This window comes from Rhopilema esculentum, unplaced genomic scaffold (assembly GCF_057945365.1).
Source record: "Rhopilema esculentum isolate cy_ngs unplaced genomic scaffold, ASM5794536v1 HiC_scaffold_23, whole genome shotgun sequence".
Lineage (NCBI taxonomy): Eukaryota > Metazoa > Cnidaria > Scyphozoa > Rhizostomeae > Rhizostomatidae > Rhopilema > Rhopilema esculentum.
This window is the reverse complement of record NW_028300834.1, coordinates 135,698-245,080: the sequence shown is the minus strand read 5'-3', so window position 1 is coordinate 245,080 and position 109,383 is coordinate 135,698. Positions and strand designations below refer to the sequence as shown.

General features: G+C 36.3%; 5 protein-coding genes across 9 annotated transcripts; all 5 read left to right on the top strand.

Annotated features, from left to right (window-relative positions):
• Window positions 1-2,165: 2,165 nt before the first annotated feature.
• On the top strand, window positions 2,166-10,569 carry LOC135690596 (uncharacterized). 3 transcript variants are annotated; one of them, XR_010516659.2, is made up of 7 exons: window positions 2,166-2,322; window positions 2,808-3,231; window positions 3,738-3,776; window positions 4,495-4,688; window positions 5,788-6,172; window positions 6,869-7,618; window positions 10,432-10,569. XR_010516659.2 is itself a non-coding variant. In XM_065208194.2 (6 exons), exons 1-6 carry the CDS (start codon window positions 2,308-2,310, stop codon window positions 7,558-7,560), a joined length of 1,749 nt encoding a protein of 582 aa, XP_065064266.2. In that variant the 5' UTR covers window positions 2,166-2,307; the 3' UTR covers window positions 7,561-10,412. The 3 variants fall into 3 exon arrangements, 2 of the variants coding, with proteins under 2 accessions (XP_065064266.2, XP_065064267.2); XM_065208194.2 differs by lacking the exon at window positions 10,432-10,569 and having other exon boundaries at window positions 6,869-10,412; XM_065208195.2 differs by lacking the exon at window positions 10,432-10,569 and having other exon boundaries at window positions 2,166-2,440; window positions 6,869-10,412.
• Window positions 10,485-17,393, top strand: LOC135690599 (uncharacterized). Its single transcript, XM_065208197.2, has 4 exons — window positions 10,485-10,636; window positions 14,278-14,485; window positions 15,292-15,658; window positions 16,600-17,393. Exons 2-4 carry the CDS (start codon window positions 14,294-14,296, stop codon window positions 17,250-17,252), a joined length of 1,212 nt encoding a protein of 403 aa, XP_065064269.2. The 5' UTR covers window positions 10,485-10,636; window positions 14,278-14,293; the 3' UTR covers window positions 17,253-17,393.
• A 151-nt stretch (window positions 17,394-17,544) lies between these two features.
• Window positions 17,545-47,647, top strand: LOC148957496 (uncharacterized). 2 transcript variants are annotated; one of them, XM_089115268.1, is made up of 10 exons: window positions 17,545-20,629; window positions 20,765-28,625; window positions 32,702-33,027; window positions 37,174-37,268; window positions 39,463-39,619; window positions 41,731-41,797; window positions 42,354-42,407; window positions 43,877-44,121; window positions 44,515-44,713; window positions 45,481-47,647. In XM_089115268.1, the coding sequence occupies exons 2-10, from the start codon at window positions 28,355-28,357 to the stop codon at window positions 45,717-45,719; spliced, it is 1,653 nt and encodes a 550-aa protein (XP_088971394.1). In that variant the 5' UTR covers window positions 17,545-20,629; window positions 20,765-28,354; the 3' UTR covers window positions 45,720-47,647. The 2 variants fall into 2 exon arrangements, with proteins under 2 accessions (XP_088971394.1, XP_088971393.1); XM_089115267.1 differs by having other exon boundaries at window positions 17,545-28,625.
• Window positions 47,648-47,804: 157 nt separating this feature from the next.
• On the top strand, window positions 47,805-99,478 carry LOC135690581 (E3 ubiquitin-protein ligase MARCHF6). Of its 2 annotated transcripts, none has more exons than XM_089115266.1 (32): window positions 47,805-48,178; window positions 50,040-50,139; window positions 52,568-52,600; window positions 52,988-53,028; window positions 53,653-53,796; window positions 55,016-55,088; window positions 57,635-57,833; window positions 58,938-59,286; window positions 60,849-60,898; window positions 61,702-61,734; window positions 61,985-62,036; window positions 63,641-63,699; window positions 64,147-64,224; window positions 64,609-64,637; window positions 65,330-65,369; window positions 66,269-66,343; window positions 66,843-66,897; window positions 68,010-68,089; window positions 69,654-69,722; window positions 70,281-70,331; window positions 72,567-72,667; window positions 74,442-74,579; window positions 75,282-75,339; window positions 76,286-76,358; window positions 76,818-76,879; window positions 77,445-77,514; window positions 78,081-78,262; window positions 78,535-78,669; window positions 80,162-80,251; window positions 82,751-82,883; window positions 92,036-92,171; window positions 93,703-99,478. In XM_089115266.1, the coding sequence occupies exons 1-32, from the start codon at window positions 48,154-48,156 to the stop codon at window positions 93,800-93,802; spliced, it is 2,913 nt and encodes a 970-aa protein (XP_088971392.1). In that variant the 5' UTR covers window positions 47,805-48,153; the 3' UTR covers window positions 93,803-99,478. The 2 variants fall into 2 exon arrangements, with proteins under 2 accessions (XP_088971392.1, XP_088971391.1); XM_089115265.1 differs by having other exon boundaries at window positions 64,144-64,224.
• A 3,810-nt stretch (window positions 99,479-103,288) lies between these two features.
• LOC148957495 (uncharacterized) lies at window positions 103,289-105,513 on the top strand. The gene is made up of 2 exons (XM_089115206.1): window positions 103,289-103,570; window positions 105,175-105,513. Exons 1-2 carry the CDS (start codon window positions 103,442-103,444, stop codon window positions 105,379-105,381), a joined length of 336 nt encoding a protein of 111 aa, XP_088971332.1. The 5' UTR covers window positions 103,289-103,441; the 3' UTR covers window positions 105,382-105,513.
• The last annotated feature ends 3,870 nt before the right edge of the window (window positions 105,514-109,383 follow it).

Here is a 109,383-nt window from a genome sequence, read left to right as displayed (position 1 = left end):
CCTTGAAATGCTTAATCACTATACGAAATGTAAAAAAGGGAGTGAGGGTGACATTTTTGAGCCATGATCTAAAATTTTCCCTTGCGATCTGCTTTTGAAAACAGCAAAACTACAAACTCACAACCAGGGCTGCCAAAAGGTGAGGGGCAGGGGTAAATTGCCCTAGGGCCATTAGGATTAACGGGGCCCCTCGAGGTTTCCAGTTTGAGGAAGCAATTAGTAAGACTAACAAAGCTGTTCCTAAAAATTTGTACAAGGTTTTAACCGACTGCAAGAAAATGAATGCAAGAAATATTCTGAAACGTATTTTTAGCTTTACTAAAGATTTTCTCATTTATAATTATAATTCATAAAGATCTATAGTTATTCGGCGGCACTGCTCGCAACTAAGCCAGAAAATGATATCTATATCATTGTAGCCAGGCCTTTCTCGACCTTTCTGGAATCTTTGTTAGGCTGTCCCTTAAAACAGGTTTTTCTACCTTATACAATCTTATGCCCCTTTAGGCCGATGCCCCCTCCCACTTTGCTAATGCTTCCTACGTCCTTGATTAGAACGTTTTCAGTGAAGAATCTGAATGTCCTACATACTGAAGGCATAGCTTGTTTGACTGCTTGCAGTTGCAGTAGTGGAGCCATTTCACCAAAACATCATGATGATAGAAAATGTATGACTGACTTTCTTGCCAGTGCATTTGCATTATGTTTTGTTCTTTTGAAAGGGTCCCACAGTGGCTTGGCATCTGGGGTAAAAGTAAAGTTTTGCTTGTCAGTGTTGGGGGAACTTATAGGGCCTGGTGGAGCAATTCCCCAGAGTATGCTCTGGCTGTTGATCTTTCCAAGGAGAATGTCTCAGTTTCATCTGCATAAAAACAGTTTTGCATTTGTCCAATACCAAAGGCACGTAATTGATCAAAATGATTAATAGGAGTGGCCCAAGGATTTAGCCTTGAGGTACCCCATGTGTCATTTGTTCGGTTTGTGATGTTTATTGATCGTAGCAGAAAAACTGCTTTCTGTTGAATAAGTGATCTTCAAAGCAGGAAAGTTCCGTGACTTGCATGTCATGGCAACTTAGCTTATTTAGTAGTGTTCCATGATTGACAGTGTCGGAAGCTTTTACGATGGACAGTGTCGAATTCTGGTGTTCTTTTCTTTTTCAGCAATTCGTTTCTGATACCAAATCTTCTGAAGCATTCACGTTCTGATGAAGGTCTTTTCTGCCATTAACTCTTACAATTCTATTTAAGACCAAAACGTCAGGTGGTGGGAAAGAGCATTTTCTTTTTTTAAAACCTTTTTATACCCGTTTTCTCCCGTTTTACTGTATACTCTTTTCAAAGAATCATTTGCCGGGTTGTTCTTAAGCAAAGCAACCTTTTAATACGTATTCAATTCCAATGAAATATAGAAAATGAAGGAGAATAAGAGATCCAGGTAGGAAGCTGTGAAGTGGGTTTGGGGAAGCAGCTACATTGTCAAAATCCAGAGTGATTTTGGGGGAATGAGCTCCCCTTAATAAGTGAGTAAACTCATTTTTTATAAAAAACAAAGGTCGATATTGAGTAATCCAGTTTCTTAATGTTCTGGAAATTTCGATACTCATTGTTCCTTAAGAGTTTCTTAATTATGAATCATATCATGAATGATGTTATGAAATTTTCGTGACCTTTATTATCACGTCAAATATATCATAGGATTATACTATACAGTTCCCGCAAATGAGCAACTTCCTATCGTTTTTTTGAGCCGGTGAAAAGTGTGAGTGACTTCATATACACAATAGAGAAGACAGAGATCGTGGAAGCAGGGGGGAAGGGGGAGAGGTGAGGCTGAGTGGGCTTTAGCCCCCCCCCCAATAACTTCCATAATGTACTTAAAACCATACAAGAAATAATCCGGCTCTTTTCTAACATGTCTAGCTCCCCAAAAACGTTCTAACGCCCTCAATTCTAGAAGTTGCTTAAATCACAACTACATTCCTAATGTTTTAGGACTCTTATCCCTGGACTTACATTCCAGGAAACGAAAATAACAGTTTCGTGAATATTCAAGACGACTATCTTCGTAACAATTTGTCTGGAGCACAGGCTAAACAATTTGTTACATGGCTGTCACTTACGTACGGGTCGCTAGGAAGGAGCTTCTCCAATTTGGGTTTTTCCCTGTGGTCGTCCTTTGCCCTTTGACCATGATTAGTCTGCGATGTAAAGATGGAAGAAAGGCTATTTGTTGTCTTCTGGGCACTGATTGGACTGACTGAGAAAGGATGGTGAAAAAGAATAACCAAGCATCACAATCGTCTATATGGATAGGGTTTGGGTAAGGTTCGAAACTGCATTAGCGCCACTTTCTTTTTCAATATCGATAAAGGTTGTTTAGAACGCCGAGAATTTGTTTGGGAAAGCATTCAAGTTTGGAAAAAAGCATACAGGTTTATGTAAGTTGAAAATATGCAAGTTGTTTGGTTACTTTTGCATCCTTTATGGTAACTGGGCAATTTGCAAGGGTGTCCTCGCACTTTTGCCAAACAACAGTTGCTCCTTATTCGTCTAAAATGGACGAAAAGATATTGGGTAGGATATGTTTTGTATATATGTATGTGATATTAGTTTCTTTCATGAATTGAAAACTTAGTCATAAAAGTTATTTTGAGTTTTTTTATAAAAGCAAAGTTTGCTTACAGTTATAGGAGTAGATAGTAGTGGAAATTTTTCAATTGTTCGACACATGATTTTTTCTCTGCAACAAGCATTTTTGAATAACCTGAACCATGCAATGAAACCTGTTCTATTCGCCTGTTAAAGACCCCGAAGATGGCATCGCCAGGACATATAATGCTATCTTACCAATGGGATTACCAAAAGGAAGTTCGAAAGATATGCGAGGAGCTAAGAAATTTGGGACTTGAAGTTTGGATGGATTTGGATTCAATGTCTGGAGATATTTTTAACAAAATGGCTGAAGGAGTTGAGGGTGCTGCCATCATTATTATCTGCATGTCAAGCAAATACCAGCTGTCTGACAACTGTAATAAGGAATTCAAATATGCACAAGTAAAAAGAAAGAAAATCCTACCTGTTAAAATGGAGAAGGGATTCAATGCAACTGGAGCACTAGGTCTTATCACAGCTGGAAAATTGTACATTGACTTCAGTGATCTGTCAAAGTTCGATGAAAATGTCAAAAGTCTGGAAAGAGAAGTTAGAAGTTTGCTTGGGGAAATCAAAGGTAGTAGAGTTTTTCATAAGGGGAAGGGCTGGTCTTAATATGAAAGAGTTGGAGCAAGGTTAGTGTCGCTCAGGAAAATACATGTAGCCAAAATAGTCAAATGGGTACAGCCAGGAGCAGAAACATGGTCAATTTTTTTTTTGGGGGGAGCCTATTGTTTTGATAAGATGATGTTACATTTTCCCATTGTTTTAAAATAAAATGTACCATTGTCCTCCCTTTGTGCCCCCTTCCCCCCTCCAGGTGTCTGCCACTGGGCACAGTTTAATTTGAATAATCACTTGAACCTATAGTAATAAACTATTTTTCTAATTGCTTAAGTGGCTATTTAATTACATTAATTTTTGATCATTTTACTTTTACAGTGCAGTTTTTTATTCTCAGCAAAATCTGGTGAAAAATATTGATAGCTTTTGCAAAACAAAGGCAATATAAGAAAATGTAGTATTGAGGCTAATTTTTTGCATTCTGTTATTATTGGTATGATGACAAAAATCATTTTTTAGCCTCACAAGAGCTTGTTGACAGAAATAAAGCAGATATTGGTAAGTTCTTGATATTTAAAGTTTTGACAACAACAGTTGAGCAACTTAGATATCAAGGTAAGTGGAGGGTGTGGCAGTGAATTTTTCCACAGTAACAGACAGCAAAAACAGCAGAAAATAAGTGAGTTTTGTGCTGAATGGTGGAAAAATGTTTGGATTGCCATGGGATTGCAGGGGCATGGACAGATCCATAATTAATCCTCATTGCCACACGAGCAAACAATGGGACTGAGGAGCATTGCTCACAGAAAATTTTCTTTTGCTGCACCCTCCAGTTCTTTGGAAACCCCCTTTTTCAGTAAGTAAATGTTACACAGACACTTTTTTATTCTGTAGCTGGTGCTTTGCCAAGATAAGAGAAAAGGTTTTTTATAGGATTTGAAAAATTTGAAGAATTAAAGTAAAGCAACTTTCTTGAAGAATGCAGGATATTTCTGCTTTGATGCATGTAAGTGTGGGAAAAAGATTGAACTATGAAAAGACCCCAAAACACATGAGACTTGGAAAGTTTGAAATTATCTTAGAAAAGAATCAGTCTGCTCTTAAATTGATTGCTCCTTAACACTGTTCTTGAAAGTCTATGAGCTATTGAATTTAGGATAAAAGAACTTTAAGTTGCACTCAAAAGATTCCCTTTTTTCTCACTCTTATTTATCATTGTAGTCGTATAATTCCAATTTTAGCCCTGTTATTCAGCTTTTATGATCTTTCTTTTTAGCTGTAGCTACAAAGATGTTTCCAGTTTGTGTTGGGCATTCTTCTGAACATGCATGCAGAATAGACAAGACTGAGGCCATTCAATGCCAGCCTGATTTTGTATTTTATGGTAGTGAAACAGGAATTGAAGACATGGTTCCATTTAGTGTAGGGTCAGCTGGTGAGGGTGATAGCTGGAGGCATATAATTGTCCAGGTTTGCAAATATTTGAAGTAAATTTCAATCAATAGAAAATTGTTTGCTTATCTACATCCAAATACATCATTAAACCACTTCAAAAGAAAGCAGGAACCTTGAAATTGTTTTTTGGTACATTTTGTTGACTTGAAAAATCCTTATCAAACCAAGGAAGCACGTTAGTTTCAAGACAGAGTCTGTAAGACGGTTGTAGCAATGCAAATATAATTTACTATTCTGAATTAAAATAACCACACATTGAAAAATGCTTTATTTGTAAGGAGCGCTTTGAAGTGCTATCAAAAAATTTCATTTTCAAGTCATCTCTCACCGGTCTTTTTGCAGACATAGGAGATGAAAATTTTATTTTTGTCTTGTTCTACGAATCCAATTAATTGCTTACTCCACCAAATTCTTCATCCATAAGGTATATCTTCAAATATGAGATATATCGTATAATTTTAATCAAGGATCTGAGTTGTAGCAGCAAAAAATGATTCCAGTCTTGAAGTTAAGTCTACACAAATGCATTCAATGGCGGTTTAAAAGGGTCCAGACCGGCCACAGCCCCAGACTCCCTGCCTATGGTAGCCAGAAGGTGCACCACACCTAAGAAGAAAGTTAAAATTGTAAAGAACAAGGGCCCCGGGCCCCGCAGCAGCGTTGCTGTCAATGACCGGTGTATTGAAGCAAATGGAATCTTTCCGTTTCACTGATAGTTGCACAATTTGGCTCGAGTACCAGAATACTATTGCTTTAGAATTGATAAATTTTCGTTACCATTTGATAAATAGAGGCATGTCAAGGGTAAGAGAAGCAGTAAGAAATTAAAGCGGTTCTTCGAAAGAGCCGTTAAAATAACCGTTAAAAAGAGAAGGGACAGAGAATGAAAGGGATCAAGATAGAAAGTGAAAAAGTAAAAGAAAAAATTAGTGTATGAGAATTGGTAAAGTATAAAGAGATACAAGAGAAAGCGAATGAAAAATGTAAGAAAAATGAAGTTAAAGAAAGCTAATCGGAAGCATGACAACTACTTGACATTAGTTACACTGCCTTTTCAATTTGAAATTCAGAAAAATGTAAAATAATATAATTTCTCCATATGCATTTATCATAGGGATCCGATGCTGGAAAGCGTGGCTGGACCCACATCTTCACATTTTTTGCGTTCAGTTCCAAGAAGCTTTATACCATTCCGTATGCTGTAGGACACGCAGGAAATGAGAGTGGGGGATGGAAATACTGCGTGGAGGAGAATGTCAAGTCAGCCACAGATTATCAGTGGCCAAATAGCTTCAACCTGGATTTCGTTTTCTACTCGTTTCCTGTAAATCCAGAACACCTTACGCCGATTTTTGTTGGTAGCTTCCCCAACCACAACATTGCCAATATTGATGTGACTTGTGGGGCAGATAAGAATACCAAATTTTCTCATGCATTTTCGTTCCAAGCATTGTCATATGATCCACCTGAGTGTTTTCCTTTTTCTGTGGATAGAAATGGTATGCATACTACTTTTTCTTATATGTTTCTTCTCATTTGTTACGTATAATTTATTCGATTGTACATGGTAAAGCTATAGCCAAGACATGGTTACTGTGGCTTTTGGTACTAGGCTGATGGTTGTCACACTTTGTCACGTTGATAATTTCTTTGCCGCATGAGATTATCAACATACCAATTCCACATCCATCTTGGCAATGTGATAGTAGGTTTGTTTAATCAATTTTCTTTTACACTTGTAAAGCGATAGTCTTAGATATGTTTTTTCTCGGAGTCAAGTCGACCTGCAAAGAGCATTCTTTTTCCCCTTTATCTTTGCTGTCTGACCCCAACAACAAATTGTGGTCAAATCTAAAAGATTTAAAAATATACTGAATAGTCTTTTACATGACCAGCTCTACCTTAAATTAATTTTGAGGATATGTTTTAGAATCATAGTCATGATTACTTGTTTTAAACTTCGAGCTTTGGTTACTGCGGGGGCAACTGAAAACATCATGGTCACAGAGCTGTCCATACTTTCAGGGCTCTATAAAGGCTTCAAACTCGAGCACATTCACGTTTGCAGCGAAGGTATTATTTTTTTCTGCATGCTTGACATTGCAGATTTTAGATTTGCACGCTGCCATTATGCTCTGAATATTTGCAACCTTTGAGAATTTGGTCTATTCGGTTGATACAATCATTCTTTTTAGAAAATATAAGGCACGATGATGACCCAAGATATTGTATACGGGAAGAAATGCAAGAAGAACTTGTCGGGTATGACGATGGCTGGAAAAAGCAGTTATATTTACTTTTTGGATTCAAAAAGATGCAGCCAGGCACAATTCCTATTGCTCTTGGTTACAAGGCATACTCCGGCGGCAGGCAGTTCTGCATCACAAACAATTCGTATACGGTTCCAAAAGACTGGACCCTAGAGGCTGTGTTTTTTGCATACCCATTCGATTCCTCATTGGCTGTTTCGGTTGCGGTTGGCTTTGAGTCGCAATATGGCTGCTCCAGATTAGGGCAAGCCGACCGCCTTCACGAGGCCTACTTTCAACACGACTTCACTTTTTGTGGCTACTCGTATCAGCACTACGGCACGGTTCCGATTTCAATAGGAGAAGCAGGGGCTGAGGATAACCACACCCTTAGAAGTCGCGTAGAATTAGGCAAAGACGCTGGAAATAGAGGCTGGAATCACTGCTTTACTGTTTATGCATTCAAAGAGCGAAAGCCTGGAACGTTTGCCGTGACAGTGAGTCACACCGATTTCAGCTTAGGTGGTTGGAAATACCGGGTGACCAAGGAGGGTAATCAATCTGTGACGTCAGAATGGGTCCATGATTTTGTTTTCTATGCCTATCCACTACCAAACGAACAGATTATTTCTGATTGAATTTCCTGACCATATTATAAATTTCAGCAAAGTTTCCGCCATTGGATGTTATTCAAAGGTAGTTGGTCTCATGCTTTTTTCACTATAATACACACGTCGCTTCTTACATTATTCGTAAATGTAATTTTGTATCTTTTTGTCCATTGCGTACTCTTCATGTGTACCGTCTGTTTGCTATACAAACGTATTTATTTTATTTTTGTAAAATACATTTCACTTCAAATGCTGCAAAATGAATTTATATTATTTAGTTATTATTCATATATCAGCGAAAGCTTCTGCTGTTATCATATACAAAGCCACTAGACTTGTGTTTCTCTTTTAGTAACTTTTTCATTTTTTTTTCTTTTTTCCAGTTCTGTTTTGCTGTAATTTTGCTAGAGGGAGTAGATTATTCTTTGCATTTTTGGCTTGTTAAGACTGAGATCAAAATTGAAAATCTTGAAAAGGTTTCCGAAACCCCATAAATAAACTCCAACAGGGACTCTGTTAAAAAGTGACAGAAAATAAAAAATCATTTCGCCCATATCTAAAAAGCTTTTTATGATATTTCTATCAACTTTCATCGATTCAAAATTTTATCGTGTTAAGAAGCGTTGTTGTAAAGGGGTTGACTTACATTTTCTTACGATGAAATGTGTGAATGTTTTTTTAAAATGGACGTGGTCGCATGCTATTGTGTATTCCTCTAGATCCCTTAATATCTCAATTTTTTCGGGACCTGGCGCCCCCCCTGCTTTTCACTGGGTACCTTTGACCAGAAACTCACATATGAAGCATACTTCACCCCATGTTTACCATAAAACAAATTTGAAATCCTAAAAAGTGATATTTGATTATTATTTTCCCAATGAAATCAATGAAGAAAGTGGGTAAGCCATCGTTTATTTGTTGAAAATCTTTGAGCCACAAAGAATACACTACCTGAAATAGGTGGCAATAGCCAGGGCAAAAGTAAAGAAAAAATTTCCTCGTTAGATCTTTTAAAGGGTGTTGTCACGAAATTGTAGCTACGGCCCTGCCACTTTTAGGTTATTTTTTTTCTTTTGCCCCCCCCCAAAGAAAATCTCGGTCTTTGCTTCAACCTACGTTGAGCCAAGATAGATGCTTCCCAGCAAAGACGCCAAGCTACAAAATAAGATTCGAACCTGACCTTCCTTCATTTTGAGCAATAAACTTTGACAGGGAAATTGTTTTGACAAACTAAGCAAGTGCCTAAAACCAAATCTTACTTCAGAATATGGTTGTATATCGGTAACTGATTGATTTTCCAGGATTGGCCAAAAAAATATTTCCGGGAAATTACATGATCGATGACGCCAATAATTGCCTTGGAATTGTCTTATAAACGACGATAACTTTTGAAATACGGTGTTTGTGACAATAAAAAAGGTCAATATTTTTCAGCTTATATAGGCCTTTCCTTTGGTACAATATTTTTTCAATTTTGCTGATGTAAGCATGTTTGTTGATGACGTCATCTTTTTATGCACTGGTTTTTTTTTCAATTTGCAGAGTAGGTAGAGTTCCGCACCTTCTGCTTAAAAGTTTTGATGGATTAGATAAGGCATTTGGTATTAGGCACTTGCTTAGTTTGTCACTACAATTTCCCTGTCTATTTTGAAGTCAAATCTCGATGGCTTTTATTCAAGCAGACGATATGATAAAAGGCTACGTTGCCCCTATTATAATGGCTAAGCTACATTTATTGTGTAAAAAAATTCATAGAACAGACACGGCGCCAATGGTGGGTCTGCATCTCCCCAGAACAGACACGACTGGGGCGGTGGGGCTGCAGCTCCCTCCACTTTTTCAGAGATAAAATCTTCTGACCGGCTTTTTTATTATTTTATCATTCTTGATTTTATTTTATTCTATTTACTAACTTATTTATGAATATTTCTATTATTTGTCTATTATTTGCGTACTATGATCAATTCAGTAGATAACTTTCTGTATCATTGCAATCTCTGCATTCTGGATGTGTAGACATGGCCTACTAAAAATACTCGAGAGAAAGAACGAGAAAGATGATGCACGTTTCTGTTCAGGAAGTAAATTTCTGTCAATCAATAAAACAGTTTCTTGTTATTCACATCGATGTGCACTCTGAACCAAAGGTCACCTATTTTCTTTCCCCGACGACTTTTACTAGAGTTTCAGCCTGACTCCTTCCTCCCCCTCCCAATTTTTTCCTTAAAAGTCAATAATTTTCTGAGAATCGTCGAACTGTCTTTTCTGAGCGGTAAAGTAATTTTAGTCTGGGAGATGCATTAACCATTTAAGGAGGCTTAATTTCAAAAAATTTCTTTCGCGTCGGACCCGGCCATGGTGGGTCCTTCCATGTCACTAAACTTTTAGCCCCCCCCCCTCCAGTTTCAATTTTGTGGCGCCGTCTCTGTAGAAAATAAGACTGCTTCAGGGCCCCTCAAGCCCCAGTGACTTTCATTGTTTTAAACGATAGGCTATTGTCCTTCTCTTTTTATAAACAAAGGCGTACCCCCGCAGTTAATTTCCCCTTAGAATAGGCTATGCTTGGCTTCGATTACTTCCGTTTTTTATCGTCAGTGTAGTAATATTAAAAAGTTTATTATTGCAAAAATTATGCTGCAAGTGCAGGATAGGTTTTTCATAATGCTTAGATTTGTGACTCCAAAGAACAAGCTACAGACTCCTTCGTTTTGCTCAGTTGACAAACCGACGTTTGCTCGGCTTTGCCCTTCCCCCTAATTTTTCAGTGCCTGCACACTGCACGGGCTCACTTGTGGCTGCTTCCGTACTTCCTTCCGTATTTTTGAATATTTTATCGAATAATTAAACCATCAAACCAAACAATAGAGATCCGTCAGGTTTATTTGTTTGCTTCAACAGAATGAGATCATCTCTTTGTTTTCCAACCAATCAGTTCGAATGAATACATATTGCGAACAGCATATAAATTTGGAAAAGCAATTGAACTCCGTCTCTCATCTGAAGGAAGACATCGAGGAAGTGGCCGCCTTATAAGCAATATAGTAGGACTCCAGTCAAAGGTTTGGAATTGTTATCTGATTGTTTTAAGGACTTTCTATGAGGGGTGCGTACAATATACAAACGAATAATTGATGTAAGAAACTTCTTTAAAGGCTGGAATACACTAGGCATTTAATTGCCGCATTTAGTTGACTAGTGTATTCGCAGAGGTTACCTAATTATTGCCATACATTTTCAAATTATCAAAATTATCTACGAGTAAGGGACAATGACGCAAAATGAATCATCGATGAAAGGCATCTTAATTGGATTAAACAACAGGCATTTAGTTGACTGGCAATTAAATGCCTAGTGTATTCCAGCCTTAACAATTTAGTAATGCAGTTATAATTAAGGACACAGCTCAGTGGAGCTATAGTATAGAGCCATGTAGATCTGTGACGTGTAGTATTAATGTATTGTAAACTTTTCAAAGCATAGATGAAAAAATTGTCTTCAGTAGGACTGAGTTCACCAAAAGTGAATGTAAAATGTCATAAATCTGTTGCGTAGATGATGCAAAGCAAATGTGTTTTAACCTTTTGAGGTGCGAGTGCGAACGGTTTCAATTTCAAGCCTAAGCATGCTGTTTTGCTTCGTTAAGCAAAAGTGTCATATTTATACAGCAGGTTGTTTCGCAATCTTACGTCGTTGCTTGGAAATTGTTGTGACAACTAAGCAAGTCTGGCGTTAGAGTATGGTGTTCTATTGATGACTGATTGATTTTCCTAAAGGGCCCAAACTTTTCCGGTGTATAATTTAGTAGATAAAGTTTAGGTGAGCCCTTAACGCTACCATGTGTACACCATTGCTATGCTCTGCTGACTTGCTGTGGCGGAAACCCCTACCCTATTGTCCTCTTTAAAATTCCTGGAAGGTTTTTTGTTTTCGTGGAAATCTCGTGCGCGGCTTGAAAAGTTCATCCTCTATTTACAATATTTATAGTTAAAGTAACTACTAAGTGACGGCACGTGCGTGACATGTGACAGGAGAGTGAGGGTTGGCTTTTGACTGTTTCTTAATTAATTTTTTGAAAACAGAGTATTAACTAAAAGGAGAACAAACTTTTATGTTTTTCAATAATCAATAATCAATTTTTTTCTGATAAACATCGAATCGTCTTTTCTGAACGGTATAGAATTTTATCAAATTTTATTCTGTGAGATGCATTTTTAGCCATTTTAGAAGGCTTAATATCAGAAATCTACTTGCGCGTTGTACCCAACCATGGTTGGGCCTCCTCTGTCACTAAACTTGACTGGTAATTTGTTGCCGTCAATGACAGTGTCAACGAGAGTAAATTCTCGCCAAGACCCCTATATTCTGATAATTTTTCCTTATAAACATCTTCATAGAAAAGCGCTATCCTTCTTGCAACCAGAATCTTTACTGAGCTCATTTTATGTACCAGACAGCCAAACTTGGTTATGTCTATGCTGTCTGTCACATCACTTACAAGACAATGATCATTAGTTTGCCTAGTCGATGAGCAGACATTTTTGACCGCGAATTGGTCAACCTAACAACGTAGAAAACGAAACAACTTGCTGGTAGTTTCTCTGTGAGTCCTCTCGTCTACCACGAAATGAAATTGGTTGACTTTCTAGTTGCAGACATCAGAACAACCATGTTAGACCAATGTTGTTTCTACAGACTCAAAGAAAACTCACTGAATAGCACAAAAATATCCGAGAATGTTTTAAGGAAAACTATAGCTTGCCATGCAGATATGGGAAGAGAAATAATTAAACGTTCTTGAAATGCCGAAAGCACTTTGGTGCGGTAGACAATAACATTTGAGGCATTTATTCTTTTTTATTTGGTTGGTGTGTCCAAAATTAAGGTCGTCAGCGCTCCACAATTATCGAGTTCGTAGATTTGTTTTTACCTAGTTTTAAAACAGATATTATCAGTCGTTAGTTGTGGACGAGGGATTATGTAATCACGTAAAACTACAGTATTTGTAAAAACAGTGGTCACCCCTGAAACAAATGCCTTTCTGCAGAGGACGCCTGTTTGCTTTGACTCAGTGCCTTAAACATCAGCCAGTGGCAGACATCTGGGGGACGAGGGGGGACGACTGCCACCCAATACTTAAGTGGACAATGTTCTTTGTCCTAAAACAATGGGAAATGAGACGTCCGCCCCTGACATCATCATCAGCAGCCAAAAAAATGTTTACTTTGAAAAACTTAATTCAACACAAATAAATAAAATTCCCATAAGATTGGCACCCAAAAACCTCTTGAAAGTATAAACGTCGTTTTGATTCACACTCCATTTGGGACGCTGTTTGGGTCCAAAAACGTTCCATCTAGAACGGGGGTGCGGTCCTAAAAAGTTAGGAGGAGGCTGTGCTGTATGCAACCTTTAGAAGCCACACCCATTACCAAACCCAGAATGATAGGAAATTTCTCATTCATGGAAGATCTAGAGCAGAAAAAGGTTGCCAACACAGATTGTGCCCATCTAAGGCCGGATTAACCCTCACAGACTAAAGCACGTTCGTACAGGGCATCTTTGTCAAAGGGGGCATCACTAAATCGAGAAACGGTCGAAAAAAGATTTGTAAAAAATTTGATATAATTAGTGCAAGTTGATCATAAGGAGGGCTTGGCTTGTACAGTATATTGCACGGGCACGGAAGGAATTAGCAATTATTTTTGGGAGGGGCGGGGTGCTGCTAATGAGAAACTTCTTGTTTTATCAATAAATTGGGGAGGTTTTATCGTTGTTTTTATTTGAAAAATGATTTTTCACTGCAACCTACATGGTGTATCTGGTCATCACTGTGACCAGATCTCAATTTCGCAATTATGCTGAAATTGTCATAAAACTAAATGTCATAAATGTCAGATTTACAAAATTCGTGCTAGATTTAAAATCGAGGCTCTCTCGTTTGAAAGAGAAGCCAGCGCATATGCAGAATAGCAAAAAACCCAGAACAACGTTCAACAAATAGAGGATTTAAGTTGAACAGTTTACAAACCAGCATAATCAATTCAAATTAACAAAAACATGATTAGTTCATACAATGTCAATTGCTGGGAATTCTTAAAATTCATCTTCGCTGTTGGAATCAAGATCGTCTTTAGGAAAATTAACTAAGATATCCTGCACTCTGGTGTAAATGTTCTGGTTCATTTTATTTTTCATGGACTTTGTTGGTTCAAAATTGGTGCACTTAATATGAACTCATGTTGAATGGGTGTTAAAAGTTTGCATGCAGATACTTGACATCCACCATTTTCCCAGTTGGCCCGAAACTTATTAACAGAATCATAACATTATTTTAATAATGTAAAAATTATGCCAGAATTATGCTAGATTTCCGATTATGCCAGATTTTATGCTAAATGACGATTTTTGGTCAAAAATATGATCAAAGTATAATATAATGCTGTATCTGGTCACACTGCTGGTCATGAGGTCAACAACCTTAATAGAATGTGACATTGCTGAAACGGGGCATCAAAATCGTTTAGTGCTTAGGGCACGCATAACACTCAATCTGCCCTGCGTCCATCCCCACATGTGAATAAAGTGAGTATTGAATTGAATGATTTAATGAATAGTGCACGAGAAGACAATGTTTGCCGACCAAGCTCAGTATTATCTCATAACGTAGCCAAATATTCTGTTTTCTGTCGATAATATCAATTTTCCAGGTATCATTAAATATTTTTATTGACTGTTTACTTGCAGTTTGAACACGCAAAAGATGATCATACCAATTTGTGTCGGACATAACTCCAGTTGGGCTTCAAGAGTAGGTAGAGGCGAGCATGCAAGCTCCTTGGGGTGCCAACACGACCATTTGTTCTATGCAAGCGATGTACAGCTTCCAGGAACAGTTCCAATTAGCATCGGACACGCAGGAAATGGCGAGGAGTGGAGACACACCGTTGTTCAGGTCAGTCCCACACACTTACTGATTTCTTTTGGAGACTAGGGCAGATAAATGAGATTCGGGCATGTTTGCTCATACTTCTGAGCCTTTTTCAGTAACGCAATTATTTGTTTCTCAAGTGTAACGTCACAAAAAAGTAATTTTAGAATTCTGGATTTTTGGCAAAATAGCCTGACAGAATGGCATGAAATAGCTCATGAAATTACACCATGAAAGAACACCAAGAGATTGCCTAATCAGCTAAATATGGTGCAGATTTGGTAAGGTAGTTTGGCTTAGTTCATAAAGTTTAGATTAAAAAGTTTCGTTCATAAACCTAATCTTTTACAGATAAAGTAATTCCCGCAGGTGAACTGTCAGTCTGTCAACAACAAAAATTAGCATACATGCGAAAACAGTAGTGGATACTTGGCCTAGTATTGGGGGAACAAGCCTATTGTTTTGATAATATAACGTCACATTTTCCCTTTGTTTTAGAGCAAAAGTCTATTGTTTTCCAAAATATCGGGGAGGGGTTGACCGCCATCCTTCGCTTCTCCAGATGTCCGCCACTGTATAAAAGAATTGCATTCACAACTCCTTTACTGGCGAAATTCTTTTAATGAAAAAATGACTGCCGTTGCGGCCTTAGATTTAGATTCTGTTGAGTTGGATTAGTCGTAATTTTACTTATCTAAAAATTCACGAAATTGTTTTGAGAATATTAGCTTCTTACTATTGTCTATATTCATTTTTTTCACTTGCCAGCCAACATATTGAAGTGAAATCCATCTATATGTATGCTCACAAAAATAATTTTCACATTATAGAGCGCAAACGCTGCTGGGAACGGCTGGACCCACGACTTCACATTTTACGCCTTCAGCTCGCAGCAACCAGGAACAATTCCCTACGCAGTTGGGCACGCTACATACGAACATGGCTGGAAGTTTAGATTGCAAGAGAACGCAACATACGTAGGTGACCATGGCTGGACACATGGCTTCGTTTTCTATGTCTTTCCAGTCAATCCAGAAGTATTAATGCCTATATCTGTAGGCTCATATTCAGGCCACTGGACTGCTAAAGTTGTCAGTGGTGTATCTGCGAAGGACGACCTTTTTGATCACGTTTTTACGTTTAAAGCATTGGAGCATCAACAACCAGGCACCATTCCATTTGCCGTTGGTTCAGCAGGTGAGTCATTTCGTGGCAAAACCATCAATTCATTTTCAATCTAATTCAACTTAATGGCATATTACCAACTTTAAAGAGGCTGTCGCTTCCTGTATATAAGAAAAGCAAAGAAGATCATGAACCCAGAAGTACTCACACAAGATATTTGAAAAAGCAATAATACTTCAATTTTCCCCATATTTGGGAAAAAAATTCAAAGTGTTTATGCTTATATAGTGACAATTTTCGTTTCTTCACTTGTTCTCGGACGTGTTGAGGACTGGAAAATAGCATTGGAGTGGACGAAATATATTGCAGCTATTGACTTGAAAAATTTTTTCGAGCAAAACGAATTGCCTATGAAGTAGAAAGGAATTCGCAAAAAAAATTTTGGTGGTGCAAAAATTATAAAGGGCTTTGAAAAAGGCAGTCATTTTGAAACATACTTAAGCTTTTTGACTGACACTCTTCAGAGTTTAAAACGTCAAAACATAAATCGAAACTCCAAGCTAGGAAATATTATCCAAGATTATCTGTCTAACAAAAAATAAGATTACTGCAGCTCCTAAGATGATATAAGATGATGGGAAATTCAGTTGATTGTAGCCTTCCAATTTCCCGTACTGAGCCCTTATGCGGGATCTTCATTTTGCCAGTATTTCCGCTTGAATGATTTTGCCTCGGCTGAAAACAGCAAGTAGAAATCTAGCGCCTTCGGCGCTTCTGTAATATTGATTGGTGATAAATTGAACGAAAAACGGGCATACGTCATTTCGTCGCTTCCAGATAGCTAAACAGGACTATTCACGTACACAAAGATTTCTTTGTTTATATCTGAAATCAACCTGCCTTAGGATTCTCTGCATAAGAATTTCAGTTTTTCTGAATTTGGATTCTCTGTTTAGTAGGTTGACACTTTTGTCATTAGCCGTAATACTGATGTTATGTTGCTTTCTGTGCAGGTAGTGGCGACCATAGAAGACACCAGCTTTGTAAAGGAACAAATGCCGGTGGCAATGGCTGGAACCACGAGATGGTATTTTATGCCTTTGAAGAGCAGAAGCCTGGCACTATTCCGATTGCTGTTGGTCATGCTACCTACTCAGGAGGCTGGAAATTTCGTGTCTCAGAAAACTGTTCCTTTGCAGGGGATAATGGATGGACCCATGACTTTGTCATGTATGCCTACCCAGCCGATACATCACTTCTCATGCAAGTAGCTGTCGGTTGTGACACTGAGCAATGGTGTTCCTGGTTGAAAGCTGGACCCAGAGTTCAAGACCACTATTTTCAGCATACATTTTCATTCTACGGTTTCCGATCTCCGTACCCCGGTACTGTTCCATTATCTGTTGGAGAAGCCGGTGATCCATACTCTCGTTCACTTAGGAGTCGTATTGACCAGGGTACCCATGCTGGCGGTAACGGATGGAACCATGTGCTCACTGTTTATGTGTTCCCGAGCCGCAAGCCAGGAACAGTTCCAATAGCTGTCGGTCATGCAGATTTTCAAAAAGGTGGTTGGAAGTACATGGTGTCTGAAAATTGCCAAAATGCAGGTACCCAAGGATGGCAGCACGATTTTGTTGTCTACGCTTACCCAGGCGGAAAGTGAATATTTCAAAATTGGACTTGCTTAATTCAACAATCAATCAACGTATAATGCAAAACCCTGATCATGACGAAATTTTATCTTTTTTAGAACACAAGAGTTAACTTTTGATTTGACCAAAAATGAATTTATTACTTATTGCAAGTTGTTCTTGTGTTATGTACCAATTCTAATGTGCTTGCTGAATGTCTGGGGTGAGATATTTTGTGAAGGATCAACTATGAAAGGTTATCATCAGGTGCATGAAGGATTGTTATGATCGAAGCATTTTAGTATGACTTGTTACAGTTATTGAAAGTCCATTTTTGTATAGCATAGGTCATTTTAAGTATGATGGTTTTTAAGATGGAAGGGGCAAAGTCTCGGTTAGAGGGATGGATAGATGGTATGGAGTCCCTAAAAATCCCCGCCTTTCTTTCCCATTATTTATCTCAATTTACCTCTCCAACTTCTACTCTCTTGATCCCGCTCAGGCTCTGGTACCCAGGTTGGATGGATAAGTGTAAAGTATTAAGGAGAGTACTGGTAAGTAATGATGGAGAATGGTTATCAGAAATAGGGTGTGGTCGGTGGTGGGAGGTATTCCGAATGGTGTGATAAATGTGGTTCTCGGTGCAATTCAAGGTCTTGCAGCTATCTTGGAGAGCTCGTGGAAACTCAGAATCATAGGGTTGACCTCATTGAACATTCAAATTGAAGTTATATGAACTGAAAAAGTTAAAGGCCGGGTTGTCACGATTATGGAAAAGATGCAGTATCCATAGACAGGAAAATAACCGTAACTAACTAACCGCAGATGTTGTCAAGGCTCTCTAAACTGTTTCATGATGCCAGTATGCCAGAGAATTCAAATCTGCCAAGTACCGTTTCAAATTTTATTTCCGGTCACGTGACAAGACAAAATTTTATTTTACGGTAAAAAAAAATTTAAAGTGATTTTTTTAAAATCTTAGGCAACCATTGAAAAAAACATTTGAAGAAATGAAAAAAATCTATCAAACACCAACCCTGTAACATTTATATTTCAAGAGATTTGGACAGTAAAACTTTCGATAATGACGTCACAAAATATCTAACTTTGCCCAATTCCTAATTCGTGAAACAAATTTTTTTGTTATAAATTGATACACATACTTCAAAGCTCAAATTCACTAACAGAATCAACTGTTGTCTCATCAAAAGAATCAAGCCAGGTCAAGGCACTATCTTGGTCAGACACGGGTGTATAGGATTCAAGTTCTTCTTTATCTTTATCATCTTCGCTCTTGAGGGGTCAGAAATTTTCAACAAATCATGGTGATTTGATAGTTGAAACTACAATCATTCGTGAAGTCAAAATGAGAGAAGGCCCGATTCAAGGTGGGTTCAGCACTAAAGCCCTGGCAATACGACTAAACATTACCCTAAACATTTCACTCAACTTTTGTTTAGTGAAGTTGAGCGAAGTTTAGCGAGGGTGGCAAAACGTGACTAAACCTTTCACTAAACTTCACTCAAATTTTTTGAACAGAGAGCTAGCTACGACGCTGTTGGGTTGTAGGGGATCTTGCATAGGAATTGGCTTTTGGTTTATTTTGTTGCATGCACAAGCAGTAGATAAAAACAAGAATCGGATGAAGCGACGGGGACTTTTTAGCACATTGACAACAAAGTTGACTGTTGAAGAAGACACAGTAGCGTACAACGAGATATGCAGATGTCTCATAAAGGCTTTTTCGGTCACGTAGAGACAGGAAAACCAACGAAAACAGACGAAAACCTTTGGATTTTCACAGCTAGAGCGCCTGCGCGGTAACAACAAATGTTTAATTGGTGGCAAAACGACTAAACATTTGCTAAACAACACTAAACAACGCTAAACATTTTTGACCAGGATCAAATTTTGCTCAACAACACTCAACACGACTAAATAACACTAAACTGGGTGGCAAAACGACTAAACTTTTCACCAAACTTTTAACTAAACAAAAGTTGAGTGAAGTGTTTAGTGAAGTGTTTAGTGAAGTGTTTAGTCGTTTTGCCAGGGCTTATTGTTCACGCTCCTGACACATTTATTAAAACAAGCCATGTTATGGCAACTCAAATCCAAAAATTAAGACAGGTCTAGAAAGACAAAAAAGGAGCCAAAGGTTGTCAATGTGTTGAGAGAGGAGACGCAGGTTTTTGGACTTTTGGTTGGAAAATCAGCCTCGTCAGAAGAAGCACACAGTCACTTCTTGACATCAGCGGCACCTGATGGGGACTATCGTTAGGGTTCCAAAGCTACTTTCAGAAATTACATCATAGAAGAAGTAGACTGCACTGAAGAAACTCCGAACAAAAAAGGTGACTGGATTTTTGATGGGATGGCGGTTGTAAGATCTGTTCCACCGAAATCAACCTGTAAAGAGAATGCGGATGAGTTATTAAAGTTTTGCACACTTCCAATATCGGCACATCCACAACAAATTATAATTGCCATGGACACCTATGGGCATGGAATGATCAAGCAAGTGAGACAAATTAGAAGAAGCCAGGTAACAAGCGGATTGTTATATCCAGTTCGTCACAAGCAATACCTAAACCCAGCGATTAGCAGGCTTCATCACTTCCTCTGAAAACAGAACCGAGTTAATCACATTTTTGGTCAACTACTATAGGAGCAATAATAACAGCATACCGCTGAAATGTTCTCTCATTATCAACAATCGAGAGGCTACGTGGAGAAGATCGCCAAACTTATGTGAGAAATTGCCTGATTCAAATCACCACGAAGCTGACACGAGTTGTCTACCTTGCTTCAGTATCAAATAACAATGTCATTGCTTATGCCACTGACACGGACATACTTGTATTGCTAGTTTTTGCATTTGCCCTCGTAAAACCAACAATCACCTGGCAGATGCGAATCAGCACAGATCGTTACATATGCATACGATCTATTACCTGCCTTTCATTCCATGACGAGATGCGACACAACCTCTTATCCTTTTGGTATTGGAAAGATAAAGCCCTTCAAGAATATGCTTAAGGCCAAGAAGGAAGATCTTTTGCAAGAGCTAGGGACTTCCATAGTATTTACTAATGAACTAGGTGGTGCTATCTGTTGTATACCCCGGAAAAGACAATGAAGACATGGTGCAGACAAGAGTTAGAATTTACGAAGAGTTGAAAGAGAAATAAAGTTCATAATCCTGATCCGAGCTGCAGTTTTGAGCATTTGAAAAGAGCGAATCTACAAAAATGTATATAGAGGCAGTGTATAAACAGAAATATTAATGTTCCAGATGCTCATGGCAATGGCTGGGTTAAAACTGATGAAGGACTAACTCCATTATGGTTCACATGCACGCAACTTCCTCCGTGTTTATCCGCAAAGGTGTCTAAAAAGAGAATTCATGGTAAGGAATATTTGCCAAATTTAGCAATTACGTATTATATTTACTTGTTTTTGAAAATTATTGAAAATATGTTTACTTCGTTTGATGTATTAACGTTTTGTTTTTGATTTTTTTAACATTTATATAATATCATAGATTACCAAGCTGACAATGAGGATTCCGATGACGTAGATGGTGTTGTACATAGCTCAGCTCGCAAAAGAAAGCGAATACATCGGAGAGTAGCAGAAATTTCTTGCAGCAACCGAGCCGATAAGAGCGAATATGATAAAAATAGAGAAGAACTTGAATCCTATACATCAGTGTCTAACCAAGATAGTGCCTTGGCCTGGCTTGATTCTTTTGATGAGACAACAGTTGATTCTGTTAGTGAATTTGCGCTTTGAAGTATGTGTATCAATTTTTAACAAACAATTTTGTTTTACGCATTAGGAATTGGGCAAAGTTAGATATTTTGTGACGTCATCATCGAAAGTTTAGCGGTTCATATCTCTTAAAATATAAACGTCACAGGGTTGGTGTTTGAAAGATTTTTCCATCTCTTCGGATGCTTTTTCCAATGGTTGCCTCAGATTTAAAAAAAGGGTTGCCGGGGTAAATTTACAGGGCCCGGGTCTCAAAAAGGGTCCGCAAAAAGTTTTGCTGATGCCATACAATTTTAAACAGGCCGCTTGTTGGACGCTCATTCGTTAACTTTTTTAAGACTTGTTGGTTTGCCAAGTTTATTTTTTGGTTTTTGATTTATTGTTTCATCAACCTTGCCCATACACCACAACTTCTGCCCAATGTCCCGTGTTGTTTATAGCCCTAGGGCCAGAGGTGGCTCTCGACAAATCTGAGTGGCATAGATTAGTGTCAGCAGTGGGACTAGCAGGCATGGAAGTATTTTATGCGGATGTCATCTTGGTTTGCAGGAAAGTCTTCTTGCACCTCTCAATCTCGCTATGGTACCGTCCTTGGTCTTGTATATCTCTAGCCATGAAAAGAAGTTATGACTTAAAGTAATCTAAGATTCAGTTCTATGGTTTATGTGAAACCTGCTTTTCGTCAATCTATCTTCCATGATTTGAATATTTCTCATGATCTCGTTCGGCAAAACCATCAGCTAACTCGTCGAATTTGCGTAACATCCCATGTTCTGTAGCTTGTTCTCATATGAAATATCTCTGGTCTCCTTAGAAATCTTCCCGCTATAAACGTTTTCCTTATTTTGCTCTTTGCTAGTCCGTTACATACTTTACTAAAAAGCCCCGTTTACCGTGGGCAGTATTAGCTATCTATTATTTACTTGTATTGGTTGTCGTTTGTTCTCAGCATCTTGCGGTGTTTCTTGTTCGACATTTTATCGACTTTTCGCTGCAAGTATTCTACTTGAGTCCCTCAAACAGTTTGCCACCGTGGCTTTTCTGTTATTTACATAAATATTTCCACATCAGTTAGACTGAACCTGTTTCTTGACGCCATCTCACCACAGCCCTCGTTCCTTCTACTTATCTTACCCGGTCTCTCAACACGATGGAATGCACAACGATATGTATCAGTCAAGTAAATTGTTGTGATTCTAGTCTTCTCTATTATCTTACTAAGAGGTGATAAAATCCAAAATCAGATTAAAGATTTGAAATCAGATTTGTTAGACAAGGCGAACAAAGCTGTTACCATGGTATTGTACAAATAGCTTATGGAATCACAAAATCAAGCCAACATGTGAGCATTGGGGATATCCTTTGCCAAACTCAAATAGATCGTGGATCATGATATTAGTAAGAAGCTTTAGATACACCGTATTAGCAAATCCATGGATCCACTTGACTTTCCTAACAACCAGTGAATTAATGTTTAAATCAAAGTTCCTGCAATTTTTTCAAAAGCTTCACTTTTACTCTCTTAATTGGCTTTGCTCAAATTTGTTTTGGTTATTTTTTGATAAAGCACATTGTAGGCTGAACGAGCATGGTCAACTAATACCTATAAAAATGGCTTTGAAAAAAGCAAATATTTTGTAACATGTTGGCTAAAAGCTTTTTCGTCTGACACTCCTTAGAAGAACACGATGAAAAATTATACACCCAGTTGTGAATCGAAATAGGCCAGTCAGAAAAACGCAAGCACAAGATCGCCATTGCGTAGACAGAAGGAGTTTTCTCCCTTGGACTGCAGTGGTAATTTTTCTCTAGGCACGCGACACTGATTGGTACCGGTCTTATGATTGCGTTTTTCTGACTCTTATATTTTTATATTTTTTCAGACCTTTATTCTGAAGTTTTATTCTCTGAGGAGTATCAGACGAAAAAGCTTCAGCCAATATGTTATAAAACGTTTGCTTTTTTCAAAGCCATTTTGAAGTGTACCGCCAAAATGCTGTTCACCCATAAAAATGATGGTCACCTTTTCTTGATAACAGGTGCTTATCTAACGGAAGGTGTGGCCTGTCAACGACAATCCCTATAAAATAGCAGCTGAATAAGAATAAGAAGATTGCAGCAATTGCATTACAAAACAGTAAATAGGCCTAAAGGCCTAGCAAAAAAGCTTCTCTAAACCGCTTTGTAAGGCCACATCACCATGGAAACATACAAGTACTATTTTGGCTTCGTCTCGTATCAATGTTTTGGAAAGACCTCTGTTTGTTTTGAACATGACGACAAATGACTTCGTGTTAAGGGTTAATAAAACTTCAATCAAGGCTTAAAACTTAATAAAAAACGTAAAAGATTATATATCTGTTTTAGTTATGGTTTACCAAGGAAGGCCAAGGAGTTGGTCGGACCGTTTGTAAATAATTTAAATCCATTCATTGTAGATTTAAAATACAGGTTATTCAACAGATTCTCCGAAAGTAATTTTGAATACGGGATGTTCCTTTGACGTAGAATCTTTTGGGTGACGATAATGACCTAATCGTTCAGCTAAGCTAATTTGACAAATTGTGACAGAAAAGTTAGGCAACATTCCAGGTAAATTAGAAAAGACAGTAGGTCCGGGTTGTCAAACTTGATTGAAAATGGGCCAAAATCCAAAACATACTTTAGGTCGGGGGCAAAACAAGATTCAAACATTTATTGAACACAGTGATATAAAATGATCTCGCGGGCCATGAGTTTGACACATGGTCTAGGATGTGATAGTACAACAGGGTTGGAAAACAAGTCGGTTAAGCAAAAAGAGGTATACGTGATTTTGGAAAGGATAGGTTAGAAGGACCAGCGTTTTCTTTTTAATATCATCCAACCTTAAAATGATCTTAGTATGTAGAAAACACGCATCTTGAAAGTTCATCCTATGTGTAAAATTTGCAAAAAAGAATTTGTTAATCTATGTAGCAAAATGCAAATATCCACAAGAAAGATAGTAGGCATAATAAGATAACTTTATCGAATATTTGATACAATCTACTGCATAACAAACATTTTAATAAAGCAAATACGTGCTGACTTTTTAGACCTTTCCTAAAGCATAGCAGCTCGCCCTTCTGATAATTAATATAATTTCAAACTATAAAAGCCTTGCACGAACGAACTCCCAGCAACGCTATTCCACCCCTGTCACCGAGCTTCTAATGGCGCTATAGAAAATTAATCGATCGATTAGGCCAACAGTCACACATTGGAGATAGCCTTGGTTGACGTTTTTCTGAAGCAAATTTTCGACGTCATTTTCGCAAAGCTACAGGCTACCAGAAGTGTTGATATCATAATGTATCTTATTGTGCACCTATCTGTGACACTTGTCTCAGACCATTTGAGAAATCGGGTCGGGGAAGACATTTAAGACAGAAGATGGTATAGGTAGATGTTTGCCATCTCAAAATTGTTTCTTCCCAATGAAATTATTCCGGTGCTCTCACTCGGTGGGTCCGTCTAGTGACGTATAGCCTTGCGGCCTAAAGAGAAAAATCGAACAAGGAAAGTGTATTGCCTGCAAATGATTAAGGATTGGTGGTTGACTATTAAATTGATCCATGGATTAGTATATAGTTAAGTGTTAAGGATAAGCTTGTTGCGAATGCAAGATCAGTCATTGCGTCAGAAGATGACCAGCAAAGATTTCCATCGAAACATTTATTCAAGAAGAGACTGGAAGGAGTTACACCTGTAGAACTGGCGCCTGACGAAGAGCAAGAGATGTAGTTACAGCTGTTAGATGAAGAACGACTAACAAGCCGTTTTGAGGGGAAAAAACCTGCCGAACACGCTGCATGTTAGCAACAACTTCAACGTTTTTCTGCTGTGACGCAAGTTCTGACAATGAAGAAAATGTGATTTGCAATGAAAACGCCGTGTGCAATGCATGCCCATCACGAGTTGATAGGGTCCCATAGAACTTTCATTCAGGAGCGTGTATGAACCGGTATCCGATTTATAATTTGACAATCGCCTTACCAGTAAATCTTGTGAAAGAGTTATTTCTAAGCCGAATGTTATCAAAACGAGCATCATATCAATCATATATCATAACATATTATATCAAACCATATCATTCACGGCCTCGACCGTATTCCTACGCGTGGCCTACGGATTTGGCAATAGGTTTCTGGGGATTACGGCTTCAGCACAAGATGCATCTTGCGTCTTTCAGTGTAAATTGGCAACGGTTTACGGCTTTTAGGATGTTGATGCGTTTTCACATCGGTCCAGCGCAACGTGAAACAGAGAGGGATCAGAAGAACTTGTCATAAAGTTACTTCTTGCAATGTTTCCCTTTTTCTTACAAGCATTCCATTTCACTTTTTGTGCAACGGCACGTTTTGCTACTGCGGTTGCGTCTTGGCGCGTATTGGAATAACTAATGTCCGCAGATTGCGGATATTAGTTGATTTTTGCACGGTTTCGCGGCTCTAGACCCCCTTTAATAGGTCCCTTTTAGAGCCGTTGATGCTGATAAAGCTAGTGTTACACTGTGCAAATTTTTTTGCAACTTGTCTCCCAATGACATTGTCCCGATTGGAACGTGTAACATGCAATTTATATGCAACATGCAATTTCTGTGTCGCAGTTTTTCGCTCTTTCAACACCGTTCTACTTCAGGCAATGATCTAATTGTACTTCAGGCTGGTGTTTCTGTGGCCATTTCTCTGTATAACATCGATTGTGCAACTTGGTTGCAATGTTAGGTTTGACTATGTTTCTGCATGGTCTCAATTGCTGTAAGTTGCAAATTCGTTGTTTCGTGTAGCAAATCTTTGGAAGCCTCTTTAAGTACCATTGCGAGACAAGTTTCCAAAAGATTACATTGCATAACACTAGCTCAAGTGTTCAGAAAATGCTGTCTTAAACAAAGGCAAGTTCTAATGCCATCATTGGCCCAGTTGCTGAAATCGTTTGAAAAATCGGTAGATTACTGCATCCATAAAATATCAAGATATTTTGCTGAAACAAACGATGTGTTTTTTCCAATAAATGCAATTTTTTGATCTGCTATGAATCTCGATTTTACTGTGACATCTTGTTCAATACTAGCGCCACTGAAATGAGGGCCACTTAAAGATATTCAACAGTCCATCTTTTGAATTGATCCACACCTGTCCCAGTGCGATATCTCTAAAGAAAAAAACATCGGCATATCATCCAATCATTCTAAGAACTTATTGCTTGAGATATTGTTTTTCAAACTTTGACTCCAAAAAATCCATTAATGGTGAGATCAGAAGGTCGGTTTCTTTTGTTGAATTTCACGGAAAATTTTGACTTTAATAACGTCCCAAACGAATCCAATATTTCATATTTATGATATTAAGGGTATTAAGCTCTTGCAAAACGACTCAACTTTTCATTCAACATTTCGCTAAACAATGTTGAGTTATGTTCAGTGTTGTTCAGCGTTGTTGAGTATGGGGTGGCCAAGCGACTCAACTTTTCAGTAAACATGTTACTCAACTTTGTTGACTCGACTTTGTTGAGTCGTTTGGCCGGGGCGTTAGATGAGATGATTGAAAAAGCTTTCTGCCGAATTTCGTAATTTAGATAGACGTACATTTTGAAATAGCCGCAATATCTTAAGGGCTATGGCGAACAAAAGTACTATGCCACGTAGCTCACTGTCGTTTTAATGACACACCATTGGCGTAAAAATTTTAGTCAACACCCGAAGATACTCTTTTTAAAAGCGTTTTCGAAAACAAGGGTGCCAAATCACGCCCTTACCTTTATTAGAGTTCTGAATTATGTGTGAATATGAAAAATGGCGATGAATGAGCAAACATCGTTTATGTGATAACACAGCGACTCCATGTTATAACAATCCACTCTTTTTTCACAAGCAGATAATTTGGCTCGATGTGCTTATTTTTTGGATAATTTGAGTCTTGAGCATTTTCATTTCAGCATTGACCTTTTTGCAGCTAAATACTATCCAACTTGATTTCAAGACCACTGGATAATAGCTTAAAATATAGCTGATAGAGCAATCCTGTATGAAAAGTATTAGTATTATTATTTTTAATTGTTTTGCTTGACATTTTCAGTAGCAAGATATACTAGCTGATAAAGATATTTTTGAATTAAAAAATTGTTTTTTCGTCTTGAGCTAGGCATGTTCTCACGCTATTATTTTCAGAGTTCAAAGAACGCCTTGACCTTCCTCCGGAAGAAATTTTGCCCAATTTTAATGGTCAAGCACTGCAAAGATAATGGTCAGGCAGTAAGAAATTTTTTTCTCGAGATTATTATGAGTAAGACAGCCTTTTTTTTATCCAAATATTTGAGTTCATTATAAACATTTTGATAATAAGCATTCTGTTTTAAAGGGATCTCTTTATATAGAAACGTTTATGAATTGTTTAATCTTTATTTAACTCCTAATTAGTTACGAAATTTTGTTGTCAATGACATGATTCTTTTTAAAAACGGATTAAACCTTTACTTTCTTTTTTGTAACGTTCGAAGGTAGCTTCTAAGTGTCCAAGTTTTGTGCTTATCGAGTAGTTTTCTGGTGCCTTCAATCGTTCCATCACTTTTCTTAAAACCTATTGCCCGTAGATACCCTTCATATCTGTCCCTTTCATTTTATCAATGATAACTTTTTATCATATTTGTGATAAGTGTACGAGGCTTAAATTTTTTGACATTGCTTAAGAGAGTGGGTGGGCGCTTGAAGACTGCAGTTTCTAGAGTTGATACAATCATTATAATCAGCAATCAAACACGGAAAAGAGCATTAATATTCACCAAAAAGGTTTACAACGCTACCTCATCCCAGTATTGCTGTTGGTACACCTCTGTACCCTTTGCATTTCGAAATATTAACTTCTTTCTCTTTGTAATATCTACCTATCATTTCAGGCATGCGTAGATCCTATTAGGTTCTATTTACTATAGACCTTGACAAAATAGCCGTTAAACTGGCTGTTTAGTTGTTGTTAAAACAAAGCAGCACAATAATCAATGTTGCAACCTGCTATGTCGTGTTGATTCATTGATACTGGTCCAATGCTTAAGCAGTTGAATATCGGATTTCTTCAATCAGAAAGCTACGCACCAGTAACTATGCCTTGAAATAGCCATTGATTGCAGTCAGCAGTTTAGCTTTGTCTAATACACAATGTTCTGCTATTTTTGGTGAAAAAGACTCCATATATCCGCTTGCTTATCAATCCTCCATCATATAACTTGCATGCAGGTGGTGAAGAGCCGAGCTATTTACTTTTCATAATCGAATAAAGTAACACCAAAATTTGATGTTGAGCTCGTGAGTTGACGGATACATGAAATTATTCAATGAGACGCAATGAACACAGAACAGATTGCTCTGGGACTTTTGCTACAATTGCTGACCGTATATTGTTCCGTTGGAGCGTCTTTGAACTGTACTCCGTCGATCTGCAAATTGCGTTTTGAGTTAGCTGATGAAATTCATTTGTTGAGAGGATATAGGGGTTGCGAAGATGTGTACAATTTCGACTGTATTTGCAACACAACCGTTGATGTCCAGTTCATCGAGCATCCTCCGTATATTTACATCGATCCTGCAACTAAGAACGTCGTTGGCTTGTTGCCTGGTAAGATATTTTTCTTTGCCTTTCGGTGGGCCTTTTCCTTATCGATATATAAATGCAGCGCATATCATTTGTTATCAGATTGATTCTGAAACTTCTATGCGGAACATTTAACGATAATGTCACTGAGCCTTAATTTATTACCTTTGTGGTAAGCTATACGGCTGTAAAAACGACGAGTAATAGGAAGTATAATCGTTCGTAATTCTGATGAGATTTTGTGATGAGATTTTACTAGTCGAGGGTTAGTGTACTGTTAATTAGGTAATCCATAAAGAAAGACTCTCGCAGCTTTAGTAGAGGATCTAAATTATATCGTTCTAGTCGCATTTTAAAGCTACAAGATTACAACACTTGAATAGGTATAAATTACTTACCGTTTTAAGGTGCAAACGAATCGTGTTTACGAACTTGACCATTGTCAGTCTGTCTAGATTCGGTTAGGGAATCTTTGTATGAAAATAGCACGGAAGAGCGGAAACATATATCATACTGAAGTTCTTTTCGTCCAATACTTAAGCTTCGGATGATGTCTGCAAACGTTAATACAATAAAGAGTTTCAGACAAAAAGTACCTCAGTATGATATGATATGTTTCTGTCTTCCGTGCTATTGAAATTCGCAGTACCAAGGCTCCTTTGGAAAACATTATAAGGGGTTGACGTTGAAACATTGATAAAATAGCCTAACAAAAAATTATTTGCCCAAATACTTCTTGTGTTTACCCTAATGTATCGTTTTAATGTATCATCTTCAAGGTCTATCTCGTATCTTAGCTCGTTTTTTGCGTTGCTCAAACTTACAAAGAAAAACAACTTCTCTCCAAGAGAATTGGCATGACATAGTACGCTTGCCGAAAGCATGGTTAACCAGTATAGAGGGCAACCAATATATTTTGCAGGGTGGCTGGAATCATCATTTTCTGGGTCGATAATCGGGAATGGACAAATATTTGTGAGCGGGATTTGGAATCGATAACACCTGGAATCAGGAATTGATGATCGGGAATAGGGCTAAAAACATAGCGGGAATTCAGGCACCAGGGGATATGTTGGGTACAATCTAGACATATTTTTTGAAGCAATTTAAAGAGCTTCAATTTTGCTCAGATACAACCAATACTGTTGCTTAGTTGCATTATTGTAAGTTCTTGTCACATTGCGCTCCAAGGATTTTCGGAATGGGTGGTAGATGCTTAGCTATCTTCCATTTATCGAATTCCTTCCTGGGCACCACAATGCGATTTTCGGATTCATTCATTTCTTGCAAAAGCAGTGACTTTTTTAGAGTTATTTTCAGCGATGAAATCTCCTTGATCGATCATCGTGGAGTTCTCAAAAAGCTTTGTCAAGCAAGCCCTTAACCCCATTTTCTCTTTCATGAAATAAGTCAATGCCTCAAAGAAAAATTTCCTCAAGAAGAGGAACAAAACGGATGAAAAAACAGCCTATTTAGTCATTGATATTCGTTTGATAGCAAGGCAAATATGAAGGCTAGTGAAAATATTTCGCCTATCAACATTTCATTTTCTTTTCAAATTTCAAAGTTTACTATGAAGGTGACGAAACAAAGTACCACCAGCTTGAGGAATAGATTTGTGAAAGTGTTTAGCCTACCTATTCAAATGTTTCATTTGCTCCAGACAAGGGGGCGGTTCAAAACAGTCTTATTGGGGAAGGGCTTCTAAAACGTAACTGTAAAACGTAATAGATCTTCATTGGAAAGTAACAATGGGTTTTTCAAGGAAAACTTTTAGGGACGGGCTGTATTATTCACTTGAAACTGAAATTGCTTTTAATGCAGTTTAATGTATTACTTTCGGAAGAACTAAGCTCGCAAAATGTACTAGTGGACAGTTTACAATGGGCTATTTGGGTCGTGAAAATTCTTTATGGTATTGAATCCGTCAACTTCTTTTTCAAAAAGTTACATATATCTTACCACAAAGCATTATGCTTGGGATCAGTGTCATAGACTCAGTCAGTGTTTTCAAAATTGGTTAATTATGTAGCGCAAAGTTAAAAAGTGTACTCCGGAACCCAGTATACGTTTTTAGTTGAATCTTTTAAAGAGAACTCTTCGAGGATTGTTTACATAAATTGAAAGGCTTCAGTCAATAGGGATACCAGAATGTCCAACCGCAGATGACCCAATATAAATCTACTAAGGTCCTTCTTCTTCAAAAATTGCTTAAAGTATTGAAAGAACTTAATTAAACCTTTTCATCAAATATTCAAAATAAATTCTCATGGATTTTTCATGCTTTATTCTAATGAAGTTTAAACTTTAAACAACGAACATCCCCAAACACAAACATAGAATAAACACTCTTTCTTGCACCGTTAAACATGTCATGTGGAAGTATAAACTTGTCGAGTGGAAGTAAAAGCTATTTACGTAAAAGCACAATCCGTTGTCGTAATATGTAAACTTTGTTACAGGTGTATCGGGTCTGTAATATTATTTCTTGCTACTATGTAATATATGCTAATATAATGCTGTTTCTTGCTTCTTTTAGTCTAGTTCCTGGTAACTTTTTAATAATGGAATTAGGTTCGCTAATTCTAAAGCTACAATCTTAGAAAGGGCTGTCCAGACAAATCTCTATACACATGCCTGGTAGCGTTTAGCCTCGACCTACCTCCCCCCATTCAAAGTTGGAGCGTATGTGTTTTAGAAACATATATCCATAGAGGAGGCAGAGTTAGAAAAACATTACGGTCGCACGTCCACTGACCGGAGGAAGGTCCACGAAAAACGATGGAAGCTCCTATGACGCACCCAAGCCACAAGCTAAACCACAAGCCAAAATCACTTGCTATGGTTTTGTGAGGAAGGTTTGCCTTCTAGGATGTTTGTATCTAGAGGAAGGTTGACAACTTTTCTGGACTTTGGGAGGGGGGCGGTGAAACATCTCACCACCTTATGTCCGAGATTTTAGCTTCTGTGCTACAGATCATTCCTTCCGTTTTCGACACATGATGATGCTTTAAAGACATTCTGTGTGTGTACAGTAGAATCCCGTTATAACGTACTCGGTTATTACGTACTTTCGGATATAACGTACTGATGTGCTTGGTCCCAGCAAAAGGTGTGCTTGGTTTTAGTCAATTTTTACTTACCCTCGTTACAACGTACTTCGGATATAAGGAACTTAATACGCTGGTCCCTTAAAGTACGTTATAACCGGATTATGCAATCCAAAAATTTTGATTATCGTTTTGAGTACACGCTTTTCGATACGGAGCTACTTTACACAGGACCCACTAAAGATAAGAGCTTTTCAAGTTTGAATATTTTATCACTGCCAGCAACCGTGAATTGGGAAGCCGGTTTCATTCATTCGCAGTGAATGACATTGTTAGCACTTTGCATGTATCTTTACTTTGCAACTGTTTGTGTTTTTGGCCTTGCTTTCTAGCCACAATTTATAGCCACAATTTATAGTAAAACAACGAATCTCGATATTTTCTTGCATCTAAGCTTTTTCAAAGATCTAGGGGTTTCTTGCATAAGCAGATGGCGAGCATGCTAAAAAGTTGTTGCAGACTCGACGGATCAGTTCGCATGAATTTCAACATAAAAAGCGGAAATAAAAGTCAAGCTGCTGTTTGGGGATGGCAATAAACTTGTTTATGCAATACACATTTAATGATCTGTTTTGAACAATAATGCCACCGTCAGGAACAAGAAACTCTTAAGGCCACATGCTGTCATCTTTAGATGCTAGCCCGCAAAGAAATTTTCGTTTCTTTGCTCTGTTTAATTACAAAGACACTAGCTTAACAACAGAACCCATCATCTCAACTGCGGAGTAATTTCTTTTAGACAAGGGGTCCGGTTATGTACACCAAAATCGTTCCTTTAAGGGTGGCACTAGATAAATTTCTTTTAAACTATTGCTGGGGTCCCTCTCTTTGCTTATAGCAGGAGCTCGAACCCCAGACCCTTGGATCTGTAGCCCGCGACCCTAATCACTGCGCCGTACCAATGGTATTACTATCTGCACACCTCAAGGATGATGGCATATCACATTTATTACATTTTGAAATAAAATGTGACACTTTTATCTTTCACAGGCATTCTCAAGCAAGCACTATCGGTGTGTTGCAACAAATGCACAAGTATCCGGTACTTGAAACCGTACAAAACGACTACTGAAGCTCTTATTATGTTTATGTCTTCAACTGTTCTTTTGCCATTTGTTACCTACTCAAATGCGAAGAAGGCTGTTGGCGATATATTCATTGCAACCATACCCACAAAAGGCGTCGTTTATATAACCAGCGAAGAAATAAGCATGAAACATTTCAACAAATTTGCAACATCGATCTCGTCCAACTGGCCCTTGTTCTGCATTTCTCTGCTTCTTGCAATAGATGCCGGCATCATTGTCTGGATTTTGGTGTGTATTTTTATTTATATTTTTAAGAAAGATTAAGGGGGGGAGGACGTTTTGTTTCTCTTTCCTATTTCCCTATCAATACTTCTAACTAGGATAAACGTAAATGAAGTCATAAAACAGATAGCTTTAAAAAAAGTATCAGGAAGATTTTTGCCATGTTCTCTAAAAGTATATCAATAGCATTGTACTTGGATTTTCGTTAGGGTTTCGCTCCATGATCCGTTAATATTGGGGCCACCAACTCCTCGAAAGCTGTTGAATTTTAATGTTAAATTTAACCACAAAGAAAGATAATGTAAAGAAATATATATAGTGAATTGGTATAGAAACTTAAGAACTTCGAAAGCGCGGTTTATAGATGCTAATATTAGGCATATCTGATGTGTTGCATGTTGAATACAGTTGACATCCGCTATCTTGACTGCCCGCTATCTCGAACATTCGCTATTTCGAACCAATTTCTGTTTCCCTTGGTTTTGCTATAGGGTTACGTATACAGAAAAAACGTTCGCTATATTGACTGCCCGCTATTTCGAATATTCGTTATGCCGAACCGTTTTCTGTTTCCCCTGGACGAAAAGTGTTCGCTATCTCGAACTTTTTTGTTATTGGTTATGTGAGAAAATTAAAAATACGAGTAAAAAATCTGTTTAAACGGCAGATGACAGTTAACAGATCAAAAAGACAGTGTTATAATACAATTTAAATGTTTTATTAAGTAAGTGATAACTATTCTTGCAGTCTGACAATAAAACGTTTTGACCCTTCTACATCAATGTGCAAGGGACGTACATGTCATCACCCTTTTACAATTGCATGACAATAACTGTACTGGTCAGCTCTCAAGAAAAAAAAGATTGTTTTCGCAAATTTCCCATTTTTCCCTTTGGTAGATGACCAACAATGTCATTGTTTTTCAAAACGCAAACGGCATACTTATCCATAATATTATCAGGTTCTATTGCAGTCTTTAGTTTTTCGCCAATCTGCGGTGTCCATTTATCTTGATAAGTATGATACCCTTTGATATACGAATCCATTTCAATGCTTGTAACGACCGCGATAGGAATTTGGCCCTCAACATACACAATATTACCGTCAATTGTTACTCTATTATTAAGTCTATTTGCTGCACTCGCCATACTTTTAAAACCACTGTATACTAACATGAAGGTACTAACCAAAAGTAACAGGTTTAGATTACTTGCGTCACAGATCATAGAGTGAATGGCTTACAGGATTTACGTACTCTCGAGTGCCGAATTAACGGGGGGATCAGAATAATCTGGGGGGATGGGGGGGGGGGTGGGTTGGAAATGGTCTTGTATAATAAAAGTCGGCATTCGAACAATAGGGGGTGGGGGAGGCTGGACAAATTGAAAATAACACATTTTCGTTTTCTTTGTTGAACGTGTTATATACTATAATATAAGTGATGTTACTAATGAGCAGCACTCATGAATTTGCATGTACAGCACTCATGAATTTGCATGTACAGTCCTCCTGAATTTTGAATGCGTTTCTTGACACTTCTCTTTGCGTTTTGGTTCGAATTCTCTAACTTTTTTCTCGATGAAGAAAACTTGACAGACGTTTTGTACTTTTCAAAAATTATACATTTCATTGATTGATATGTAGTCGTCAGAACCGTCATCAAAGCTCAACCTTAGCTTCCTTAGCAGTCTCCCATCCAGTACTAGGAATTCGTTAAGTTTTTGCGTATCTGAGTGCTGACTTGCTTATAGAGCATTTGCTTATAAAATAAAATGCGTGTATTATACTTGGCTATTGTTTGAAAATGAAAGTCTTGAAAAATCTTGAAAATCAGTCAAAACATGCGATTCGATTTGAGAAAGCAAAACCAATTCAGTGCTCGCTCATTTCCTTTCTCGTGTACGGGTCAAGTAAACAAGTTGAGAAACAGTCAAAGAATTCAAAGAAGCAATGACAACTGCTACAAAACGTTCTGTTACAAACAAGACTTTGAAAGAAAAGTACGAAGCACTAGAAGAGTTAGAGAAAGGGGCATCTAATAAAAGTTTTGCGGAAAAGTACATTGTTCCGAAGAACACACTTTCAACATGAGTGAAAAACAAACAAAAATATTTGACGACTTCCAAGCAAGAAATCCAAAGTGCAGAAAAACAAGAGGTGGAAATCATGAAAACTTAAACAAGGCAATTTTCCAGTGGTTTCTTTCTGTTAGAAGTCAAGACGTAACTATTGGAGGCGCTGTTTTTAAAGGAAAGGCGAAGTTCTACGCAAAGGAAGCAGGGTTATATGACTTTCAAGGGTCAGATGGTTGGATTCGTCGTTGGCAAGAGCGATACAATGTCACATTCAAGAAGATTTCTGGTGAAGCAAGTTGAGTCACTACAGAAATGGTAGCACCATGGAATGAGACATCCTTGCCCACCCTGCTTTCACAGTACAAACTTGAAGATATTTATAAAGTAGATGAGTTTGGACTGTTATATCAGTGTATGCCTGACAAGTCAATGCATTTGAAGTCTGAAAGTTGCATTGGAGGTAAGCACAGCAAAGTCCACCTGACAGGAATGGCAGCTGCCAGTGCTGTTGGAGAAAAGCTTTCTATGTTTGAAATTGGAAAATCAAAAAAACCAAGATGCTTCAATGGGATTAGGTCTTTGCCTTGCCGTTATAGACATCAGAAAAAAAGCTGGATAAGTGGCGAATTGTTTCAAGAATGGGTAGAAGAACTGGACAACAAATTTCTGGCACAAAAACAAAAGGTTGCTCTTGTTGTCGACAACTGTCCAGCACATCGAAAAGTAGGAAACCTGAAAGCAATCAAGCTTGTGTTCCTGCCGCCAAACACAACATCTATGACACAGCCAATGGAATAGATCAAGGGGTAATCCAAAGTTTAAAGGAAAAGTGCCAAACAGTTTTGGTGCAGAAATACATCCGAGCAATTGATCAACAAAAGTCTCTACCAAAAATTAGCATTTTGGATGTAATGGACATATTAGCCGCATCGTGGTTCTTGGTATCTGAAATGACAAGCGTTAGCTGCTTTACCAAAGCTGGCCTTTCTTCCGAAAATCAATATCAAGCAGCATCAGACGAAGATGGCCCTTTTAAAGACTTGCTCCGTGAGCATTTCGTTAAAATGAATGGTGTTATAGAGACAGAACTGGTTAGAAAGAGAAAACAAATAACATAAGATGCTTATTTTTCTTAGTGATTTAGTTTGACTTGTATTTTTGTATTAGTGACTTCATATGCTTCATATGTTAAACCTTCCAAATTTGAACAAAATTTGATTTTTGGGGTCCTCCGATAACTCGAACATTCGCTATCTCGAACAATTTTTCGTTTCCCTTCAGACTTCGAGATAGCGGATGTCAACTGTACTACATTTAAACCATCTTTTGGTGGTACAAAACTTGAAAATGGCTTTGAAAAAAGCAAACGCCACCTCGGTCTTGCAAATCTAAAATTACAACTAAAACCTGCGATTCTGCTATCGGGCAGCATTTACTGGAAAACCCAGATTGTGCAAAAAACTATAAAGACGACGTGTTTCGGATTATTGGTAAAGCCCGATCGTCGTTCTACCTAGCAGTTTTGGAATCTATCTACATAAGCACGAAAAAACGGCTACTGTGTAGACAAAAGGAGTTCGTTTTCGTTTTCATCAATAGGCAAGCGGCACTGATTGGTCAACCTCAACAGTCATGTGCTCGTGTTTCTGATTGGCCTATTTCGATCTACAACTGGGTATATATATTTCCTAGCGTAGAGTTTTCGATCTATGTTCTGACGTTTTAAACTCTGAAGAGTGTCAGACGAAAAGTTTTAGTTTACTTAATGTTTGCTTTTTCCAAAGCCATGTACCACATTTGTTATGAATCCTTGGGATATATTTTCATACCGCTTTGAAAAGTAGATGTGACCTTAATGGCTCTCGCACAACCGGCATGCTTTGCGACTTAATTTTCAAAACCGGCCTAATATCGTACTGCATGAAAATGCAAGCACAGTCAATCTCTCAAGACAACTGCCGCTAAGCATGCCGGTTGCGCAAGAGCCTTTAAGGACTTCTAGAATTATTCATGGCTCAAGACAGCATATTTTACTGACATTCGTACAAAGACGTTTTTGCCATATTCTATTTTCAAGGACTGTGGAAGAAATGGAGATGAATTTCCTCAAGACTTTTTCCATGGCTTCTGGGAAGGATTATGGTGGGCCTATGTCAGCATGACTACTGTAGGGTAAGGTTTTGATTTTTTGTTAATAATAAGCTTCTTTGCTCATTTTTTGTTTTTATTTTTTCTTATTTGCTTGTTAACATGCTCTCATCATTCCATTCATCTTAGTAATTATCTGATCTCTCCGCAATTTATGCAATGCAACAAGAGGAAATCGAAAGAGAATATTTTTTAAGAGTTGTGCAGCTTTAGATTGAACTTGGTTTATTTGGACGAAAAGAATAAAAATATCGTGCATTTCATTTGATACCTCTTGGCATAACGCCTGTTCATATGGAATTTGATGCAGATAGTACATTGCGGTAAACTTTGAATTGATGAAAAAATGAATGTGCGGAGAGAGAAATCTGACTGTCCAAACAAAACATAAAGTTTTATAGGAAAACTGCATTTTTCTAGGAATAAAAGATTGTTGGAGATAGATATCCATGGTTTTCAAAACTGTAGTTCTTGCAGATTAATTTTCTTTTGAAAACAAAAATTTTAGCAAATGATACTGCCCTAAAGCAGGTTGTATGATGGCAAAGAATTGGCTGGTCATGCCCTTACAGCTGACGTTAGAAAAGAGCAACCTTCGAACTAGCATGAAATTTGCCTGTCAAGGAATTTTTGAGTTCTGCGAAGATGAAAACATGCTAATGGGTTTTTCATGGTTCTGTAAAGGAATCTACGAGATTAAGATATTCCTGGTCTGTGCTTTCACTAATCGTGCCCAGCACGGAGTATACTATACACTAAATTCTTCTGACTCTTGCTAAAAATTTTAGTAGCTGCCGACCTGATCATGTTTTCAAGAAGCTTAGAAGACAGATTAAGAATAAAACCGATTACTTGCTTTGAATCACACATTTGTTATTGGTTACTCAGGATTTGCAAAAGCTGATTAAACAGAAGCCCTGGCGGGCTCGGTCTAAATAGCTTACTGCAAATGCATTTTAATTAATGCAAAAATTTCCATTGCACTTTGAAATCAGGCTGTTAACTTTAATACCTTGCGAGACTCCAAAAAGGATGGACTGGATTGTGAAGGTACATCTCTTCAGAAAACAGGCCTAGATTTAGGCTTAGAGCTTTTATGGATTGATAAATTGTCAACATTCTCATTGTCACATGGTTTTGCGTCTGGTAAAAATCGGCTGAAGTTTTAAGCTTTTGTGCTGCATTAAGCGTATTAAAAACGACTGTTGAAGACGCAGCTACTTCAAATATTCTCGTCTCTCATCCTTTAAGATGATGTCAATGACGTGACACTTTGTTGCATCAACCAGTGCGTTGAAAGGCACATGTTATTTCATAATCCATACATATCAATACAGAAAAAATATATATATAAAATGTTTAAAAATTTGGACCTGTAAAACAAGCGGCTAACGAATAGGTTATTGTATTATTGTACATGATTTTGCAAAGATTTGTGCATCATAATAGTTGTTCCATTCAAAATCAAAATCACTTCTTTGATAGGCAGCTAGCCAAGTGCTTTGCGTATTGACTGGGAGGGAGTGTTATAAGGACTGCCCGTTACATATGGTCGCAGTGATGTACGATGCAATATACTAATTAAGCATTGTTCATTTAAATAACATACCTTGTAGGCAACCAACAGAGCACATGTTTTTTGTCGACATACGTGCGGCGTTCTTCAAGCATCCTTCTTTGAAACATTTTTATTTAACGCTTGCATAGCTACATTTATTAAGACTTTCCTATGTTATTGCCAGTGATAAAATGAAACGTTATGATGACAATGCATGCTAATTCCAATATTATTGCTATCTACACTGTTACCCTTTTCTCTATAGCTTGGTGATATTTATAATTAAGAATCACGTAAATATATTATTGTATGGACTATAATGTAATGAGCCCTTGATCTCAATAAAGAGCTTAATCTTTTTAAAGAGAAATCCCCTGGTAATTTCAGTAAGGACAGTAAGGTCCTAATTATTCGTACTTTCAAGGGAAGTAAAAATTTGTTCAAATCATCAGTAGATTTGAATTATCAAAAGTAAAGATACCTTGTTGAAAGTAGATAATCTTTAAATTAGAAAGAATTGTGGGATTTTCATTATGCTTGCATTATATTTGGGAATATGTGGCTAGAGCAAAGAAATACGAAACCATAACACTAACATTTAGTTCTGCTTTCGTGCCAAACATATCAGAGAACTCAACTTTCTAAATTTCGTTGTTGTAGGTACGGAGATAAGACTCCAAAAACATTAGCAGCGAGGGCCTTTGGAATCGTTTGGATAACAGTTGGCATCTCATTATCCGGTATTTTTACGGCATCTCTAATTACTGGTATGACCCAGTCACTGAACGATGGCCCAATTAACATCGAAGGGAAGACGGTAATGTTAATCTTAGTTTTCTCGTGTGCTAAACATTCTTATTGACAGACAGGCATGAATGTGTATTTAATGCAAGTAATCCAGTCTCCAGAGATCTTTGGATTACGAAATTCTGAGAAGGCTTGTTGAGCGAAAATATGATTAGTGTTATTTTTAATCGAGTTTGTAGATCATAGTCTAAGATACTTTGCTTTCAGCAACAAAGGGAAGTTTTTGTAATTATTCGAAATTTTTGTGATTATCTTCCTTTTGCATTTGTTTATTGAAAATGGATATCAAACCTGATTGTTCACAGGCACAGTATTTTTCCACTTGTTCCTTTGAACTGCACAAGTCACTTTGCCATTGCTCCAAATACACATTATTGTATACGAAGCCATGCTATTCACAAACGTTAGAATTTATCAAACAATTATGGCTTGGTTTCGAATTCATTACTTTGAATTCGTAAGGTAGATGAGGCATTTGGATGCTCGATTTCATTACCTTTTAAATCGTTCTTTTCCGCCTGAGGTATCTGCCCGATGGGTGCATCCTTTCATTTTCATATCCTCTTTCGTGTCCATGATTTCTCAGACAAAGGAGGGGGGGGGGTTAAAACGTACCTCAACTTGGACATAGATTTCTAAAACTGGGGTCGTTTCACAGTGAAATCAGAGCGACTAAATGTAATAGTTTTCATTATAGAAAACTTAAGAATGAATCATTTATGTTTCTCATAAAATGTATCATTATCACAATTACAACAACAAATGAATGCTCAATCAATAAAGGTCTCATTCTAAGGATGTTTCAAGGGTTTTACAGGCTTGGTACAAGGGGGGGGGGGGCTCAAAATGATAAGACTATCAAAAAAGGTGATCAATTTCATCTCTGTATGTAAACATAATTTTTCACCTTCCCCGGGTGCATACGATATCTAAAGAAGACGTTTCAGGAAAATGCATCTATTATCTTGGTTTAAAAGACCAAGCACGTTGATGAATGCTACTTCCAATAAAGGACGAAATAGCATGCAACGCGACGGTCAACGAAACGGCCGCGAACAAGCGTTGCTACTACTTGCAAATCACTGCAAAACTGAACAGTGCGTGATGCAATATTCCCAAAAAATTAATGGCGGCAACGGCAGAATGGGCTTTTGCAGAGGCGCGATTGTCTGGTGAAGTCATAGCAATATAAAATAATAAGTACTTTGTCTTGATCATAGTAAGGTGCAATAATGGGTACAGATTTCATTACAGTAACTTAAAGCCTAGTTTTTAGAAAGAAGAAAATACACAAAAAGAAGAAAACACTCCTTTTGCGTAAGTTTTTAGTCCCCGACTATTTGGGAGTTGGAGGTGATACGATACGAAAGGCTTCGAAAATTAGCAAAAGCTTATTAAAAACAAGACGCTTAAGGACGTTTTCATTTCAATTCTAGCTTTAATTTTTGAAATTTTGAAAAAAATCTCCTTTCAAACAAAACGTAAATTGCCCTTGTCAGTTGATACAAAATAGAGTTAATAGATGCCGAGCAAACCATGGCAGCAATTCATTTAATGCATTGGTATCGAGAGTGGTTTGATTTGAGCTTTTGATTGGAAAGATTGTAGTCTTTGGCTTAGAGAAAAATGGCGGCTTACCAAAGCAACGAATTCTTTTTTTAGAGACCCTGTTTTTGTTTTGGTAATTTTTACTTTGTAAGATTTCATTTTTTGCAGAAGAGTATAATTAATCAAATAAGAGTAGCTCCAAATCCGAAGGATTTTCAGCTGCAAAAAAATTTGAGCGATTGAACAGATCATTCCAATTAGAAATACTAAACTTGGGATGCTTTTGGTCTTATAAAAGGTAGAATTTGGGTCAACTTTTAATGGATCGTTGGATGATGAATGAAACATTATTTTCAAAATAATAGGAGAAAATTTAGTCTATTTCTATGTAAAAGCACTAGGGGCATTTCTCAGCTGGGGTCTGCATCTTATCTTGTTCAGCGCCCAAAACTACCTTTGTAGACAAACTTTCATGCTGGTGTCCGATTTTGCACAGCATTTTGACTAACAGCCTTGATTACTCTACCGTCATATTATATATTCCTTTTATCTTGTAATAATGTCATTTTCAAGGTGGGAATACTTAATGCAACTAGATATGAGCTCACAATTGCAATGAGAGAGGGAGCAGAAATTAAAGGTAAATAAAATATATTGAGCAGTTTGTTCGTGTTAAAAAGATGACGACGGGACAGTGAATGTATTCTGAACTCAGGCATTAAATCATCAACGTAAAATGATTGTATCTCCATTCAGCTTATAGCTTGGTTACTTCAGCAGTTGTTTAGCAACCAAACAAGACTTGCTCAAAAATTCTATGATCTGGCAATAACCATCCTAGTTTTCTAAAAGCTATATAGGTTTCGTACAGCCAAATTGCACCTTTATTGTTAGTTTAACCACAAGGACGGCCGATGATAAAGGATAAAAAACTGGAGTTGCTTTACTTAACGTTATATTAAGTTATGTTAAGTTTCGCAACAAAATACAACAATGTACTATGAGACGTTTTGCTATATCAACTATTTCCATACTTCATTACAATTTATTAATGGCATGCAGTTCATACAACTCCAATCTAATATTTTAGGAAATGCTAAAATAAACAAAGTTAATTCTTTATGCAATCTTTTGCAGGTTTCTCAAATTTTCAAAAAAGTATGTTAAAATATGTAAGCGATGATTATTTATTCTAGGTTTTGCCACGTATCCAGAGTTGATTGAGGAAATGAAAAGTGGAAGGCTAAACGGTTGGTTTTCACTTGCTAAATTTGTTCCTTAAAACATTGTAACGTTCTGGGTTCTTTGCTAGCGTGGAGAAACTGGCGTGCTTAGGCCCTGAGGTCTAAGCCAAGTAAAACAACAGCGTAGTTAATAGAACAACGTATTTCAATCAGATTTAAGACAAGACTAACTATTATTACAGAACTCACTGAATATATTACACATTACAAGCGACAACCAACAGCGATTAATCATAATAACGGAAACTACACGTTAACGTAAAACAATAGATACCTGACAACAGGATAACGATTGATCAAAGATACATCATGCAACACAACTAATTCACAAACCCTCACGTTACAATGGCAGCTCCTTAGTAGTATATGCTTTTGCTTAATGATTGCAATTACGATTAACAACTGAACTCAGTTGCTTACAAGAAGCTAATTGCATTCAGTTTCTTGGTTTTCTAAAGCGTGACATGAGATGATATGAAGAAGAAAACATAAGATGTCGAAAAGAGCTTTTCTTCCTGGTTATTTGTTTCGATCATAGTCAATAGGAAAATGACCATTCTTTTGACCCTTTTTTTAATTAAATTAGAACTAGGTACCTAATTGTCGAAAAGTATCATTCCCATCCCAACTTTAAAGGAAGAGTTTTCGAGCATTTTTCGGGCGAGGATTTTCGAGCAAGGTTGATGGTGAAGAGAACTATGTTTTCTTGACCTTTTGTTAATCTTAGGGCTCGGTTTTCTTATAGACTCTTAAAAAAGAAATGAGTTTACTTCATTGTAAGTTAAAATCAGTGTTATTCATGGGCTCCAACACAGGTTGGAAAGTGGGGGGCTAAAGGAAAATTTAACACCTAAAACAAAAGATTTTGTAAAAAGGTATATTGTTTTGTGTAATAACTTGGCCTCCCAGCCCCCCACCCCCCTTCGTCGGAGGCCCTGTTATTACGATGAGAATCAAGGTAGTTTGATAGTAGTTTTTGATCAAGTAGAACTAGGTTGAACCATTTTCAAACATAAGCAAGGCCGCCGAGAGGGGGGCAAGGGGGAAAATTGTCCAAGTGCCTCGAGGTGTTAGGGACCTCGTAAAGAAATGAATTCTGTTTTGAAATGGAATAAATTAAATGTAACAAGATTATGCTTGTAAATAGCATAACATTCTAAACGAATGTACGGCTTAAGCCAATCTAAAGGGCGCGGTCGCAAAGATTTTCTGCTCCCTTCGCTGGGCTTACCACAGGGCCTTCAAAATCTCTCGGTTGCCTTGAACATAAGGTGCACGGTTTTTTCTATTTTTCCTTGGCGTCTATTTCGATTTCAATGTGTCATATTCTTTCAGAAAATGACCATGTTATTTACAACATGGTGTTTGAGAAAACACACGCAGGAAGTCATGTTTGTTCTTTGTTCATTCAACCATTTTCTTTTCTGTTTCTTTTCTTGCTTCATACTTTTTAATGCGTACTGCTCGCATTTCAGGAATATTAATGGACATCCTCGTTATGAAATATTACTGGACTGACTTAAAGAAAGATATTCCTGCCTTACACTACAGGCTGAATGCATTTGCCAACTCAGAAACAAGTTTTGGTATATTATTTTCTCAATCAGAAGACAACAAAACAAACAACGCATTGGGAAAATTTCTTGAGAACTTTTTTCTAGAAAATCGTGACAACATTGACGTCATCATTAAAATGGCTGAAAAGGACGTTACTAGGCCCGTAAGTATAGTGTTTGTTGTCAAAAACTTCCTTAACAAATTTCCATTACAAAACTGGCGGAAGGTGTATGTGAACTGGGACTAATCTGAGTAGTCTCTGTACATTCATCTTTGCTTTTAATTTATGTAACTGTGTTTAAATCTTTTTTATTTTTTTTATCTATAAATAAAATGATTGTGGCGAATTATACATACATAGAAACCTAAATAATGGTTCTTAGGCAGTAATAAGATCTTACTTTTATAATATACTGTCCTATTCCGTTAAAGTTGTCGTAGCAGCTATAAAACATAGTTAATATATTATAACAAGAAGACGTAATTTTGACAACCTCGTCATTATAAAACGTCTATTTGATATGAACTTTTCTAGCATTTCATTTTCCTTTCTTAGTTGGCAAAAGGGCTTGAGGCTGGGATTTATGACACTACAAAATCGATATTCAACGCACCTGACATATATAAGCTGTTGTTCAAATACATTGGTATAACAACCCTGATCCTGTTCGTTGTTGGATTCACTTTTGAAAAAATCAAAAATTATCTGAAAGTGTACTTGAATAAGCGAGGTGAAAGGAAATGCAGTCAACTAGGTACGTTAAAATTTGACGTGTGTATTCATTTGTTCATTGACTTTAGGCCGGTTTGCACGATCATATTCAGGTAAAATTTACATCATATTCACTTCACACTTTTTGTGTGATTACAGAATTTGATCGTGTAAACGACCTTACAAGTTGCTTGAAGTTGCACCAAGCAGCAAGAATGAATCCCTTTTGATTGCCTGATAATTGGTCATCACATTCGTAGCAAAAATGTATCTGATACAACTTGAGGTTATTTCACCCTAATTTAGACTATTTTCCAACTTACAAAGCGTAAAATGATATGTGAAAAAGGAATAATACCCAGTTCTCCATGACCTCTTAAAGTATCTATTTGATTGATAAGAACTTTGAATTCAATCAAGTATAAGCGATATACTGTGTGTTTGTACTTCATCATATTGTGGTCACATTGGCGTGTGAAAAAGAAGCCGTGAACACTATTCATGTCTTCATCTTTGGTGTCAAATAGTCCCTGATTGTAGTCAAACATTGTATCCCAGAATTTCATTGCCTTTTTTGTGTTTAGAGAAGGAACAAACTTGAAACTCTGACCAGTAAGCCTATAAATGAAAAAAACGAAACTTGCGAATAATACGAGCAAATTTTTGTTCGCTAAGCGTTCGTTAAAACTTTTAGATCTCCACGAGGAAGTACCAGCAAGTTAAAAATCCTAACGTATTAAAAGTTTACGAAAGGGTCTAAAATATTGAAATTTGCAGCAGCTAATCATTCAAAGCATATGATTTTTTCAGGATCTGTATCAGACAAGTCTTTGTACACAGGAGAGACTAAAACAGCAATAGATCACACAACCGTGCTACTGAGAGCAAGGTTTGTGCGAGAAATGAAGGAGCTTGAGAAAACAGGTCACACTGATGCAAAGATAGTGAAAGACAGAGTGCTTTCAAGGGTTTTTCACTTTAAAGATATCAATGGTTGTTATGAAAACGAGGTCAAGACCGACGATATGCAAATGAATAGCGAGGTTTAGATAGCTGTCATAGAGTAGCTTCGCATGTTATCAGTTAAAGGTGAACTGGGTTCTGCTTTGAGAATTACCAAGCCTTCTTCTCCAGTTCATCGTGTCAACAGGAGAGCAATGATGTGTTGCCACAATAGATGATCAAAGCGCTACCAATGGCAAAAAAGAAGGCATTACCAGTTGCATTGTCCTGTCCAGTCTTGCAGTGTAGCAAAGATCATGCGGCCATACAGTTGTCAAGATGGAAGCATATGTGCTCACTGTATGGGAATTGCATTCGAATCCTTTGCAACGGACTAACATTTCAAAAAATCAGTTCGTTATGGCTGTACCTCTAAATAGTTTTCCACTAAATTCTGGACCGTCTGTTGGTTTGATTTCTTTGTTCTTAATACGTATTACTCGTAAATGAACCAAGAATTTACTTTCCAAATAATGAAAACTGGTACTAAATGATCGGAAGTAAGAATTTTCATATAAAAGTAAAAACATTGAAGTCTTAAACCCCGTGTTTGAATTATAATAGCCATTTTTATTGAAGCCCACAAGCCACAGAAAATAATGGGGACTCATGAAGCTCTGATAGCAATCGGCAGGTCGAAAGTATACTGAAATTTGAAAAAAATTGAAAGAAAAAACAAAATTCTAACCAACCAAAAATGTCACCATAGAAAATCAAAACGAAATGTCACCTGTTTGTATGTTGGATAGTATTTCTGATATTTGGGATTGGATATTTGTAAAGAGGCATATTCATACTGGGCGTTAGTGAGGATCTAACCACTTCTGGGAGTCGTTGGTGGTGGCTTATTTACTTTTTGGAAAATTATGTGATTATTTGTAAGGCTGTGGGATTATCAAAAAGCAGATTGTCGGTTAGGAAAATATCTGCAAGTAATTAGGTCGAATAAGCAAATCGATACATATTTGTCATCCAAAAGCAAATATTTATCGAAAACTTTTAAAAAGCTACTGGTGGTATTTTGCCGATCGCTTTTGTAATACTGGTTACATCCCGCTGTAGCTACTATTTGTTAGATGTACTTCAAGGACCGATGGTGTTCGATAAATAAAAAACTATACTAGTAAAGAGGAAGGCCTTAAGTATTTTCGTCAAAGTTACAAATGAAATTGAAGCTTCCTAATTAGATCAAAATCAAAGAGCTGTTCTGAAAGAATGAAAATTGTTACATAGTTATTCTGTAAATATAGGGTGACAAAGTGCTGTTAATAGAATTTGCATTTCACAGTAAATGATCTTATGAGTTTTTTGTGCTTGCCACCCGAAAAATTTGTACTTTTTTGGAAAAGAATTTTCATTTTAAGAGCTCATTTAGCGTTATTCTCTGCTGTGTAACAGTACCGATAAAATTTCAGTGTAGTACATATAAAATGAAAAGCTTTGTTGAATGTCAATGCTGTGTGTGTTTTTTGGCACAATGTATTTTGTGCTTTGTTTTCTTTCATATTGTTTGAGCGTTAATTTTGTTTCAGAAAACTGCCAAGAATCTTGTTATTAAAAGTAAAGGTTTTATTGATTAGAAAGAAAAACAAGGTCGCTCTTCAAAATATTAACAAAGTGTAAAAATGGCTACTTTTCACGAGAGAAAGGCTTAGGTCCCTAAAGCCTCTTTGACGCGAAGATCCCAATTTTTCTTGACGTCGTTTAAAATCCACTTCTAATCATTATTATCCTCTCGGTGGTATGGAGATAAATGAATGGATAAAGAAAATGTTTCTGTCTTTAAACGATGTATTGTATGACGCAAAATAAATGAATCTTAGCATTACGGAAGGGAAGTTAAAGGCACTAGTTTCACAGGACATTTAAAAATGCATTATGCGACGTTGATTGAATTATATTGTGGGAATGTACAGTATCTGCACTATCGTTTTGAACTGAAAAAAAATGGAATAATTGTAAAGATGGGGATAAATTACAGTAATTATGATTTGTTGATTTCAAAACTACTTTTTCGCTTTGAAACAATCCTTTCCCATTCTCGTTGAAAATTTCGTATAGCGGCCTCGACCCGGCCGGCACTAACCTCGTTTCGTCTTGTTATGACATAATTATTCTTTGATGTTGGAGCGGCCTACTGGTTTTAAATCTCACATAACATTAAACAGCTGGAATCACAAGACGGTAAAAGATGAAACAACGCAAAGATAAGAATGGAATAAACAAATTGTAGTATCAAATTTTGTAGGCAAACAGTACGTGCTCTATACTTTGTTGTTGTTGCCCCGTCAGTCTTGATTCCAGTGAACTTTCAATATATTGGCCTAGACGATTCGAGAAAAAGGAAGGCCCAAGCAGAAAGACGTGGCCAGTCAAGAAATATTGGTTTGTGAAAGGGAAGCTGTCAATAAGAGAGACTCAAAAGTAGCTACTTAAAGAGAGACAGAAAAGCAAGTGAGAAATCTCTTGAGTCATATCAAAATGGATAGTTACGATCCCGGAGAAGGTACAGAAAATTTTTATGTGCAAGTAAACTAAATAACTGTTACTCAAAACAGTTGCGTGGTGGCTCGAAATTGGCTAGGAGGCACCAAACTTTTTTGGCGCCCCAGAGGTATAACTCTATCCGACCGTTGAACGTGATTTAAAGTGGGGGAGGGGGGGGCACAATGTTAACATTGTATAAGGGAAAAGGCTTTTTTGAAATCTGCCACCAAGGTGTAACCATAAAGGTGTAACCATGTAATAAAATAAGTTTTTCTATTCTATGGTGTAACATTAGAGACTGCAGGAAGCTGCATCTAAAGTATTATCAACATCGATTTAGATTGAAGGAAGATCCTAGGCAGTATTGATAAGCTTTTCTTATCATTATGCCCAAATGTTTAGAGTTTTCAGAGGTTTAATGAAAGCTATGATTGGTAGCAAGAAAACTTTTACAAGTATAAAATTCTTGAATGACTGAAAACTCATTTTAAACATTCACAACATAGATTTAGAAAAAGAGGAAGATCCATGAGAATTTTCAAAAATGTCCTTTATCACTATGCTCCAATGTCAATATTATAGAAATTTATAGTGAAAGCCACCACCATGATATTTGAAAAAATTTGAAATTATAATTTTCTAGGGATGACCAGAAACTGCCTCTAAAATATCTACATAAATAGATTTAGGTTCAAAGGAGTTATTAGAAAGTATTCATAAGCCTATTTTTATCATTATGCCCCATAGTTTATCTATTTTAAATGTGACATGAAGGCGGTAAAAGTATTGCAAATTTTAGGAACAATTTAACAATCAACGACAAATATATAAAATTTCAACAGAAGAAATGTACTATTGAAAGTACCAGGCTAAGTATCTTTGTAAAGTTAAGGTATCATTTTATAACTTTGATCATATGCATAGTGCATGTATGCCCTCACTTTAAAATCACCCTTTTTCAATGGAAGCTTCAAATCCTTTGTTATAGCTTGAATTTTGATTGAATTCCACTAATCTCCCTTGGGATTTTTATATGCTTCAGATAATTAATACACATATTCAACTTACAGCCTCATTTTGAATAATTTTTTAAATTTATTTGTACAAAAATGTGGACCCCGGATTAAGATTGAGAGCAAGACTTTTAGCCTATATGGAAATTTTAATCATGTGAACATAAAAGTAGCTTATGAAAACAGACAAAAACTACTTGAAATTTTTCATTACTATGAGAATACGAACATTCCATTTCAATTTTTTCTTAAACTGTTTCCATCGTGGCCCATATTGTTTGGTCAAGATGAAAACGAGGGGTTCCCATTACTCTGTTTTTGTCTGTTCACAAATCCTATGTTTGAGCTTGTTTTAAAAATGAAGATGAACAAATTCTTTTTTAAAGGACTCTATTTTCACTTCGATTCAAAAGCAATTTGTTTCAAAATGCTTCCGTTCTAAAATGACTTGTCTGTTCCCCTTAAAATGACTCTGTTTCATAATAACTTTAGACCTCACTATCAAATGATCCATTAATGGGAACACAAAATAAAAAACAGTTTCATTCAGCTGTATTTTCTTGTGAAAAAACATCAAAAAAGCATTGGCAGAGTCTTTTTGATTGTTGGGTTTCTGATTCTATTCCTAAAGAACTAGCAAACTGGTTGAAAATTATATTGTTTTTCTTTCAATGATTGGAAAAATGTTGTTGTTAGTAGATTTGTAAATGTTTATGTTTACATGGTTTTCTTTCAAATTTATAAAAGAGCTGTAACCCACCAAAAGAATAGCAGCAGAGCAATTTTAGATAATGGTTCTAGGGTTTTCGCCAGTCTTTGCTTTTTATCTTTCCTGATTCATATTTAACTGAATGCTGTTTTTTCTAGCTGATATTTGTAGAGTTTGCAGAGCTGAAGGAACTGGAGATAGACCTCTTTATCATCCTTGCATGTGCACTGGCAGTATCAAGTTTATTCACCAAGAATGGTATGTAATTTGACTTCGATTAGCAAATCTTGTGAATATTATCAAACAGCTTTAATCTGCTCAAAATCAAGACATAAAAATTTTCAAAAGCAATCTATTTATACACAACTAGGACAATCCTTTAGTCATATTTGCTTCAACAACAAAGATGAAAGCTTTTTGAAAATGGAAGATTGAACAACCAGAGGCTAGAGAAAACTGTTAAAGATGACTTTAATATGATGTCCAAATAATGCTATATGGCAGTGAGATGAGAAATATTACATGTTAGTGTTACATGCGGATTTTTCTACCAATAAATGCATATATAGGAATCACATTAAAATTTTAATTTTATGATATATTTATCTTGATGATCACAAAACATTTAAGATGATAGTTGTCCTCGCAAAATTAGAAGTCTTCTCAGCTCATTCAAAATTCAGGGCCACTCTATTTACATTTTCATCATAAGAGGCCAGGTTGGTAATTTCATTCTGCTTATGATTTCAAATGTGCATTATTTTCTCATTTAAGATTTCCTTAAATCTTTTTTGAGTTGCTCTGAGCCTTGCCTTTATTAATCTTAGCTGCCACAGCTATAGTTTTGGAGCACCTTGAAAGCACATAAACCAAGATTTCCATCTTTAAATTTTTCTGCATATTGTAATCATGTTTTTCTGCATATTGTTTTCTGCACATCTTTTTCTTTACCAATGTCAACATCAGAGTCTTTGCATCAGAAGGTTGTATCTTCTGGGATAGACAAGATAACTTGATACAATGTTGTCAAGCTGTATATGTACAAAGTTGTCCACTCACTAAATCTTGATTTTAGATTTCTTTCTGACATAAACAATACCTTAAAACATTGCTTCTGAATTTTCCTTGAAATTTTCAAACTTCCAACTTGGAATGTTATGCTGTCCCGTATTAACAGAGACAGTGATAAAGTTTCTAATTTTTAGTTTTCACTTTTTTAGGTTAAATATTTGTTCTTTCATGTAACATAAGGTGCCTATCTAGACCGGTTCCATAGGTTTAAAAAAACCGGTCAAATTCTAAAAGCTATGTTTCTCTGTAAATCTTGAATTTCTATCCAAAATGTCAACTGCAACAACTGCTGAATTTCTTCCAGAATGACAACAGTTCTTCTGTTTACATACTGAATTGAACCCCCACACAAGTTCTTAATTTCGTAAGGACAACTCTCCCTTGTTGCAAAGATTCCGACAGAGTTCCCAGCTTCCTTATTCATCTTTTATCTCAAAGTATCCAAGGAATTCAAAATCAAGGAAATCAGTCGCCACTCAAAATGACAGTTTAGATTATGCTATCTATGATCCAATATTGAAACTGGTGGCTATTGTCTTCTGAAAACCTGTGAAAACTGGTGCTCAAATGTTTCCTTTTGTGAAAAGAAAACAGTGGCTGAAAAGCATATTCAATATCGATATCCATAGCTCCAAAGTGTGGACACTTTAGTACAAAATGATACAAAATGGAATACGGGTGCAAAATAGAATCAGAGGTCTAGTATTGTGGAACTAGACATTTTTTTTCGGAAAAATTCAAGAAAAATAGAATTGAAGTTGCAAGAAAAGGATCAAGATCATGCTGAATGGAGTTAAATTGTGACATTTTAGATAAAGTTTGGGCAAATTAATCACATTTTACTAACCTAATTTCATTAGCAACTTTCAGCAATTTTTATGGACCAATAACACCCAGGGCTGTAATGGGGTAAAGCATCCTGAAACCAGTGGACATTTCGGCTAGATCCACGTCAGGACACAAGGTTTAACTTTATGTTGGAAACCAACTGAGTTCTGTGCACCAAGGAACTCATTTTTGATCTCCCTGTGGTATAGTTTTAAGCTGCAAAGAATGCTTGTCAACGCTTCAAACTTATCCAGTAATTTTGTTTGTGAATAAAGTAGAAGGTGTATTGGTATCTTGAATAATCCAAAAAAGCCAACCCTTTCCAGATATTTTCAAACTGTTACCATGAATCATTCTTTCCGTTCTCAGTTTTGCACTTTGGAGCACTCAAGCTAACTTTTTCATAGCATGTAATGTTAGGAGATTCCTTAAACATATCATGGTCAAGATTTTGGTAGATACCAAAGATTTTGCTGAGAGAGTTAGATAGCCCTTTTTATCTCTAAAATTGTTCCAAGTCATTTTGTCATACTATGGTTCCATTCCCACTGTTTGAACCTCATTTCTTCCATGTGCCTCTAATTTTTTTCAGAAACATCTACATTCTAGATTTCCCATCAGAAGTCCTTTTAACACCCATCTATCATTAAACAATTTTTGAAGAGAAATAAACAGGTTGTCAACATATTCCTTTGTTCAATCTTCATGTAGTTTTTTTCCAGGATTTGTGAAAAGCGAACAGATTTTGATTTTTGTGAAATGAATTGTGTTTCTTTCTTCTTTCCAGCCTGGTACAATGGCTCAGTCACAGCAAGAAAGAGTAAGCACTTCTTTGATATAATCTATTCTATGATTAGAAATATGTATTTTGTTGGAAAGTATGAAATTGTTTGCAGTTAGATATTCAAGGAGTAAATCTATTGTTGCCTCCACTTCTAATGAGCATGGCTTTCAGTTGATTTCAGATAAAAAAGTTATTACAAAAGTACTCAGCAAATTTTACATTGACTTGAATACTCTTATTCTAATTTCATGTAGAACAACTGATATAAATCCTATTACATACCCACACTTATTAGTAACCCAGTTTCTTATATGTTTAGTATTGTTCAGTTTGTGTGAATGATTCAAGCTTTGCTTGTACCATTTTTAAAATAAGGTTATACGCATATTCCAATTTCTGATTTATTTATGTTATTTTTTCCAGGATTTGTGAATTATGCAAACACAAATTTGTTTTTAAACCAAGTAAGTGTTTTTCTAAAGTATTCTGCATTCTTTTTAGACTTGTGTTAACACACTCATGATGATAGTGATAATTTTTGTCAACAATTGCAAAATGATAAGCTTTACCCATAGTTCTTTGCATTGATATTAATCCCAAATATTCAGACAAACTTAGTAGATCAAAGTATATCTATTATCTTTGAAATATGGTTTTTATTTTTCATGCCATTTGTTTACTAGTTGCCAGCATAAATATCTCAGCAAAGCAAAGGTTTTTCTGCTCTACTTCTGTTTTGCTAAGAAATTTATGTTTAAAATTCATCCCCTCTTCTCTGATGAAGTTTCAGCTTTACATTTTTAAGCCATTTTTCCCTAAAGGATTTACTGTATTTTGTTCACTGATGTGTTTTCAAATTGTTTGCGGCTCAGTTATTTTGTTGGGTGATTTTTTTATCCATGTCTCAATCTGAATCTTTTCCTTACCAGTCTTAGGCCTTATCAGACATTTATACTCTGAGAAAATGTCTCAAATATGCTCTGTTTCCACTTTACTGTGCTATCTTCAAGTTTTGTGTTACAAAATAACTATAAAAATTTGTTTGTCTGCTCTACTTTTTGTAATGCATTACTTTCTTTTTTTAATAGTTTATGCACCTGATATGCCACATACATTACCAGTGACAGAATTTGTAACTGGTCTTGGCAAAAATCTTGGAAAAGCTTTGCAGTATTGGTTTCATTATACTCTGGTGGCCATTGCCTGGCTTGGGGTTGTACCACTCACATCTTGTAAGTGTTTGTGATTTGTTCATGTCTGTTTCCATCCATTGCACTGCATGTAATTTTTATAAAATGCTAGTAACCAAACTTCCAGAAACGTGGAAATTGGGCTCACAGATTTGGACAAGATGGTTTTGCAGATACCTTGATCAATTTTCATTTGTATTGACACTTTGGGAAAGCCACCAAAATGCTTTCAATTTTTTACATGCCACCAGGATGAAGAAAAGTTGAGGAAAAGAAAATTATTTTCTGACATTTTTACTTCCTCTCTAAAGCATGTGGGCTCTTCTCACCATCACAACTTCCAACAATTTCCATTTTGATTACTGTTCTCATATTTGGGGTTTAATGCCCCTAAATCTTCCATGTGCCTTCTTGACAATATCCAATCCAACGCCATTAACCTTATCAACAACTGCAACCTCACAAAGTCTCTTCAACTTCTTTCTCATCAGTGATGTGTCATCATCCCTCAATTTTTTTACAGATTTTACCACATCCCTGGTCCCCTGAGTCATTTAGGTAATGCCAGATACTCTTCTATTCCAGTGCTCATTCCTTCCATTCCTTCCACTCCAAGTCTCTTTGCCAAATTCACGATATATGTACTACAACTCATCCTTCCTCCCTCGGATCTTGTAAAATTTGGAGCGCTCTACCCTCTTCATGCTTCTGAGACTCTTTTTAAACTAAAACTAACAAGCTGGATCTTTCCTCTCTCTCTTAAGAAACTCTCTTTTCTTTCCCTTGATAGGGATTTCACTATTGGCTCCAGGCCTTTCCGTAACATCAACAACTAACAAAAGATTATTTATTTAGGAATAAGTACTGTAGGAATACCCGATAGTCATTGTTTTTAGTGTTGATGAAAAGTAAGCAACATTTTAGGGCAGTAAAAGTTATGCAAAACTTTGAAGTAATTTAATCGACTAAAGTGCAGCTTAAACGTTTCCAAAAAATCAACTATGATGCAAGTGGATATCCCAGCATATTCTCGATCGAAGTAATATAATGGTAACTTTAGTAATTTACTTTGCATTCCTCAAAACTCTACTTTATTTGCAGATATTTTACCCCTTTTGTCGTTTTTAGAAGTTTCTTGAGTACAGATTTGATCATGTTGATCATCATTATTTGTGTGTAGAAACAGAAATGCATATTCAATTGAAAATCCTGAAAATGTCTGGAAACTAATCTGATCTGAAATATTTTCTTGTTGTTCTAGATCGAATCTATAAATGCTTCTTCGCTGGTTCTCTCAGTTCGCTGTTGACCCTCCCACTGGACATCCTATCAACGTAAGAATTTCTTGTATCTGTATTGCATGAATCTACTAGCCTAGAACAGCATGGGTTCACTGCACAAATTAAGGATGATACATTGCCTGGCATAAGTCCTTGCGATGTCCTATAACCAATCTTCCTGTTTCGCAATTTTATTTATTTCCAGTCAATAATATGAAACGAGGCTTTCCTTCTTTTTTGTTGAGAATTCTGTCGCAATGAAATACTTTTACGGTTCACCTTATATCTTTGAATTTCTGAACCTGATGCTAAAAGTTACCATTGAGGATTTGCAATAATCTACTGTATTACACCAAAGTTATTTTCAAGCGTTTATTTGTTGGCAAACTGTGGTAACATAGAGATAATTCCTTAATATGCGAAGTGTTCTTTCTTTTTATCAACCGACAACCAAACCTTCAGACTACCAGAGTTATACATATGCCATTTTTCTTATTTGCAAATTCAGTAACAAAATATCTACGTTAAACGGAGCAACTGGAGCCTGATTAGTCGGTAATTTTAGGGATACGCTCGGGAGCCTATAGCAAAGCCTTAGCAAGGGAAGGGAGGAATGATTGAGGAAAGGGAGGGGTGAAGTTTGATGATGGCATTAAGCGTGAAACTTGGAACCGTCTCGTTGTAAACAGTAAAGCTTATAGAGGCATTCCATGTCAAGTGGGGACAAAAAATTGCAGTTTTGGATCTCAGTGTCATAGATTTTCCTCCTTTTAGAATGGAGCTTTGCATGGCCCAGTAAACTGGCAATTTTTTTGAAAATTTTCGAAGATTATTTACTCCAGATAATGTAGAATTTTGAGAAAAGTATTTTTCATCGCTAATTAAATGATAGGGTTGTGTTTTTCTACTAAAATGTCAATACGTAGTGTTAAGGCTGATTTCCACTAGACGAATTCTTTCGCGCGAATCGAATAAATTTTCGTAGCGATAGAGTAGGACCGTGGTCTACTTTCTGCGAATCGAATTTTTTCGCTGCAAAATTTGAGAACATGAAACCGCGCATGCTCACACTGGAAAAAATTCGATTAGCGCCAAAGAATTCGCCTAGTGGAAATCAGCCTTAACTTGTACCGCCATATAACGAATCAGCTTGGCGGCTTTTTATTGGTTGAATGGCTTTATGCTTTTATGTGTAGAAAAGGAGGGTTCTAAGTAGCTACCTCGAACACATAACGCTTAATGTGCGATACTCAACAAAAAACCAACTACTGCAAAGTATTTATATCTATATCTATACATAAAAAATGTAAAAACAGGAGTCACTTTGACCCAACATGGATATATTTTTAATTAGATTTGGCCCTACCCCTGCTGCATATTAACATACGGAGAGGAACGTTCTTTGACTCTTTGAATCAGCACTCATTAAAACTAGGACTAATATGACGCCATGTTTTCGGTCACTTGTGGGTCAGAGGAAAGATTTTGTTTAGAAAGGTGTGTCATGTTCCCTTAACTCGAATTTCTTAATCTTAATCATTTTCTCTTAACAATATTCATAATCGGTTCTGTTACAACGCTTCAATCAGTTCTGTAATCGACATAGTTTTCTCCTAATTGACAAAAATTTTATATTTCCTGTAATTAACTTACATTTCAAAAGAAAAGGAAAATGATGCCATCAATTTAATTTCATGATCGTCCCATTTTTATAACATGCTTTAGGGTCACGATGACCATGCGACTGAAAAAGCACTTTTAGAATAATCAACAACTAGCAGGCAACTAGGTACGGGGTTGGGTAGATGTTAACTTGCCAGAAAAAGAAGCTGCAAGCAATGACACAAAATGTATTGCCTTAGATTGCTCCAGGCGCTTGATAAAAATTACTTCTTAGTAATGTTCTTAAATTGTTACTGTTTCTTGTTTTCCTGGTTTGCCTATGGCACAGAGGTTTTGTTGATGATAGAGAATTCACTGATTATATGGCATAGCTCGTATGAAGAGATTGTTTAAATATCTAGTTTGAAATGGTCTTGGCAACATTGTTTACTTACTATGGAGGGCAGGTACCTTCCGTTTGTTAAGAGTCAAGCAACTCATAAGCAACTTGAAAGGCTGCAACCTCGGATATCTTAAGCAGCTTTGATGGCTGGACCCGGGTCAGGTTGTCTATTAATTTAATTGTAATTGTCTCTGCCTAAACATATCCGTTGTTGAACCGAATGAATTATTAAACTGTTTTTTACAATAACTGAACTAGGAGTGGGGTCAAAAGTGCGGCACTATCATTAGGCTATTTTAACATTTTGAACCGAGTTTTTGTCGAAATAGAAATTTAATTTATCCAATGAAATTGCTAAGACTAACAGTTTTTCGTCTGGCAACAATTTTCGGCGGTATATTATACTTTAAAGGTTTAAATGTCACATTTGCTAAACATTTTTTATATGGAATGAGGATTTATCCATGTGGGATTGAGTGGGAAACTCAGATTGGGACTTGAGTTACTTTTGCATCGAATTTTCCTTGTAAACAAAAACTTTTTAGGAATGGAGTTTTGAGAAAATCCTTAGTTGATGACTCTTTTTCTTCCCTAGAAATGACATGTTTTCCGACTGTCTCAAAGGATGTTTTGTTGTTGGGTGCTCGGTGTGTGCGTTTATTGTCCTGGTTTGGTTAAGAGAACAGATTGTTGTTCATGGCGGCCCTGATTGGCTGGAGGGCCAAGTCGAGCCAGTTAGACAAATGAATCTGCCAGCAGCTGCCAGAGGCTGGTTTGCGGGTGTCTTCGGACAGGTATACCTCTCTTCAAACCGTCTTGTTCATTTGCCAGCGTGTCTTTACTGAAAAATGTTTATGTTATTGAGAAGGTTATCCGTTTAGATCACCCTTCGCACAAGCCCGTAGCCAGGCCTGTGGGGTAGGGGTGGCAAATTCCCCAGACCTGTTGCAGATAGACGTTTCAGCAATTTTTCTTCTGAAGTTTTTGCTTTGTTCAGCGAAAGTTTTTGAGCGCTAGGCACCATCGTAAGTCCTTCATGGACAATGAGAGACCCCAATAAACAATTCTCCTTCCGTCAGTATTAGTTTGACGCAAATTTTTATATCAATCCACTGGAAGCTCCACTAAAAAAATTAGAGACAAATAACTACCCCTTGGCTACGGGCCTGCCTTCACATAGAGATTGCGTTTTGGTCCTCATCTTTTGCAATGTTTGGAAGCAGATACCTGCTGTTGATCAGATTTAGCCTGAACAGGGATGCCCGAGAGGGGAAGTGCGGGGCAACCACCCCTCTTGCCCTTTTAAGGGATAATAGTGCAAGATGAGGAGCGAAGCGGCCTTTTTATAGAATACCCTTATCAATTTTCCTGTTTCTAAATGGCGACGTTACTAAAAACGTGTAAAAAGTTTTGTGCCCTGACAGGATGTGCCGCGAGACAGGGTAGGTATCCCTTTTAGATAAATTTCTGGGACAGGGTATCGTAATTGTGAAAATCTATAACCAAGAAATACGTGAGAACAGCTTGCTGTGCTTTTAGAATTTTCCTTAGAATGAGTATGTTTCAGTCACATTTGCTAGTGCTAAATATCACGAGATCACGATATCACGAGTTTTACCAGAATTGTGCCGTATTTTCAGCATACTTTTATGGGGCAAGGTGTGCTTTTCGCAATTGTTTTATGTGACAGGGTTGTGTTGCAAAAAGGTTTTCGCTTACACCTGACACTTATCTAGTCAAGTGCCCCCTCCCGGGGATTTTATCTCTCAGCATCACTGTTAGCGAGGGTAATTTCCTGGCCAGTTTGCACATCTTCTGTTTCATGATCATCCTGACAATTCACATCTTCCTGTATGATTATCCGACATCTAAGCAGGGGACATCTTCAAATCTGCTAGGGAGATGGCCATGCGCATAATGGTGATCAAGATAATGTGCACGAAGTCATGGCGGATCATCAAGCTGCCGAGGAAAACGAAAATGGAGAAGATAATGAAGAGGAAGATGGAGAAGAAAATGGAGAAGAAAATGGAGAAGAAAATGGAGAAGGAAATGGAGAAGAAAATGGAATAGAAAATGGAGAAGAAGAGGATAGAGATGTTGAGAATGAGGTGCAGGCAGATTATAACATGTTCGTAGAAGTTGAAGTAGAGGTATTAGAAGAAGAAGAAGAAGAAGAAGAAGAAGAAGAAGTAGAAGACGAGGAACCGGAAGTCGACCAGCCAGCCCCGGCAGAAGATAACCCTGGTAAGACTCCTTCACAGGGATTTAAAGAGTTATTATTACATTAATGGGGTAATTTGTAGTTTACTTCAGATTTTAACCCAAATGTCAAATATTGTCGCCTAATGTATTAGCAAAGGATTTTTGAAGAAGAAGTAAGTTTCTTATTAGAGTTTTATTAGACATTTTTTAAAGGGGCTTGCGTAGAAATATAAACAGCGCCTGCGCAACAGGTGCGAGGATGGCTCAGTTGTTAGAGGCGCTGACTACAGACACAAGGGTCCGTGGTTCGGGTCCCTGGCATGACCAAACTTTCACCCAGAGTGAGGAGAGTCGCCAGCTCTCTGTAATTCCAGGCGTAGGAATCACGAGGTGTGGTCACATCAAGAGGAAAGACCAGGACACTGCTCGATAAGCATAAGGTTCTCAGTGCCTTAAAAACTACCTTCGGATGCTAGGTAGCAACAAATACAAATACAAATACAAACTATTTTTGAGCAATTTTTTTGGCCTTGTTATGAGCATTTTGGGCTGAGTTGCGCACCCGTCTGGCCTTCTTTTGTAGTAAATCCCATCTGGGATCCCTGCCCCTTCATTATAAGACTTATTTGGATTATGTCATGATGATAGTGAAAATCTATTTAAGGATAAAAAGTTTCGCTAATAAGCTCCATTCAATTGTTTGGAGACAAAATATTGTGTGATTATCTTGATTTGCTTCGAATATTGAATTTAGCAGCAAGTAAACATTCTCATTTTGTTTTACATTTTAAAGCTGTGTCGACCAATGCTTACCAAACTCTGAAACTTGAGACTTGTTTTATCAGTGGTTTTTCATGCGCAAAATAACAGTTATTGTTAAATCTAAGAATGTTGTTTGTGGATTCCGCTTTCATCAACGAGTATCCAGCGAGTCTGCCATCAAATCCAAAATATTCATAAGAGTTTTTTCTCTTCATTTGAATACACTACAGGTTGGATTTCATGCGATCGCTCGAATCAGGATATTTTTACATTTTTTGATGGAATAATGGCTCGCGTGTTAGAATGCACGTGTTCTGAAGAAGACAATTTTCAAATTAGAAGTGGACCTTAAGAGAAGATTTGGATGCATGGCGACAGCACGAGACCTTAAATCGTTAAAAACCGTAATTCCTCGAATTGGTTCTCTTCTTATAAGCATCACTCGAATACGCCTCACCCTGATAGTAAAATTTTTGTATTAGTCCCCATCCTCATGCTCCTTTGCTATGACATCTCAGAAAAAAATATAAAATGAAATTTCAACTGAAATGAACTTGAAAATCATGAAAAACTTCGAAACGAACATATAGATGATTTTATAAGGCCCCTCCTTATAAGCTCTATCTAAAAATTCATTAATTGACGAGCTCCCAGTGTGCAATTTCGAGGATTTACAGTACTAGCGAGGATCATGAAAATATCCTTATGCATAAGGGAACGATACGATTTTTATCCATTTTCTAAAAATTGATTTGTCGCTCTCTCTATGTATTTGTGAGATTTTCTATAATTTTTCGTGTAATGTCTTCCAATGAAAATTACCTATGATCCTTTGTTCATAGACTGGAATTTGGAATGGGAAAGGGCTGCAGAAGATCTCACTTGGGAGCGTGTATGTATTGCAAATGAGTTTAGTAGTCAAGCATTAACGATTCCTTTTTTTCTGTAATGAGGTAATTCGCCTGTCTGGGCTTTGCTGATTCTTTGATAATTGAGAATTGCATCAAGTTTTGAAAAGTTTTGCAGTGTGCCAATTACATCAGGGCCTTTTCATAACCAATTCACCAGTTTCCTAACTTGCTCGTTTTAAATCGAAGTCGATCTGCTCGACATTGTCTTTGTAATAACTACTAATCGTACACTTCCAGCAGTCATCTCGAAATTTTTCGCCTCGTTGTTTATAGGTCTCTGAAACCATGCATTTATTTTTTCACATCCTGCAAAAACTGGATGCTTAAAATCTTGACAGTTTTACTCTTTTGGCTGATTAGAAATTTAAATTTTGGCTTAAAATGTCTAATTTAGCTTTTGTGAAATTTAGTCAAAACCAACTCAGCCTGAGTCTCGAAAGACATATGGAAAGAAGAAGCACCAATTTGTTGTTAATTGTGTTACATTTGATGGTTTCTATTCAGAGTCAATGCATTGATTTTAATTACGCATTTCTGCAATGACAGAAACAATTTCAAAATTTAATTATAGTACCTTTTTGTCCAAACATAGAAATTTTAGATAATAAGCAAGCTTTTGTTAGAAAATAATATCAAGGTACAAGTCTAAATACCTCCAAAGAAGAATTTGCTTCAATAACCTGTTTATTGTTTGGGTATGATAGAGTTCAAAACGTCTTAGTAAAAAAGACGTCCTTTATGACATATGTTGTTATGCACTCTCAGAACATTTTTATTTTCACAGTTTTTAGGCCTGGATGGATCTCTTGTTTTCTTGGTAAGTAGCCAAATTACGTTCATTTCGTAATCCTATCACTACTTATCTTAGCCAGATCTTGCTGCTGTCTATCTTCAAAGGTTATGGCAATTAAACTGTCTAATTTCAAGTACATTATGACTTAAAATTCATCTTTTATTTGATTTTTATCCGTCTATAAATACAGTACAGAAATAAACGTGCTGAATTCTGTTTTTTCTAAAATTCAAAGGAAATTCTACTCATGCATTTACACGTCCTTCTCTTTCAGGAGCACGTCTTTTGGATCATATCTTTCAACACCTCATTTGTTTTGATCTTTGGTATGTCATGTTTCATTCTGTTTTCTATAGGTATTTAATCGACCAAATGGACTTGATGAATTCTCTTAACTTTGTTAAACTGTGTTTTATAAAGGTAGTTAATTTTTGTACCTTAGTGTAGAATACTTAGATATCAGAGTAATGTTTAAGAGAGCAAACCACAAACTGTGAACCAATAATTCTGCTACCCCGACTTCAAATTTCTTCTCATTAAAGCGGATTTTTAAGCTCACCCAAAAGTTTGTAATAAAACCTGCTTTGTTAAAGCCCTGGATTGGAGCTTTCAGGCGCCTGATCTTCTTTTCAAATTTCGAAGCATGTAAAATTTCGATCTTTAGTAATGAGAAAATTCTACGAACTAGATCCGGAATATTTTACTTCAATTTTCCATCATTTCGAATTTTTGCTAAAATTTTCAATCTTTCGCAATGCTTTTGTTAAATACCTTTCTACATAAACAAAATTGAATCGTTCAAATAATGTTTTTGGGCATCTTGTACATTTTGAATATTGAGATGATACCATCCTATCCTGCTAAAGAGGAGAGGGGACCTTTTCGAGAGGGGAGAGGCTTATTCAAAAGGGCAGCTTATTTAAAATGCGTCCTTTTTAATAGGAGGCTTATTTGACACACATCTTATGTTACTCAAAGCTGACTCGTTACTCACAAAGCTGTAAGAGTATTAAGCTGGATGAAAAAGCTCTCGTTTGATGGAATTTTTTTTACTAAGCTAAATAAAGTTTCTCCAAGGAAAAAGACTGAATGAAGTTTTTCTCATTGCCTGCTTTTTTAAAACCAGACGCCATAAGAAGGGGGAAATAGATTATTCAATCTTGATGCTATTGAGGGGGCTTATGCAAGAAGGGGACCTAATCAAATTTTTTATGCACAATCTAAAACTGTGCGAGTTGATTGACAACAACATAGTGACAATGATGATACCATAGGGAGCATGACAGGCATGGCTACCCATTAAACTTCACTATTATATAGAAGTGCTAGAGGCTGTACTAGAATTTGTGTAGGTCACTTCTTGGGGATAGCCATTTAGATCGAATGATACAGAGGCTACTGCTTAGATAAAATAATTTTAGAAAAAGAAAGTAAAATAAGCTGTGCAAGAAGTTTTGATATTGTCTTTAGTATACTATAACTACATTATCTTGCATTAATGCTAAAAGAAAAATAAAGAAGGATGAAATTCAGCATAAATTTAACTTGTTTGAAATTTGCTGGTGCTACAAGAAGCATTCTCCAAGAAGTGCCTAATCGAATAAATGCAGTGCTAGCAATAAGTCTTAGGTTCGATTATAGTTGCAAGGAAAATAACAAAATAATAACGGTAAGTAAGGAAATGGTTTACACGATGAAACATAATTTTTAAATTTTTTATCAGTTTTATCGTAAATAAGTCAAGAGCAGATATTTTGACTGGTGAAAATCTTACTTGAGTTTAGCCCTCTATAAAAGTTTAAGTTGTTTCGACCTTTTGTTTTCAGAGAATACTCTATTTATTTTGAGTAAAGACATTAACTCCTGACAGCCATTTTTGCTATTGCCCTTTATCTGGATTTCGAGGTTATATGTATACAATATTTTTCAGCATTCTGCCCATATCATATCGGTCAGTTTACATTGAGGGCGATCTCATTGGATGTTGAGGTGTGTTTACCTATTTTACTGCAATTAGAAAATTATACTATTTTTTATAGGAGAATTTGGACAAAGGTACAATGTTTTGATGTATTATCGATGTTTGTAGATAAACGCAATGGCAAATTTGTTAGTAATTTAGCTTCGTTAGAGTTGCAATGGCCTCAAAATCTAAAGCTTTAAAGTATTACGACGACCCAAATAAAGTATTACCCTTTTACATTATTTTCTTAGCATCCTCGAACTTTTATTTCAACCATGTCTTTAAACTTCAACTGCATCCTGGTATATACCCTTGTTTTGACGTCATGTCCCCTTTATTCCCTTAACCTCGAAATATCCATATGTGAAGAATATCCTATTGTATGAGCATCCTCTTATTTAGAAGACATCTTTTTACTCTGAAATATTTTAACAATGTTAATGAGCTATTTAAGGATTTGTTGTTTTTAGCAGACAAGATCGGAATTTTTGTATCTGCTCACCTGCCTGGTTGGTTATTTTGCTGAAGCCGTTTCTTTGTTGGTTCTTCATGTATCCTTATCTTGATTTTTACAGACAACTTTTATTCATTTCCAATAATATTTAATTCAGTCTTGTTTTGTTCTATTTGATTTGATTCTACCAAAGCCTGACCTGTCAATCTTTCCTAAATTTTAGGTGTTGAAATTTGATCCTTTGTTTTATTTTGGAGCAACTATTGGTATGTCTTGAGAACAGCTTTGTCCCGAGAAAAGATTTTTACTTTTCACATTAGGCAATAAATGTCAAATTCCAGTATTTGAAAAGCATTTTTTCCTAGCCACGCCGCTTCTTTCTTGTGACTGTCACGTCGTTTCATTCTATGCACCCGATGGAAGACTCTCGAACCTGACTAAGCAATCGTTGTTTCTATTTTTTCCTTAACTTTTTATGCAGTCAATCGCAGGTTTATTGAACATGAAAAGGTAAGCAATGTTTTCATATCCCTCTATTCTCCTAGTTGTTTTAGTGGTTTTGAGCAGATCGGCGAGTATTTGGAGCAGCTGGTCTGTAATGCTTGGTTACAAAAGGCATACAGCCAAGCATTTGTAATAATAATGTAAGTTCCATTCGCAATGCCTTCACTTGGAACATAAAAAAGGGTGACGATTAAGTCATTAGATTGTGTGAAAAATAAACATGACGGGCAGCATTTTCAAAACAATATGGAATGGTAAAAATCATAGTGAGTGGACATTCTAGCCATTCATAAGGTAAGACAGCAATATCGAAGATTCATGTTGCGAAAAAGTCGTTTTTGTGGACTCATGTTGAGAAAAAGTCCTTTTTCAGAATAGCTGGCTTTGAATAATGCCGCTCCGTAAAGCGCTCCTTTGGGCATCCTCCAAAGATGCAATCCATAAAACATATTTTCAAGTATTTTCACGTCATCTTTACTAACGTTTTCTGCACATATCCAAAGGCTGTTGTTTTCACTAGTTGTCAATTTTGCTTACTACGATAATCGAAAGTTCTCGAACTCAAATTCTCGTCCAAAGTTTTTTGAGAAGAAATATCTTCTTAATAATCATTAAACAGTAACATTTTTAATGCTGTTTTTGCAAATATTGAAATCTTTGTTTTCTTTACCTACATATTGTCCCTATCTTTCTTTAAGGATCAGACGAATTCTTGGAATGTGTTACGTCGTCATAAAGGTAGGGAATGTCATGAGATCTATTACGCAATGCAATAAACTTTATACCTTTCAAGATGATGTATGCTTTTTCAAGGCTACATAATCATAACGGTAGGAAGTAGCTTGACATCATTCGCACAAAGTACTGAACCTCCTTTAAATATGGTGTATGGTATATTTTTCCAAGGCTACATCATCATAAAGGTAGGAAGTAGCATGACATCATCAACACAAAGTTCTAAACTTCCTTTGAAGATGGTATATGCTTTTTCAGGGACAAACCATTATGAAGGAAGGAAGTAATAAGACAGCATTTTCAGAAAATCCTGTACTTTTGTCGAGATGATGTATAATCTTTCGCAGTAACGTCATCATAAAGGGGCGAATTAGTATGATGTCATTTGCACAAAATACCAAACGTCTACTGTATGGTCTACGAACGACTGCGATGTAGGCTACAGCTTAGAATTGGGAGAGCTTGGGCTAAAAAGTCCACGATATTCCAATATCTAAGAGGAAAAATAATCATTCATTGGCTTCAAGATAAATCTGGTTGAGTTAGATGTACTAGTTTTTCAAGATTCAATTAAAATAGGTCTTTTTAACGGTGTGATTTAATACCTTGTGTAGAAAAAAGACCAAAGATACTTTTCTAAACCGATTCATTTTTTATTTTCTCGCATTTAGTTCCTCAAAATGTTTCTTTGGAAGTGTTTTATAAAGATTCTCAATTCACGTGCAATGTTCTTATAACCGCCATATATTTGAATTTTTCAATCGCACAAGGATTTTTCTGATCTCAAAATTGATTTCTCTCAGAACCTTTTTACATGTTTGAAAAATAACAATTCCTTGTTCATGAATTTATTTCTTTTCGACTACAATCTTTTCATTTTAAATTTGTTTTGATGAAAAAAGGTTGTGCTAATAATGGTTGTTGAAGTTGGCATCTTCCCGTTGATATGTGGGTGGTGGATTGATATTTGTACCCTCGTAAGTATTTTTTTTGTAACTTAAACCAGATTAATCTATAATTGATCTGTTCGTATTATTCGATTTTTGGCTTTTGTCTCATTATTATCTAATTTATCTCGTGTGCATGATTTTGCAAAGACGTATATGTTTCAAATGTATTTTGCCATTTTATAAGAATATACTGCATGATGTTTATTTCATTCATTTCTTTGCTATTTATGCGTTAGATACTCCTTGGATCTTAAGTACTATTTATCAGTAAGCCCCGAAAGAACACGATGAAAAACTTTCGGACCCTTATTCTGATGTTTTATGTTTTGAGGAGTGTCACACGAAAAAGCTTTTAGCAAATATGTTGTCAAATGTTTGCTTTTTTCAAAGCCATTTTCAAGCTTTGATGTGTATAACATAGCGGATCAAAGTGGCAACTTCGTGTTTCACATTTAATGGGGCTATCAAAATCTACTGCTACAAATAACTTGATTGTATAATTTATTACTCGAATATTTCTTCACAGCCACTCTTTGCTGTTTCGTTGAAAGACAGACAAGTAAGCTTCAGCCATGCTCCCGGTATGCCATTTTCTAATTTTGTACTTTCTATAATTTTCATTGTTGGTATTAAATAACCCTATCTATGACACATGTTATGTTTTATCTTTACGGTGTTTTTTGCGCAGATGCCATTTTGAGATGATGACAAAAATCATCGTTATTTTGTACCAACTGATTTCAAAAGTCATAAGCAGTTATGTTTTTCATCTGCATTTTGCTTTTTTTGTCACAACCTTCTAAAGATGTTGTGTATCTGATCCAAAGAAATCCTGGAAATTGAATGTATAGAGAACATATTCTCTGAATATTCCCAACACTGTGCACAAAAAAGAAAAAGGACTGACTCTCCACGCAAATGAAGTCAAAAGTTGACTAATGAAGGATTTCCCCACTATGCACCCTACGTATTTCGAGCCAAAAATATTGTCAATCGGTTACAATGATCAATTCTGTTAACCTGATATTTTTTAATTTAATTTACAAACTAGGGGGCTCGAATAGGTTTGTTTTGACAATTAAATGCTTTGACTTTTCCGATATGGTGTACCTGTATTTGAAAAAGGTCGTTTTGTTTTGAAACTTGGGAATTTATCCCGGTTTGTTGCAACTTGCAATGAGAAGCAACACGCCACCAAACTCAATTCAATTTGACTGCTCTGTTTGCTCTGAAATTAAAGTGCTATGACTGAGTTTTTAAGAAGAGACAAATTTAGTCTAGCAAATATCCAAATCGTATTATTTGAAATAAACATTTGAAATACACACATGCTGATAGACTGACCCAATACGAGGCCATCTTGATTTAATTTACTTGATAAATGCACCTTCACAGCGTCCTTAAAACATTTATGCGAGCAAGAAAAGTATTTTGAGCAGGAATCAGTTTGTTGCGATTTATAAAACCAGCACCGTCTATAAAAAGCCTATCTGTACTATCTCCGGGTAAAATACAGAACAGATACGGATTTCGATTGAAAAGTTTGGGGCAAGAGAAAAAAGGGTTTGATCGCTAAGCTATACCCAATACATGAGCTGGTTCTTGGAAACCCTTCATTGCTTTCTTACCCTATAGGAATTCTGAAGGACTGAGAATCTTTTGTTGATATGACGCGGTTCTTGTTACATTTCAGGTACTGCTACCTTTCTGCATTGGCTGGTCGGCATGCTTTACGTGTTCTATTTTGCATCATTTGTCATACTTCTCCGTGAGGTAGCTTTTTAAAATTTTTGTTGTTGTATGTCTTATGTAGGTGAAAGAATTGATTGTTATTGCATGTGTATATTGGTAATTAGCTAAAGCCATTCTGAATAGATTATACTGAATAGCTACTGCAGCTGTGCAATGTTCATTTGCGAGTTTGAATCTTGGCTGACTTCAAGGCTTTGCTTACCTTGACAAATTTCTGACTGAAGCTTAAATAAGCCATTGGCAACCAGTAAACATGCTGCCATAGTTTATTATAATTGTATCAAGAATAATCATTCTTTATATTTGCACTTTTTAAGTTGGCAAAATGAATGAAAGTAAAAAGAACAGCAGATGCGCGCAAATGATGAAATTATGATTTGCTTCCAGTAATTTCCGGCTGCTTTTTAAGTTCACGTGGCTGGGTGCCCCATCATCTTCTAATTAATATGAAACAAGAAAGAGTAGATGGTTCGGTCTGATAAGGTGCGGCTTCAAATCCTAGATGATATTTATTTGAATATTTAGATTGTTTACTGCCAGCTTTCCTTATTAGTTTTCTCAAGAAAAATCCATTGAAAGCTGTCGGAGTTCTTGTTCCCTTTCTGTCTAAAACAAACGCAAGCAGATTTGCAAATGTTCCTCTTGTGAACAAAGACTCTGTACTTTAAAACATTAAAGCTAATACTGTTAAAAATCCAAGCCCGGCAACAATATTCAAAAGAATTACAAAAAAAGAATCAGCAGACAAAGATTTGAGAACCTCGGATTTGAAGTTTTTGTTCTTTTGTATTTTTTGAAAGTAGAATTTAAATGCTAGCTTTAATTAGTTAATTGATATCAATTGTACCAACTGTAAACAATTTTTTACTAATTACAATAAAGCAACTGTATTTGAGTGACTGTATTATCAACTTTAAAGAAGGGCTAATATTTTTGCTATTGGGAAGCCAACTTTGGTCTGTCACTTCCTTGGTCTTAGCAATGGATAATTTGCTGGTCAAAAGAATGCATTTTTAATGTGATTCCCTGATTTTGGGCTTTCCGTGATTTTATTTGCTGATTCACTGCCCGTTATTCGTTTTTGTTTGAAAAAGCTTTCCTTCTGGAAACCATGTTAGTCTAAGATGACGTCATATTTCACGTATTGTATTCAGCCATAGAGTTAGGGTTCAGAGGTTGTTATGTTCACTGCATCTTGCTGTATGCAGATTTGTTTAACAGTCTTCATAGCCATGTCTTCTGGTCTGGGTCTTTAAAGTTTGAAAAAGCTAATCGCTGTTTCTAGATCCTTCAGGGATATCGATTTTTGACATTTGATAAATACCACAAATCTAGTTGTGAATCAGATGCGCTAAACGAAACATAAAACAATGTGGACCAATCAACAAGTTCTGATTTTGCCCAATCAGATTTACTGGTAGATACATAATATTTGTCAAATGTCAGAATACGTTTTCATTTAACTGCCAAAGGAAGGATTTTTTTGTGTTTAAGTGCCGTAGGCTATCGAATTATTTCAAGATTGTTCTGTCTTTTATGTTGTTTTAGCAGCAACATTCACGTGATATTTCCTTAAAAATTTCAGGTTTTGAGGAAAGGCGTCCTCTGGTTCCTTCGGAATATCAACGACCCAGATTTTCACCCAATGCAAGAGGTGCTCCATTCAAACATACAAAGCATCTTAGAATTATTGCGTTTTATTCCTTACCATAGTTTGAAACATTGTTAGCTTGGAAACACACCAACGATGCATCACCCAAGAGATAAGCAAATATTTGAAAATGTGTCCATATTGCGTTATTTGTTGGGATTTTACACGAATCAAAGTTACAGTTTTCATATCTACTATTTATAAAAGCATCAATGATTTTATTCACATTTTCTCAGCTAAAGCAGTTGATTTTAAAATTTGTCAATATCAAATGCTATGGATAAAGGCAGTTTTCTATTTTGGGAGCAATACATAATTTGGCAGTATAGAACTTTACCCCAATCTTTCCCCGAAACATAGCCCCATCCGGTTTTAAAACTTTCTATTCAATTTCGAAAAGTGGCAGTGACACATATTCAGACGTTTCTCTGAACTCATTGCTACCTTGAGAGGTTTCTTTCATTTCCTTAGTTGCCCTGCCCTCTACATTTGATTACTGTCTGTCATTTAATTACTGTCTCTTTGATTTCTTTCTTTGATTATAAAGTCTCTTTTTTGTAGATGATCCATTTGCCTGTTTACCGACATGTACGGAGATTTGCTTTGTCACTAGTGAGTGAATTTTACCAAATGTCGTTACCTCGATCAGTTTTTGATTAAGCGATTCATCTCCATTTCTGTTGACCAGTAATATTGGAAAGCAAATATTTTCCCCATTCATTAATAAGCAGAGAAGTTAAAATAGTAAGAAATTTAAAGTCACTTGTTCGCTCGTGTTTTGCTAATCGTTCAATTTTTTTCAAACGCATCCTAACCAACAGATAAGTAAGATGATATCTACGATAAACAACAGCCAAGGTCCGCCAAACACGATTATTTCTGTCCTACCTGTATGAGCTGTGTGAAATCAGCGGAAGCCGAATCCTTTGATGTAAGATGTTCGACTCACTTTTGGCTTATCCCGACTGCACTCATGCAGGGTTTGCAAATCTTTTGGTGCCGGCAACCTAACCGTAACCTAGAAAGTTCTGCTAACTGTAATTTTATTTTAAAAAACTGACCTTGCCAACTGTAATTTTATTTTTTTAAAAAACCCTGGTCAAACGATCCAACATTTCACCCAACATTTCGCCCAACATTTTTCTTTTATGTTGGAATGTGACCCAACAATGGTGGTCAAACAATCCAACATTTTATCCAAAATTTCACCCAACATTTTCACTCGCAGATCGAAAAAGGACTGGGTAGAAGTTCGCGCTGAAGGCTGCACAGTTTCACGACATTTCGATCCGAAAAAACGCACGGCAAACACTACCTTCTCTTTTTATTTTCTCTTCAGATATTTTAACTGTCATCGCGGTCTTTAAGGACGAGCGTCGCATCCCCTATCAAAGCCGTGGCCTAAATTCTCCCCCCTGCGCTTTATTGTAGCTCCTCTGTGCTACTGGCTTTTCATTGACGCTTGATGCCTCTTCTTTCACACAGAATTCGTTATATTTCGTTATATTTTCCATAATTAAAGTGTAACTGATTGTAAGCAAACGCGATTGTTGAAACGAACGAAACCAGCCCAAGAAAACAACAACGATGCGATGATTGAATTTGGCGCTCTTTAACCAACTGCGTGTGCGCAGAGCCAACAATGCTGGCTGAGATGGTCAAACGATCCAAAAATTCATTTAACACTTCAAAACAATAGAATTATTGGACGTCGGCCGCCAACATTTTTGACCCCAGTCAAATTTAGTGTAAAATCGAAATTTACGATGTTTGGTGACCCAACAAGGTGGTCAAGCGATCCAACATTTCGCCCAACACCATGTTGGACCAGGGCTTTACTCTACGATGTAGCACGTAAAATGGCCTCCGTCTTCTGCGTGTTTGACTTTCACTTATTTGCTTGCTTGTAGCCTCGTAGCAAATGACTGTCTTTTTCAAATGGATGTAAAAGAGACTCTGGTTCCAAGTGTGCTGTTTTTTGTATTTTCCCCTTTCCCAATATTTTTCGCAGAAGCCATTGCTTGAAAAGTAACTGTGACAATAATAACAAGGTTGTTCGCTTCCTTTGCATTTTCGTCCTTTCCTATTCAATCTTTCTGCGTATCTAACTTGTACTTTGTTAGTGACACAAAGATGCTAGAACATTATTCCCAAGGTCCTAGTTTGATAGATTTAGGTTTTCAACCATGATCCATTCCAGTTTGCAGTTTTCCTTCTTTGTTTATTTTCACCATCGTGGTTTTATTTCACATGGAGTATATCTTCTTCGAAAAACCAAAGAGGTGCAGGCCTTGTTTGTTTAGGGTGATAAAAAGCACATGACCTTAATCGCACCACAATTCTTAATTGTTTTTTCAAGCAAGTGTTGATTCTAGATGATGTTTTGTAACAAGATACACCTGTTGAGGGTGATGAAAGCTCAATCCTTTTGTTCAAGAAAACGAGTTTAATGGTTTTTCCGGACCAATCATCGTCGCTAAGACAAATGCATTTGGCGTGACTTTGCCAGTGAATCCTGACTTCCCAGCCATCCTCAATCTTAAGTTTTTAAGCTTAGTCACAGGGCGTAGTAAGTGGTGACATCGTAATGTCGTTCTTATCTTCAAGCTCGAAGCTTTTTAACTCAAGCGTAGGGGAATGGATCTCAACTTAGGAGGAGAGACTTAATAATCTTCAAGTTATCCTTGCAGAAATGAAACTTTGCGAGCTGTATTAAGTCATTTAAATTTTGTTTTTACCCGTCTTTTCATTGTGTTGGGCAAAGTTTTAGACTTGACACCGATGACAAACATTCAATAGTTATGCAATCGGATGTACATACCCCTATTAACTTTCTTTTTATTACAGGTGGTGTTCGGAACTGCCATTCTAATTAAACTATGGGTTCCTGTGCAGCTCATTCGAGGACTTTTCCCCGATTTTCTGCCTTTTAATTACGTACTTACAAGGTATATTTTATTTTTGTTTGTGTGCAGTGATGCAACTCAATTCCTAATGCAGCTCTTTTGTTTTTTCAACTGATATTTACCATCTCATTATATACGACTTATTATCATCATTAAAAAGAAGTTAACATCAAAGCGATTGTAGCTTGAACGTGAAGTGGAATAGAAGTGATAAAAAAGGAAATGAAAAGTTTGTAATGTAGTCTGGGTGAAATTTCTAACGTGATCTGGGCATATAAGCAGAATTGACAGATTATAGCTGCTGCAAAACAACGCCCATCAAGTTTTTCTAGAGAAATGATGTTCCCGATGAGAAAAAAATTTCATATGACTTTGAGGGACATGGGTCCTATCATATTCAGTAAAAATTCAAGATAAATAGAAAGAACTGCTTTGAACGATAAACTTAAGTACTGCATAAAACTATGTGTACTGCCTTCTCAATGTTTATGCCAGGTTTCGTGGTAGCATCATTTTGACACATAATATATCGCGGTTAGCTAGTGACGTTTTGAGTTCTGGAATCAATTTTCTATATTTGTCTAAGATTTGGTCTCTTTTCTTAAGCTCGATGACTAATATTTGAGCGATAAGCATGATGTATTGACAAATCGTATGATTTGATTATGATGTTGGAGGTCGTCTCATATGATTAAAGAAAATATAATTGTAAATTGGATATAACAGTATTTTATGTACGCCAGTTTTTCACATAATGGATTGGATGTTTACCAGTGGTCTTTAGCGCAGATGGCCGCCAGATCCCTTTGACGAATTCAATTTGCTCTGAGTAATTTTAAGCCTTCCTGTTTTTGGTCAGGAAACAGAACACTAAAATTAGCGGGAATCGCAAGTGTGCCTGAATAATTACGTAGCTGGAACATTCTATTGCTCATTTATCAGCTGCTTAATGTTGAAACTTCTAATTTCTTGGCATGACTTAATTGTGTGTGTAAGAATTCCAGATAAGAGTTTCAGGGAGTCGGCTTTTTAATCTGTTTGCCATCACCTGTGAAGTTGCCGTTTTTTTCTCTTCACTTTTTACAGCTGTAGATTCGCAGTCCTAACACATGTAGAAAGCATCTTTGTTTGCTTGATTTTACAATGAGTTATTCGCAAAGAAATTCGAATCCTGTGAATTTATGATAACTAAGTTTTTGGTTTTTTATCCGCTATGCACTCTCTTTTTATAAGAACATTTTTATTAGAACCGAGCCTCAAAGTTACGAACAAATTAAGAACAAGATGAGGCTCAGCTTCTAAGATGCAATTTTGAACAACATTTAATCTCAAAAATGAGGATTTTTAGCCATTTGTGGGTGCTTTCTCGGTGAATTTTCAAACTTGCCAGCAAATAAGGGATGTCTTGCTCATTTTGTTGGCATATAAGGCCAGAACACCTCCCTAGAGCGAAAAAGCTAGCAATTGCACTGCTTACACCCTCTTAATTTAAGAACAAATTAAAGGCAGTATATGCCACAGTGTTCTCAGAATCTCTTTTCATGGCCACGATATTCATGCATCATTGATTCAATGCACAAATAAGCAATCAGAATGAAGAACTACAATAGTGTAATATCCCTGAGCATCACGAAGGGGACAGAATGCCTTTAAGAACAATCCGGCCTCAGATTTTCGAACGAATTAAGAAAAGTCAGCCTGAACTTAAAGTTACTGGTTCTTATAAATAAAATTTGTAGGGTGTGGATTCTAAATGCATTAAATAACCATCTTCGCTTTTATTGCAACTAGATGTCAAATTTTTGTTATTTTTCAGTGACATTCCAGTTAGCGAGCTGCCTCTTGAGCTTTTGTTGCTACAAGTTGTCCTCCCAGCCCTTCTTGAAGAAGCACACACAAGGCAATGGATCAAGAACATTGTCCGCCTGTGGCTGGTTACGATTGCCTATTTGCTGTACGTTAATGTTCAATTACAGGTTCTGTTATTAAAACTAGTAGTTAATTCATGGAGTTGTGGTTGCATTTGGTAGGTAGCGAGATTAATTAGCATACGGCGAGCGTTATTCGGCGTTCAATGCAATGTCATCGTATCGGTGAATGGTTCTCTAAACAACCATCCCTTACAAGCCAGTGAAAAATTATAGCATTGTGCTTAACTAAATCTTTTAATCGAATATACATTTTTGATAGAAGAAGAATTACAAGAATTATCAGTGGCAATGCAATACTAGATAGGCGGTGCAGTTCAATTTTGATATCCCTCCCCCCCCCCCCCCCAGTTTAATGTTGTTATCCTCCTCCAGTTCAATGTTGACGTATCAGCCAGTTCAATATTGAAGGTATACGCTCCAGCTTTGAACTAGGTGGGCGGTTGAGGTTGGACAGTGAACATAGGTCACCCAATATGAATTTTGCTGTTTGCCTTAACACTTCTGTCTTTAATGGATGGTCCTTAAAACCAACATTTTGTATCAAGAACTTTGTTCAAAAATGTCAGTAGGAGCAAGTGAGTTTTTAGTTGCTACGCAAGGAGACCTAATGCAGATAGATTCTTTCCTTTGCGAAGTAAACGGATCAGTATTCTGTTTATTTACGCTTTTTATAGCGACGTGGCATGAATTTTATTTTTGAAGCGTTGAATACTTTACTTTGGTAGGGACTTGCGGTCATATCTGCTCGGAGATGTCCCCTTAGATGGAGTAGACCCTGCCATGGTATGTATTCTATAATAGTTTTTTGTCACGCACTAAGAAATTCAAGGTTATTGCCTAAGTTAAACCTTTATAGAGAGATTCGTATTTTTGATGTTGCCTCAACCCTATCCAGACTGGGCTTTTTAAGCTGCTAGAAGACTAAGGAGGGGCTCATTCAGCCCCCCCCCCCCCCCAACTCTAAAATCGTTGTTCCTTGGTCTATGTTGACAAAAATCACCATAGACATTGCAGAGGTTATTTGTATCACTTTTTAAAAAAAGATGTCCAAAAAGAGAAATGACGTGATAATTATTCAAGACATAATGACAAGAGTATTCAAAAATAACGTCATAGTGAAAGTCACGTAAAACACGACTGAACTTTTGTACATAGAAAAATAAAAAAGAACATACTTATTATGAATATAAGAGGTAAAGACAGTAGCTTAACAAGGATTCTTGAAAAAGATTATGAGATGAACCTGAGTTAAGTGCATCAAAAGATTCCTTTAATGTTGACCTTGACCACTGTGAAAAAACAGCCAAATTCCCCCAATATAATTTTTTTTAATTCCTCAAATCAAATTCACACTTCATATAGATAGAAATTATAAGTCAAAAAGCATCGTGCTAGTTGAGTCTACCAATGAGGAGCACTGCTCGATTAAGTAGGTTGGGGGGGGGGGGGGCTGAAAGAGCAAAATGTATTAGACCTTTAACCGTATGACGTCATACACCAGTGAGCGCGCAATGCATTCTGGTACTTGTAGCTAAACCCACGAATATATGTTCTCTATGGCGATCATACGCAGTTCCATCTTTTATCGAAAATTAACCAATCAGTGAATTTGATTTCACTCACGCGCTTGTTGATTGGCTAATAATGATTGGCAGATGGCTTAACCCACCCACTTATATCATTAAATTGCTTATAATAAAAATGAACGATACCGATATTGTTTATGCAGATACATCATCAGAACAGAAACAACAATGTAAACCATGCCGGTGCTCAGAATGCAAACGCTCAAAATAACCCAGGTATCAATTGGCAGAAAATGATTTTTACATCGTTTGTATAAATGATTTTCTAACTGCTGCTGCCTCAATATAAGTTTCTATTGCCTGAAGTTATAATTGTGAACTCATTAAAGTCTGTCTGAGGTGTGCTCAAATATGAAACTCCGAGTAAGACCGAGCATGTCCCATTTTTTTAAGCCACTGATATGTTTATAACCTATTTGTACCGTTTCTACATTGCAGTTCGTTTTTTTAAGTGGAAGATAAATTTTTCAATTTGCGTTGGCAAAAAATTGTATGAGATGTTTGGAATTCTGCTTGCATTTTTTTAGAGGAAATAAAGCTTAATTGTGGTATATATGTGGAACAGTATGACTCTGTTTTAATACGAGATGCACTTTTTTCAAATATTTTACTTCTCAGAGAGGTGTCTTTGTATTTCTTAAAATTGATTTTTGATATTCAATCCCTTCTTTGAAGGCAATGCTGGTGGTCAAATCGAGCCACAACCGTACATCAAGCCAGGCAAATTCCCATTTAGGGTAAGGGTCTTTTTGTCCACTATGTCATTAAAATGCGTATTAAGAATAAAGATATGCAATATTGACATTAACAAGACATCTACATATTTTTATATTATTAAAATAAAGTCTATAAGAATATTCAGGCTGAAAATCACTGAAATTTGAGAATGAATTAAGAATAATGCAAGGCTCAAGCTTCACCAAGAATTAATTTTTTTGTTTATTTGATTTTTTTTGGAAAGCAAAGCATATGTGAGTCTCACGCTATATGCCTTGAAATAGAGATATATGGCCTTGGAGTCAGTAAAACTATGATAAAACCCGGTTTTACTTTATGTCGCTTAAGAATAATCTTAGGCTCAAAATAAAAAAATTAAGAAAGATTATTGGGGCTCACCAAAATACGCTGTTCTTGTAAAAAAAGTGTGTAAAATCATAACTGCTCGATCTCAGCTGTCCATAGAGAATTTGACTCGAAGATGATACATGGCCTAAGCCTAACATTTTTGTAATACTGTCTTGAAGTCAAGTGATTTGTAATAATAAAATTGGCTAAACCTATTGTCTTCCTCTTCTCTTGTAGATAATATGCCTTCTGGTCTTAATGTCAGCATCAATGATCATTTCAAGTTTCGTCGGACTAACACTACCAGGTAGGCCATTGGTTTTTCTACCATTGTGATTGATAATTAAACGACACAGTGTTGATACTCTTGATACTCCTGTAGACACATGACACGCAATTAATCACATTATATACACTTTAACAAGTCAACCTGACCATCTGATTGGCACTTCAAGAACCTTTGGTGCAAGCGTGAGCTAAAATCATAATGCTCAAAGATTTTATTGTGTTTAATCTTAAAAGGCAGCAGGGCTACAAAAGATCTTCTGATGTATCTTCTCTTACAAGAACATTTACGGTTGCAAATCACTCGTTTTTAGAACATAATATTAGTATTCTTGCTTTTGTATTTTGAATCATGTTAGTGTTGAAAATAAAATTTTGAATCATGTTTGTGTTGAAAATAAAATTGAAAAGGTTTAAGAAAAACAAAAACTCAATTCTGGTTGCGAGATGAGGAACGTTGGCACCTAATTCTCTAGAAGTAGACACTCACTTCAAAGAGAAAATTTAGTGTAGTCTATTGTTAATAATACAGCTTTAACACGTTCCGAATAGATACAATTTTCTGATACAACGATCTCTTCTTTTTAGTTGCAGTTGGTCGTCTTATATTGTCACACTTCCTTGGGAGCGCCGATGTTCACGAGCTGTATACAGCTGCTACTGGTGTCTATGTCTTATGGCTGTGTTGTCGCATCTGTGTAATCATCGGGTTATGGCTTGCAATGGGTCTTCCGCTCTTTGTTCTCAAAGTTCTCAGATGCCTCAAAATAGTAAGTACATTTACAAGCATTATTAACAAATGACCAAGGCCGAATCTTGAATAGCGTCAGATGATACACGGTGCTATATATCGTGTATAACATACATCATATGTTGGGCCTAGCAAAAAACACAGACGCAAGAAGCATTGGATTTAGAATTCAAGTTATGTGACTGTAAATTGTATATAGTTCACATCTATTATTTTGTGTTACGGTGTTTATTCATTTTAGCATTGAAATCAACTCTCCATGTTGATACATGTTGAAATTCCTCTCCGTAGGCTTTAAAAATCATTGTGTTGTCGACCATTTTGCTTGGAGTTGTTCCTCTGCTGCTTGGTGTCATTTTCGAGCTGGTGTTTATTGTACCACTACGAGTGCCGATGGACCAAACACCTTTATTTTACTTCTGGCAGGTACGGCTTCCGTTTTGTCTATAGTGTATCGGAGTATGACGTCATCAAAGGTCTATTTTTATAATTTCTTAATTTCGACCACATAATCTGAAGGAACAGTGTTTAAAAACCTCTCAATATGCAAAGTCAGTTGAACATGTTCAAGATTTGGCGAAATATGGACAATGAAACAGAAAATGACGTCATCGTTGCTATACTGCTATATCGTATTCACGAATACCCTAACCCTACGCCTGGTCCAAAATACGTACGTATGATATCTTCGATAACATGTTGTGACAAAAAAAACGAATTTGATGAGCCATAAGTCGAAGAGATTAAGAAAGAGATCGTGGAAAATAATATAAGTCTTTGATTCTGCTGTAAGTTAGGTAAATGAGCCCTCACATATATTTAAGTAATAGGTTTGATTCCATCTCGGAAAATTGATTTTACAACTTTGTTTGGAGATGTAGTTGTTCAAAAATGGATTGAGAATCAAATTCAATTTGTCAAAAACAGACATAAGACCATTGGTAGTAAATTTCGTCCTTGTTCTCCTATTAGATTTAGCCCATATAGTTTGTTTTGAGCAACTGGGCATGATTTTGCAAGGCAATTTTGTTTGAAAGGTTAATTTGAAATTTGAAAGCGTTCCAGACTCTTCCTGCGTAAAATGAGTTGAAGCAATTGTAGAAAAAATAGTGACTTGTTGTTTGACTACAATTTTCACGTTATATTCTACAATGCAATTTAGATTTATTAAACCATAGCTTACCACGATGTCTGATCTAATTAAAACCGCCTTTCTCTGGTAGACAGGATCACTGAGATATGGAAGTGTATCTAACGATTGACTAAGACTATATGTTAACCAGTAACAAATAGGGAACTGCCTCTTATTAGGTGACCTGCTAGCAAATTAACAATTGTAATGTTGGAGCCAATAATTGACGAATAAGCAGAAAGCGATAAAGTATAGCTAGTGGTTTATAATTCATAATACGCTTGTTTTTTATAAGAGCACAAAAACGCCGAGACTAGATTTTCCCAAGAAATAACAAAAGTGTAAGAGCAATTTCAGCCTCCGATGAAAAAATTAAAAGAAAAAGTTGTTTTTATAAATTGTCTCTCTTGTTTACAAAACAGGACCGATTTTGTCAGGAAATGAACCTTCGTAAAGATAATGTCCTATAAAACTATAATCTAGCGTTCTTAGAAACCATTTAAAGTATGTAGTATTATATTCAGCTTAGAAATAGGAACAACATAATGAGCCCCCGAGCCTCGGATAATAAGAATTATGAGAACATTGATCCTAAGCAAAAATTGTCTGGTCCTCGAAAAAACTCTCGCGTTAAATTTGTGCCTGTATTTTCTGTCAAAATCTCAAAGTTAAAGGGTGGTTAACCTTGACTTGATTTGGTGAGATAAAAATCTCCAATTCTGTTGTGTTGTAGCACAGATCTGTTAGAATATTTGAAAAGCGTAATTTCATTTTCATTTGAAACAGGACTGGGCATTGGGTGTCCTGCACACAAAAATTCTTTGCGCTCTCATCATGATTGGTCCAAACTGGTGGCTAAAGTCTGTTATGGAACAGGTATGGTTATATTTATTATCTTCGCATCATCGGTTATCATTTATCAAAGAAAAAAGGTATCTTTTGTTACAACCCTTGCCAAAAATAACTGGAACGCCTTCCCATTGCAGCATGCAAATAAACAAAGCAAGTCTAAAACTACCTTACCTAAATATCACTGCCGCTTCAAAAATTTCGACCCCCTCCCCCCGTACAATGTTGATTTATTTTCTCAATACTTTCATACAGCTTTCAGTGAAGAAATTTTTTACCTTCAGGATCAAAACAGCCCAATTGAACAACATTGTAATGGGGGGTAGGGGGGGGGGATTTTTCAAAAAAAGCTTCAGCTTTGCGCAAGTGTTTGGCAAGGATTGTAGGTATCAATTTGCTTTACAGGACCCTTATAGACAGTAGTGTTTAATTGTACTGAAAAGGCCTATCTTGTATAAACATGTATTATTTTTATAATACTATTCTCGAAACTTCAGTTTAATGATTTGTGCCAATTAGAGGAGAAATTGTCGATTCAGCTGCCGCCCAGTTGCGGTAAAATGGAGTGTGATTTTGAAACGGTTTCCTTAGAGTACTCTTGTGATTTGCTGTACCCTCCCACTATCTAATTCTTATTGTTTGTTTACTGTTACTATGTATCTATGTATTCAAACATCTCCAAACAGCCGGCCCTCATCGACAGCTGTACCTGCTTACAAGGCCTAAACACTGTCAATTTTCTCTACGTTTTTAATTATTTTTCAGTGAACTTATTGTTTGCACCTGCTTCATTCTGCCAGATCTACATGCTGTTTGGGCTTCCCACATTTAATCAACATTTAAAAATGCTTAGCTCTGGCTGATTGTGAACTTCAACAGAAGTTATTGTAGTTGCATGTTTTCTGCTAGTTTTTGACAGGCTGTTTCCCTTTGCCCTGTGACAGAGCAGGGTTGAAAATAATGCGTTTTTATCTTGGTGTACTGTCTAGAACATTAAAGTCATCATAATGAGGTCATTTTTTTCTTTCTTTATTTAAAGTTTATACAATTTCTAACTATGTATGCTCAAGTTAATTAAACAGACATACTATCTTTCAACATACTATCTTTCAAAATCTATTTAGCGAGCGGTGAAAATTTCTTCCTTACAAGCCTAATAGACGATTAGTTCGAAATTGTGAGTGTGTTATTGTAAGGTATTGCCACCTGTTATATTTTTGCCATTTATCAAAGTATCCCCTATAACATAGACGTTATTGCACGTCCACTCCTTTTGATTTAAAGCTTCTCTAATTATTTTTTTCTAAATTTAAGATAACTTTGATATGTTACGACAGGGCTACGTAAAAAGATCGAATAGAGGAATCCACATGCTAAACTGCATCCTGTTACGGTGACTTTTACCTAGCTTATCTGCCCCCTTAAATTGCCCAATCTTATGTTTATCCTTTTTTCATTATTTTCCCGGTTACTGGTTTGATTGTTTCTTGATTTTTCAGTTGACTTGTTTCTCTTTTTACTGTTGTTAAACTGTCGGCATCTCTTGCTGTCGTTATTCTTACATGTGAAAAAAAGAAATTGCCTTTCTTGGTCATCACATTTGGTGAAAGACGAATCATCTGAAGTTTATTTTGTTATTTCTTCCACACCCAAATAATCAGCTAGTAAAATTGCTGGTTTTTGTCAGAAAACAAAAATTTTGAAACATTCAGCTGTCTTCGCAATCATCTTACTTGTATTTCACTTCTTGAAATACACATTTTCCCGCGACAAATGTTCTCAATTCCTGAGTTTAGTCTCGACAAATGTCTGTACCTTAAAGCCGAATAGAAGATCGCCTGTCATTAGCAGTTTTCAAATCGTTTACTTAGCTGCTGAGGGAACAAAAATCTTCGCTTAGAGACATTCAGACAATAGAAACTTTAAAGATTTTCCTGTTTTTGTATCGACTTTTTTTCTTTCTTCTGTCACTCTTTTCATTCTATTGTGATTGCATCTCTAGGTCTACTTCTTACTTTAAGTGTTATGGGATGTCGGGTGAGATTATTCCTAGATTATCGGGTGGTGGTGGGATGGGCAGCTCATTTTTAAGACATTAAATGTTTCTTATAGCTTTGTTGTGTACTTTATGTCATTTTTGCTGTTGTTGATAGAATGTCTCCAAAAACGCTATGAAAGCATCTCAGTGTTGCCCACTAATCCATTGTGCTTTATTTGAATATATTTAATTTTCGATTGGGATATTCCATGTGCACGCCGCAAAGTTTTTCTATTAAAAATTCACAAGGTGATAAAACGTTGGATTGTAACCAGAATTATTAACTTTTTTCGAAGGATGCATATGGACGTGATTCTTTCCCATTATATTTAGGTTTCGAGTTGTGTTGCTCCTGGCCTCTTCCTCATCACTTGAAAAATGAGCCGGAACTCGTTTTTAACTATTGTCCCTCTTCACGAAGTTCTTTGGAGTAAAACAAGATAAATAAAGCAATTATCAGTATTTGATCTTTTATATCGCATTCGTAGGTATACCAAGATGGTGTGAACAACATCCGGGTCTCGTTCATCATGCGACACTTGGCATACCCCGTCGTCTCCCAACTGGTTCTTCTTATAACTGCTCCTTACATTCTTGCTAATGGAGTTTTATCGTTAATGGGTATGTTATTTTTCCAGTTCTTATTGACTAATTATAAATATAAAAGTGTTATCGTGGCTCCAAGTATCATACTGGTGTTTAACGGGTAAACTGTCTATCAGCGACCATATGCAGCTTTACAACGAGGTTAGCCTCTGGTTTACAAAGGTCCTTGTTGTTTTAAGCCAGAGTCAAAAAGACTTCACGTCCCCACGGCCACTGGCCGGAAGAAAATTATAGAAACAAAATGAAATTTGGAAACTTGTAGAGTTTGACTGCTTTGCTTTGTAAAATCTAGGCATAACTTTATATAATTCATATACCCAAATTATGACACGCTTTTGTTATTGATTGTCATAAGCATTTAACTTTACATCGGTTTGAAAAATATCTATATTTTAAAACAAGCTTCAATTTTTAAAAACGCCCCTGTTGAACACAATTGAAATGAGGAAGGTTTTGATGTAAGATTTGCTTGGACTGAAAGGTTAACAACTTTTCTGGACTCGGTTTTAAGCTTGAGACATGGAAGTCTTTTCCAATTTCTTCTACCGGAACTTTTTACTTTTTGGGATCCTTCGGAAAGTAGTGAATCTTTAGTTCTTGCACATTGCTTCGCTTAACTAGCTTGTCTGGATATCTGAAATCGTTATTACAGCCTTCAACACAGCAGCTGTGATTTGGTTTCATACTAATTGTAACTGTTTAAACGACACTGTGAAATCTCTAATCCCGAAGGCAAATCAACTAAATTTTCAGCCAAACCACTGCCTTAAAAGGTTAGGCCTTGTTTTTCTTGCCCTTATTATCAAAGGATGCAATACGCAACTGTAAACGGATCTATTAGCCTCTGCTATGATATCATCGCCATCAAAATCATCTTCATTAACCTTGCTACTCTCTATAGTTGGATAATTACAGTGGACCGCATTTGATGCACGATTTTCAAATCTGTGCCGTTCTTAGGAACTATACTTTTTACATGGGGTGGCTGGTACCAGAGAGAGATGGGTTCGGTATTTTCTAACAAAACACGACTGTCTTGATGATTTTCTGTCAACTTTCTAGTTTTTTAGGAAGATTTAATGGACATCAAATCATTTATCTTCCGAACCAACTGCTTCGTTAATAATAAACGATCCTTTTATACTCAAAAAAATGCGCATGCTGAAATTAAACTCAATACTAGCCATGATTTTTATCGTAAAATGACGTTTGTTATTCATATCTACTAGTGTATTTTTTCACTTTCGAGGACATTCTTATCAATTCATGATCCTTTTTTGCATGTATAAATTACTGAAGTCTGCCGTCTTTAGATCCCGAATCATTCCGCCTTTGCAAATATTTCACGGCAGTCGGTAAATGTCAAATTAAATCACCATGTTGCGTATTTATTATGGGTATTTCAACAAGGAAGTGGTACTTGGAGGAAACTCGGTACCGATAGCTCAAATATTAGCCAAGTAGCTGAAAGTTGTTCTGGTATTGTACATCAAACAGCCAGTTAGCGAATACGTTTAGTAGGCAACTCAAGACAACTCTATACATTTGCCGCTATGCATGAGAGGATGAAATAAAAAAATTCCAAGACAGATATGAGCTAATTTTAAGACAACATGCGAGAATCCAAGGTAACAATGGTAGTTCATTGGTGATACTCTGAAAGATTGACGAGTTGAGCATGAAATTCGCTCTTTTTCAAAGTAAAAACGATTTAAGAACACAAGCCTCAAAATTGGTCAACATTAAAAAGAAATAAAAAACAAGCTAAGGCTGAGCTACAGTAAAATGTAATTTTGAACTATATTGTGAAGCCCCCTTAAGAAATCTTTTCAAAAACGAGGAGTTTTTTGTCATCTAGGGTTGGTTTTTTGTCAATTTCCAAACTTGTCGACAAATAAATGATGTCTCATTAGCTTTGTTGGCAAAAGGTCTGAACAGCTAAAGCACACTAGCTAGCAATTGTACTGCTGCTTACCCCCTGATAATTTAGAAACAAATTAAGAACCCGGCTTTAAATTTTCGAAAAAATTCCGAGTAGCCAGCCTGAACGTTATTTCAATGGTTCTTATGTAAAAGCAAGTGCAGCTTCAGTGCAATATTTACATTTTTGAATCCAAAGCGCAAACATAAGACCTTCCAACACTGATACATTGTCAGTCTCAGGATATTTGTACTTCTTTTGCCATTCATTGAAACCTTGTGAAAACATTGAAGAACGGGGACATTCACCAAAAGAAGGTATTCGAAGATGAATAAAGATCTTTGAAAATGAATTTATCGCCGTATCGGTTCAGATACCAAAATTTTATGAAAATTAAAGGTTTCAGAAGATGCCGTTGGAGATCGACTAGCTATCAGTGGCGCCAATTTGCGCAGCGATTGAATCTGAGAGGATTATGCAAGTGCTTCCCACTAGTGCGCAACACGCCAGTTACACGTGGATCGCACGTGATGCAAATAAGAAGGAAGAACCCCTTTTTCAGTCGAACACGAATTTTTAAGTTATTTAGCAAACTATTACAATTTAAAGGCTGTATTGTAGATAAAACAAGATCACACATTTTGACCCTTGTTGCATTTTTTGAAAAAGCTATTGCATTGACCTTGTTTTATTTAGATAATTTTTAAAGTATGACCTTTCTAAAACATTGCTAAATTTTGCAAATTTTTCCCCCGTTTGTTTTGATCTGAGGACTTGCAGTATTCTTGGTCCTCTTATCGAGCGGATGATTAAAGTTTCTGAAATAGCTCAAAGCTTGGAATATCTTCATCTCCTTTTTTCAGTTAAAGTGTTTGCAATTTTAATCTAAACGTGTTATATTCCTTAAATAAAAGCATTCACCTAGGTTTTTCTCAGGTGTACAAATAACGATTCTGTGCTTCAATGGAAAATAACCACAATCGATGTTGTTTTCTTAATGCTGTTTCCCGATTTATCTAAAGGCAGCTTCTACTGGAGAAGGACATCTTTCGAGGGCGTCCTCTATTTGAGGGTTGCCTCTATTTTTTGACAGTTTCTATTCGTGGGAAGGCCTCTATTTTGTTCCCAAGACTCCTATGCTCTGTTCGATGTTGGCTTCTATTCTAGAAGATAAGTTATTGAAATTTTGCGAAAACTAATGAAATCAATACACTTATATAAAGGATACTAATATATACGATCCTAACGATAGTAATGAAGGTCCTAACAGAGCACGGAGAACAAGGTAATCAAACGGTCAATAGTCAAAAGTTCCTGGCAAAGGCCAATGGAAACAAAAGAAGAACCACGCCTAAAACCTACCTTATTTTTAAAAAACTTTTCTGGACACTTTGAAAATTTGAGTACTGTTGCCAAAAATTTCTATAATTTCAATAGTTGATATGGAACGCTAACAAAAAGTCGGATGAAAAAACAACGTTGTTGCTGTTGCTAGGCTGATACTTTTAAGGCTGATACTCACTGAAATTTTTTTAAACCCAAGGCTGATAAACCAAAAATTTTAAAAACCATAATAATTAACCATAACAGATTTTTGAAAATATTGCTTATTTGGAAGCACAGATTGAGTATTTTTGATATAATAAGTGAAATAAGAAATGCGAATTAGCTTCAAAATGCCCTGGGAAAATGTATCAGCTTTCGATGTTAACTCTCGAAACGCGCCTGTTGGAAGAAACACAGCAATTTTTCCCACTCCTAAGCTTGGGCGTAATGAATTTCAAAGTTTGATGCTAACCGACTAAACGTCAATTCGTGTGAATTAACAGCTGGGGACTGCATATTTTCCACCTACTCATTATGGAATCGCCATTAAGGTTGGTCCTGCTTCTTATCAAGGCCATGACTTTCATTGTGATGTAGATACGAAGCTGAATCTTCAGCTGAGTACCTGGCTTTCAAACTGCATCTAAAGGACCGTCACATGTTTGCAAATAAAAATCTCTCCATAATGGATGGTCTCATTTCTATTCGGAAGTTTCTTTGCTAATGTATCATAACGTCAATTGGAAATATTCATTGACAAAGCTTTAAGTTTAAATTATGACGGCCAGACATACTAAAGTACCTAGACAGGTTCTTTAAATGCTCATTTAGAGACGACAGAGAACTTTCAGTGCTAAAAAGTAATTTTGCTCCATTCAGGGCAGTTATAATTAGGGACAATAAATTCATCAAGCTTTAATCCAACTTTTTTTCTTACAGTCAGTTACAAAAGTTTTCTTTTTTTCTTTCAATCTGACAAAAGACCAGTCAATTTAGTCTACAAAAGCCAAAGTCTTTTAGAGCAAAATTTTTGAAAGGCATTTTAAATGAAAGGTGTCCACAATCGTGCTTCGAGCGGTAGCTATATCACCGTATTAACCTATAAAGGTCTTTCTGTTGTGTTAACGCGGATTCTTTTGTGTAAACGCGGATTCTTTTGTGTAAACGCTGATTCTTTTGTATTAACGCGGGTTCTTTTGTTTAAACGGGGATTCTTAATGTGAACGCAGGGGTTTTTTAAGTTAACGGGAATTTTTTGTGTTAGCACAAATTCTTTTGTGTTGGGCGGATTCTTTTGTATAATAGCGTATTTTTTGTGTAAACGCGGACTCTTTTGTGTTAACGCGGATTCTGTTTTAACGTCATCTGTTACACAGGAAGATTCCTAAGGTAAAAGGCCTGAGCGACAGCAAGCAACATTATCGTCCGAAATGCGCGTAACGAAAGCAGAACAAATATGACTTGCTTAAAGAACAAAATTGAAATACTAGCTTTAGATCAACATAGTCATAGCCAAAGCTTAACTTTCAACGTTTCCTTGGCACTGTGTCTGCAATTTGTTTCATTTCCGTTGCTCTTGGCGCGTTTTCTAAGATGGTGATAGAATGTTAGCAGTGCAAAAGTACGGTCAAATGTTTTGCGCCGGTCGGAAATGGGAAAAGAATCTGGTGAATCCTAGGAAGAAATGCTAAGCGATAGAGGTACAGGTATGGAGAGGTACATACATGAGTTGAAAAGCAATTTCTCACGTTTTTGTACGCTCAGTAAGATAATGTGAGAACTTTTCTCTATTTTCCTACTGTAGATACTAACTCTTTTGAAAAATGTGTAAGTGCAGTAGAGTTTTAATCATAAAAAACCGTTATGTCAATCTAAGGTCTAAACAGCAATGTGATTATCATTCTTCGTCACGCGATTCGGATGAATCTACCCTCCTTGGCTACACTAGCTGTGAATATAGCGCTTACAGAGACTGCAACTCAAAACATAAATGTTCTCACGTGCGCATCTACTGACGGGATACGTTCGAACATGAACACGCCCCGCTATTCAGAGGATCGAAGACACACAGTTTCGGAAAGTTAATAATGTTAATGCTTTCTGAAGCCTCGTTTCCATATAGTCGTAAAATGTCGTAAGTTTGCCGCAGCAATTGCCGGAGCCATTCTCCCCGGCATACCGCAACCATTTTAGCAACGAGTTAAGATCAATGGGTCATTCAGTTCCTGGCAAGAATCAATTAAGGGGGTCCCACAAGGCTCTGTTTTGGGGGCCCTTTTATTTAATGTATTTATAAACGACCTTTTCTTTTTGGTAGAAGAGATTGAACTTTGCAGTTATGCTGATGACCCGACCATCTACGAGTGCGGTCATGAATACAACATATTGTATCTAGCCTTAAAACAGATGCTCATAAGCTCTCTAAATGGTTTCTTGACAACAGTATGAAACTGGATCCTGACAAATGTCATCTTTGATTTTTTGGGGAGAAAAACACTGACGTATCAGTGCAGATTAGACAAAAACTAAATAACGGAATTTGTTGAAGAGAAAATGTTAGGTGTAACGTTGGATAAGAACCTAGATTTCAAGAACCACGTAAATGCACTTTGTAAAAAAGCTGGACAGAAGCTGCATGCGCTTTCACGTATTTCAAGCTATATGGATGTTGAGAAACTGAGGGTTATGATGAATGCCTTCGTTGTTTCTCAGTTTAGCTACTGTCCACTTGTTTGGATGTTTCATGATAGGTCGGTTAGTAAGAAAATAAACAAAATTCACGAGAGAGCTTTGAGAATCGCATACAAGGATAGCTGTTCAAATTTCGAAGAATTATTGTGGAAAGCAGACACAGTGTCCATTCACCACAAAAATTTGCAGCTGCTTGCTACTGAAATTTTTAGCACTCAAAGGAATCTCAATCCAAGTCTCATGAATAAAATTTTTGTGAAGAAAGATACTCCATACACCCTTCGTAGTGACAGAAATATTTTAGCACCAAAACCAAACACGACAGGGTATGGTCTTGAAAATGCACGTTTTCTTGGAGCAAAGATATGGCATACAATGCCATTATCCTTTAAAGAGTCCCAGACTTCGAATAGCTAAAGAGACATTAAAAACCACCAGTTAGATTGCAACTGTTGATCGTGCAAACGATTTGTTGAAAATTTAGAGTTTTTATGATAGTAATTTATATCCTTTTTGTTGATAGAATTATACTTGTAATTTAGTTAAAATATAGCCTTGTAATTTAGTTAACATCAACGTGTATTTAAGTTTTGGTTGGCAGTAATTAGCATATTAATAAGCTATACCAGAAGCCAAACTAAAATAAAGAAATTATTATTATCATTATTATTTTTTATTTCAACTTAGCCTCTCAAAGTACAGCACAACTTTGATGGTTGCGGTACCGTAACGACTTAGATAAAGTTGAACCGTTTCAACTTTTTTCGCAACTACCGGCACAGTTAACGGTGTTTTGCGATACTTCAGGTCCGTTTGTTGCGGCACAAGATTCAGAAATTCCACTTGAATCGATAGCTGCGGTACCGGGAGCATCGCAGATAGAAAATGGCAGAAAACTGCTACCGGCAACCTAACGGCTATATGGAAACCAGGCTTTACAAGCTATGCTCCATTTCTGCAATTCCTAATGACTCTCCTCGTTACCCTCGATGTATCATTCCTTTACACCAACATTCCTCACACAGAAGGCATCAAAGCTGCCAGGGGACACCTCAACAAACGCACATCAAAAACTCCCCCAACAGAAACTGTTTGCAACCTTATCAACATTATTTTGACAAACGACAATTTTGAGTTTAACAGACAACACTTTTTACAGAAACAGGGCACAGCAATGAGAACAAGGATGGCACCACCCTATGCAAACCTTTTCATGGGGACCTTTGAATCTGATGCTCTGGACAAATCTCTTGTATGGTGGCTTTTCATCGACGGTATTTTCATGATTTGGACACACGGACAAGACAAACTCACAGACTTTGTCAATGCACTCAACAGTACCCATCCCACTATTAAATTCACCAGAGAACAATCCAAACAATCCATACATTTTCTTGACGTTACAATGTCTATAAATAAAAACAACACCCTCTCCACAGATCTCTATGTCAAACCCACAGACACACACCAGTATCTCCTCAGCACCTCCCCACACCCCAAACACACAAAACAGTCAATCCCATACAGTCTTGCCCTACGACTACGACGTATATGCTCGGAAGACGAAACCTACAAATTCCGAACAAAACAACTATTACAATATTTGACAAAACGAGGTTACAAAAGAAAACAGACACGCAAACAAATACGGAAAGCTTTTAAAAAAAATCAGACAAGACTTCCTAAAACCCGCTAAACAACGTAAAAATCACAGAACATAATTTGTTGTCACCTATCACCCCTCTTTGCCACAACTATCTACCATCCTCAAACAAAACATCAACATCTTACAGAACTCTAAAACAAGCAAAGAAGTCTTCCCTGACGTACCCATACTGAGCTACAATAGACCTAAAAACCACCGGGATATACTGGTTCGTGCCAGAATAAAAAGTGACACACCAAATAATCCCAGAGCCACTTACAAATGCCCCTCGCGACGCAACTGCATAACATGCCAACACATCACAGACAGTACTACTTCTTTTAACTTTACTAACACTGACAACAACTACGACATAAAAAAAGACTGGACTGCAACTCTAATAACGTTCTTTACCCATTACAGTGCAAACGCTGTTTAACTAACGGACACAAGAACTGCCACTACATGGACTACATGGGACAAACAAGTAGACGACTGCAAGACAGATTTAACGAACACAGAAGAGACATCATCAACAAAAAAGTAGACAAATCTGGCGCTGCAGAACATTTCTGCAGCCCAGGACATACCATCAATGACCTCACTATAACACCATTACCGCAACTCAACGACAAACGAGTGTTCAACGAGCCAAAGAGCAATACCTCATTGGCCTGGCAAACACTCTGGCAACCACTGACCGTTAACCTTACAGCAACATTATATTTATTTCATATTATAGTACTTCATCCTCATTACATTTTAATTCCACTACCACCTCCTACGCTCCCTCATTCGCCATCCTCCCCTCCTCCACCGCTGCGCTGCATTCACACAATTCCACATCAACCAATCCGACGCCACCATCGCCTATTTTTAGTCCGTTTACTTTTTCTCTGATGAAGCCTCGTATGCCGGTGCAAAATATTAGCCTTTACTAATTAACGTGTATTTATTGTTATTGTTGTTCATTCTCGTCGCACTGCGGTGTTTCTTATTTGCTACATTTTCAACAACTTTTCGCCGCAAGAACTCCTTGGAGTCCGCCGAGCAGACTGCTATTGTGATCTTTTCTTTATTCACACATTTACATAGAATTCTCGTTGCTTGAAGGGTCAGCCATACGTTTAAGAGGGCTCGATACAATATTTACAAGCAACACTGTGGACAGATCACAATCAGTACTAACGAGCATGCCAAAACATTTCTTTTAATCGTTGATCATTGACCGTTGATTGTTGACCGTTGACCGATGACCGTTGATCGTTGATCGTTGATCGTTGATCGTTGATCGTTGATCGTTGTTTTATTTTTACCGTCCTATGTTCGTTGACCAACTTTGGCCTCCAATGTTTTGTTTAAGTACGTTTTGTCATCCATGGTAGTTGGCAAATCGCCTTTTCCTGGTCGTTACGCCTTTTTTGAATTTTTCCTTAGTTTTTTCTTTTATCTGCCTTTCTGTTTATGAATGACCTCTTAGAAGCCAGCATTTCTATGCTATCACTTGTTCCATTCCTCGTGCCCTTTTTGCACCCGTTGCTGTTTCTATATCTTACGATTAGGCTACCTCTTTGTTATTTTTAGGTATTTCGAAGGAAGCACAGCTGCTAGCTCACCGCCGGATCTACCCATTCATTTTGATAATTGGCTTAATTGCTACTGCTCTGGCTTTTCAAGGACGCCAGTTTAGAAATCTTTACGAGAGAATCAAGAACGAAAAGTAAGTATTTAGAAACTTTATAAATCTCTGTTGATAAATGCTCTATGGCAGCGACCTAGTTCTCGTGCATTTTATGGTGATAGAAATGATCTGATTGCTGATCAAATATTGAGCCAATCTTTTCGCAAATGTTTATCGATTTTTTTATGTGCAAACAGAACAGCTTCTCTCATATTACATTATTGCCTTGCTGGTCCCTTGCCTACTTGACAGCAGATCGTTTTGCTTGTTCTCTCCACTAACTTTTGTTTTGCCTTATTTACACCATTCATTAGATATTTATCTTAAAATATAATTTTGTTGTTTTATTACTTAACCAGCTCGTTTTGTATCAAAGCTACAACCTTTTACCTATACTAGTTTTTACACACATCCTTTTATGTTTAGTCTTATCAACAACTTTGATGTTTTAAAGTATCGCATTTTATATTCTCTTTTGAACATAGGAGATTAGACACGCCCTAATTCCTTTAAGCAAAATTCGATCCACAGCTTTCTACATAAAGTGGGTTAAGCCTCTTTTTCCACAAAAATGTGTGTTTTTGTCCTTCATTGATTGTTTATGGGCACCTATCTTGCAAGCTGATTACTGTTCTTTTCAGGTGTCATAATCTATGCATTTTGGTACATGTCATTAGCAATTATGTATGCAATTTAAGCGTACGTTAGTAGCATCTTTGCGTCATTTCTAATGGCATACGTTACATACTGACATCAACTGTCGCCATGTAATCAAGGATGTTGAACTATTTGATGAATAATCTTATCATTTCACCTTGGTATCAAAGCACCTTGGTATCATTTCATTGACCTTTTGTTTTATGATCGTCCAGAGAGAGTTAATGATAACCGCTCTTTTAGTAGGTGAAACAGTGAAAACATTTATGCTCGATTTTGTTTTAGCTTTCCATGTGTGTAATGCATCAACACACGATCCTTACGTTCTTTCTACGTGTGAAATTCATTTCTCATTCAGATTCTTTCTTCTACATCTACCTAGTCCTATCTACCTAGTCCTAAAAAGAAGATTTGAAAATGGCTTTGAAAAAAGCAAACATTCTAAAGCGTAGTGAAAGCTTTTCTTTCGTTCCTCAGAGTATAAAACGTCTGAATAAGGTTGCGAAAAAACACGATAGAAAATATATACCCAGTTGTGGATTGAAATATGCCAATCAGAAGAAGATTCAATAAGAAGATTCTCAAATCTATGTAAAGCAGTTTCTTAATCTGTTTCGGCTGAATGAGAGAATTATAGCAAAATATCCTCTAGCAGTGTCAAGGACCATCCTGTATTGCGAGCTGTAATTTTGAAAATTTGTCTTGAAATTTGAATTTGGCTTCAGTTAGCAACAGGCAAAAAGGGTGCTCGAAATTTCATACCAATTCGCCTCCACACGGTGCTAGAAGTAAATAAATACCGACATTTTTTGGTTGGTCAATTTTTGAATAGACGCATTTTGATTGGTTATATTTTAAATCCTGTTAAGTTATGTTGGAACCTGTTCAATAAACTACTTGTTTTTTCTCTTAGATATTTAGTTGGTCAGCGATTGGTGAATTATCATTATCCTTCGACCTCAAACACTGATGAGATACCTGGTGAGGTCAATTCAAGCACTGCTATGATGTAAATATATTGAGGTCAATCTATGAATGAATCACTGCTCCGAGGGAAAAATTTCTGACTGTACAGTAAACTGCGTAGCTGTTTGAACATCCGTCCAACGTCTAGCGCCTTTAAGATATGTCTTTTATTTGTTTTTGCCGATTAACTGATTTTTGTCTTTGACTTTGCAGTTTGGTGCAAAACTAAATTCAGTTGAGTCCCGTTGAACTTGTACTCCGGACTTTTTGACTTATTCAATATTCAATACTATTGGGTATTTTTATTCAAGTCAAAAATCGTACCCCAGATTTGCCAGACATTTGCCAAGGCGGATTATTTGCTTATCCCATTTTAAAAGTCCGACTTAACCGGATTCAGCTGTATGCAATGGAGCATTTACTGCATTAGTTGTACTATCCTCTGCAGAAACAGAATATTTTAAAAGCTTTTTTAGGATATATTACTTTGCAAGAGGCCCTAAGAACATTTATTCCACTTCAAATCACCTCGGAGGGAGAAAAGAGGTGCGAGAAACAAAACTCCTGCAGTTATATTTGTTGGTAAAGCTTTGCTTTGAGAATAATGCTTAAATTTGATAATTTTGAGTACTAAGATTTTTTTGTTATCTTGTGGCGGTAGATATTTTTTATTCCTTCAAAGGCAGAGAAGGAATTTATTGTGGATTCCTTCAGAACTATAATACATATACTTAACATTTCAATCAAGTTTTTTTCAAATTTTCGTTTTTAATTCTTTTTCAAAGGCAGTTTAAAATTAATGAGTTCCTCTCGAAAAACTTTCAACTCGTGTGCATTAGAATTCTCTCTATTTTGCTCAGAAACTTCAACCGTCACAAAAATTTTTTGCTCAACGTTGCTTTTTCGCATGTCGACAGCTAGTAAACCTACTTTTGGTAAAGTGATGAAGTGTTAGCATTGCAAAAGGTACCGATCCGAGCTGCTTCTTTACCAATGTTGGAAGAAACGAGATGGAAGTTGTGAAAACCTTTGAACATTTTGAGAATCGCTTAAACTTGATCGCAGATTAGACTCTGTCTAGATATTTATCGGATATTAATAGAATCTTGAAGAAAAATTTATGTCAGAGTTTTACCTTGACGTTAGGATTTAGCGAGTGCATTCGTTGTTGATGAGTTGATGTTAACGATGTAGCAAGCAGCAGACAAACAATGTAACAAGTTATTCTGACTGCCAACTTTAAATGCTGTTCTCAACTCAACTTGCGCTCTTCATTTCCATTCACCTTTTAGGCATCCACCTTAGGGATCCTTTTAGGCTCATTGAAATGTCGGTTCAAAGTACTTCATTAAAATGATTCCCTTTTTTCGCGCCATGTTGAAAAAAGTATTTTTTAGTTAATCATTTCATTCTGGTTAAACATCTAGAGCGTTTTGATGTTAGAAGTAAAGAGACGTTTCGATGTTGGAAATAAAGAGGCATCTTCCCTCTCGCAAGTAAGCAGTATAAAATAGTTTTGAAATATCAGCAGTCAGGAGTGTTTAGACCTTATGCTATGATAAATTCAACACTGCCCTTTTTAGAGCCTCTCATTTTCAAGTACTAGAAGAAACTTGCAGAGGATAAATGCCAGTGAACATAGTATTGTAAAGTGTGTTTTGGAAATTATAAGTACTTTCTTCAATGGCCCAAATGAAGTTCAGCTTGCAATGTTTGAATCTCTGCTCAATATCTGTTTGAACTTGTCAAAACGTTTTTGTCCGTAAGTACTTTCTTCAATGGCCCAAATGAAGTTCAGCTTGCAATGTTTGAATCTCTGCTCAATATCTGTTTGAACTTGTCAAAACGTTTTTGTCCGTAAGTACTTTCTTCAATGGCCCAAATGAAGTTCAGCTTGCAATGTTTGAATCTCTGCTCAATATCTGTTTGAACTTGTCAAAACGTTTTTGTCCGTAAGTACTTTCTTCAATGGTCCAAATGAAGTTCAGCTTGCAATGTTTGAATCTCTGCTCAATATCTGTTTGAACTTGTCAAAACGTTTTTGTCCGTAAGTACTTTCTTCGATGGTCCAAATAAAGTTCAGCTTGCAATGTTTGAATCTCTGCTCAATATCTGTTTGAACTTGTCAAAACGTTTTTGTCCATAAACGATGACGTCAACCAGGAATATGGGTTGATTCGGCTAAGCTTTTAAGTTTTGCAGGAGTAAGCTTTTCTTTTCAAGTTAGAAAACTCTGCTTCGTAATAGCAGATTGGTGAATCAATAATAGACATAGGAGGAACAAATTTCAAAAGTAATTTGAAAGAACAATTTCTTCGACAATGTGGAAGTATTATATAGAATGTTGTATAGCTGAAATTCAAGAAGAACTTCACTGGCAGTTGCATAAGTTTCGAATATTTTTGAATGAATAAAGAGAAAGTTTTATTTAATTTTTTATGTTTTTCTGCGGGATGTGCTTTCATGACTGTGTTGTGTCTCGTTCGCATTCGAATATGGTATTATAATGATTTTCTTCACAGTCATTGTTTTGAACTAGACAGTGAACTGCAAAGTACATTCTGCGTCCATGTGTTGTTGTGCAAAGTTTTCGTTAGTTTACTGGCGATGTCTCTTAGTCGTTTATAGCCTGATGCTTGAAATTTCCAAACAATATTTTCGTTGTAGAGAATTTAAAAATGGCTTTGAAAGAGCAAACATTTTGAAGCATGTAATTAAAGCTTTTTGTCTGAATAGTCTAATGCATTTCAGAGAAAATCTTCTTACCTTCCACCGATAGAGGCCTTAATCGAGTTTAATTTTTTCTTGTTTATATTTTTATTTAAACACTAAAATTAAGCTTTAGTTGATCTCGAGAAAGTTTTCTGATATCTTTGCATTTTTGTTGCTTTTTCTGTGCCAAAACGTCACCTGTCGTCAAACTTCACCATAGCTTACAAGGGAAGCATACTTGAAGCGGATCAGCTGATAAACAACTGGCTAAGCATACTTAACAAATAGACAACCAATCATATTGGTTGCATGGAACTTTAAGTTATTTACAGAATAACATAACTGTGTGTAAACTCTTTAAAGAATTATTTGAAGTTAATGAAAGTACAGTAAGCGTACATAGTTGCACATTTTGATGGTCATACTTGCCTTTTTCAGAAAAACATGTTATCAGTTTTGTACTTGGTCGATGCCGAACACTGGTTTGTTCACATAGCGTAGTCTAAAAGCTATTAAAGTTTCATAAACAATTAAGAACACTCTAAATGCACTGTTATAGAGGATTAATTTTTCCATGTCGGACTGATGGATGTTTTCTGAAACAGACAGACACCGCCCTTCAAGATAACATACGCCTCATACCTTGATTTTTTACATTGATTTGGCTTTTAGATGAATTTTAGGTTGTCTTTCAGGACCTAACATAATTTTAGTCTATTTTTCTCCCTTGTAAACAGAAATTGTAACGAATTTTTAACTCAGGCCTTTTAACTTAAATGCTGGTTGGCAATATGGCCTAACGGTGCTTTGAAACCTGGCCAGCACAACTGCTAGCTAACTTGCTAAGAGACCGTAATGAGACGACACACTATTATCCTGTTTGAGAACCTCGATAAAACAAGCAGTTTGGTTCATCACAACTTCAATAACTGTAATTATCAGATGTCAGTTATGCTCAAAAGGTGAAAACTTTCTCATTGAATTCATTTTATCGCCAAAATGTCCTCAAGAAAAGGAGTAAGGTTTGGAGATAAAATAAGTAAGAGGTGTTTGACGCTGACGGTAGAAATGTTTTTAGTCTTGCCCTTTGTCACAAATGAAACTTATGGTTGTTATACAAATGACGGTGTTATCAAATTATACAACTATAATATGCACGAGTCTTGTAATAATCTAGGAGATTCTCAATAATAAGAAAATACGGTAGTGATAGAAAGATTTCGGTATTTTTGCGAAAATGGTAGATCAGAAATGGTAAGAAAGGTATTTGTTCTGATTACATGATATAGTCATGAGAATTTTGGGTGTGTACAAGCTCCTTTTAGCTAAAACCCCTTATACGTAAGGTATAATACCAAAGAACCTCTTTGTAACTAAAAGTGCCATTTCAAACCCAGGGAGCCCTAAAATGTTTAAATGAGTTACCAATCCACAGCCACCAACGGTTTTCTGTGTACAAGTCCATTTTCATCTTTTCTTCTTGATCTTCAGTTACTGCTTCAAAATAAATCGCACAGTTTCGTTGGTCTTTTGAAACTGTTTCCTAATGCACAGGAATGGGCATTTAAACCTTAATTCAGTTCATATCCCCGTGATTGTATATGCTTTTGGTTTATTTCCAACCCCACGAGAAGTTCTTTCACTGTTATAAAGGTAAAGATTTCCATAATTAACACAGTAAAAGTTACTTCTTAGAATTTTTGTTTATTGATCACATAGCTTGAAAACACCATATGAAATACCTTTAAATTCGAAATCATTAAAATATCTGTCAAATTGACTGAGATATTGCAAGTAATAGAGTAGAAGGAAGTAAAACTGACATTTGCGCTGGCCTACTTCATTTATTGGAATCAGAACCAGGACAAAATTACAGTGATTTGAAAGGGAAAGAGTCAGTGCCTATGCGGTCACATCTCAGCAAGTTTTCAATATATTTAGCTGAATTTACACGTTAAGAGATTTTTCTTGATGTTTTTTCAAGCTATTTGGTTATTCTAAATTCCAAGGCTTAAAAGCTTACATTTTTGTGACGCATCACTTTCAAACTCTATTTTGGCATAGCCACATTTTTGTCTCTTCTAAAAGTGACAAAACGTGGCTTGCCTGTTTGATGCCAATTGTAAACATATGCAAATGCACAAGTGATCTCTCAGCAATGAATATTCACTCTAATAAATGCATGTTAATCAAATTCACCCTAATAAATGCATGTGCATGGAGAGCAAACATACACAGACCCGAGAGATTACTCGCCTTGTCAATTTTAGGTTCTCTTGGGATGTTAGGTAGGCATTAAAAGGCAGTTTTGTCTATCAGCTTCAATCAGAATACTGCACGTTGTAAAGATAGTAGTACAAGAAATGGCTCCAAGACCTAACATTCACGACAGTAAAGCGTTCAAATCTCGGAGAGGCAGAAGAGCTGTTGATCTAAAGAAAATGATTCTCACCAGAAATCTGAGAAAAGGCATCAAGAAGCACAAAGACAGTTATAAAGTTTATATTTACAAAGTATTGAAGCAGGTCCAACACGACGTCAGTATATCGTCAAGAGCTGTTGGTGTAACTTCAGCGAACGAATTATGTGAGTGTATCGCTTTTGAAGCCAGCCGTTTGGCTCATTACAACAAAAGATCAACAATTTCAAGGCGGGAGATTCAGAAATCCATTCAAATGCTCTTATCAGGTGAGCTGACTAAACACACCATTTGCCATAAGGCGGCATGCAATTCAACTCCAAAACCATCGATGTGAACGAGCTATAAACAACTGCTTCAACTCCAGTTTGTTATATTCAAGACGCTTAGTAGCTGAAGACTCAATCTTACATTATCACTATGTTTGATAGTATCGCTCAGTGGACTCTGCAATTGATTGAAATTTGACAAAGCAGCAGACTAGCTCATTATTTAGAAAATTCGTATTAATTTCAAGGCTTTTGTATATTTTTAGTGTATTTATATATTATTGTTAATAATTGTGGTATTGAAAAATGACTTTATTTTATGATATTGTTTGATCTCATTTTGTTACATCTTTGCTGATCTGCACGAACTTCTTACTCAGGCCGCGGCCAAGAATTGCACCAACCATGATCATCAAATAAATAATAAAAAGGCCTATTTTGCTACATTCTAAATCTCAATTTAATGAACTGTAAAAGAAGACCACTTTATTCTTTAATAAGTACTTTTATTATTTTCTTTTCGCAGTCAACTTTAATTTCCCAGCAATTCTTGCTTTCATTTTCTAGACGTATTTTCTAATTCTGTTGACTCTTCAACGTAAAAGATTTTTTCAGAGAAAAATAAATAGTTATTGTCGATTAGAAAGTTTCTATGGCCAGTGGCGGAAATTCAGGCTTTCATTTGGGGGGGCAGGCCTACAATTTTCCGACAAGATAATATCTTGGATCATGTCTTATTTTAAAGAAACTGCCCCTTTTGATAAAAATATATAATTTTTTGATGGGACCCTAGAAATATTTGCTGACCACACCATAATAAAGTAGCAAGAAGAACAACCCGTTTATGATTTTTGATATCAAGATCTATATCTCATCTAAGGCAATTTATGATACAAGAGGTTACACTAACGACAGATTACAATTTTGACAAGTCGTACGTTCATTTTATGCATTTTATCTTGTTTTCGTCAGTGGAGAAAACGTTTGAAATAACTTTTATTCGGAAGAATCCGATGGAAATTTCGGCTGATTTTTACGGAATTGAAGTTAAATATACAATTCACAAGCAGTTTTGATATTGGTCATATATTGTTTGATCGATTATTTAGTACTGGCTAATATTTTATCAGCTATGCTATGTTCAAATTTTGCAAAAAGGGTCCCAAGAGGTTTTAGAGGCCCCTGGGGTAAAAAGGGAAAATACAGTTCACCTGCGAGCGAAGTGAGCAGAAAATTTGTCAATTGCGCCCTTGCGCCCTTAGATTAGCTTAGAATCTTTTCCGAACGATTTCTTGGAGTAATTTCGACAAATTAAACTGTTGTCAATTATCCGATGAAAGCCCAAATTTTCCAACGACATCACTGATTGGGGGGGGGCCGAGCCCCCCCACACCCCCATAATTCCCACCAATGTCTATGGCCTTGGTTGCGGCAGGATTCTTCTGAATTATAGGTGGGATGAAATCTGAAGTACCTCTACAAAATATTATACCTTTTCAAATTAATTTCTTTGAAATTTATCCTTATGCGTCCTCATGCTATCGCATAGCTTCTTAAATCGATTAAACCTTAAATTAAGACCTTATCGTCGTTTGGAAGATGGTTATAGTGCACACTTTTTTTTCTCCAGGTACATAGGCCTTCCTGGTCTCCATCATGATCTCAATTTATTTTCATTCTAAATGCTGTGAGATCCGAGCAGTGGTCTTGAAATCCATTACACCACAGAAGCGACTCAGCACTAATTGATGCATAGAAATCACGCGCCAAATATCGTAAGTTGCTGTTTTCTTGAATCAAAGGCAGTATCATAGTCTGTAAGGTGAAATTGCCTCTTTTTTTCTTCAATTTGTTTTTATAGGCTACCTAAGTTGTAGTAGGCACTGTAATCAATTTATGGAAATCATTCGTCAAGAAAATATAGTTGAAAGAGGACTTGGGAAGATATGAAAATTACGATCATGAACAGTATCTGTTTATTCTTAAAACTAATTGCTATTAATCTTTGCAGTTACTTTATCTGAAAATATCCTTAATACATAAGCTTATTTTTCAATCAGTCGCAATTTTACTTCAAGTTATAAGATGTAGGTCGTTAATGGGACTTTTTCATAATCATAATCAGATTGACCCCTTTCTAAAAATGTTCATTAAGAGCCATCGAACAAAAGCAATCACTAACTTTCTTTAAACCCTGGACATTAAGCAAGAGTTTATAAACCAACGCTTTCCTTACGAGGAGCTTTGTTAATGCATAAATTTACTTTAACAACCCTTTATAATGACATCACTCAAACTGCTTTCAGCTGTTGTTTCATTCCGTCAAATTATTAGAATTTGTTGAAATTATAAGCTTGGGTAGCGCCAGCTGCTTTTCTGATTTATAGTGACGACTGCCAAGTTTCTCTGTGAATTGTCTACCTTCTTTACTGCTAATGAAATGTGTAATCTGTAAGATGCACAAGATGTATTTGAAAATGTATCTTTGCAAGCACCGTTGCCAATGTACGCAAGATCACAAATATTGCTTTTTATTTGCTATCCAAATCAATAATGGATATCGCCATGAGTACATGGCAATTCAATAAGGACCCTTTCATTCAAAAATTTTCATTCATACTTCTGTCTTATACCTTCTGCCATAATGTATTTTTTCCAATTCTTTACTGCGTTGCTACTTGTACCCCGAAACCACAAAATATGGATGATTACCGTTAGCAACATAAGAAATGATTAAATTCTATTGTAGTTAGCTGTTGTACCAATAAATTATCAACGCACCTTGATTTATTGGTATTTCCTTTGCCCTATTAATGGATACCGGCTACATTACAATTTTTCCGAGTAACCAGCCTCATGGCTCCATTACGTTCTTTTCCAAAGGGAGGTACTTTTGATATACTAACATCTACTGCGATTCAAGTCTTGCATTTTTCAGTGGACCTGATAATCTTATTTGGTAATTCTGCTTGTAGCAGAACAGTTACGGATTATGGACATTTTATCGAGTGAATTAGGCAAAAATTGCATTTGCGTCTGTCAAAGTACATTCAAGGGATCTCAAACTATCTCATTTTTTCTGTCACTTGAGCTGTACTTCAGCATTCATTTTAAGCCACATTTCAGGATTGCGCTTAGAATGGTCGGAATACATAGATATCACGCATTATTTTATGCTGCGTCGTAGCGTCGTCTAATCAGCCAGATTTTACCCTTCTGTCAGATGGCCTCGTTCAACCTTATAGAAACCAATCATAGCAATATTTGAGAGGCTGTGGAAAATGAACAATTGTAGTTCATTGTAAACAATTCATTAATATACTTTCTTACTTCTTTAGCACAGAAATATAAAAAGGTGCTGCTCGGCTGAACTTAGCTTTTCCTAAATATCACCTTTACCTTGAAAATTGTTCCCTGCTGTCGAAATAGTTTTATATCCCACAATCGTCAGCATTTCAAAATTTGCCAAAATTACAGGTACTCTCGCAGAAGAATGATGAATTATTAAATTGTCCTGTTCTCATTACGAGACTCGTTATATTCATAACAAACTTAACAACAACGTTTATTGCCATGGAAATAGAATACGATTGCCCATTGTTAATAATTTTCAAATTATCAAGTAACTGCAGAAAATTTTTTGTTGACATGACTTCATAGCTACCGTCTATTTGTGAATAACCGCTAAAGGTATTAAGTTAAACCTCTTGCAAAATGATGCAGCGCGGTGACAAAAGTATGACACGCCACCATGTTTCAACTATCGTTTTACCTGTATATTCAATTATATTTTTTGACTGGAATATCTGTATTATTCAGTATTGCTAGATTTTTATATCTGAATCCAAAAACATCCTTCATCGTTTTGTTAAATATGAAACATTGTGTCATTCTAACACAAAATGCTTTCTGGCCAAGCAAGAAACCTGCTTCTGAAGTAACTTTATGGCAAAAAGTGGCAAATTCAGTGAGAAAATAGTCGCTATATCCTTAGACTTGAACGCAAACTCGAAATATTAGAAGTTTTTCCTTCACCTGTCAAGTTCATCGTGGGAGAGCAGCACCGTTTTAGATGCAGACAACACATGTCAATCAAGCTTTCTATCACCTGTTTGACTGGGAAAACTATTTAAAGACAGTCTCATCTCTGGCCACATAAGCCGATTGTCCATTTGCACCCCAGCAGTCACCTATAGGAGCTTAGCTGGCTCGCTTTTTCGATAACTTGGCTTATGCAAGATTATCTTTTATAATCAGACGAAAGGCAGAATAACAAAAGCGCCACAATGAATCAACAAAAGGTTACAGTGGCTTATCTTCTTATAGCACTAAGTCTAATAGATATTAAGCAGCAGAACGTCGAGTGTGTTTTTGCTGGCTCTGGAAGATATGGTTACGGAAAAAAGGAGACAAAGGTTTGTGCTTCTTAAGAGTTTGCTCTTTCTTCGTACATCAGGTCATGTTGACCTTTATAATGAATTGAAGGCTATGCAAAAGTCCTTGATAAATGAATGACTGAAATTGTTGTTTTTTTACGTAGACGACCTGATAGCAGGAATATTCTATTTTGTGTGTTAATTGTAACATAAATGTAGAAATTTGATCCCAATGGTGTCAGTGAAAGCGATGGAAATGTTTTGTTTACTTAAATAATGACAAGTCATCAATCTAAACATGTTTTATTGTATTTTAAGAATTTCACGGTCTTGTTGGCTGGTTTCATGATTTCATTTCAACAGTTTGGATTTCCGGTCCTTTCGATTTCTGTAATTCATACACTGTAAAGAAAGATGGTTTTTTGAGTTCATAGAAAAGTAAACATCAAAATGGGAGTGGTCTTTTTACAGCACAGGAGTTCTTGTTTGAAATAGAGCTTAGCCTTATATTACACTTGCAAAATGCGGCTCCGGTTATCGCCAGAGCATGTTTTCACAAGAATTTAAGACACATTTTCAGCATGTAATTTGCTTCATTGGTAAAGAAGAAGCGAGTAAACTTTCCGATTATCAACCAATAATTCGCATTAAAATTACATAAAACTTTATATGAACGCGCTAATAAACTGCCAAATTCTTTGTAAGATGCTCTATAACTGCAAACCGCTTTTCAAATGGTGAATTAGGACTAGATTAAGCTCACTAGATTCTTCAGAAGAAACGGCCGTTTCGCGGTATCTAAAAAAATGTTTAGATCGATGTTGCAACTATAAAAGAAGAGTGCTTGTCGCTACTCGTTACAAAATGATAGATGCCAATGAAACAACACCCGAAACAAGATTGCAAGTAGCATTTATACAGCTCTTGTCAATCTGGTCCATTTTTGGATTTGCTCATAGTTTTGAAGTGTAAACAACGACACATAGAGACAAAATGTAAAGAATGATAAAGTAATTCGAATGAATCCTCAATTTGAATGTATTATTGCGTTTGGTTCGTCAAAAAATGTTTCATTTGAGCTTTAATGAGTAGCTATATCTTTTTGATGATATCCGCTCCATATATCATATGCATACAGGTACATTTAAAATTATATTAAGATCAACAATTATGTATTGTTTGCCCCGATTTGAAAGCTGGACGGAATGTCATGAGAAAATATATCCAAGTATTCAATATACTATGTATTCTTTTTTTAAATAAAGTACATGATGAAATGAAAACATTAAAAATGAATGAAAATCTAGCAAAAGAATTAACAAAAAAAATTAAAGCATAACGACACTTTACGCAAAGAAGCATCTATCAACGGTCAAAAACAAAGGTTTAAGTGATAACTTATCGGTGCTTCAATGAAAAATCTTTTATAAAGATATGCATGTTACAATGACGTTGTTTACTACAATAAGAAAGGCTTTAATATGAAACGTTGGTTGTGTAAACAGTGAGTTACAAACAACTTCACTCAAGGAATTGTCTAAAAGTTAGCTTATAAAATGATTACAACCCTCCCACCCATAATGAAAGCACTGCAAGCTTACGGTGACGAGATTGGACCTAAAATATATTGTTTTTTGTTGCAGATGTTTTCAAAACAGGCAATTTGCAAGCGTTTGAAGGCATACTGTGTTGAAAGTCGGGAGAAAAAGAGAACTCATATTGTAGACGACATGGATAGCCCAAAGCACAAATATCTACGTTTGAAAGAATATTTAAGAGTACTTGAGAAGAAGATGCGTCGACGAGAGAAGTACTTGAAGTGGCAGGAAGTGGCCGGAAGAAGCATATGACAAGCTTTGCTTTCAACTTTTTGCATCTTGAATGCATAGGGCTAGAAGTTTTGAAAATGAATTAATCTTAAAAAACCTAAATCAACATTGTTATTTATTGCATAAAGAGTTAAAAGAGGGAACTTTGTTTTAGTGGATTGTTTTTCTCGTGCATATCTCCTAATTTTGTGAAAATCTTCTAATATATGATTATTTTGCAGTTAAGACGTGTTTATGAATTTTGATTTGAGAAAGTTCCATGTGGTTGCATAAGGCTCAGCTTGTTTTTGATTTGATGCTCTTTGGTCCAATTCGACCAGGTTATGCAAGCGAAACACTTCTCATTAGGCATCCTACCTATATCGACCTATTGCAATCTTTTTGCGCCATAAAGTTTTAACATCTAAGCTTCTTACCATGGATGGAGGAGGCAATGGTGTCGATAAACACCTAAATTTGCAAAAATATATATCGTCTTTTCGAGAAAAACTCTTCCTTCATATGGCTAAAAGTAAGGTTAATTTGTAAGATTTAAATATATCTTTTTACATCCACTTATCAAATTTTAACATTGAAGTAATGAAAATAGCTTCTTAAAGTTGCAGAAATATTTACAGAAATTTTAATGAAATAGCTGAAAAATGCTAATAGTTGCAGAAACAAAAATTTCAAAAAGACAAAGTGATACAGTTAATGCCTTCGTTTCAACTTTGTGCTGAATGTTTTTTAAGATTCTTTCAGCAGAAACCCGAATTAGAACTTTCACGAGATATAACATTGACTTAAGATGTAGAGTCCAGCACGAATGACGTAACAATTCTGCATTTCGTTCCAAAATTTGATGATACCTAAGAGCAAAACGGAGACTCAAAATCGACAAAGTATTGCCACATTTCCTTTCTTTAAATTCCTGCCTTGTGCTTGTTTTCACATATTCCACCATGTCATGAGATGCTTACTTCAATTGTTGGCACGGGTAAGAACCCTCGATAATAAAGCAAAGAAAAGCTAACTAAACTTTATGATGTAATTCAAACCAAACTTTTTATAAAGATACTTTAATTTTTGGCGAGCCTCAATATTCTTGATAATTTGTGATCCTGAGCCTGAAATTATTCTTACATAATTCTTAAGAAGAAAGTTCAAGTCTTTGCTACTGACTAACAGTCATGACCAAACGTTGTAGAAAACGAAATAAACTACTACAATATAAGCTAGACGAATGTTTCTCAAGCAGTTTGCGTGACAGACACGCTTTCTTGTTTGCTCAAAAAACTTGTATATAGATTGAAAGTTGAAAATCAGTCTGCCGTTGAAATACGAGCCCGTTAATTATTCTTAATTGATTCCTAAATCACACCAATTTCGAACCTATCAAAAAGGTGTGTATGTTAATAAAATTTCTTTAAGTCAATTATAGAAGAAGTCTAACACTCGCAACCATCTTAAAAACGAGTGGAATATAATGTCTGCTTGAAAAGCGAGTGCGTCGCCGTCTGGAAAAGACGTTTGCTTAATTTAATAAGAGAGAGGCAACTAGAGTTTTTCGGACACATTATAAGGAAAGGAGGGTTCGAATGTTTAGCAGTCACTGGGAAAGTCAAAGGAAAGCGAAGCAGGGGAAGTCCACGCGTTGGCGTTGTCAAGAGTTTAAGCTCATGAATGGGAGTGTGCAGCGAAACTGTTTTGAGACTATCCGGGGAGAGAGAATTGTAGAGAGCAATGACAGTAAATGTCTTGCAAGGACAAGATATTTAGAGAGAGACATCGTCGTCTAACGTATAGGTATCTTATCAAGACCAACCAACAGGCACACTCGCCCCGCTGACCATTTTCTTCCATTGACACGCTCTCATTCAACAAGGAAGCTTACCTCCAATCCTCTGGTGTCGCAATGGGAAGTCTCTCGGGACAAGCTAACGCCTGTCGGCTCATTTAATACAAAAAAGAAATCAATGTTGCCGATACCTACGATGCCTCACTACCTTGTTTTATAATTTGATACATTAACGATATTCTTGGTTTTATCACACTCTAATTAAACCAGTTACAGGATTTTATCAATGCTGTCAATAATTTCCATTCAGCTCTAGATTTCACTCAAACACGATAATAGAAGACAGTCTGCCCTTTCTTGACATCCAACTCTTTGCTTTCATGTCAACATTTCAACTTCCGAGTCATAACTAACAGCCATAGCTGCTTCCACATAAGGACCAAATTTGCATCCTCGTCACCCTTCTTGATTCATTGCCTCAGCTGCACCAAATGCAACATTCACTGCATTGAGGAGATGTCTCGTCAGATAAATGTTCGTTTCGGTGAGCATCTCCGCAATATTAGAAATAGAGATAGAAATATTAGAGAAGCAAGTTCAACTTAGAAAAACCCCGAAAAGATGACCAGGGTGCCACAGTTTCTTTACATTCTAATGAGAAAAGCACATTCTAACCGCCACGATAATACTCCAAGGTCCTTAATAGAAGGGGGGCTCTTGATAGTTGGGGAGATCCAAAATTTTTCAAAAAATAAATAAGCGGGGGGTCCTAGTACGTGGGGTGGGAAGGGAAATGTGAAAAATGTGAAAAATCACGTGATGATTCTTTTTTGGGATCAAATGAGATTTTCTATCGATAGCAAAATGACAATTAACACCATATAATAATGAATTGCTGTATTACTAAAATGAGCAGGCAAATTATCATTGTGTCCATCAGCCAGGCCTATGTAAATTTTTTTCGAATGTTTTACTACTTTTCTATGTTAAAACTTTTATACAATGCAACCTTTTCATACAAGAGAAACTTTACAGAAATTTTTCACACCTGAAAGAACATATGAAATGAAATAAGAGAAATGAATGATTGCATGTAAAAATTAATAAGCGGGGGGGGGGGGTCGAAATAAGCTCCGGTGGGGTCAGAAAAAATCGAAAAATTGATAAGCGTCCCCTCTTCTATTAAGGACCTTAGAGTAACTTGACTATGACAATATTCAGGGTATTACAGGAATTTTTGTGAGCAAATTAATTTTTAGTTAAAAAACATACCTAATACCTTACTCGTGATAATTTTGTCGGTTGGACACCTTTAAATTACTTACGTGGGACAGAGGCACACCATGCAACGAAATACCCTGGCAGTGCATTGTTATAAAAACTTATAACTCTTATTTCTAATCAACAGAAAATAAAATATTGTAATCTTCGATAGTAGATCATATTACTTGCTTCCTTCCCCTTTTGAATCTCTTCCAATTCAGATTTCATGCCTTTCTTTTTTTCTTTTTTTTCATATTTCTTTCTTTCTTTCTTTCTTTCTTTCTTTCTTTCTTTCTTTCTTTCTTTCTTTCTTTCTTTCTTTCTTTCTTTCTTTCTTTCTTTCTTTCTTTCTTTCTTTCTTTCTTTCTTTCTTTCTTTCTTTCTTTCTTTCTTTCTTTCTTTCTTTCTTTCAATGAATGAATGAATGAATGAATTAATGAATGAATGAATGAATGAATTAATGAATGAATTAATGAATGAATTAATGAATGAATGAATTAATGAATGAATTAATGAATGAATTAATGAATTTATGAATTAATGAATTAATGAATTAATGAATTAATGAATTAATAAATTAATGAATTAGTGAATTAATAAATTAATGAATTAGTGAATTAATTGTAGTCTCTATTAGTCTACTGCATGTCTAAGTCGATAGAAATATTCCAACTTAGCTGAAATAAGTGTAGATCCGACTTAGAAAAAATGAAAAATTTGAATCCGAAGTTAAAATAGTGTGCACCTGTAAGCAAGCTTACAGTGTGTAGCATGTGTGTGACGAGATAGAGAGGATTCAAACAGAATTCGAGGTTCTTCAGAAAGCCGATCTAACGTAATTTAGCCTACTTAGATTTTCCTCGAAGCAATCTTTTTAATTTATATCTATTGCAAAAGGGCAACGCAAAATACTTAATCGTTCGCAAAAGATGCGTATTGTATAGGGTTGGTTTTTTATTTTTTGGAGGTCATTATGACCGCTC

Excerpts from the sequence above, each read along its gene's own strand:
- LOC135690596 (XM_065208194.2), top strand. Across the intron at positions 4,689-5,787 it reads GGAGGCATATAATTGTCCAG|GGATCCGATGCTGGAAAGCG; the intron begins GTTTGCAAATAT and ends CATTTATCATAG. Across the intron at positions 6,173-6,868 it reads TTTTTCTGTGGATAGAAATG|AAAATATAAGGCACGATGAT; the intron begins GTATGCATACTA and ends CATTCTTTTTAG.
- LOC135690599 (XM_065208197.2), top strand. The coding sequence starts at position 14,294 with ATGATCATACCAATTTGTGTCGGACATAACTCCAGTTGGGCTTCAAGA. Across the intron at positions 14,486-15,291 it reads GGAGACACACCGTTGTTCAG|AGCGCAAACGCTGCTGGGAA; the intron begins GTCAGTCCCACA and ends TTCACATTATAG. Across the intron at positions 15,659-16,599 it reads ATTTGCCGTTGGTTCAGCAG|GTAGTGGCGACCATAGAAGA; the intron begins GTGAGTCATTTC and ends CTTTCTGTGCAG.
- LOC148957496 (XM_089115268.1), top strand. The coding sequence starts at position 28,355 with ATGAACACAGAACAGATTGCTCTGGGACTTTTGCTACAATTGCTGACC. Across the intron at positions 33,028-37,173 it reads GCATCATTGTCTGGATTTTG|GACTGTGGAAGAAATGGAGA; the intron begins GTGTGTATTTTT and ends TCTATTTTCAAG. Across the intron at positions 37,269-39,462 it reads GTCAGCATGACTACTGTAGG|GTACGGAGATAAGACTCCAA; the intron begins GTAAGGTTTTGA and ends TCGTTGTTGTAG.
- LOC135690581 (XM_089115265.1), top strand. The coding sequence starts at position 48,154 with ATGGATAGTTACGATCCCGGAGAAG. Across the intron at positions 53,797-55,015 it reads GGTTGTACCACTCACATCTT|ATCGAATCTATAAATGCTTC; the intron begins GTAAGTGTTTGT and ends TTGTTGTTCTAG. Across the intron at positions 65,370-66,268 it reads TGTGTTACGTCGTCATAAAG|GTTGTGCTAATAATGGTTGT; the intron begins GTAGGGAATGTC and ends TGATGAAAAAAG.
- LOC148957495 (XM_089115206.1), top strand. The coding sequence starts at position 103,442 with ATGAATCAACAAAAGGTTACAGTGGCTTATCTTCTTATAGCACTAAGT. Across the intron at positions 103,571-105,174 it reads ACGGAAAAAAGGAGACAAAG|ATGTTTTCAAAACAGGCAAT; the intron begins GTTTGTGCTTCT and ends TTTTTGTTGCAG.